Below are 144179 nucleotides of genomic sequence, written 5' to 3'. Positions count from 1 at the left end.
TATGACAAGGACATAATGGTGTATGCTTCTTTATAAGGCATTTCACTGTCTCTGATGTCATTTTTCCCATATTACATTATAAGACCTTTCCCCATGGAGCACATTCCTTGTAAATATGCTCCCACCTGTGCATGGTGAATTTAGATTTTGACTGTTTGAGTCACATAGCCATATTAAAAGTGACCCAAAAAAATTGCAAAGGCTTTAAAAAAAAACTTTCATGTGTCTTAAGGACATTTTAAGTCATTTCCCCATGGGCAGTGTTTTGTAAGTGGCGCAAAAGAGGCATACACCTATCATAAATCTGTCCCTAGCATTTTAAATGATTAATTCATGATGACGATAAGGTGTGGCCTATCCAGAGGTTTGTTTAAGGTGAGGCCTACTCAGGATTGCAGATTAAAGTTACGCTTGATGAAGAATACAGAGGAGATAATACATGTAAAGCTCTACCAATGAAGTAACTGATGTCCACTTCATTGCGCCAGTCATCATAAATGTATCCCTAAGCTTCTTATCTTGTTAGAGATCAACCGCCATATGTATCATCAAACTATTTTGCATTTCCAAAATAGCGAATTTTAAAGAATAAATAGCGATTCTTTACCATTCCTAATTTGCGATGAGCAAATTGCTAATTGCAAATTACCCATTCATTTCCATGGGCCAGGATGCCCATAGGAATGAAGGTGCAATTTGCGATTAGCAATTAGCTCATCGCAAATTAGGAATTTTTCCAAAGGTGCAGGGGTGTCTCAAGAACACCCTGCTGCACCCCTGAAAAAGAAATTTGGGGGCATATGGCGCACATAAAAATTAACAACATTCCTTTACCTCAAAAACGATTTTCAACTCATAATTTGAAAACACTGCCCACAGGGAAATGACTTAAAATGTCCTTAAGACACATGAAAGTGTTTTTTGAAAGCCTTTGCAATTTTTTTGGGTCACTTTTAACATGGTTATGTAACTCAAACAGTCAAAATCTAAATTTACCATGCACAAGTGTAACCATATTTACAAGGAATGTGCCCCACGGAGAAAGGTCTTTTAATGTAATATGGGAAAAATGACATCAAATGTCCTTAAGACACATAAAAGCGTTTTTTGATTGCCTTTGCAGCATGTTTGTATCACTTTTAACATGGCTATGTAACACAAACATTCAAAATCTAAATTTGCCATGCACAGGTGGGAGCATATTTACAAGCAATTTGCGCCACAGAGAAAGGTCTTACATTGAAATGGGAAAAATAACATCAGAGACAGTCAATTGCCTTATAAAGAAGCATACACCATTATGTCCTTGTCATAAATTTAAAAACAATTCCTTTTCCCCAAAAACGATTTTCAAATCATAATTTCAAAACACTGCACATGGGAAAATTACTTAAAATGTCCTTAAGACACATAAAAGCGTTTTTTGATTGCCTTTGCAGCATGTTTGTATCACTTTTAACATGGCTATGTAACACAAACATTCAAAATCTAAATTTGCCATGCACAGGTGGGAGCATATTTACAAGCAATTTGCGCCACAGAGAAAGGTCTTACATTAAAATGGGAAAAATAACATCAGAGACAGTCAATTGCATTATAAAGAAGCATACACCATTATGTCCTTGTCAGAAATATTATAACCATTAATTTTCCTCAAAAACGATTTTCTAGTCATAATTTGAAAAGACTCCACAGCTCCTATGCAGAAAAACACCCTGTCAGTACTAATACTTCACATTTTCTCCAATTACATTTTCTCAAAGAAACAAAATCTATTTGTAAAACACTTGAGACAAAGCAACATTTGAAAAACACAACTTTCTTCATAATTTTCTCCTTAAAGCACACTATTCTCTATCTAAATTAAAGAAATATTTTCTCACCTTAGCAAATACTTTGAGTTTGAAAACAGTCTCAGAAACACACCAATTTGTCTTCAGCAGAGCAAAAGGTATGCACTCCAGAGTCTGCAGCTATCAAAAGCACAGAAATGCTGTAATTCTTCACACATATCTCTCATGTCACCCAATCAAAACTCTTCCCTCACTTTTTTTCAAATGAAAACCCTTCCCCCCTCTGCCCTTTCTGCCTTTTCTGTATTGTATTGTATTGCGACTTATATAGCGAACGTATCACCCGAAGGTATCAAGGCGCTTGCTTAGGGAACCCGTCCTGGTATTCCCCTGTGAGATGCCCCGGCAGGGTATCCACAAGGTGAAAGCCAGGCATCCCGCCGCGAGGGGCCATAGTGGAGATTAAGCAAGCTATTGCCCAGAGTCGCAGAGTGTGACCCCGTGAGTTGAGTAGGCACTAGAGCGCGAATTGTCGAGTCCGTGGAATTTTTGAGCCCGAGACCCGCCGAGGCGGGGAATCGAACCCTGGTCCACGGCCGATCTCAGCATCCGGGTCTGCCACCTCTAACCACTGAGCCACGCTTCTCCAATTTCTGCATGGCAACCACCTCTTGGAAGACTTCTGGTGTTTGCAAGTTCACACAACAATGTTGCAATTGAACTCTGAACTCTCAGTGCACCTCATATCCAGTGCATTCTTTCATTTAATGATTTTTTCCTGACCACTCAAAATACATCTTTCAAACAACTCATCCATGCACCCTAACTTTCTGTTTTCAGCAATCAAATTCCACCAATCACTGTTACTGCTTCATTAACACAGAAACTCCACAGTTTTTTTCATTTTAAACTCTTATTTTTTCAACTGCCATTTCATTGCCACACTTCATCTGACTGCAGGAGAACCTTCTCTCACCATGTTTTCTGTCTGGATTGTTGGACATAGTTACATCTATTGGGCTCAGAGGTATGCTGAGAACAGGAATTTACCTAACCTCAATTTACAAGATGTGGAAATTAAGTGGTTTGGCCACAGAGGATTAAAATGTCACCAATTGATACCATTGGTGAAAACCTTTATGCATTTGCCAAAACCTGACCTGTTAATTGTGCACTGTGGAGGTAATGATTTGGGCACTTTGACTGGGGTAGGTCTGGAAATGCTTTTAAAGGACACCTTTGAGCAATTGATGGCACTTTTTCCTCAGACTGCCTTGGTATATTCAAATATATGCCAAAGACAGAAATGGAGGTGGTCAAACCAATTTTGTCCACAAATTGAGAAGTCGAGGAAGCATGTAAACAAATCTGTTTCAGCTTACATGAGAGACCATGGAATGGGCTCCCTGTACAACAATAACTTGCGTTACTACATGCAAGATATCTACAGAGGAGATGGAGTTCACTTCTCAGATGAGGGCAACAGAGTTTTCATTCTGAATTTAAGACTGTGCATTGGTACCTACTTATAAGTACCTAAATGTACCATAAACCCAAAAGCTCTTCTCAGAGCTACCCTACATCTGATCACTCACAATTATTATTTTACTCTAACTTTTTTCACTAATTTTCAACAAAGTACGGTCCGTGGGGCGCTTCCCGGTACGCGAACCGGGAGCTAACCTCGCTAAATTTTTAAAAAAATGGTTTTTTTTCGCACATATGGGCCTCCTCAGCCACCCTCAGAAAACCTAGGGGGTTAAGATAAGTCTACCGTGCCCCCTTCTACCCATTCTGAACATTATTTGCCCTCCATCTTGTATCTTAATTCGACCGAAACACAAAATGGTGGACTCCCGTAACGCTTAAGGTTCGCGAACCGGGGCGCTCACCAGTTCGCGTACCGGGTCGCTCCCTGGGAAGCGCACCATCAAAAAAGGTGGGAAAGTAGTTTACAGAAAAGCGACTGGAGACAATTTCACCAAATATAGATTACCTCATACTACATACCAATGTCTACCATTTTCACAAATTTGATTAAAATTCCATTTAACCATTTAGCCTGTAGACCTCTCTAAATACCCTGAGGTAAATTACTTCACAAAACACATCTGAAGTGTTGGAATTGACAACCAATTAAAATGTTACTTTCATTTTCTACTTTTTTTACCTGACATTTGATTGGTTATGTACCTGAATATATATAAAGAAAGAGAGAGAAACACAGCCATTTTGACTACTACTTCCTGAATTACATTGCAAGATCATTTTCACTCACAACTTAAACTTGTTTTTAGAAGGTGAGATATTATTTTATAAATTTGAAAACATTTTCAGATAGTTATATACTATCCCTCTGTAAGAGTTAGACATTGAGAAAGGCTTCTTTATTATAATTATGGATTGATTTAGGTTTCTGTGGTATAATTATGAATTTACTTAGGCTTCTTCTACTATCCCTCTGTAAGAGTTAGACATTGAGAAAGGCTTCTTTATTATAATTATGGATTGATTTAGGTTTCCGTGGTATAATTATGAATTTACTTAGGCTTCTTCACAGGCACTTTTTAATAGTACTACTTCACGCCTGAAACCATACAGTGCCCATAGATTACTTCTCTGTTATAAACTCACAAGTACCTGTCTGAACTTAAACCCAACAGTGCCCTATCACTACTGATATATTTATTTTTTATGCAAATTACAGCAATAAAATGGAAGGTGAGCAGAATGTTTCCTTCGAAATTGTTCTGGACAGCAACAATGAACAAGTTATGGAACCCATTGATGACTTAGAATTCATGGATGAGTCACGGGACTATGAATTACTTCAATGTGTAGAATCTGTCGATCATTTACTCCATTATGATGATGGTCAAATGTGGGAACTTATGTTCACTCAACAAGAGGACATATCGGACAGTCAAATGCTAGACGTTCTATTAAATTTTGAAAAACAATCTGAAAAATAAAATTGTATGTAATATTAAAAAATTGTTTGAGTCTTTAATCATTTTTATATGTAATTCATAAACTAGTTAAATGTTAGAAATGTTATTAAATTTTGAAACACAATCACAATAATAAATAATTGCTTAAAAAATAAAAAAATTAAAAAATAATCAACAAAACCAACAATCAATTAACATACAGTATTTGAAATCTCTATCATTCATTTTTCATTATAGTACGCTGCCCAGAACGCTTCCCGGTTCGCGGACCGGGCGCTACCCACGCAAAAAAAAACAAAAAAAAATTATTTTTTTTTTGCCCCGCGGGGCCCTTTTAAAGCCTCCACATTAAACCTAGGGGGTCAGGGAGGATATACTATGCCCCCTTATGGTCATTTCCCCCTTTGTTTTGGCCTCCTCTTGTCTCTCGATCCTACCGAGAGACAAGATGGCGGCCGCTCCGGACTGTTTAGAATGTTGACAGGCACCGGAGAGCCAATCAGCTTCACTACGCGAAGTTCCGGTACGCGTAAAGTCCGCGAACCGGAGCGCTGCCCGGAGCGCGCTTACAGATATATATCTTTTTTTAAACGTTAATTTCTCAAAATCCATTGAAGCACATATATTGAGACCTAGCAAAGGCACATCGGGCTACCAGTCCCTACAATTTTGCCAAGTTTCGTGCAAATCATTCAGCCGTTCGGGCTAAAAGTGAGGCCAACCGCCCTATGGAAAACTCAATGTTAAAAACACGTTTTGGGACCCCCCTTTTTTCTCAGCCCCCCCTTGACGAACCCCCGCCAAATTTCCAGGGGCTGCTCAGAAACAAAATGTTCCATTTTCCAGAAAATTTCAGCCAATTCCGTCCACAAACGCCAAAGTTATTAGACATAGAATTTTCAAAAATCCCATAGGGAAAAAATCCTAACTATATATACCTACTGGCCACCGCCAGTAGGTAATATATATATATATATATATATATATATATATATATATATATATATATGTATATATTACCTACTGGCGGTGGCCAGTAGGTAGTTATAGTTAGGATTGTTTTCTATAGGAAATCCGCAACATTCTATTGAGAATAACTTTGGCGCCGGTTGAGGAATCTGCCTGTAATTTTCCTTACATTTGCCTCGCTGCGCTCCGCTCTTTCCCTGAAAGTTTGGGGGGGATTCGTCAAGCGGGGGCCGAGATAAAAGGGGGTCCCAAAACGTGTTTTCCCCATGTTAATTTCCATAGGGCGGTTGGACTCACTTTTAGCCCGAACGGCTGAATGGATTTCCACAAAACTTGGCAAAATTGTAGTGACTGGTAGCCCGATGTGCCTTTGCTATATCTCAAGATATGTGCTCCAGTGGATTTTGAGTAATTTAGGTTGAAAAAAATATATATATCTGGGCGGAGCCTAACCACACATCTGATCGGATTGGCTGTCAGCACTTCATCCAAGAAGTGTTGGCAGCCATCTTGGGACCAATATACATGATAGCACCTCGTTAAAAAGCATTGTAGTTAATAGAGGGTTTTAGGACTTTAGTTACATTATAAATCATTTGTTGATGGTACCATACTCATTTTAGGAATTGTGGTGTGTTCTAAGGTGATTTTACCATGTGAAAAAGCCTTCTGCTGTGATATCATGAATCATGTTTGAAAGAAAACTAATATCTCATGATTTTCCCACAGTGGTTTGGAAGGGGATCTATAAGCTAAACTGAAAGCATATTTTCTGTAAATTCACATTATCTTTTTCGGTCATGTGAGAATGAAGTCTGACATTCTCAGTAAAACATGTACATCCAACAAGGACAGAGACTGTCAGTTGATTCCTTTGTGTTCTACTGCAGCCTCCTAGAGTGTTCTAAAGAACAACTAGAGCGCTAACAGTCCTACTTCTTACAAAGGTATAGCACACCTGAAGCCATCGTGATGGGAATAAAGTGGTAACTCTTAAAACATTTAATTTAAAAAGGAACAAAATGAGGGGGTATATTATGCCATAGAAAGTATTATTAGTGCTGCAGAAAGAAAAATTAGGGCACATTTTGAGTGACTTCTCAAATCCTCTTCTATTTCATTAAAGAAATTCTGACATGCAGACTGAAACATGCACTTTGAATATCAGACTTCCCTGGTGAGCAGTAGCTTTACTACAGTGATCTAATGAGCAACTAGAGTGCTAACATTCAGAATTTATGGCAAATGTGTGACACATCTGAATGCCTTCTTGATGGAACCAAAGTAAACAAGCATTGAAAATGCAATAGATCTCGCCCTCGTTTAAGTTAAAGCCATTCTGTTTGTAATGAGGTGGCTTTTTAGCTTTGCTTTTATTCGTGTTTTTTAAACTTTCATGTAAATAACATGCATCTGTATGCATATATGTATATGTATGCATGCATTTATATTTGTATTTATATAGATATACAGATTATATATGTTTATATATGTATGTATATATATATATACATATATATAAATGCATATGCATATATATGCATATATATATGTGAACATGTGTGCGTGTAGAGAGAGGTAGAGAGGTAGAGGTGTAGAGGTAGAGAGGTAGAGGTAGAGAGGTAGCGGTAGAGAGGTAGAGACTAGTAGAGAGAGAAGTAGAGAGAGGTAGAGAGGTAGAGAGTAGCGAGTGAGTAATAGAGAGTAGAGAGTGAGTAGTAGAGAGTAGTAGAGAGCAGTAGAGAGAGTAGCAGAGAGTGAGTAGTAGAGAGTAGTAGAGTGAATAGTAGAGTGGGTAGTAGAGAGTAGTAGAGAGTGAGTAGTAGAGAGTAGTAGAAAGTAAGTAGTAGAGTGAGTAGTAGAGAGCAGTAGAGTGAGTAGTAGAGAGTAGTAAAGAGTAAGTAGTAGAGAGTAGTAGAGAGTGAGTAGTAGAGAGTGAGTAGTAGAGAGTAGTAGAGAGTGAGAGAGAGAATATTAGAGAGTAGTAGAGAGTGAGTAGTAGAGTGAGTAGTAGAGACTAGTAGAGAGAGAGTAGTAGAGACTTAGTAGTAGAGAGTAGTAGAGAGTGAGTAGTAGAGTGAGTAGTAGAGAGAGAGAGTAGTAGAGAGAGAGTAGTAGAGAGTGAGTAGTAGAGAGTAGTAGAGAGTGAGAAGTAGAGAGTGAGTAGTAGGGAGTAGTAGAGAGTGAGTAGTAAAGAGTGAGTAGTAGAGAGAGAGTAAGTAGTAGAGAGTAGTAGATAGTGAGTAGTAGGGAGTGAGTAGTAGAGAGAGAGTAGTAGAGAGTAGTAGAGTAGAAGAGAATGAGTAGTAGAGAGTGAGTATTTGAGAGTAGTGGAGTAGGAGAGAGTAAGTAGTAGAGAGTAGTGGAGAATATTCCAAAGTTTGGCACAGCACCACTTGCACAATAAGTCCAATCAAATCATATCACTTAGAGTCCTTATTGAAGCGCTAAATCTTGGTGTATATTCAAATGCTTTTATTTTCCTTAAGTTTATGTACCACAGCCAGCCGAAACGTTTCGTTCTGTACAACAGAACTTCTTCAGGGCATTCCCTATTTCCTTCAAGTTATGTCGGTATCCTGTTGTCATATAACTAGATATTTCTTCCAAATGTTAGACGAGACGTAAGTACATTCTTATTCAAAGTGACTAGGTATCAATTTTACCCACACAATTCGGGCAAACTTGAGTAATTTATAGCATCCTCAAAGTCAGTCTTTCAAAAATTCCAAAGTATAGGACATGATAATCCAAATCCAAATGTTTCTCAAGAAAAGTCATTTTCAATCGTTCGGAATATCGGTGTTTGGGCAGATATGACCCAGGGACCCCCAGTATGCAAGGGGAATTAGTCCCCCCTCTGCAAACGCGCCAGTGGCCTGCGTTGCAGAGAGGTGTAAAAAGGGGCTAGCCTCATTACACCTCTGTGCAATGCAACCCCCTGGCGCATACTGGAGGTTCCAGGTGGGCTAGTTGGCCCCCAGGGACTCCTAGTATGCAAGGGGAATTAGTTCCCCCTCTTCAAACATGCACGGGGGCTGCGTTGCAGAGAGGTGTAAAAAAGGGTGTGGCCTCATTACATCTCTCAGCAATGCAGCCCCCTGGCGCATACTGGAGGCACCTGGTGGGCTAGTTGGCCCCCAGGGACCCCCAGTATGCAAGGGGAATTAGTTCCCCCTCTGCAAACGCGGCAGGGGGCTGCGTTGCAGAGAGGTGTAACAAGGGGCATAGCCTCATTACACCTCTGCTATGCAGCCCCCTGGCGCATACTGGAGGTTCCAGGTGGGCTAGTTGGCCCTCAGGGGCCCCCAGTATGCAAGGGGAATTAGTTCCCCCTCTTCAAACATGCACGGGGGCTGCGTTGCAGAGAGGTGTAAAAAGGGGCGTGGCTTCATTACACCTCTCTGCAATGCAGTCCCCTGGTGCATACTGGAGATTCCTGGTGGGCTTTCAGGTCTTATATAGTTAGGAATTAGCATTAAAAAAAACTTTGAAATTCACTGAAAAAAACATAGGTTTCAGGCCTTATATAGTTAGGAGTTAGCATTTAAAAAACCTATGAAATTCACTGAAAAAAACATAGGTTTCACACCAGTTATAGTTAGGAATTAGCATTTAAAAAAACTATTAAATTCACTGAAAAAACCATAGGTTTGACACCAGTTATAGTTAGCTGGAAATTTTACTGACATAAAACCATTGAAATTCCCACGTTATAGTTAGTTGGACTCACTATAACTTGCGCGCCTGCAATGCACTGCTGATGACGTCACATATTACATCACTCATGACATGGTCAGTGACATCACTCATGACATCACTGATGACACCATCCTTGTGACAGAGTGACAGACCTCCTTTCAGTGTAATGTAACCCTTGAAACACATATTCAAAAATAGAAACTAACATTTTCAAAAAAATAGAGATACCCATACCAGTTACAACAACCAATTCAGTAATACCACCATCTTTATCCTGTTCAGTGCTAATGACAAGGTGAACTCGTCATGAATAATGATATTTAAGAAATGTTAGCATTGAAGGTGATACACATCCACTCATTCACCAACAGTTCTATATAGTCACTCATACATATATTCACTCATCTTATGTAGTGAAAAACCTATACATCCTGTTACACACCGACAGTCATCCAAAAGTTACTCACACACATAATCACACATGCAAATAAACTATTGAACATCCATTTATTTGCATATACAGCTATACACACACTACCACCTTACTTCTAAGGAAACTTACACATACTTACTCTCTTAAACAATCACTTATAGAAACACATACTTATTTAAACAAGAACTCTTTCAATCTCTCACTCTCACATATACTCACTTATATACATCAATACTCACATATGCTAGATTAAAACATATGTAGTTACTGATAAAGACACTAGTGAGACAGTCATTCACTCACTAACCCACACATATACACACTCATCCACCCATACAGTCCTGCACATATGCTGTCTTCAAAACACATACAAACAGTGAGTCAGTCATTGATGCATCTATGTGCTAAGTAACACCCCCACCAAACCATACAGACACTCATACTGATGCTAAAAATAACATCTAATAACCCATATACACACACATGTAGCTACTCACCAACCCATGCAGCCACTTATACACAAAGTGAAACACTGATACAAACATTTAAATATTTAAACAATACTCGCTAATATATGTATTGACTAAGATACACTTAATAAGCCAGTTAACCAATCAAATTTTTTTTTAAAACATCCATTAAGACACTTATTTAAACATTTATTCTTCCATCGACCTTTACATATACATATATAAAACATATTTATTTTTCAGAAAGACACACATTCACTGGATGGTGTCATCAGTGATGTCATGAGTGATGTCACTGACCATGTCATGAGTGATGTAATATGTGACGTCATCAGCAGTGCATTGCAGGCGCGCGAGTTATAGTGAGTCCAACTAACTATAACGTGGGAATTTCAATGGTTTTATGTCAGTAATATTTCCAGCTAACTATAACTGGTGTCAAACCTATGGTTTTTTCAGTGAATATATATATATATATATATATATATATATTCATTGAAAAAACCATAGGTTATAGACCATATATAGTTAGGAATTAGCATTTACAAAACCTTGAAAATTCACTGAAAAAACCATAGGTTATACACCATATATAGTTAGGAATTAGCATTTAAAAAACCTTATTTTACTCACACAAAACCATTGAAATTCCATATATAGTTAGTTGTACTAACTATATATCGCGCACCCGCAATCCACTGCTGATCATGTCACATATTACATCATTCATGACATGGTCAGTGACATCACTGATGACATCACTGATGACATCTCAAATGACATCACTGATGACATCACTGATGACAACATCCAGTGACTGTATTTTTCTGTAAAGTTAAAATATGTCTTACATATTTAAGAATGAGTGGATGTATAAATGTCTGGATGAAGGATTTAGTAGGTGCATGACTGACTGTATGAGTGAGTGATTAAATGTGTCTCACTGAGTGCATGGGTTAGTGACTAAACTGTCTTAATTTGTGCATCATTATGTCTGTTGTTCTGTAAACTGCAGCATGTGTTAATCATTAGCAATATGATTAACTATATGGGTTATTGATTGGTTGCCCAAGTATTTGTATGGGAGACTGAGTGTGTGTGTGGGTGGCTGGGAGGTGTATGACTCTGTGCATAGATGTGTGAGCAGTTGATTCACTAGATGTATGGGTTCAAAAGTGCATGTGGAAACAGCTGTATGGGCGGTTGACTGTGTGCATGAGTGTATTGCTGAGTGAATGGATATCTCAGTGCTACATGTCAAAGTAAGTACATATGTAAAACACAGTACATGTGAGAGTTGACATATATAAATAACTGTGCATAAGAGCCAGTGAATGTGTGAGTGGCTGTATGGATTATTGTGAACTTGTATCAGGGATTGTATAAGAGAGTAAATATGTGTTAGTATATGTTTGAATAAGTAAGGTGTGTATAACTGTATAGTTGAGAAAATGGAGGTGTGATTGATTCTTTGCATGACTGACTAGGTGTGTGTGTAACTCTATGGATGAGTGACAGTCTGTGAGTGTCTGTTTACACTTACTGTATCTAAGGTTATATTAGAGTCTGAAGAGCTTCATCGTATTATCACATGAATGATGTCATCAGTGATGTGATCAGTAATGTCAAATGAGATGTCATCAGTGATGTCATCAGTGATGTCATTTGAGATGTCATCAGTGATGTCATCAGTGATGTCATTTGAGATGTCATCAGTGATGTCATCAGTGATGTCACTGACCATGTCATGAATGATGTAATATGTGACATGATCAGCAGTGGATTGCGGGTGCGCGATATATAGTTAGTACAACTAACTATATATGGAATTTCAATGGTTTTGTGTGAGTAAAATAAGGTTTTTTAAATGCTAATTCCTAACTATATATGGTGTATAACCTATGGTTTTTTCAGTGAATTTTCAAGGTTTTGTAAATGCTAATTCCTAATTATATATGGTCTATAACCTATGGTTTTTTCAATGAATTTCATTGGTTTTTTAAAAGCTAATATCTATAGCTGTAAAATTTATTCTTCTTTAAATCCAAAAATATATTTTATATGTTTATTAATAATTTTTTTTTTTATATTTTTTTTGTTTCGCTCCCGGTCCGCTAACCGGGAAGCTTCCCGTTAGCTCAATTCGATTCCGCGATCCGGTCCGCGAACCGGTAAGAAATCAACATAGTGACGGTATCGCGTTGCCGCGTAATGCGTCTTATGACGTACTGCGTTAGCGCACCCGGAAGTGCCCCGGGGCGCGGACCGAGGCGCGAAACGCAACTCCCCGGAAGCGATCCGCGGCGCGAAAGCGCGACGTATCGCGTTGCCGCGAAATGCGTCTTGTGACGTATCGCGTTAGCGCACCCGGAAGTGTCCCGGGGCGCGGACCGAGGCGCGAAGCGCAGCGAACCGGAAGCTAACCGGGGAGCGTTCCGCAGCGCGTAACATGAGCGTTAGAGGTCATGTGACTTGTTAATAAAACTTTTCATTGGTTCATTTCACTTTTAGTTTCATAATTATGGAAGGCTAGGTCAGGTGACCTAAAAATAACACTTTTCATTGGTTGAGAAGTATTGTTTTTTCCAAATGATGAAAACCACTCCTTCTTTCCTCACTCTGACTTTCATTATTGTGAGAGGAAGACCTATTTTGCTTCTTGGAAGACCTATTTTGCTTGTGTGAAAATGGCTTCATTGATTGCTGCAGCTGGTGCACCCCCACCACCGCCTCCACCTCCTCATGGGAAGAGAGGACCACCTCCCCAGGTGGTTACCAACACTGAGGAGGAAGATGAAGAAATGGATGAGGAGGGAGAACAACCACAATTCCTGGAAGAGTTGCCCGGGTTTCAAGAAAGAAAGCCAGTTTCATCTGGCAGTTTTTTTCCATCCCTCCTGGCCAAAAAAAGGTCAATGCCAGGTACGCAACATGCCTCATATGCAAGGAACAATTGTCCAGAGGGACGGACAAAAAATACAGTTATGGTAATCACACCATGCATAGGCACATGACGAGGAAACATCCCCTAAATTACAGCCGGGCGGAATTAAGGGATATGATGGACAATCCTAGACCAACTCCTGTGGCGAGACCAACAACATCGGTTTCTTTAACACCAGAGGAGGCACGGGAAACTGTGCCAAATATCCAACCAAATCTTGGGCATATGATACATTTATGTATGCACTGTCGTGCATTAATAGCTTGTGGCAACATGAGCATCAATGCACTCAACCTTGCATATGAACACCATGATTGCCCTAACCGCCCCCAGTAATTTTTTTTTGCTCCTGTTGAGCCCTTTTCAACGCCTGTTTTTTGTTGTTTCCCCCCCCCAAAAAACCAAAAAAAATATAAAATCGTTCAAAAAATACAAAAAAAACTAAAAATGTTCAAAAAATAAAAAAAAAATATAAAACAACAAAAATATAAAAAAAAAAGTTCTTTTCAGAACTACCTTCCCTTTCAAAAAAAATTGCTACAATGTTTAGCACTCTGGCAAGCTCTATTTCTTTTGGTTCGCTCCCGGGTTAGCTTCCCGGTACGCGGACCGGGAGCTAACCAAAAAATTAAAAAAAAAAAAAAAAAAGTGTAAGTATAAGGAAAGTAAACAGAGAGTGATGTTAAAAGAAAGACAGCTATAGGGAGTAAAGAAGAGATACTGTTTAATAGATCTATTTACCGAAGAAAAGACAGAAGAGGGTATAATTGTGAAAAACAAAATAGATAACGAAGTGAAAGAAAAACAAGCATTGGCATAGCCAATAGGTCTCGCCTTTGGGACCTTCTAAGTATTTAGTTATGCAGCATAATATCCTTGGTGCAGCAACATCAACTGTTGCATGGCTAAACACGTATAAGGTCCCAAAGGCGAGACCTATTGTCTATGCCAATGCTTGTTTCTTAAGTAGAATTGCAATACGTCTGACTCTTCCATGTGAAAAGATCTTATCTTGTGCTCTAAAGATTGCTAAAGTCTCGACAGAGAACAGGCTAGGCTGTAAGTAGGGTAAATTGCGCTTGGTGATCTGTTTGAGGGAGCGTCTGCTTTGCCTGGTGTCTTTGGAGAGCAATTTTGATTGTTATACTGGACAATATAGCCCTAATGTAAATAACATAGGGGCATATTATCAACATAGGCAATAAAAGTTTTGCAGCTTTTATCGGCAGAAATGTGTCGCTAAAGCTGCTTTTGCGGCAGAAAACTGCCGCTAAAGCCGCTTTTGCACCAGTTTTCTGCCAATAAAAAGAGCAATAATTTTATTGGCTGTATTCATAATATGCCACTTAGTGTGCTTCAACTACACAGAGAAAGCATTATGAACAAATAGTGATACAGTGATCAGTCAAAGACACTAAGAGTAATAGAGACGGAGTGAGTGAACAAGAGTGAGGAACTATGAGAAGAGAGGGACTGAGAAAAAGAGTGGAAGGAGTTGAGTAAGTAGGTAATAGAGAAAGGAATGAGGGAAGTAGCAAAGGCAGGAAACTGAGGATTAAAGAAATGAAGCAGTGGAACTAATAGTAGTTCAATGTGATAGAAATGTAACGAAAAGAGTACAAAATATTTACCTTATAATTGTCGTTAAATTACTCACTTTTTGTTTTTATACTTTCAATCTGTGAAAGAGAGAACAAACATTTGAAAAATATAAAAACATGTATTAAAAAATTACAAAAGACAAGGGCAAAGATTGAAGGACAAACAGTTTTTCAACAACTTTGACACTTACAGAAGCTACACAGTCCTAAAGATATACATTTTAAACTAACACTATCTTGATGCAGATGAAGTGAGGCCTATCTTAAAACATGGTGCATATTTTGCATTGCTGTTGTTTCAGAAAAGTGTTGCAAGACACTAAAATTTTAAATAATTGCTTCAGGATGCCAATAAGATGTCTACTATCCAGAGTTTTGTTTCAGGTGAGGCCTACTCAGGGTTGCAGATGAAATTTCGAGTTGTTGAAGAGAATAGAGGACATAATACATGTGAAGGTCTACCAATGAAGTGAGTCATGTCCACTGCAATCTTCAACAAAGTCCAAACCTCCTATGTTTCCCTGGTCAGACCTAAACTTGATCTGCACAATGTGATTCGTAATGATAGGAAACACAGGTGATGTAATTGAAATACATGCAATTTATTTTGCTCATTTCACAATCACATCACTTGTGTTTCCTTTGCTTAGGTATCTCATTGTGCAGATGTAGTCTAGCATATGAAAGAATACGCAGAAGTGCAGCACTGCATGCAACAACTTTGACACTTACAGAAGCCTCACCTTCTCCATGCCTCCTACACAGTTCTACATATACATCATAAATGCAAACAGTACAGAATTAATTATACATGTTAAATGGTTTATTTTTGCTGTTCTCAGAATGTATCAAAATTCACTAAAAACAGTGACTTGAAGGTATTCATCATGTAACAGCGGGGAAAAAAAACACAATCAAAATGATTGTGTTTAAAAAACCCATACAACATCAGAAATCAAAATTCAGAACTCCTTAAAGTTAACTTACTTTCCATGACGTCCAAGGATGTCCTATGAACAGCTTACACTCTTTTGTGCTGTTATTACTTTCAGCCCGCCACTTTCTGAAAGAAAATCTCCATCGTTTTTAAAAACATGTTACATACAATAAATGACTTCTTGCTCTCTACCACAAGATTCCACAAGGCCAAATCTTGTCAGAGCCATGTATAACTCTTGGATTTCTTGTTAGCCAATCCCGTCTTTTCGCATTTCCGCAACTTTCAGAATTAAAATGTTGAAGATCATTTTCACAATCCTGGAATAGTAATATCTTCCCCTTCTTGCTCAGTCATGTTCTACTTTTCCTATGACACTGCTACAAGCAGACTTACACTACCTCTATGACTACTACACTTATTTAATTCTCTCCATCACTTTTAATCACAAAGCAATGTAAAACAGTAGACAGCATTGCAGACTTACATTCCCTCTACTCCATGTTTTGATTGGCTGCTTCAATTAGCTTATAAAAAGAAACAGTTTTTCTGAACTCATTCAAAGTGCACTTATTTCTCCATGATGTCCAGTCTTATGGTTAGAAGTTATGTCTCTGAACTACACTTATCCTCAAGGCCAAATAGTGTAGGAGCCATTAGAACTTCTTGAAATTCCACAGAGCACATCCCGAGATTATTTCCCTAAAATTTTGGTTTTAAAAACACCAGGTAAGAGTTTTTAAGGTCATACGGCAATTTTTTTTTGAAAATTAAAACAGAATCATTGCAGAATGACCAGCCATTTCTAGACTTTAAATAAGCTGTGTAATGTCCTGATGTTATTGAAGGGCCGTCATAATATATAATTGCTGCAGTTACAAAAGTCCTTCCTGATATTGACAACTGCGAAGCTACAAAATTTTTAATTAAAGTTGTCAATTTTGTTCCATCAGGCCTACATCGTTGGAACATTAAAATGACGTACTGGCCATATGTTCGTATAAATAATGTGGACGTCATTTCAGATTTACATTGGCTACACTCCATGTTGTGATCAGCTGCTTTTACTAGCTTATTAAAGGAGACTGATTTACTGTCTGGCAAAGTTAAATATATAAATCTTTCTGAGTCTACACTAGTAGTACTTGATACCATACAGTTCTCGCAGTCATGCTGCCATTGATAAGAAAGCCCAAACAGCTGATCTACATCTACACCTTCAGCATGTAATACATCAAGCATATACATTAAAAACTCCTGACAATCTTGCTGAATATTTTGAGAGAATTGTGTTTGGCCTGAACATCTGTCTAACAGATTTCGAATTTCAGACACACTTTCTATGTTTCTTCTATCAGTGGTACATTTCTCTAACACAGAATTTAACAAACTGCAAAATCTTTGATCAGAATTGACCACAATCTCTTCTTTTACATTTTTTAGAGAAAACAAAACATTAATCACTACATTAGCATAGCAGTTGACACCAGAACTGTTTTCAAACTGAAAACCAACAACATCTTCAACAGAATCCTTTTTGTTTCTGCTTGTAATTTTAGGTTCATTGACTTTTTGTCTTTTTGCTACAACCTCCCCAGTATTGTTCTCATTTCTTCGTTTCCGGCCTACCACACGTTTCTCAAACAAAGGATACTGAGGCAAATGTGGCGCATACTCTCTTCTTAACCTATTGTATTCCTTAACACAATCTAGATCCGCACAAATGTTTGTGACATCACACTCAATCAAGTACGATCCCGATAAAGTTCTAACTCGTGACAATGCCACATATGCCATACCCTCCTTGAACACAGAACTGCCAATATTCACCAATGCACTGTCTACACTTAAACCTTGCGATTTATGGATTGTCACTGCATATGCCAAGCAAACAGGAAACTGCTTACGGCGAACATATAAGTCTTTTACAAGCAAAAATCTAGCAGAACAACGAGCAATTAGCTGTACTTCCTCAATGCCATCAAATTTAATTTTTAAAAATTCAATTCCATCTCTATTTCTGTATTTTACAAAATCAACAACATTACCCATTGATCCATTTACCAGACCTCTTTCAACATGTAAATTCCTTCTTAAAATTATACGGCAGTTCAAGCACACATTCAGAGTCTTTTCAAAACCTGCAGTTTTAGATATACTCTTCTCTAATGAATCCAATTTTGTTTTCAGATTCTCAGACAAAATAATTGTTGATCCCATATGCTCTACTCTATCAATAGCTTCCAGTTTCACAATCTCTTGCTTTTCTAAATGCAACATTTTGTTGTTAAATTTGGCACATTCTGCAAGAGTTGGCATCAAACATATTCCAGATTTCTTCTCAGTAATTTTCTGAAAAATATTCTCAGGCACAACATCTTGTTCTGGATATAAATTTGACAGTAATCGTGCATGTAAAGCTTCTTTCCCATGCTCGGTCACTTTTCCAATTCTAACATCTTGTAGAATAGTCTTGTAAACTTCATCCTTCGCCTGACGCATATTTTCATGCAGTTCAGCATAATTGAAGTTTAACCATATATTGACGTTGCCAATGCTGCCTAGGCACTTCCTGGTATCTTCATGCGTGAGCATTTTGAACACAGGTTGCCCTTTCACTGGTGTCAGCTGCAGAAGATCTCCGAAAACAATGATGTGTTTGCCACCAAATAACACATCATACTCTGTTTTGAGAACTTCTTGCATTCTCAAATGCACAAAGGCAAGCATGACATTGGAAACCATGCTTACTTCGTCAATGATAAGAAGTTTCATTTTCCTCAAGATTCTTGAAACTTCAAAACAAGCATCTCCAGATAGCTTGTGATATTGTAATTTGTTGTCATGCTCCACTGGCAGCATCAGTAAACGATGTAAAGTAATCCCTTTAATATTATGTGCTGCCAGTCCAGTTGGAGCAGTGACAACACAAGACAGCGATGACTCTGTCCTTTCCTGCAAATAGCATGAAATTGCTTTAATGAGGAAACTTTTTCCAGTTCCCGCTTCTCCACTCACGTACAGTCGGACAGGCTTCAACGACGTACATGAGCACTCTTTCTTATCATGACTTAATCCATGATCAATTTGCATGGTAACTTCGTCATATATTTTCCTCTGCTCAACGTTGAGTTGTCTTTCCAACTCTTCTAAGTTAACCGCATCCTCTTGAGCATGTGCCATGGCTCTTTCCACTTCATTCATAGCAGTGGTAGCTTCATTTTCGATAACAGGTCCTCCTAGTGGATCCTGACTCAATGAAGCAGAACTCTGACTGTCCTGAGAACTGTCTCTGGCAATCTCGGCTGCAATCGTTGCTTCCTGCTCAATTTCCGCATTCAACATTTCTACATATTTGGGAAAAGCAGGACATTCTATGGTCTCCTTGGCGGCATTGAAAGAGTCTTCGTAACAGAGGAAATCTCCAAGCAGTTCCTCTTCTGCACGCCAAGGCTTGAAAAGTTGCAAAAGTGCTAAATAGAAAAACTCCTTTTTTTCAGGAGATTCGCCACTCAATTTTCGATGGTTTACCAAGTGGCATTTTCTTTGCTTGACCAGACATCCCTCACTTCCTATTACAGCATACACTCCTTTCTCAGTATCTTCTTTGATGTTCCTCTTGAATATGTAATTTTGCAGAACCTCATACAGACAAACATTCTCGAGGTGACTGCTTCGATTTGGATAATATGTATCCAACATGTTTGTCTTCAAAATGTCGGTACTGTTTGGCTCCTTTTCCGCCAAATACTCAATTTCCCGCACAGGTTTGAGAACTCGATTACGCGTTGCAGCAAGACCAAGACTCGCCCAAACGATACTCCTGGACTTGGCATAGAGACTTGCTAAAGACAACCGGTCAGAACATTCGTACGCTCCGATTTCTCGATGCGACAACATCTTCAGACTGAAACTGTACAACTTCTTGCTGAGGCTCTTTTCATGGGAAATGTCCTCCCACATATCCTTCAATTCTGTCTTCTCTTTTTTGGTGATGTAAGACGTCACATACCGAGCCACAGCCATACAGTTATCAGCCACAAACTGTATATCCATGTTAGCATTCCACATGGACAAAATCACCGGGTTGTAGTCGTTGATGTACTTGGACTCTTCGTTCCTCTTCAAATTGTAAGTGTTTTTAGGTGATTTCTTCATGACATTGTGTCGCAGCGAAGACATCAAACTGTTTACTCTTCCTTTAGAAATCACCGGTCGTGGAAAGCCGAAACGACATTTAGTGTAGAACTTGTCTTTGTTTCGGAATTTACGACGGCAGTACTTTCCACATCGATAGCTTTGGAAACGCAGAACTTTTTCTCTTAGGCTTTTCTTCTCCTTTGCGTTTGGAACAGCACACGTAGAATACTGTTGGATGAAACTCATCACTGAGTCTTCTGGATCCATTCCAAATTTAGGTGCATCCTTGATCCACAGCAACATATGTATATGAGGAGCACCTCTTGCTTGGTACTCCTTTCTCCAGAAGAAATCCAACACCTCTCCAAGAGGTGGATTCTTCTTATTCATGATGAAAGACATCATAGCTTCAAATCTATGATTGAAGTACCTACATACATTGACTGGATCCAAAGAGCACAGTTCTCCGGGTGTCTTGAATTCGATGTTATCTACGTTAGCATTTGCCTCTCGTAGAAATTCAAGTAAGTCTTCCCAGCCATACTCGGCACAGCTCAGAGTGAGGAACCATGTGGGAGTACCTAAGTTCCTCAGCATACATTTTAAATCACCATGACGACGGTACCAGTACTCATTAGTACCACGCTGACACGCCATGAGATTAATCAGGTGAGAATCCAAAATACTATCTTGGACATTGACTTTATCCATAAAGTCACTTGCCGAGATGTTTTGCATGTGTATACCACTTTTCAAGATGTGGTTCACTGCATATGACAGTCCAGACAGATCGCTTTCAAACAGGAGATGAAACAAATAAGGAATGCATTGTCGAAACCTAGCATCTCCTGCATACAATCGCAAAGTCCGGTATTCAGAAGCAGGAATTTGATGAGGTCGCTCATCATATCTTCCTCCCTGACCTGTTGGAAAAAGCTGTGGGAAACACCGAGCTTCCAAACTTTCCTCCCAAACACTAATGGGACTCCCTTTGGCTTGTTTCATTTGAAACAACTCAATAGCATTCCCCATGACTTCCTTGGAATGCAAAGGATGAACACTATAATGTTCATATATTTCTTCACTAGTAGAGGGTTCTACTTTCTCAATTTGACCAGCACACAAATCGCTATCCTCTTCCTCACTTACTTCCTCTTCTGCAACATATACATTCTTATAGTATTTATTATTTTTTTTCAAATACAATGTTGCCTTTTTGACTTTCCTAACATCTACTAAATCTTGCCATATTTTCTTATTCTTTGTCGGAACCCCATTAACTAAGATAACCAGAGGTTCCTCTTCCACTTTTTCTACTCCAATTGTGTTAATGTTTTTCTTCAAATCTAGAGGCAAATAAACAACTCTTCCCTTTAATCCTCTCTGTAAATCTGATGGAGGCAATTTCCCTGTCTTTGGCTCCATTCTTACAATAGCATGAAAGGGATGGATACTTTGAATCAAAATAGATTCATAAGTATTTAAATCCTTCAATTCAGAAGGAATCTCAACCAATTCCAGATTATTATGAACTGCTCTAGCAGGCATCTGGTTTTGATTTAATTTGCAACAACAATAAGTACACACACGTTGATCCAATCCCAAATCAAAACAATTTTCTACCATCAAGTATGTTGCAAAATCCTTCCATTCACTATTATTTTCCCTTTCACTTTTTGCATATAAATCCACTAACTTAGTCTGATTCTTATAATAAGTGCGTCGACAACACACACAAGTGAAATTAGGCCTCTCACTTGATTTCACCTCAAACGTCGCAATTTCCCTCTGGAAATTATCTGTACTGGAAACCTGTACACTATCTTCCACATGACCCTCTTCTTCTTGCTCAATTTCAACATTCTCCTCTTTACTTCCAAAGTAACAAAACTCAATTTCTTCACATATATTCTTCACATCTATTTCAGAACCATGCAAAAGAGCAGCGCATAATTGTTTCAGCATAATTGCTGGACTCTTAGCATAATACAACATTCTAACTAATTTCCTCACTTTGTTATGATGCACTGCTAGCATCCTGAAATGATGAAAAACACTCTGGCATACTCTCCTGGAAAGACAAGCCAGTGAATGACCATGCAAACCTGTCACTTCTCTTACTCTGCAAGGATCTAATTCTTGCAACAACATCATTTTCTGCTTCAAACTTTTTTTATTAAATGACCGTACAAAATCACAAAGCAAATTGATGGAATCCTGTCGCACACTGCAAATACTACTACACTTCCAGGTGTACACAGGACCCTTACCACGTCTTCCTAAAACCTCATTACCTAACACCTCTTCTGCCTCTGTTGTCACAAGTTTTTCTTTTTCAACTGGACAACCATCTTTCACTTCATAAGCACGACCACTGGTGTCAACTGCATGCACCAAATCATTATCCTGGAAATAACTCTCCTCATTAACAAATGCCTCACAGCTTGAACTATGCATCCATTCTCCAGAAAAAACTTCACAAAAATTACTACGATTAACTATTCTCTTCCATCTACTATTTCTTTTGAAATCAAAAATTGCCTTGTTTAGCTTCCTAATTCTATTGATTATCAAAATAAATAACTTACGTTTAATTTCAAATGCCTGATCAATAACTTTCTCAACTTTTTTTTTTCTCTTATAAAAAACTAGTTTCTGTTGACCTTTCTTAATATTTTTTAACAAATTGCCAATTATCCTGTTCCGGAACATTCGTTTACGAATCTCCCTAAACTGTTGTTTCCTTCTACTATCATGCACAGATTTATCTCTTGCTCTAGCAGTAACATTTTTCATTGTCCTTTCCTTTCCATTTGATTTCCTTCTCGTTTTATGGACTGAAACATTTTCTGTAGTAATATTTTTTTTACTACAAATATTTCTTATGAAATATTTAGAGCTCTTACCCGGTGCTTTCTTCGTGGCTTGAGAAATCTTTTTGTTAGAGGACTGCTGCGTTTTTTTTTTCACCTGCTGTCTTTGACGTTTTGCAGCCTTTATCTGTCTTTCTATTGTAGGCATGGTGAAATCTTGAAATGATCTGCAGTTGAATCTGTGGAAAAATATAATAAAAAATGTTATTAACCATTATTACCAAACAGTAAATCAGTAACAGTGATCAAAAACTTAACACACTACTTGACATTTTAATTAGAAGATTTTTTAGTCGTTGGCAAATTTACAATACAGAAATACCAGAAAAGAAATGACATTTATATTTATGTTACCTATGCTATTTTATATGTGAATCTGATCTAATTTTATGAGCATATTTTAATATTTTATTGAAGACACTACACATAACCTGTTTTTGAAGGTGTCTTTATTTTTAAATTAAACAGTTTACCTTTTTACTTTTTATTAATTATAAATTTTAAAAATAAATGTTTATATTTCCAAAGGCTCAAGCAGGTCAGCTTCCCATCCTATATCATATAGTTCGGACAAATCTGCATCCTCATCACGCTCTTCTTCATCCTCAGGATTTAAATCATCCAAAGGATTAACATCCACTGATGTTTCAATTACAAGTTCAATGATGAGGTCAAAATCAACTGATTGCAGATTGTCGCTCATGTTGAGGTTGTCTTTATCTTTAAAGAAAGATAACAACAATGAGATGTTGCAAGGTAAGAGACAAATCTCAGAGATTATAATAGTAAAATTGTTTAACAAGATTAACATTTTGCAGCTATTATTTAGCCATGTCCAGCGATGCTGAGCAGGTGAAGCCTATGTCTAATTTTTCACTGAACAGGACTCATCTCTTCTTAACCTTGGATAAGCCTCACCGACTCTGTGTCCCCTGCACATACTTAAATGTAAAGGGGCAGATTTATGTTAAATAGCACATCCCCAGGCATGCACCAGTTAACGTGCACCACTGCTCTGCCACCCATGGTGTGCCGCATTTACAATCAGATAGGAGAAAGCTGCGTCAAAACCCTGCGCCTGCTTGAAGCTGGCATAGGTCTTGACGCAGCATTGTGGAGATGGGGCACCCCTGAGCCTTGCTGGAGCTGCATCGCACTTGCGATACAACTCCAGCAATGCGCCACCTTTACGGCACAGATGCGTCACACATCTGTGCCGTTTTTGCCCCATGCTGCGCCGCATTGTAAATGCAGCACACCATGGGTGGCGGAACAGCGGCGCAGGATGACTGGCACATCCCTGGTGATGCGCCAGTCATCATAAATCTATCCCTAAGCTTCTTATCTTGTTAGAGATGAACTGCCATATGTATCATCAAACTATTTTGCATTTCCTAAATAGCGAATTTTAAGGAATAAATAGCGATTCTTTACCATTCCTAATTTGCGATGAGCAAATTGCTAATTGCAAGTTACCCATTCATTTCCATGGGCTAGGAGGCTCATAGGAATGAAGGTTTAATTTGCGATTAGCAATTTGCTCATCACAAATTAGGAATTTTTCCAAGGGTGCAGGGGTGTCTCAAGAACACCCTGCTGCACCCCTGAAAAAGAAATTTGGGGGCATATGGCACACATACATGCCCTAAGGGCATGTGTTGGCGTCATATGGCACCTTTTGTTTTTTTGAAAAAAAGCTTTTTGAAAAGAATTCACAAATTACCACCAATTTACCACAATAGTTTCCAAATCCTTAATGTCATTTTTAGGTCTCGGCAACGAGAACTATTGTCGCCAAGTAAGCTCGCAAGGGAGTACAGAGCGGTGCACGAGCCGACCAGGGTCTGTGGACGCGCACACACAAAGGCAGGCAGGCAGGCACACACCAGACACACACAGACAGACACACGCACGCACACAGACACACGCACACACACACACCCTCCCTCCCTCTCTGCCCACTCCCTCTCTGCCGCCCCCCCCTCTACCCCCACTCACCAGGCTCTTTCCCTCCGCAGCGGGTCAGTCATGGCAGCAGGGAGGCTCTGTGTCTTCTCCGGCGATCTTCAGCTGATGTGCACGCTCACGCTGCGTCTCCTGCGCGCCCACCACGCTGTTTCGTGCCCGTTGATCCTCAGCTTGCGATTACTACTCCTTCTAACCCGGATTATAAATTACTATTTCTTGGTTCTCTAACTCCACTCTGTTGATTCGTAACAAACTGATATTCAGCACATTTCACAGTCTCGCTTTTGCTTCTCATAAATACAATAAGATTATTTTAAGCAATGTCTACCCTTCTTTTGGTTCTGTGCCTATTATGCTTCGGACTATAGAGTTTTAGAAAGTGTGGTGGAAGATTCCATGATCAGTGGTGTGCACAGTGCAGAGTGAGTGTGCAGAGTGCAGAGTAGTGAGTGCAGAGTAGTGAGTGCAGAGTAGTGAGTGCAGAGTAGTGAGTGCAGAGTAGTGAGTGCAGAGTGTGTGGGCAGAGAGAGTGTGTGGGCAGAGAGAGTGTGCAGACAGTGTGCAGAGTGAGTGTGCAGAGTAGTGAGTGCAGAGGAGTGAGTGCAGAGGAGTGAGTGCAGATGAGTGAGTGCAGAGTAGTGAGTGCGCAGAGTAGTGAGTGCGCAGAGTAGTGAGTGCTGAGTAGTGAGTGCAGAGTAGTGAGTGCAGAGTAGTGAGTAGTGAGTGCAGAGTAGTGAGTAGTGAGTGCAGAGTAGTGAGTAGTGAGTGCAGAGTAGTGAGTGCAGAGTAGTGAGTGCAGAGTAGTGAGTGCAGAGTAGTGAGTAGTGAGTGCAGAGTAGTGAGTAGTGAGTGCAGAGTAGTGAGTGCAGAGTAGTGAGTGCAGAATGCAGAGTAGTGAGTGCAGAATGCAGAGTAGTGAGTGCAGAGTAGTGAGTAGTGAGTGCAGAGTAGTGAGTAGTGAGTGCAGAGTAGTGAGTAGTGAGTGCAGAGTAGTGAGTGCAGAGTAGTGAGTGCAGAGTAGTGAGTGCAGAGTAGTGAGTGCAGAGTAGTGAGTAGTGAGTGCAGAGTAGTGTGTGCAGAGTGCAGAGTAGTGAGTGCAGAGTAGTGAGTGCAGAGTGCAGAGTAGTGAGTGCAGAGTAGTGAGTGCAGAGTGCAGAGTAGTGAGTGCAGAGTGCAGAGTAGTGAGTGCAGAGTAGTGAGTGCAGAGTGCAGAGTAGTGAGTAGTGAGTGCAGAGTAGTGAGTAGTGAGTGCAGAGTAGTGAGTAGTGAGTGCAGAGTAGTGAGTGCAGAGTGCAGAGTAGTGAGTGCAGAGTAGTGAGTAGTGAGTGCAGAGTAGTGAGTAGTGAGTGCAGAGTAGTGAGTAGTGAGTGCAGAGTAGTGAGTGCAGAGTAGTGAGTAGTGAGTGCAGAGTGCAGAGTAGTGAGTGCAGAGTGCAGAGTAGTGAGTGCAGAGTGCAGAGTAGTGAGTGCAGAGTAGTGAGTGCAGAGTAGTGAGTGCAGAGTGCAGAGTAGTGAGTGCAGAGTAGTGAGTGCAGAGTAGTGAGTGCAGAGTAGTGAGTGCAGAGTAGTGAGTGCAGAGTGCAGAGTAGTGAGTGCAGAGTAGTGAGTGCAGGTGAGTGCAGTGCAGGTGAGTGCAGTGCAGGTGAGTGCAGTGCAGGTGAGTGCAGTGCAGTGCAGTGAAGGTCAGTGCAGTGCAGTGCAGTGCAGTGCAGGTGAGTGCAGTGCAGTGCAGGTGAGTGCAGTGCAGTGGAGTGCAGTGGAGTGCAGGTGAGTGCAGTGCAGGTGAGTGCAGTGCAGGTGAGTGCAGTGCAGGTGAGTGCAGGTGAGTGCAGTGCAGTGCAGGCGAGTGCAGTGCAGTGCAGGCGAGTGCAGTGCAGTGCAGGTGAGTGCAGTGCAGGTGAGTGCAGTGCAGGTGAGTGCAGTGCAGGTGAGTGCAGTGCAGGTGAGTGCAGTGCAGGTGAGTGCAGTGCAGTGCAGGTGAGTGCAGTGCAGGTGAGTGCAGTGCAGTGCAGGTGAGTGCAGTGCAGGTGAGTGCAGTGCAGTGCAGGTGAGTGCAGTGCAGTGCAGGTGAGTGCAGTGCAGTGCAGGTGAGTGCAGTGCAGTGCAGGTGAGTGCAGTGCAGGTGAGTGCAGTGCAGGTGAGTGCAGTGCAGTGCAGGTGTGTGCAGTGCAGGTGAGTGCAGTGCAATGCAGGTGAGTGCAGTGGAGTGCAGTGCAGGTGAGTGTAGTGCAGTGCAGGTGAGTGCAGTGCAGGTGAGTGCAGTGCAGGTGAGTGCAGTGCAGTGCAGTGCAGATGAGTGCAGTGCAGTGCAGGTGAGTGCAGTGCAGGTGAGTGCAGTGCGTGCAGTGCAGGTGAGTGCAGTGCAGTGCAGGTGAGTGCAGTGCAGGTGAGTGCAGTGCAGGCGAGTGCATTGCAGTGCAGGTGAGTGCAGTGCAGGTGAGTGCAGTGCAGGTGAGTGCAGTGCAGGCGAGTGCAGGTGAGTGCAGTGCAGGTGAGTGCAGTGCAGTGCAGGTCAGTGCAGGTGAGTGCAGTGCAGTGCAGGTGAGTGCAGTGCAGTGCAGGTGAGTGCAGTGCAGGTGAGTGCAGTGCAGGTGAGTGCAGTGCAGTGCAGTGCAGTGCAGGTGAGTGCAGTGCAGGTCAGTGCAGTGCAGGTGAGTGCAGTGCAGGTGAGTGCAGTGCAGTGCAGGTGAGTGCAGTGCAGTGCAGGTGAGTGCAGTGCAGTGCAGTGCAGGTGAGTGCAGTGCAGTGCAGTGCAGGTGAGTGCAGTGCAGTGCAGGTGAGTGCAGTGCAGTGCAAGTGAGTGCAGTGCAGGTGAGTGCAGTGCAGGTGAGTGCAGTGCAGGTGAGTGCAGTGCAGGTGAGTGCAGTGCAGTGCAGGTGAGTGCAGTGCAGGTGAGTGCAGTGCAGGTGAGTGCAGTGCAGGTGAGTGCAGTGCAGGTGAGTGCAGTGCAGGTGAGTGCAGTGCAGTGCAGGTGAGTGCAGTGCAGTGCAGTGGAGTGCAGGTGAGTGCAGTGCAGGTGAGTGCAGTGCAGGTGAGTGCAGTGCAGGTGAGTGCAGTGCAGGTGAGTGCAGTGCAGGTGAGTGCAGTGCAGGCGAGTGCAGTGCAGTGCAGGTGAGTGCAGTGCAGTGCAGGTGAGTGCAGTGCAGTGGAGTGCAGTGGAGTGCAGGTGAGTGCAGTGCAGGTGAGTGCAGTGCAGGTGAGTGCAGTGCAGGTGAGTGCAGTGCAGTGCAGTGCAGGTGAGTGCAGTGCAGTGCAAGTGAGTGCAGTGCAGGTGAGTGCAGTGCAGGTGAGTGCAGTGCAGGTGAGTGGAGTGCAGGTGAGTGCAGTGCAGTGCAGGTGAGTGCAGTGCAGGTGAGTGCAGTGCAGGTGAGTGCAGTGCAGGTGAGTGCAGTGCAGGTGAGTGCAGTGCAGGTGAGTGCAGTGCAGTGCAGGTGAGTGCAGTGCAGTGGAGTGCAGTGGAGTGCAGGTGAGTGCAGTGGAGTGCAGGTGAGTGCAGTGCAGGTGAGTGCAGTGCAGGTGAGTGCAGTGCAGGTGAGTGCAGTGCAGGCGAGTGCAGTGCAGTGCAGGTGAGTGCAGTGCAGTGCAGGTGAGTGCAGTGCAGTGGAGTGCAGTGGAGTGCAGGTGAGTGCAGTGCAGGTGAGTGCAGTGCAGGTGAGTGCAGTGCAGGTGAGTGCAGTGCAGGTTAGTGCAGTGCAGTGCAGGTGAGTGCAGTGCAGGTGAGTGCAGTGCAGTGCAGGTGAGTGCAGTGCAGTGCAGGTGAGTGCAGTGCAGGTGAGTGCAGTGCAGTGCAGGTGAGTGCAGTGCAGGTGAGTGCAGTGCAGGTGAGTGCAGTGCAGGTGTGTGCAGTGCAGGTGAGTGCAGTGCAATGCAGGTGAGTGCAGTGCAGGTGAGTGCAGTGCAGTGCAGGTGAGTGTAGTGCAGTGCAGGTGAGTGCAGTGCAGGTGAGTGCAGTGCAGGTGAGTGCAGTGCAGTGCAGATGAGTGCAGTGCAGTGCAGGTGAGTGCAGTGCAGGTGAGTGCAGTGCGTGCAGTGCAGGTGAGTGCAGTGCGTGCAGTGCAGGTGAGTGCAGTGCAGGTGAGTGCAGTGCAGTGCAGGTGAGTGCAGTGCAGGTGAGTGCAGTGCAGGCGAGTGCATTGCAGTGCAGGTGAGTGCAGTGCAGGTGAGTGCAGTGCAGGCGAGTGCAGGTGAGTGCAGTGCAGGTGAGTGCAGTGCAGTGCAGGTCAGTGCAGGTGAGTGCAGTGCAGTGCAGGTGAGTGCAGTGCAGGTGAGTGCAGTGCAGGTGAGTGCAGTGCAGGTGAGTGCAGTGCAGTGCAGTGCAGTGCAGGTGAGTGCAGTGCAGGTGAGTGCAGTGCAGGTGAGTGCAGTGCAGGTGAGTGCAGTGCAGTGCAGGTGAGTGCAGTGCAGGTGAGTGCAGTGCAGTGCAGTGCAGGTGAGTGCAGTGCAGTGCAGTGCAGGTGAGTGCAGTGCAGTGCAGTGCAGTGCAGGTGAGTGCAGTGCAGTGCAAGTGAGTGCAGTGCAGGTGAGTGCAGTGCAGGTGAGTGCAGTGCAGGTGAGTGCAGTGCAGGTGAGTGCAGTGCAGGTGAGTGCAGGTGAGTGCAGTGCAGTGCAGGTGAGTGCAGTGCAGGTGAGTGCAGTGCAGGTGAGTGCAGTGCAGGTGAGTGCAGTGCAGGTGAGTGCAGTGCAGGTGAGTGCAGTGCAGTGCAGTGCAGGTGAGTGCAGTGCAGGTGAGTGCAGTGCAGTGCAGGTGAGTGCAGTGCAGGTGAGTGCAGGTGAGTGCAGTTGAGTGCAGTGCAGGTGAGTGCAGTGCTGGTGAGTGCAGTTGAGTGCAGTTGAGTGCAGTGCAGGTGAGTGCAGTTGAGTGCAGAGTGGTGTGTATTGACAATGTAAATGACAATGCCATTTATTTATGATTTAAAGGGAAAAAAAATGTCATGAGCAATGCCAATAGCTCTACCTTTAATGATGCCGAGACCATTGCATTGTAAATGCTTGTTTACATAGTTTTTGTTTGATACATTGCATTTAAGTAGTCACAAAATTTGCAAATCCTTCAGTGCAATTGCAAAATAAGGAATAGCAAATTTTGCTACTCCTTATTTTGCATCAAACTTGTTTGATACATACCATTTGTCTAATTAACATTCGCAAAGGCCAAAATTCGTAGAATTTTGATCTTTGCGAATGCTAATTAGCTTGATACATATGGCCCCAAGTGAGGCCTGTCTTGCGACATGGTGCATCTTTTGCATCACTGCTGCATCGGTTTCATGTGGTACGTTTTTTTTACACCATGACATATCTGCCTAAATGCATCAATTTGTAATGTTGTCGCCTCATAGCAAATCTTTTGCACCACCGCTGCATCAGAAAAGTGACGCACAGTGGCACAAAAGAGGCATACACCTATCATAAATCTGTCCCTAGCATTTTAAATGATTAATCCAGGATGACAATAAGGTGTGGCCTATCCAAAGGTTTGTTTAAGGTGAGGCCTACTCAGGATTGCAGATTAAAGTTACGCTTGATGAAGAATACAGAGGAGATAATACATGTAAAGCTCTACCAATGAAGTAAGTGATGTCTACTTCATTGCGCCAGTCAGCATAAATGAATCCATAAGCTTCTTATCTTGTTAGACATCAACCGCCATATGTATCATATAACTATTTTGCATTTCCAAAAAAGCGAATTTTAAGGAATAAATAGCGATTCTTTACCATTCCAAATTTGCGATGAGAAAATTGCTAATTGCAAATTACCCATTCATTTCCATGGGCTAGGAGGCTCATATAAATGAAGGTGCAATTTGCGATTAACAATTTGCTCATCACAAATTAGGAATTTTTTCCAAAGGTGCAGGGGTGTCTCAAGAACACCCTGCTGCACCCCTAAAAAAGAAATTTGGGGGCATATGGCGCACATAATTTTTAACAACATTCCTTTACCTCAAAAACGATTTTCAAATCATAACTTCAAAACACTACACATGGGAAAATTACTTAAAATGTCCTTAAGACACATAAAAGCGTTTTTTGATTGGCTTTCCTGCATGGTAGGGTCACTTTTAACATGGCTATGTAACACAAACATTCAAAAACAAAATTTTCCATGCACATGTGGGAGCATATTTACAAGCAATTTGCGCCACAGAGAAAGGTCTTACACTAAAATGAGAAAAATAACATCAGGGACAGTCAATTGCCTTATAAAGAAGCATACACCATTATGTCCTTGTCATGAATTTAAAAACAATTCCTTTTCCCCAAAAACGATTTTCAAATCATAATTTCAAAACACTGCACATGGGAAAATGACTTAAAATGTCATTAAAACACATGAAAGCGTTTTTTGATTGCCTTTCCAGCATGGTTGGGTCACTTTTAACATGGCTATGTAACACAAACATTCAAAATCAAAATTTTCCATGCACATGTGGGAGCATATTTACAAGCAATTTGCGCCACAGAGAAAGGTCTTACACTAAAATGAGAAAAATAACATCAGGGACAGTCAATTGCCTTATAAAGAAGCATACACCATTATGTCCTTGTCATGAATTTAAAAACAATTCCTTTTCCCCAAAAACGATTTTCAAATCATAATTTCAAAACACTGCACATGGGAAAATGACTTAAAATGTCATTAAAACACATGAAAGCATTTTTTGATTGCCTTTCCAGCATGGTTGGGTCACTTTTAACATGGCTATGTAACACAAACATTCAAAATCAAAATTTTCCATGCACATGTGGGAGCATATTTACAAGCAATTTGCGCCACATAATTCATAATTTTCTCCTTAAAGCACACTATTCTCTATCTAAATTAAAGAAATATTTTCTCACCTTAGCAAATACTTTGAGTTTGAAAACAGTCTCAGAAACACACCAATTTGTCTTCAGCAGAGCAAAAGGTATGCACTCCAGAGTCTGCAGCTATCAAAAGCACAGAAATGCTGTAATTCTTCACACATATTTCTCATGTCACCCAATCAAAACTCTTCCCTCACTTTTTTTCAAATGAAAACCCTTCGCCCCTCTGCCCTTTCTGCCTATTTTGCATAGCAACCACCTCTTGGAAGACTTCTGGTGTTTGCAAGTTCACACAACTTTGTTGCAATTGAACTCTGAACTCTCAGTGCACCTGCATATCCAGTGCATTCTTTCATTTAATGATTTTTTATTGACCATTCAAAATACATCTTTCAAAGAACACATCCGTGCACCCTAACTTTCTGTTTTCATCAATCAAAATCCACCAATCACTGTTACTGCTTCATGAACACAGAAACTCCACAGTTTTTTTTTCATTTTACACTCTCATTTTTTCAACTGCCATTTCATTGCCACACTTCATCTGACTGCAGGAGAACCTTCTCTCACCATGTTTTCTGTCTGGATTGTTGGACATAGTTATATTCACTGGGCTCAAAGGTACGTTGAAAGCAGGAATTTACCTAACCTCAATTTACAAGATGTGGAAATGAAGTGGTTTGGCCACAGAGGATTAAAATGTCACCAATTGATACCATTGGTGAAAACCTTTATGCATTTGCCAAAACCTGACCTGTTAATTGTGCACTGTGGAGGTAATGACTTGGGCACTTTGACTGGTGTAGGTCTGGAAATGCTTTTAAAGGACACCTTTGAGCAATTAATGGCACTTTTTCCTCAGACTGCCTTGGTATATTCAAATATATGCCAAAGACAGAAATGGAGGTGGTCAAACCAATTTTGTCCACAAATTGAGAAGTCGAGGAAGCATGTAAACAAATCTGTTTCAGCTTACATGAGAGACCATGGAATGGGCTCCCTGTACAACAATAACTTGCGTTACTACATGCAAGATATCTACAGAGGAGATGGAGTTCACTTCTCAGATGAGGGCAACAGAATTTTCACTCTGAATTTAAGAATGTGCATTGGTACCTACTTATAAGTACCTAAATGTACCATAAACCCAAAAGCTCTTCTCAGAGCTACCCTACATCTGATCACTCACAATTATTATTTAACTCTAACATTTTTCACTAATTTTCAACAAAGTACGCTACCGGGGCCGCTACCCGGTACGCGAACCGGGAGCTAACCTCGCGAAATCTTTTTTAAAAATGTTTTTTTTTCGCACATATAAGCCTCCTCAGCCACCCTCAGAAAACCTAGGGGGTCAAGATAACTCTACCGTGCCCCCTTCTACCCATTCTGAACATTATTTGCCCTCCATCTTGTATCTTAATTCGACCGAAACACAAAATGGTGGACTCCCGGAACGCTTAAGGTTCGCGAACCGGGGCGCTCAACGGTTCGCATACCGGGTCGCTCCCTGGGAAGCGCACCATCAAAAAAGGTGGGAAAGTAGTTCACAGAAAAGCCACTGGAGACAATTTCACCAAATATAGATTAGCTCATACTACATACCAATCCCTACCATTTTCACAAATTTGATTGGAATTCCATTTAGCCATTTAGCCTGTAGACCTCTCTAAATACCCTGAGGTAAATTACTTCACAAAACACATCTGAAGTGTTGGAATTGACAACCAATGAAAATGTTACTTTCATTTTCTACTTTTTTAACCTGACATTTGATTGGTTATGTACCTGAATATATATAAAGGAAGAGAGAGAAACACAGCCATTTTTGACTACTACTTCCTGAACTACATTGCAAGATCATTTTCACCCACAACTTAAACTTGATTTTAGAAGGTGAGATATTATTTTATAAATTTGAAAACATTTTCAGATAGTTATATACTATCCCTCTGTAAGAGTTAGACATTGAGAAAGGCTTCTTTATTATAATTATGGATTGATTTAGGTTTCTGTGTTATAATTATGAATTTACTTAGGCTTCTTCACAGGCACTTTTTAATAGTACTACTTCACGCCTGAAACCATACAGTGCCCATAGATTACTTCTCTGTTATAAACTCACAAGTACCTGTCTGAACTTAAACCCAACAGTGCCCTATCTCTACTGATATATTTATTTTTTATGCAAATTACAGCAAGAAAATGGAAGGTGAGCAGAATGTTTCCTTTGAAATTGTTCTGGAGAACAACACAGAAAAAGATATTGAGGACAATGATGACTCTGATTTCATGGATGAATCACGGAACCATGAATTAGTTCAATGTGTAGAATCTGTGGATCATTTACTTCATTATGATGACGGTCAAATGTGGGAACTTATGTTCACTCAACAAGAGGACATATCGGACAGTCAAATGCTAGACGTACTAATAAATTTTGAAAAACAATCCGAAAAATAAAATTGTATGTAATATTAAAAAATTGTTTGAGTCTTTAATCATTTTTATATGTAATTAATAAACTAGTTAAATGTTAGAAATGTTATTAAATTTTCAACCACAATCACAATAATAAATAATTGCTTAAAAAAGTTAAAAAAATAAAAAATAATCAACAAAACCAACAATCAATTAACATACTGCATTTGAAAAGTCTCTCATTCATTTTTCATTGCAGTACGCTGCCCAGAACGCTTCCCGGTTCGCGGACCGGGCGCTACCCACGAAAAAAAACAAAAAAAATTTTTTTTTTTTTGCCCCGCGGGGCCCTTTTAAAGCCTCCACTTTAAACCTAGGGGGTCACGGAGGATCTACTATGCCCCCTTATGGTTATTTCCCCCTTTGTTTTGGCCTCCTCTTGTCTCTCAATCCTACCGAGAGACAAGATGGCGGCCGCTCCGGACTGTTTAGAATGTTGACAGACACCGGAAAGCCAATCAGCTTCGCTACGCGAAGTTCTGGTACGCTCCCCGGTCCGCGAACCGGGGAGCTGCCCGGTCCGCTGTTACAGATATATATCTTTTTTTAAACGGTAATTTCTCAAAATCCACTGGAGCACATATATTGAGACCTACAAAAGGCACATCAGGCTACCAGTCCCTACAATTTTGCCAAGTTTCGTGCAAATCCATTCAGCCGTTCGGGCTAAAAATGAGGCTAACCGCCCTATGGAAAAATCAATGTTAAAAACACGTTTTGGGACTCCCCTTTTTTCTCGGCCCCCCCTGGACGAACCCCCCCCAAATTTTCAGGGGCTGCTCAGAAACAAAATGTTCCATTTTCCAGAAAATTTCAGCCAATTCCGTCCACAAACGCCAAAGTTAGTAGACATAGAATTTTCAAAAATCCCATAGGGAAAAAATCCTAACTATATATACCTACTGGCGACCGCCAGTAGGTAATGTATATATATATATATATATATATGTATATATATATATATATATATATATATATATATATATATTACCTACTGGCGATCGCCAGTAGGTAGTTATAGTTAGGATTGGCTACCATAGGAAATCCGCAACATTCTATTGGGAATAACTCTGGCGCCGGTTGAGGAATTTGTGTGTAATTTTCCAAAATTTTGGCCAGCTCCGCTCCACTCCTTCCCTGGAAGTTTCGGGGGGATTCGTGAAGTGGGGGCTGAGAAAAACGGGGGGTCCTAAAACATGTTTTCCCCATGTTAATAGGACGGTCTGACAAGTCTACAGCCCGAACCGCTGAACGGAATTACGCCAAACTAGGCAAAATTATAGGGACGGGTACGCAGATGTGCCTTTGCTATATTTGGTGAAAATTGCTCCAGTGTTTTTTTTGAAAATTAACTTCAAAAACACATATATATCTATAAGCGCTCTCCGAGCGCTCACAGGTGCGCGTACCGGGGAGCGCACCCGGCGCGCTACGGGAGTGCGCAAGCGGAAAGCTGATTGGCTGTCGGGTGTCTGTCAACATTCTAAACAGTCCGGAGAGTCCGCCATCTTGTGTCTCGGTAGAATCGAGACACAAGAGGTGAAAAAGAAAGGGGGATATAATTAAAAGGGGGCAGAGTAGACACATCCTGACCCCCTAGGTTTTCTGAGGGGGGCCTAGAAGGACCCTGAAGGGCAAAAAACCTTTTTTTTTCTTTTTTTTCCGTGGGGTAAGCGTTGGGTGCGTTCCCAGGTGCGCGCTCCGGTACGCGCACCCTGAGCGCACCATAGGGAAAAACAGTGTACAAAATTATAGTAAAAAAATAATTTAGAGTGCTTAGAAGTAGGGTAGCTCTGAAGAAAGCTGTTGTGTTATGTGGGTGTTTTTGTACCTACAAGTAGGTACCAATGCAGAGTCTTATATTCAAGAGGAAAACTCTATTCCCCATATCTGTAAAATGCACACCATCTCTCCTATAGTTGTCTTGCATGTTGTAACATAAGTTGTTGTGGTAAATGGAACCCATACCATAGTCTCTGAGGAAAGCAGAAACAGATTTATTCACCTGTTTCCTTGCTTTCTCAATCTGTGGACAAAATTGGTTGGACCAGTTCAATTTTTGCCTTTGGCATATATTAGAAAATACCAAGGCAGTGTTTGGAAAAAGTGACATCAATTGCCCAAAGATGTCCTTTAAAAGCATTTCCAGACCTACCCCAGTCAAAGTGCCCAGGTCATTGCCACCACAGTTCACAATTATGAGGTCAGGGTGTGGTAGATGCATAAAGGATTTTACCAATTGTATCAATTGGTGACTTCTCAATCCTCTCTGTCCAATCCATACAATGTCCACATTTGGTAAATCAAGGTTGTAAATACCTCTGTTAGCTGCGTATTTTTGACTCCAGTGGACAAAGCTATGACCCACAAACCAGACTTTTGGCATCTTGAAGGTAGATGTGCTTGTATTCAGATGAGTTGTGGAAATGAAATGGCAGTTTGAAAGTAGGAGTTATGTAAAAAAGTGATTGAGATTCAGTGCACTTGAAAAACAAAAAATTATTGGTGCTTTCTTAACATTCTCCACTGAAAACTAGGGTGCATGCTTTTGTTTTTTGAAAGAAGTCATTTCAATGGTTGAGGAAAAGTCATTTCAAGAAACATAGCACATGATTAGCTGGTACATTGAGTGGTCAAACACCCTTGCTGCTTTATTTTTGCAACATAGTATGATGAACTTCTGAACTGTGTGCTGGGTGAGGAGGGACTTACCATGGTAACAGGGGAATGAGCACTGGGGGGATGGGTGAATGTTATGTGACTTTCAAAGTGTTCAAAAGTACAACCAATTAAAATGTGCAGTTTCTTACTCCACTTCATTAACTCCTTCTCTTACTCCTTCTGTCCTCTTACTTCTACACTCCCCTTCCCTCATTCTCTCTCTGTTAGCCTCATTCTCTCCGTCCCCTTAGTCTCTCACTCCTCTTCTATCACGCTCACTCCCTATAACTGAGCCATACTCTCACACTCACCTTCTTTCAGACCTTCTCCTTTACTTTCCTTCCTCTCTCTTCCCATCCTTCGCTCTTTCACTGTTTTCCCTTCCCTTACTCTCCTTACTCCACTTCACTAATTCCTTGTCTTACTCCCTCTGTCCTCTTACTTCTACACTCCCCTTACCTCATTCTCTCTCTGTCAGCCTCATTCTCTCCATCCCTTTAGTCTCTCACTCCTCTTCAGTCACACTCACTCCCTATAACTCAGTTATACTCCCACACTCACCTTCTTTGAAACCTTGTCCTTTACTTCCCTTCCTCTCTCTTCCAATCTTTTGCTCCTTCACTCTTTTCTCTTCCCTTACTCTCCTTACTCCACTTCACTAACTCCTTCTCTTACTCCCTCTGTCCTCTTACTTCTACACTCCCCTTCCCTCTTTCTCTCTCTGTTAGCCTCATTCTCTCTGACCCCTTAGTCTGTCACTCCTCTTCTATCACGCTCACTCCCTATAACACAGCCACACTCCCTCACTTATGTTTCTTTCCCCCCTCACTCAGGGCCTCATTTATGAGAAATGACGCATCGCTGCGTGAAAGCAGCGATGCGTCACTTCTCAGTGCGCTCTCCTTGCGACATTCCTGATGCGTCATATTTAATGTATGACGCATCATGTCGCAAGGAGTTACAGATACGTCAGTATCTGTAAGCGCAAAAGTGACGCCTTGCTGGAGTGTGTCACAAAAGTGACGCAACACCAGCAATGCATCCTTTTACATGGGGCAAGCCCCATGTGGAAGGGCCTGCGTCAGTCTTACGCCTGCTGTGAGGCAGGCGCAAGATTTTGTCGCAACGGCGTCCTAAAAGTGACGCAGTGAAATCTCATAGATTTCACTGTGTCGCTTCTACGACCCTTCCTTGCGTCAATACGCCCCCTTTGCATACATTATACCTGGCGCAGGTATAATGTGGCGCAGGGGTTTACAAAGAGACGCATCTACCTAGATGCGTCACTTTGTAAATATGACTCAACAAGGCGCATTTTTTACACCACTGGTGCGTCACAAAAATTGACGCACCGCCGGCGTAAAAGTCACTCAAACAATCAATCATGGCACTTGTATAGCACACTACTCACCCGGAGGGTCTCAAGGCGCTTGGGGGAGGGGGTCCACTACTGCTCGAACAGCCAGGTCTTGAGTTGTCTCCTGAAGGCGAGGTGGTCCTGTGTCAGCCGAAGGTGGATGGGGAGGGAGTTCCATGTCTTGGCCGCCAGGTAGGAGAAGGATCTGCCTCCGGCGGTGGCTCTTCGGATGCGTGGTACGGCGGCGAGGGCGTGGCTGGTAAAAGTGACACATAGCCTCATAAATGAGGCCCTCAGTCTTCTACTCTCACTTTTTCTTTCACTTTCTCTGTCTCTTCACTCCCTTACTCACCTTGTCTCATACTCACTTGCCTTTATCCAGTCTGTATGTCCACTCTTTCCTAAACATCACTGCTCTTTTCTTACCCTTCCACACCCCCGTTTCTTTACTACATTTTCTTCACTTATCCTCATTCCCCATGTTCACTCTCCTTCTCCTCACTCACCTCCCACACTCACCTTCTTTCAGTCCCCCTACTTCACTTCTCTTCCCCTCTTGTCCCTTTCTTTACTTTCTCACTCATTTTCCTCTCCTCTCTCACTGCACTCCACTTCAGTTACTCTTTTTGATTTTTTTAAGAATACAGCTCTTTTTTGAGAATTGGAGGTAGTTCTAAAAAGAAAATTTTTTTTCCTTCTTTTTTCGTTTTTTTCTCAACAAAAACAAAAACAGGGAATGTCAAAATGCTCAACAGGAGCAAAAAAAAAGAATCAAAATTAGCGATGGGGACGGCAGCGGTGGTTCTCTCTTGTTCGGACAATGTTCATCATACTTTGTTCACCATAACAAAGTAGTTCACCACAATCTTTGCAGTTGTTTGTGATGCCATGAAAAACAGGCTGAATATTTGGAATCAGCTGTCTGGTTGCCCCCTCACCGATACAGTTGCTCCTCCAGTTGAAATAGAGGCACCACCCGTTGGAGCCTCTCGTGCCAGAGCCCTGACACTCTCCCGGGCATAGTTCTGGGGGTGCCACCTCCTCTGAACGTGCCGAATCATGGTCGAATTTCCAAATGAGTATTTCCTGGTAGGGTCACCCCGTGACAGGACAGTATGACAAATTCGGCACTCCACCTTTGGAGCATTTACTTTTTTTTGGTCTGCAGGTATTGAGAAAAATTTCCATATGAAATGCTCCTTTACTCTAGACTAAGGAGCCTCTTCCTCTATGAACCCATCTGAGTCCTCACTGCTACTGGTGGGTCTAGCAGCCATGATAATCCAAAAAAGATTGAGCAGGAAAAAGACAGGTCTTGCAGTCACAAAAGTGAAAGAAGAAGTGAAGGAAATGGGTGGGGATTTTATTCTTTGTAAAAAAAACTGTTAGCAACCAATGAAAAGTGTTATTTTAAGGTCACATGACTTGACGCGCTTACGCTGCGCGCACTGGAGCGCTTCCGGGGGCGCTTACGCAGCACGAACGTGGGCGCATCCGGGGGCGCTTACGCGGCGCTCCTGAGTGACGTTTTGGTACTACTTTTATACGTATGGTACTGAATGTCTTGCATTATTATTTAGTTTTATACATATTTTTTTTACGAACGCAGAAATAGCGCTCTCGCTGCGCTCTCGGGAGAGCTTACCGGTGCGCGCACCCTGAGCGCTCCAAGACAAAATGGTACCGGTAAGCTTACCGGTGCGCGCACCCTGAGCCCACCAGGAAAAAATTATTAAAAAAAGAATACATTGAACAAATAATTAAAAAAAAAAAAATTAATTATAATTAATAGTTATAAAAAACAGCTAATAATAAAAAAAAATCGTAGGTTACAAAGTCGATATACAAAGGAATTAGCTTTTAAAAAAACTATGAAATTCACTGAAAAAACCATAGGTCTCACAAACATCATAGTTAGGAATTAGCATTTAAAAAACCTTTGAAATTCAGTAAAAAAAAACAAAGGTTTCATAATAGTTATAGTTAGGACTTAGCATTTAAAAAACCTTTGAAATTCACTGAAAAAACCATAGGTTTCACACTCGTTATAGTTAGGAATTAGCATTTAAAAAACCTTTCAAATTCACTGAAAAAACCATAGGTTTCACACCAGTTATAGTTAGCTGAACATTTTACTCATACAAAACCATTGAAATTCCCACGTTATAGTTAGTTGGACTCACTATAACTCGCGCGGCCGCAATCCACTGCTGATGATGTCACATATTACATCATTCATGACATGGTCAGTGACATCACTAATGACATCACTGATGACATCTCAAATGACATCACTGATGACATCACTGATGACTTCTCAAATGACATCACTGATGACATCACTGATGACATCATCCATGTGATAATACGATGCACCTCCTCACACTCTAATCTAATCTTTGATTGACCCAGTGTTAAATACAAACTACCATTCCTGAAATTATTGACACACCAATACCAGTAACTACATACGCACTCACTGATTTCTAGGTCTACACACACATCCACTTATTCACCCATACAATCACTCATACATACAGTCACTCATCAATAGAACACTATCATATTCACTCATACACCAATACAGACACTCACACACTGACACTCATCCACGGAGTTACTCACACACCTAGTCAGTTATGCAAAGAATCAATCACACTCCCATTTCCTCATCTACATAGTTATACACACTAAACCTTACTTATTCAAACATATACTAACACACACTTACTCTCTTTTACAATCACTGATACAAATACACATTGATCCATGCAGCCACTTACGCAATCACAGGCTCCCATGTATAGTCATTTACATATGCCAACTCTCCCAAGCACTATGTTTTACATATGTACTTACTTGGACATGTAGCACTGAGATATCCATTCACTCACCAACACACCCATGCACAGTCAACCGCCCATACAGTTGTTTTCACATGCACTCTTGAACCCATGCACCAAGTGAATCAACTGCTCACACATGTATGCACAGAGTCACACACCTCCTAGCCACCCACACACACATGCAGCCTCACATACAAATACTTGGGCAACCAATCAATAACCCATATAGCCACTCATATAGCTGTATGTATGAGTGTCTGGATAAAGGATTTAGTAGGTGCGTGTCTGACTGTATGAGTGGGTGATTAAATGTGTCTTACTGAATGCATGGGTTAGTGACTAAACTGTCTGAATGTGTGCATCAGTATGTCTGTTGTTGTGCAAGCTGCTGCATGTGTTGATCAATAGCTATATGAGTGGCTATATGGGTTATTGATTGGTTGCCAAGGTATTTGTATATGAGTCTGAGTGTGTGTGTGGATGGCTGGGAGGTGTGTGTCTCTCTGCATAGATGTGTGAGCAGTTGATTCACCAGGTATATGGGTTCAAGAGTGCATATGGAAACAGTTGTATGTGCGGTTGACTGTGTGCATGGCTGTGTTGAAGAGTGCATGGATATCTCAGTGCTACATGTCCAAGTAAGTACATATGTAAAACACAGTGCATGTGAGAGTTGGCATATATCAATGACTATATATGGGAGCCTGTGATTGCGTAAGTGGCTGTATGGATCAATGTGTAGTTGTATCAGTGATTGTAAAAGAGAGTAAGTATGTGTTAGTATATGTTTCAATAAATAAGGTTATGTGTGTATAACTGTATAGATGAGGAAATGGGAGTGTGATTGAGTCTTTGCATAACTGACTTGGTTTTTGAGTAACTCCATGCATGAGTGGCACTGTGTGAGTGTCTGTATAGGTGTATGAGTGCATATGATAGTGTTGTATTGATGGGTGTCTGTATGTATGAGTGATTGTATGGGTAAATGAGTGGATGTGTGTGTAGACTTAGGAATCAGTGAGTGTGTATGTAGTAAATGGTATTGGTTTGTCAGTGGTTTCAGGAATGGTAGTCTGTATTCAACACTGGAAGTATCAAAGGTTAGATTAGAGTGTGAGGAGGTGCATTATATTATCACATGGATGATGTCATCAGTGATGTCATCAGTGATGTCATTTGAGATGTCATCAGTGATGTCATCAGTGATGTCACTGACCATGTCATGAATGATGTAATATGTGACATCATCAGCAGTGGATTGCGGGCGCGCGAGTTATAGTGAGTCCAACTAACTATAACGTGGGAATTTCATTGGTTTTGTATGAGTAAAATGTTTAGCTAACTCTAACTGGTGTGAAACCTATGGTTTTTTCAGTGAATATATATATATATATATATATTTATATATATATATATTCACTGAAAAAACCATAGGTTATAGACCATATATAGTTAGGAATTAGCATTTACAAAACCTTAAAAATTCACTGACAAAAACCATAGGTTATACACCATATATAGTTAGGAATTAGCATTTAAAAAACCTTATTTTACTCACACAAAACCAATGAAATTCCATATATAGTTAGTTGTACTAACTATATATCACGCACCCGCAATCCACTGCTGATGATGTCACATATTACATCATTCATGACATGGTCAGTGACATCACTGATGACATCACTGATGACATCTCAAATGACATCACTGATGACATCACTGATGACATCTCAAATGACATCACTGATGACATCACTGATGACAACATCCAGTGACTGTATTTTTCTGTAAAGTTAAAATATGTCTTACATATTTATGAATGAGTCGATGTATAAGTGTCTGGACGAAGGATTTAGTAGGTGCATGACTGAATGTATGAGTGAGTGATTAAATGTGTCTCACTGAGTGCATGGGTTAGTGACTAAACTGTCTTAATTTGTGCATCATTATGTCTGTTGTTCTGTAAACTGCTGCATGTGTTGATCAGTAGCTATATGAGTAACTATATAGGTTATTGATTGGTTGCCCAAGCATTTGTATGGGAGACTGAGTGTGTGTGTGGGTGGCTGGGAAGTGTATGACTCTGTGCATAGATGTATGGATTCAAAAGTGCATGTTGGAAACAGCTGTATGGGCGGTTGACTGTGTGCATGACTGTATTGGTGAGTGAATAGATATCTCAGTGCTACATGTCAAATTAAGTACATATGTAAAATACAGTACATGTGAGAGTTGACATATATAAATAACTGTGCATAAGAGCCAGTGAATGTGTGAGTGGCTGTATGGATCATTGTGAACTTGTATCCAGGATTGTATAAGTGAGTAAATATGTTTTAGTATATGTTTGAATAAGTAAGGTGTGTTTAACTGTATAGTTAAGGAAATGGAGGTGTGATTGATTGTTTGCATGACTGTCTAGGTGTGTGTGTAACTTCATGGATGAGTGACAATCTGTGAGTCTGTGTTTACACTGAGTGTATCTAAGGTTATATTAGAGTCTGAAGAGGTTCATCGTATTATCACATGAATGATTTTATCAGTGATGTCATCAGTAATGTCATTTGAGATGTCATCAGTGATGTCATCAGTGATGTCATTTGAGATGTCATCAGTGATGTCATCAGTGATGTCATTTGAGATGTCATCAGTGATGTCATCAGTGATGTCACTGACCATGTCATGAATGATGTAATATGTGACATCATCAGCAGTGGATTGCGGGTGCGTGATATATAGTTAGTACAACTAACTATATATGGAATTTCATTGGTTTTGTGTGAGTAAAATAAGGTTTTTTAAATGCTAATACCTAACTATATATGGTGTATAACCTATGGTTTTTGTCAGTGAATTTTTAAGGTTTTGTAAATGCTAATTCCTAACTATATATGGTCTATAACCTATGGTTTTTTCAGTGAATTTCATTGGTTTTTTAATAGCTAATATCAAAACCTTTACAATGTATTATTCTTTAAAAAGAAAAATATTTTTTACATGTTTTTTATACAATTTTTTTTTTTTGTTTCGCTCCCAGTACGCGTACCGGTTAGCTTCCCGTTAGCTCAATCCGGAGGCGCGACCCGGTACGCGAACTGGTAAACGTTCCTTTTGCGCACCTCTCGCGTTACAAAACAACATCGCGACGCTTCGCGTCAGCATGACGTTTCGCGTTCTCGCGTAATACGTCATATTACGTGCTACGTTCGCGTACCCGGAAGCGCAGCGGTACGCGAACCGGAAGCGATCCGCGGCGCGGCGCCGACCGAGTAACGTAAACATAGCAGGTCATGTGACTCGGTAATAACACTTTTCATTGGTTCATTTCACTTTTGGTTTCCTAATGATGTAATACAAGGTCATGTGATCTAAAATGGACACTTTTCATTGGTTTAGAACTTTTGTTTTTCCCAAATGATGAAAACCCCTCCTTCTTTCATCACTCTGACTTTCATCTTGGTGAGAGAAAGACCCTTTATTGAGACTTTGAGATGGCTTCATTAGTAGCTTCAGCTGGTGCTAGCCCACCACCTCCACCAAATCCAAGAAAGAGAGGACCACCTGCAGAAGTAATTTTGCAAGAAGAGGAAGAACAGGAAGAGGAGGAAGAGGAGGAAGAGCATGAGTTTTTGCCAGAGGAGCCCAGGAGGTACAATCGAAAGGAGAATTACATCTGGCAATTCTACAGAATTCCTGAGGGGCAAAAGAAAGTGAATGCACATTACGTGTTTTGCCGCATATGCGGTGATAGATTGTCAAGGGGCACTGATAAAAAATACAGTTATGGCAATCATACTATGCATCGGCATATGAGTAGGTGGCACCCAAATAATTATAGTGCTGCCCAGCTACGTGACGAACAACAAAATCCCCTCCCAATGGCAAGAAGATCGGTGGTTCCAGAGGTGTCGGGACCAGAGGCGAGGGAGATGATCGCAAACATCCAAATGTTGTTTGGGCACGTAAAGCAAGTGTGCGTGGAATGTGGCACTTTCATCTGCTACAGAGAAAGTAGCATCACTTTGATTTTGCGAGCAATTCAAAATCATATTAATGTTTGTACGAAACGCACCAAAAAATAAATTCTTTTTTTTTTTTTTGCTCCTGTTGAGCCCTTTATAATGGATCGTTTTTGTTTCCCCCCCCCCAAAAAAACCAAAAAAAATTTAAAAACGTTCAGAAAATACAAAAAAAGTAAAAAAATGTTCAAAAAATACTAAAAAAAATATAAAACAACAAAAACATAAAAAAAAAAGTTCTTTTCAGAACTAACTCCCCATTATAAAAAAATTGGTAGAATATTTGGAACTCTGCCAACCTCTATTTCTCTTAGTTCGCTCCCGGAGCGCTTCCCGGTACGCGTACCGGAAGCTAACCAAAAAAAATATTTTTTAAAAAAAAGAACAGTAAGTATAAGGTAAGCAAACAGACAGTTATGTTAAAAGAAAGACAGCTCTAGGGAGTAAACTAAGGATACTGTTACCTACAATCCACTGCTGATGATGTCACATATTACATCATTCATGACATGGTCAGTAACATCAACAGCAGAGGATTGTAGGTAACAGTATCCTTAGTTTACTCCCTATAGCTGTCTTTCTTTTAACATAACTGTCTATTTCCTTCCCTTATAGTTACTGTTCTTTTTTAAAAAACATTTTTTTGATCAGTCATAAACAGTGACATTAATAGAAACAGAGAGAGTGAACAAGAGTGAAGAACTATGGTCCTCCTCAGCCACCCTCAGAAAACCAAGGGGGTCAAGATACATCTACCGTGCCCCCTTCTACCCATTCTGAACATTATTTGCCCTCCATCTTGTATCTTAATTCGACCGAAACACAAAATGGTGGACTGCCATAACGCTGCTGGTTTGCGAACCGGGCAACTTCCCGGGAAGCAGTCCAAAAAAAAAAAAGTTGGGAAAGTAATTCACAGACACTAAGAGTAATAGAGATGGAGTGAGTGAACAAGACTGAGGAACTATGAGAACAGAGGGACTGAGAAAAAGAGTGGAAGGAGTTGAGTAAATAGGTAATAGAGAAAGGAATGAGGAAAGTAGCAAAGGCAGGAAACTGAGGATTAAAGAAGTGAAGCAGTGGATCTAATAGTAGGTGAATGTGATAGAAATGTAACGAAAAGAGTACAACTATTTACCTTGTAATTGCCGTTAAATTAATCACATTTTATTTCTATACTTTCAATCTGTGAAAGAGAGAACCAACATTTGAAAAAATTTAAAATATGTATTTAAAAATTACAAAAGACAAGGGAAAATATTGAAGGACAAATAGTTTTTCAACAACTTTGACACTGACAGAAGCTTCTGCTTCTACAGGTCCTCTACACAATCCTAAAGATATACATTTTAAACTAACAGTATCTTGATGCAGATGAAGTGAGGCCTATCTTAAAACATGGTGCATCTTTTGCATTGCTCTTGTTTCAGAAAAGTGTCGCTTCAGTATGCCAATAACATGTCTCCTATCCAGAGATTTGTTTGAGGTGAGGCCTACTCAGAGTTCAAGATGAGATTTACACTTGTTGAAGTGTACAGAGGAGATAATATCTGTGAAAGTCTACTAATGAAGTGAGTCATGTCCACTGCACTCTTCAACAAAGTAGAAACCTCCTATGTTTCCCTGGACAGACCTAAACTTGATCTGCACAATGTGATTCATAATGATAGGAAACACAGGTGATGTAATTGAAATATGTGCAATTTATTTTGCTCATTTCACAATCACATCACTTGTGTTTCCTTTGCTTAGGTATCTCATTGTGCAGATGTAGTCCAGCATATGAAAGAATACGTAGAAGTGCAGCACTGAATACAATAAATTTAACACTTACAGAAAACTCACCTTCTCCATGCCTCCTACACAGTTCTACATATACATCATAAATGCAAACAGTACAGAATTAATTATACATGTTAAATGGTTTATTTTTGCTGTTCTCAGAATGTATCAAAATTCACTAAAAACAGTGACTTGAAGGTATTCATCATGTAACAGCGGGGAAAAAAAAACACAATCAAAATGATTGTGTTTAAAAAACCCATACAACATCAGAAATTAAAATTCAGAACTCCTTAAAGTTAACTTACTTTCCATGACGTCCAAGGATGTCCTATGAACAGCTTACACTCTTTTGTGCTGTTATTACTTTCAGCCCGCCACTTTCTGAAAGAAAACCTACATCGTTTTTAAAAACACGTTACATGCAATAAATGACTTCTTGCTCTCTACCACTATTTTCCACAAGGCCAAATCTAGTCAGAGATATTTATAACTCTTGGATTTCTTGTAAGCCAATCCCATCATTTGGCATTTCCGCAACTTTCAGAATTAAAATGTTGAAGATCATTTTCACAATCCTGGAATAGTAATATCTTCCCCTTCTTGCTCAGTCATGTTCTACATTTCCTATGACACTGATACTGCTTAATATGAAGCAGACTTACACTACCTCTATGAGTACTACAATTATTTAATTCTCTACATCACTTTTAATCACAAAGCAATGTAAAACAGTAGACAGCATTGCAGACTTACATTCCCTCTACTCCATGTTTTGATTGGCTGCTTCAATTAGCTTATGAAAAGAAACAGTTTTTCTGAACTCATTCATAGTGCACATACATCTCCATGATGTCCAATCCTATGATTAGAAGTTATGTCTCTGAACTACACTTATCCTCAAGGCCAAATTGTGTAGGAGCCATTAGAACTTCTTGAAATTCCACAGATCATATCCCGAGATTATTTTCCTAAAATTTTGGTTTTAAAAACACCAGGTAAGAGTTTTTAAGGTCATACGGCAATTTTTTTTTGAAAATTAAAACAGAATCATTGCAGAATGACCAGCCATTTCTAGACTTTAAATAAGCTGTGTAATGTCCTGATGATATTGAAGGTCCGTCATGATATATAATTGCTGTAGTTACAAAAGTCCTTCCTGATATTGACAACTGCGAAGCTACAAAATTTTTTATTAAAGTTGTCAATTTTGTTCCATCAGGCCTACATCGTTGGAACATTAAAATGACGTACTGGCCATATGTTCGTATAAATAATGTGGACATCATTTCAGATTTACATTGGCTACACTCCATGTTGTGATTAGCAGCTTTTACTAGCTTATTAAAGGAGACTGATTTACTGTCTGGCAAAGTTAAATATATAAATCTTTCTGAGTCTACACTAGTAGTACTTGATACCATACAGTTCTCGCAGTCATGCTGCCATTGATAAGAAAGCCCAAACAGCTGATCTACATCTACACCTTCAGCATGTAATACATCAAGCATATACATTAAAAACTCCTGACAATCTTGCTGAATATTTTGAGAGAATTGTGTTTGGCCTGAACATCTATCTAACAGATTTCTAATTTCAGACACACTTTCTATGTTTCTTCTATCAGTGGTACATTTCTCTAACACAGAATTTAACAAACTGCAAAATCTTTGATCAGAATTGACCACAATCTCTTCTTTTACATTTTTTAGAGAAAACAAAACATTAATTACTACATTAGCATAGCAGTTGACACCAGAACTGTTTTCAAACTGAAAACCAACAACATCTTCAACAGAATCCTCTTTGTTTCTGCTTGTAATTTTAGGTTCATTCACTTTTTGTCTTTTTGCTACAACCTCCCCAGTATTGTTCTCATTTCTTCGTTTCCGGCCTACCAGACGTTTCTCAAACAAAGGAAACTGAGGCAAATGTGGCGCATACTCTCTTCTTAACCTATTGTATTCCTTAACACAATCTAGATCTGCACAAATGTTTCTGACATCACACTCAATCAAGTACAATCCCGATAAAGTTCTAACTCGTGACAATGCCACATATGCCATACCCTCCTTGAACACAGAACTGCCAATATTCACCAATGCAGTGTCTACACTTAAACCTTGCGATTTATGAATTGTCACCGCATATGCCAAGCAAACAGGGAACTGCTTACGGCGAACATATAAGTCTTTTACAAGCAAAAATCTAGCAGAACAACGAGCAATTAGCTGTACTTCCTCAATGCCATCAAATTTAATTTTTAAAAATTCAATTCCATCTCTATTTCTGTATTTCACAAAATCAACAACATTACCCATTGATCCATTCACCAGACCTCTTTCAACATGTAAATTCCTTCTTAAAATTATACGGCAGTTCAAGCACACATTCAGAGTCTTTTCAAAACCTGCAGTTTTAGATATACTCTTCTCTAATGAATCCAATTTTGTTTTCAGATTCTCAGACAAAATAATTGTTGATCCCATATGCTCTACTCTATCAATAGCTTCCACTTTCACAATCTCTTGCTTTTCTAAATGCAACATTTTGTTGTTAAATTTGGCACATTCTGCAAGAGTTGGCATCAAACATATTCCAGATTTCTTATCAGTAATTTTCTGAAAAATATTCTCAGGCACAACATCTTGTTCTGGATATAAATTTGACAGTAATCGTGCATGTAAAGCTTCTTTCCCATGCTCGGTCACTTTTCCAATTCTAACATCTTGTAGAATAGTCTTGTAAACTTCATCCTTTGCCTGACGCATATTTTCATGCAGTTCAGCATAATTGAAGTTTAACCATATATTGACGTTGCCAATGCTGCCTAGGCACTTCCTGGTATCTTCATGCGTGAGCATTTTGAACACAGGTTGCCCTTTCACTGGTGTCAGCTGCAGAAGATCTCCGAAAACAATGATGTGTTTGCCACCAAATAACACATCATACTCTGTTTTGAGAACTTCTTGCATCCTCAAATGCACAAAGGCAAGCATGACATTGGAAACCATGCTTACTTCGTCAATGATAAGAAGTTTCATTTTCCTCAAGATTCTTGAAACTTCAAAACAAGCATCTCCAGATAGCTTGTGATATTCTAATTTGTTGTCATGCTCCACTGGCAGCATCAGTAAACGATGTAAAGTAATCCCTTTAATATTATGTGCTGCCAGTCCAGTTGGAGCAGTGACAACACAAGACAGCGATGACTCTGTCCTTTCCTGCAAATAGCATGAAATTGCTTTAATGAGGAAACTTTTTCCAGTTCCCGCTTCTCCACTCACGTACAGTCGGACAGGCTTCAACGACGTACATGAGCACTCTTTCTTATCATGACTTAATCCATGATCAATTTGCATGGTAACTTCGTCATATATTTTCCTCTGCTCAACGTTGAGTTGCCTTTCCAACTCTTCTAAGTTAACCGCATCCTCTTGAGCATGTGCCATGGCTCTTTCCACCTCATTCATAGCAGTGGCAGCTTCATTTTCAATAAGAGGTCCTCCTAGTGGATCCTGACTCAATGAAGCAGAACTCTGACTGTCCTGAGAACTGTCTCTGGCAATCTCGGCTGCAATCGTTGCTTCCTGCTCAATTTCCGCATTCAACATTTCTACATATTTGGGAAAAGCAGGACATTCTATGGTCTCCTTGGCGGCATTGAAAGAGTCTTCGTAACAGAGGAAATCTCCAAGCAGTTCCTCTTCTGCACGCCAAGGCTTGAAAAGTTGCAAAAGTGCTAAATAGAAAAACTCCTTTTTTTCAGGAGATTCGCCACTCAATTTTCGATGGTTTATCAAGTGGCATTTTCTTTGCTTGACCAGACATCCCTCACTTCCTATTACAGCATACACTCCTTTCTCAGTATCTTCTTTGATGTTCCTCTTGAACATGTAATTTTGCAGAACCTCATACAGACAAACATTCTCTAGGTGACTGCTTCGATTTGGATAATATGTATCCAACATGTTTGTCTTCAAAATGTCGGTACTGTTTGGCTCCTTTTCCGCCAAATACTCAATTTCCCGCACAGGTTTGAGAACTCGATTACGCGTTGCAGCAAGACCAAGACTCGCCCAAACGATACTCCTGGACTTGGCATAGAGACTTGCTGAAGACAACCGGTCAGAACATTCGTACGCTCCGATTTCTCGATGCGACAACATCTTCAGACTGAAACTGTACAACTTCTTGCTGAGGCTCTTTTCATGGGAAATGTCCTCCCACATATCCTTCAATTCTGTCTTCTCTTTTTTGGTGATGTAAGACGTCACATACCGAGCCACAGCCATACAGTTATCAGCCACAAACTGTATATCCATGTTAGCATTCCACATGGACAAAATCACCGGGTTGTAGTCGTTGATGTACTTGGACTCTTCGTTCCTCTTCAAATTGTAAGTGTTTTTAGGTGATTTCTTCATCACATTATGTCGCAGCGAAGACATCAAACTGTTTACTCTTCCTTTAGAAATCACCGGTCGTGGAAAGCCGAAACGACATTTGGTGTAGAACTTGTCTTTGTTTCGGAATTTACGACGGCAGTATTTTCCACATCGATGGCTTTGGAAACGCAGAACTTTTTCTCTTAGGCTTTTCTTCTCCTTTGCGTTTGGAACAGCACACGTAGAATACTGTTGGATGAAACTCATCACTGCCATATTTTCTTATTCTTTGTCGGAACCCCATTAACTAAGATAACCAGAGGTTCCTCTTCCACTTTTTCTACTCCAATTGTGTTAATGTTTTTCTTGAAATCTAGAGGCAAATAAACAACTCTTCCCTTTAATCCTCTCTGTAAATCTGATGGAGGCAATTTCCCTGTCTTTGGCTCCATTCTTACAATAGCCTGAAAGGGATGGATACTTTGAATCAAAATAGATTCATAAGTATTTAAGTCCTTCAATTCAGAAGGAATCTCAACCAATTCCAGATTATTATGAACTGCTCTAGCAGGCATCTGGTTTTGTTTTAATTTGTTACAACAATAAGTACACACACGTTGATCCAATCCCAAATCAAAACAATTTTCTACCATCAAGTATGTTGCAAAATCCTTCCATTCACTATTATTTTCCCTTTCACTTTTTGCATATAAATCCACTAACTTAGTCTGATTCTTATAATAAGTGCGTCTACAACACACACAAGTGAAATTAGGCCTCTCACTTGATTTCATGTCAAACGTCGCAATTTCCCTCTGGAAATTATCTGTACTGGAAACATGTACACTATCTTCCAAATGACCCTCTACTTCTTGCTCAATTTCAACATTCTCCTCTTTACTTCCAAAGTAACAAAACTCAATTTCTTCACATATATTCTTCACATCTATTTCAGAACCATGCAAAAGAGCAGCGCATAATTGTTTCAGCATAATTGCTGGACTCTTAGCATAATACAACAGTCTAACTAACTTCCTCACTTTGTTATGATGCACTGCTAGCATCCTGAAATGATGAAAAACACTCTGGCATACTCTCCTGGAAAGACAAGCCAGTGAATGACCATGCAAACCTGTCACTTCTCTCACTCTGCAAGGATCTAATTCTTGCAACAACCTTATTTTCTGTTTCAAACTTTTCTTGTTAAATGTCCGTACAAAATCACAAAGCAAATTGATGGAATCCTGTCGCACACTGCAAATACTACTACACTTCCAGGTGTACACAGGACCCTTAGCACGTCTTCCTAAAACCTCATTACCTAACAACTCTTCTGCCTCTGTTGTCACAAGTTTTTCTTTTTCAACTGGACAACCATCTTTCACTTCATAAGCACGACCACTGATGTCAACTGCATGCACCAAATCATTATCCTGGAAATAACTCTCTTCATTAAAAAATGCCTCACAGCTTGAACTATGTATCCATTCTCCAGAAAAAACTTCACAAAAATTACTACGATTAACTATTCTCTTCCATCTACTATTTCTTTTGAAATCAAAAATTGCCTTGTTTAGCTTCCTAATTCTATTGATTATCAAAATAAATAACTTACGTTTAATTTCAAAAGCCTGATCAATAACTTTCTCAACTTTTTTTTTTCTCCTATAAAAAACTAATTTCTGTTGACCTTTCTTAATATTTTTTAACAAATTGCCAATTATCCTGTTACGGAACATTCGTTTACGAATCTCCCTAAACTGTTGTTTCCTTCTACTATCATGCACAGATTTATCTCTTGCTCTAGCAGTAACATTTTCATTTGTCCTTTTCTTTCCATTTGATTTACTTCTCATGTTATGGATTGAAACATTTTCTGTACTAATATTTTTTTTATTAGAAATATTTCTTATGAAATATTTAGAGCTCTTACCCGGTGCTTTCTTCATGGCTTGAGAAATCTTTTTGTTAGAGGACTGCTGCGTTTTTTTTTTCTCCTGCTGTCTTTGACGTTTTGCAGCCTTTATCTCTCTTATTTTTGTAGGCATATTTAAATCTTGAAATGATCTGCAGTTGAATCTGAGGAAAAATATAATAAAAAATGTTATTAAACATTATTATCAAACAGTAAATCAGTAATAGTGATCAAAAACATAACACACTACTTGACATTTTAATTTGAAGATTTTTTACTCATTGCCATTTTTACAATACAGAAATACCAGAAAAGAAATGACATTTATATTTATGTTACCTATGCTATTTTATATGTGAATCTGATCTAATTTTATGAGCATATTTTAATATTTTATTGAAGACACTACACATAACCTGTTTTTGAAGGTGTCTTTATTTTTAAATTAAACGGTTTACCTTTTTACTTTTTATTGATTATAAATTTTAAAAATAAATGTTTATAATTCCAAAGGCTCAAGCAGGTCAGCTTCCCATCCTATATCATATAATTCGGACAAATCTGCATCCTCATCACGCTCTTCTTCATCCTCAGGATTTAAATCATCCAATGGATCAACATCCACTGATGTTTCAATTACAAGTTCAATGATGAGGTCAAAATCAACTGATTGCAGATTGTCGCTCATGTTGAGGTTGTCTTTATCTTTAAAGAAAGATAACAACAATGAGATGTTGCAGAGTAAGAGACAAATCTCACAGATTATAATAGTAAAATTATTTAACAAGAGTAACATTTTGCAGCTATTATTTAGCCATGTCCAGCGATGCTGAGCAGGTGAAGCCTATGTCTAATTTTTCACTGAACAGGACTCATCTGTTCTTAACCTTGGATAAGCCTCAACGACTCTGTGTCCCCTGCACATACTCAAATGTTAAAGTGCAGATTTATATTAAATGGCACATCCCCAGGCATGCACCAGTTAATGTGCACCACTGCTTTACCACCCATGGTGTGCCGCATTTACAATCAGATAGGAGAAAGCTGCTTCAAAACCCTGCGCCTGCTTGAAGCTGGCATAGGTCTTGACGCAGCATTGTAGAGATGGGGCACCCCTGAGCCTTGCTGGAGCTGCATCGCACTTACGATACAACTCCAGCAATGCGCCACCTTTACGGCACAGATGCGTCACGCATCTGTGCCGTTTTTGCCCCATGCTGCGCCGCATTGTAAATGCAGCACAACATGGGTGGCGGAACAGTGGCGCAGGATGACTGTCACATCCCTGGTGATGCGCCACTCATCATAAATCTATCCCTAAGCTTCTTATCTTGTTACAGATGAACTGCCATATGTATCATCAAAATATTTTACATATTATAAATAGCGAATTTTAAGGAATAAATAGCGATTCTTTACTATTCCTAATTTGCAATGAGCAAATTGCTAATTGCAAATTACCCATTCATTTCCATAGGCTAGGAGGCTCATAGGAATTAATGTTGCAATTTGTGATTAGCAATTAGCTCATCACAAAATAGGATTTTTTTCAAGCGTGCAGGGGTATCTCAAGAACACCCTGCTGCACCCCTGAAAAAGAAATTTGGGAGCACATGGCACACCTACATGCCCTAATGGCATGTATGGGCGTCATATGGGACTTTTTTTTTTTTTTTTTTTTAAATGCTTTTTGAAAAGAATTCGCAAATTACCACAAACTAGAAGTTGGTGGTAGTTTCCAAATCCTTAATATCATTTTTTACATATTTTTTTTTGATACATTGCATTTAAGGAATCACAAATTTTGAATTATTGACATTTTAAGTAATTTCCACATGTGCAGTGTTTTCAAAATATAATTTGAAAATCGTTTTTGGGGAAAAGTAATGGTTTGCAAATTTATGACAAGGACATAATGGTGTATGCTTCTCTATAAGGCATTTCAGTATCTCTAATGTCATTTTTCCCATATTACATTATAAGACCTTTCCCCATGAAGCACATTCCTTGTAAATATGCTCCCACCTGTGCATTGCAAATTTAGATTTTGACTGTTTCAGACACATAGCCATGTTGAAAGTGACCCAAAAAAATTGCAAACGTTTTAAAAAAACACATTCATGTGTCTTAATGACATTTTAAGTCATTTCCCCATGGACAATGTTTTCTAAGTGGCACAAAAGAGGTATACACCTATCATAAATCTGTCCCTAGCATTATAAATGATTAAATCAGGATGACAATAAGATGTGGCCTATCCAGAGGTTTGTTTAAGGTGAGGCCTACTCAGGATTGCAGATTAAAGTTACGCTTGATGAAGAATACAGAGGAGATAATTTATTGTAAAGGCCTACCAATGAAGTAAGTGATTTCTACTTCATTGCACCAGTCATCATAAATGTATCCATAAGCTTCTTATCTTGTTAGACATCAACCGCCATATGTATCATATAACTATTTTGCATTTCCAAAAAAGCGAATTTTAAGGAATAAATAGCGATTCTTTACCATTCCAATTTTGTTTGAGAAAATTGCTAATTGCAAATTACCCATTCATTTCCATGGGCTAGGAGGCTCATATAAATGAAGGTGCAATTTGCGATTAACAATTTGCTCATCACAAATTAGGAATTTATTCCAAAGGTGCAGGGGTGTCTCAAGAACACCCTGCTGCAACCCTGAAAAAGAAATTTGGGGGCATATGGCGAACATAAATTTTAACAACATTCCTTTACCTCAAAAACGATTTTCAAATCATAACTTCAAAACACTACACATGGGAAAATTACTTAAATTGTCCTTAAGACACATAAAAGCGTTTTTTGATTGGCTTTCCTGCATGGTAGGGTCACTTTTAACATGGCTATGTAACATAAACATTCAAAATCAAAATTTTCCATGTACAGGTGGGAGCATATTTACAAGCAATTTGCGCCACAAAGAAAGGTCTGACATTAAAATGGGAAAAATAACATCAGGGACAGTCAATTGCCTTATAAAGAACCATACACCATTATGTCCTTCTCATGAATTTAAAAACAATTCCTTTTTCCCAAAAACGATTTTCAAATCATAATTTCAAAACACTGCACATGAGAAAATGACTTAAAATGTCATTGAAACACATGAAAGCGTTTTTTTATTGGCTTTCCTGCATGGTTGGTTCACTTTTATCATGGCTATGTAACACAAACATTGATAATTAAAATTTTCATGCACATGTAAGAGCATATTTACAAGCAATTTGCGCCACAGAGAAAGGTCTTACACTAAAATGAGAAAAATAACATCAGGAACAGTCAATTGCCTTATAAAGAACCATACACCATTATGTCCTTGTCATGATTTTATAAACAATTCCTTTTCCCCAAAAACGATTTTAAAATCATAATTTCTAAACACTGCACATGGGAAAATGACTTAAAATGTCATTAAAACACATGAAAGCGTTTTTTGATTGCCTTCCCAGCATGGTTTGGTCACTTTTAACATGGCTATTTAACACAAACATTCAAAATCTAAATTTTCCATGCACATGTGAGAGCATATTTACAAGCAATTTGCGCCACAGAGAAAGGTCTTACACTAAAATGAGAAAAATAACATCAAGGACAGTCAATTGCCTTATAAAGAACCATACACCATTATATCCTTGTCATGAATTTAAAAACAATTCCTTTTCCACAAAAACGATTTTCAAATCATAATTTCTAAACACTGCACATCAGAAAATGACTTAAAATGTCATTAAAACACATGAAATCATTTTTTGATTGGCTTTCCAGCATGGTTGCGTCACTTTTAACATGGCTATGTAACACAAACATTCAAAATCAAAATTTTCCATGCACATGTGAGAGCATATTTACAAGCAATTTGCGCCACATAAATCATAATTTTCTCCTTAAAGCACACTATTCTCTATCTAAAGTAAAGAAATATTTTCTCACCTTAGCAAATACTTTGAGTTTGAAAACAGTCTAAGAAACACACCAATTTGTCTTCAGCAGAGCAAAAGGTATGCACTCCAGAGTCTGCAGCTATCAAAAGCACAGAAATGGTGTAATTCTTCACACATATTTCTCATGTCACCCAATCAAAACTCTTCCCTCACTTTTTTTCAAATGAAAACCCTTCCCCCTCTGCCCTTTCTGCCTATTTTCCATAGCAACCACCTCTTAGAGAAACTCTGGTGTTTGCAAATTCACACAACAATGTTGCAATTGAACTCTGAACTCTCAGTGCACCTGCATATCCAGTGCTTTCTTTCATTTAATGATTTTTTATTGACCACTCAAAATACATCTTTCAAAGAACACATCTGTGCACCCTAACTTTCTGTTTTCATCAATCAAAATCCACCAATCACTGTTACTACTTCATGAACACAGAAACTCCACAGTTTTTTTCATTTCAAACTCTCATTTTTTCAACTGCCATTTCATTGCCACACTTCATCTGACTGCAGGAGAACCCTCTCTCACCATGTTTTCTGTCTGGATTGTTGGTCATAGTTATATTCACTGGGCTCAAAGGTACGTTGAAAGCAGGAATTTACCTAACCTCAATTTACAAGATGTGGAAATTAAGTGGTTTGGCCACAGAGGATTAAAATGTCACCAATTGATACCATTGGTGAAAACCTTTATGCATTTGCCAAAACCTGACCTGTTAATTGTGCACTGTGGAGGTAATGACTTGGGCACTTTGACTGGTGTAGGTCTCGAAATGCTTTTAAAGGACACCTTTGAGCAATTAATGGCACTTTTTCCTCAGACTGCCTTGGTATATTCAAATATATGCCAAAGACAGAAATGGAGGTGGTCAAACCAATTTTGTCCACAAATTGAGAAGTCGAGGAAGCATGTAAACAAATCTGTTTCAGCTTACATGAGAGACCATGGAATGGGCTCCCTGTACAACAATAACTTGCGTTACTACATGCAAGATATCTACAGAGGAGATGGAGTTCACTTCTCAGATGAGGGCAACAGAGTTTTCACTCTGAATTTAAAAATGTGCATTGGTACCTACTTATAAGTACCAAAATGTACCATAAACCCAAAAGCTCTTCTCAGAGCTACCCTACATCTAATCACTCACAATTATTATTTTACTCTAACTTTTTTCACTAATTTTCAACAAAGTACACTCCCTGGGGCGCTACCCGGTACGCGTACCGGGAGCTAACCTCGCGAAAATTTTTTAAAAAATGGTTTTTTTTCGCACATATAAACCTCCTCAGCCACCCTCAGAAAACCTAGGGGGTCAAGATAAGTCTACCGTGCCCCCTTCTACCCATTCTGAACATTATTTGCCCTCCATCTTGTATCTTAATTCGACCGAAACACAAAATGGTGGACTCCCGGAACGCTTAAGGTACGCGAACCGGGGCGCTCAACGGTTCGCGTACCGGGTCGCTCCCTGGGAAGCGCACCATTAAAAAAGGTGGGAAAGTAGTTCACAGAAAAGCCACTGGAGACAATTTCACCAAATATAGATTAGCTCATACTACATACCAATCCCTACCATTTTCACAAATTTGATTGGAATTCCATTTAGCCATTTAGCCTGTAGACCTCTCTAAATACCGTGAGGTAAATTACTTCACAAAACACATCTGAAATGTTGGAATTGACAACCAATTAAAATGTTACTTTCATTTTCTACTTTTTTTACCTCACATTTGATTGGTTATGTACCCGAATATATATAAAGGAAGAGAAGGAAACACAGCCATTTTGACTACTACTTCCTGGTGTACATTTCAATAGGATTTTCATTAATAACTTCAACTTCTTTTTAAAGGTAAGTTGTTATTTTTAAAACTGAAGTATATTGTGCACTTTAAGTTAATATGGCAAACTTTTTCTGTTAGTTATATACTATCCCTCTGTAGTACTTATAAATTTAGATACACTTTTTTATATTCCTACTTCCACTCTGATACTATACACTGCCCAAAGATAAATTCTCTGTTAAAAACTGCCTATCTAAAATTAATCCCAACAGTGCCCTACCTCTACTAATATATATTTTTTTTATGCAAATTTCAGGAAAAATGGAAAGTGAACAAAACATTTCATTTGAAATTGTCCTTCCAGAGTCCAACACAGAAATCATTGATCCAAATGAGATTGAATTTATGGATGAAACTTGGGACCAAGAACTACTGCAATGTGTACAAGCAGTAGATAACCTCCTTGCAAATGAGGACATTTTACAACCTCAGAGACTACAATCTATATTCCATGATTATTATGAAATTTCTGACAATGAAATGTTAGAAAGTTTAATAAATTATGAAACACAATAAAAAAAGCTTCAAAAAAAAAAAATAAAAAAAATAATCAACAAAACCAACAATCAATTAACATACAGCATTTGAAAAGTCTATCATTCATTTTTCATTGTGGTACGCTCCCCAGAACGCTTCCCGGTTCGCGTACCGGGCGCTAACCACGAAAAAAAACAAAAAAAAATTTTTTTTTTGCTTCGCGGGGCCCCTTTAAAGCCTCCACATCAAACCTAGGGGGTCAGCGAGGATCTACTATTCCCCCTTATGGTCATTTGCCCCTTCGCTTTCGCCTCCTCTTGTCTCTCGATCCTACCGAGAGACAAGATGGCGGCCGCTACGGACTGTTTGGAATGTTGACAGACACCGGAGAGCCAATCAACTTCGCTACGCGAAGTTCCGTTACGCGTCAAGTACGCGTACCGGGGCGCTGCCTGGTCCGCGCTTACAGATATATATCTTTTTTTGAACGTTAATTTCTCAAAATCCACTGCAGCACATATATTGAGACCTACAAAAGGCACATCGGGCTACCAGTCCCTACAATTTTGCCAAGTTTCGTGCAAATCCATTCAGCCGTTCGGGCTAAAAGTGAGGCTAACCGCCCTATGGAAAACTCAATGTTAAAAACACGTTTTGGGACCCCCCTTTTTTCTCGGCCCCCCCTGGACCAACTCCCCCCAAATTTCCAGGGGCTGCTCAGAAACAAAATGTTCCATTTTGCTGAAAATTTCAGCCAATTCCGTCCACAAACGCCAAAGTTATTAGACATAGAATTTTCAAAAAACCCATAGAGAAAAAATCCTAACTATATATACCTACTGGCGACCGCCAGTAGGTAATATATATATATATATATAAATATATATATATATATATATATATATTACCTACTGGCGGTCGCCAGTAGGTATGACTACTTCATTAAAAAACCGGGGGCTTGCGATAACTATCCGACTCATTCTTTGGGGTGACCGGGGTCTTATGGAAAACAACTAGGAACATAGCAAACTGTGGTGAGGGACTATCGTCTTGCTTTGTGTCATGAGGGCGTTATCTAGCAGAGGGCCACAGTTAAGTTGGTAAGCGTTCAGTGACATTTCTCGAATTCTAAACTCTGTAGCTTGCTCATCAACAAATCATTTCTAGGAACAGCGGCTGGCCTGTGTTAGTCGTAAGTCGACCCATCTCTTACAACCGGGGGTGAGGGACATTTTTTAAAACTCTCGTCCGGGGCAGCTGATACAAAACTGGGGGTGTTCTGGGAAGATGGGGATGTTTCGATCACTTTTACTGTTTGGGTATTGAGACAATTCGGGACGGGGAAGGTCGCGTCATCTGAGGCATTTTTTTTTTTTTTATAGAAGCCACTGACATGTAGTTCCCTTATTACGGGTCAGATTAGGGAACCTCAGTCGTCTTACCTGTCCTTTCCCTTTTTGGCCAATTCTAGGTTTCATCAATATTTAGCAGAAAGGAGAGGTAGTGACACGGCATCAGGGTGATTTTATTGGAGACAAATTTGTGCAAATACTTGCGGTAGTTGGAGCCAATTGGGTGGTGCACCAGGGGTGGCGGTTTGCCAATTAGGTGCTAGTCGTTCAGAAGAGTGAGAGTGTGGAGGAGAGAGAGAGAGAGAGAGAGAGAGAGAGAGAGAGAGAGAGAGAGAGAGATAGAGAGAGAGAGAGAGATGTGCAACAATAGGCTAAATAGTACACGTGCGACATGGGGAGTGGCCGTGTATTAAGATAGGCTATTCAGCGCATTACACAACATGAGACATTACGAGTCTGTGTTAGAATTTCGAAAGCATGCAGTTTGGGACGGACGAGCATTAGGCCGGGTACAGGGGACATGCATTGAGTAAAAGGCACCATTGTGTCGCGCTTCTCGCACTCTTGGTCCTTTGACTAGTTAGGTCAATGCTTCAGTCGCATAAAAACATTTTCTCATAGTTTCAGACATACGTGACATGTGCCCATTCACGCAACACGGATTAGGGGTGATCGTGTTTCCTCATGTCATACAACTTATTGGCTCTTTCGTTACAAGAGCAGTTTGTGGATGTGCTTAGGTGCCACCCTGCAGCGTTAGTCCGCTTCATGTAACAGACATGGCGAGGCTTCAGATCTTCACCATACCTCAGTCGTGATTCCAATGTAACCTGTAGAGGGAGGAAAAGAGGGGAAGGGAGGGGGACAACATTCGAGCATATCAAATGCATGGGCACGAAAGTCCTTTACTTACCACATACTCGTCTTATCTCCTCGGGATGGAATCCCTGGGGTCTTGGTTTCTGAAGCCAGGGGGGGGGGGGCAGTGTGTCCTTATAGGCCGTGTGTAGGGAAACGTTAAAAATCAGAGGCACTTAGTGCGAGGTATCTAGTTGGTAGATGTATCTAGCTATCGGGGTCCTTAAATCTTTTCCAACGCTGTGATGTTTTAAGGCATATCAGCTCTTCGGCCAACTCTGTTCCCTAGTACCTTTGAGTGCCGTACCTTTATAACATTCTATCATTTACACCGTTTCACTTTACCCGTCCTCGGAAGTCGAGGTCCTTCTCCATGCGTTAGTTCCTGAGCCAGTCGCATACTTGGAGGCAGAGTATCGTGTCTTAGATTCGATCCTTCATCCGGGGCTGAGCAACCATCTTCTAATAACTTTAAAAAGAGAACAAAGCAGGGTGCACAGAAAAACTCTCCCGCTGATCCCATATTTTAAAAAAGCATGCAATACCTGTTCATAGTTTGAAAAACCTTTATTTGCACAATCGTTCAGCATGTAGATATGAGAGTGCAATCGTATTTGGCCGGACACGGCGATGGCTGAAGCACGTACAGTAAGGGGGGGGGGGCTATTTTGCAGTATTAAGAGCATTTAAAAGGGTTTATTTAGTCATTTTCCAGGAAACTAAAAAGGTCTATCAATAGGTGAGGGATCAAGGGGCATTCATTTCATAATTGGAAGCACAGTCAGACTAGTTGCAATCAAATTCCCTAAATGCATACCGTGGACGTGTGTCACAAGCGAGGTTATGTATCAGTTACAATAATATCATAATAAATCGTACATTGAAACCAACATTTTTAACAGGGTCCTTTTACATGTTCGTCGAGTGAACCATCCCTCTTTTTCGTCAAGTGTACAAAGGATCATATACATATCTCAGAACGTCAAGTCTTATTAGCTAAAAACACCACAAGGTGTTCGTAAGTTCTCATTGACACCGGCGCCATTTTGGGCGGGCCGGGTTAGTCCGGAAGTAGCATCAGGGACAAAATGTTTCCCACAACCGGCGGTTGGACCAGAGTCCTTTTCGGCAGTTCAAAAAAGTGCTAACAGAAGGGGTGGTTATGTCGTGGTTATTTCGTTAGCGATCAAGGCAGTTGTTCCTCATCGGAAGCCTGTAGGGGCCAAGGGCTCCGGGGACTTTTGTAGAATCTTCACGGCTGTGGGGATGCTGTCGGAGGTGGGGGCTCGTGCCCCGGTGGGCAAGCGTCCGAGTTACACTGCTGGTCAGAGTTACTTTAGCGGCCTAGACCCGCCTTCCAGGGGGCCCAGACGCCATTTTGAGGCCCTGCAGCAGCCGCCCTTCGTCGAGTCTGCAAGAGTGGAAGAGGCCCTTTGGGGTGAAAAAAATGGAACACCGTGCCGTAGGAGCAGGACATTCGGCTAGGGTGCAGCTGTGGTGCCCCCACCTGGGGGGGGGCGAGGGAGACTCGTTCGCGCCGTCTCCCTCTCCCAGTGCACCTCACGCCGCCCCTTCTCACGGGCATACATGATGGCCACCCCACATCCTGTGCTCCACAAGTACACTTGAGGGCCATCGTATGTCTTGTGCTGCGCAAGTATGGCCGGCGCCATCCCAGTTCCTGTGCTGCGGAAATATGGCCACCTGCGGTGCATGTCCTGTGCTGCGCAAGTATTGCCGCCGCCGTTGCATGTCCTGTGCTGCGCAAGTATGGGCGCCGCCATTGCATGTCCTGTGCTGCGCAAGTATGGGCGCCGCCCGGCTGGAGGACTTCGGCGCCGGGCCGGGGCTGGGAAACCTCCTATCCGAGGAGGTGGGAGAGGCTCGTTCGCGTCGCCTCTCCCTCCCAGCCCACCCTGTACCAGTTTCAGCGGAGGTATTTGTGATGGCCGGACCAGGAGATACGAGGGAGGGGGTCATCTGCATCCGCCCCCTCCCTACTCGTGGCCCGGGGGACGCCACCCCAGGAAGAAGGGGATGGGAAGGCCATTTCATGCCGGGCCCGTGGTGCCTCCTGGACATCCCACTGGCGATCTTTTCGATCGATGGCTGTCAGCAGGCTCCGCCCCACACGTGCTGTGTGTTTCACCTTCCGGATGGGAGTGACCGGTGACCTGTGGCATTTCGGGAACTTCCGGAGTGGGGGTAGGTATTTTGTTTGGACAGGCATGTCTGGGTAATGGGGGTTGTCTATGCAGGCCTGTAATTGCTCCTTTTTACAGAGTGGGTGGGGCAGCAGAGAGTAATTAGTCCCATTGCACTCGAAGTTTGAGTTCATTAATGGAATGTATACTAATCTGTCCGAGACTACTCTGTGTATTGTTTCTGTAGGTTATCCGAAAAGGGTGGCTTTTTTTTTTTGTTAGGGAACAGTAGCGGTAGTACGGGGTTCGTCACCGGGTAACTTAGAGCTAGACTGGGTTTCCCGTCTTAGCATTGTTCGATCTATGAGGACTCAAACATGTCGCTGAAATCGGTCTGGCGAAATCTGTGCCATCGGGCATAATCAAACGTGGTGGTTCTATCTGGCCTGTCCGTGTCAGTCTGATTCATCTTTGTCTCATGCCTTTTCCCTTTCTGCCGGCCTGTTATTTCTGTCGGCCCTCTGCTCTTACCCTCGTTCAGTAGAGTCGGGCATTGGGCTTTCCAGTGCCCGGAATATTTACAAAAAGCACATTGGTTTTGCCCTAAGTCTGGTCGTCCTGCGCGTAGTGTCGGGGGATTACTTTCGGGTCGTTGTGTCTTAGGGTTGTCCTGTCGATATATCCCTTTACACCGTTCCCTTCCTGCGTTTACTCCTTGGAACCGTGTTGCCGCTATCCCTTCCTTTTGCCTACCAGATGCTTGGAAGGTTGTCTGTCGCGTTTCTTTACCTACTCTGACTTCGTCTCTTTTCTTTCGTTGCATTGCTTCTTTGCGCCACATACCGAGACTGTCGAGCATAATAGGCGTTGTCTTATTACTACAAAGGGCTATTTCTAACGTTTCTATTTTATCAAGATCGAAGGATCCTATCAGTGGCCACTGTTTCTCTTGATTTTCTTTGGTATACCTGTGCCACAGCTTACTATAGGCTATGGCAACTAATCCGTACTTTGTGAACATGTCTTTATTAGGGGTGCCTTCCAGCGGAGCTAGATGGTCCACCTCTAATAAACGGTCCGGGCTGAACCAACTACCAATCAATGGGGAGAAGACAGACATGACGGCTCACAACGAGGACAAAAGTCAGCACTGCCTATCTTATCACTGCGTGCAAAGACTAGACAGAATATTTCTATTCTACGTTGTTTGCAGGCAGTGAATACCTCATGAACCAATATCAAACAGTCAATAAACAATCAGTGGGGAGAATAAGTAGGCCCGCAAAAGGTCTGCGTCCTCTACCCTTTCACTATCTGCAAAGAGGAACCTGTTCTTTCCTGTTTGCAGACAGAGAATCTCCAGAAAACAATCCGCGAACAGTAGTTCGGGGTCAAAAACAATTAATCAGTGTGGGAGAGGGAAATCTCCCGAGAGTTCAAACAATCAATCAGTGGGGGAGAAAGATAGGCACGATGGCTGCGTTACCTATCCTTCACTGTTTGCAAAGAGAGAGAGCCTGTTGTTTCTCCGTTTGCAGACAGTGAATCTCCAAACAAGTCAACAAAGAGTAATACTAGTATTTTCCGAACAATCAAACAATCATTTCGCAATTCGTCGTGTTTACACGACCTTACCCGGACCGTATGGACAGTTTCTTATCTTCCGAATCCAGCGCCCGATCGTCCTCTTTTCCTCGTATTCCTCGCGGCACTCCTGATGGTTCCCAGTCAGGACCGTAGATCACTCGAGAGAGGTCTGTTCGGAACCAGTGAAGTTCGGATGATCGGCTGCCAGACGAGGGTCTATTGGGCAAGAGCTCTCCCGATCGTTGCAGTCGTTCACTCTGTCGTCAGGACCTCTCCCACTGGATCCACGTGTCGCTGATGGGCCCCACGCTTGGGACGCCAATTGTAAAAACAGGTCAAGGACAACCAATATTTGCCCGGCGGTATCGCCTCTTTAACCCACAAAATATTAATCAATGAAGAGGCAGGCGCTGGAGACTGGAAGGCAGGAAACAAGGTTTATTCTCTCCGGAGGAGAACACATCAGTTCGGACAGCCAGTATCGTCACGAGGTGCTCTAACCGCATCTCTGAGGCCTGGCCTTTTATACACAGGTTTATGAATTTTATTGCAGGTAACACATTCTTGCAATGCTTTGAAGTATGAAAGGACATCCTCGGAATCTCCCCTTCAGGCCCGTTCCCACACACATTTACAGTTGAAGTCCCCACCCTGGTCACAATAGGTGATGATTATCGCGCAGCTGGACATTCCGCTGATTCACGGAATGTGTGGGGTTGATCGGATATCATAGGGTGGGGGCTTTGATCAAATCGAGGGTCCTTTGATGGGGGAAGCTTCCTACTGTACGGGGGGGGGCAATAAACAGTATCCGCAGGGCTAGGTGGCGGCCTGGGAACGAGGAAGACAAACGGGCACGCAGGAAAGGGGGTTTGTATCAAAAGGGCCTGGGACCATGAAAGGAGTGAAGGGAGGTGTTGCGCTGGGAACAGGATGGGGTTCCGAGGCAGAGCTGCGCTGAAGAGGGGTTTATGACCCAAGGCATGTGAGAGCGGGGGGGGGGGAGTGGCCAGTGCGTGGGGGCTTGTGAGGGCGAAGGGCTGTGCTGGGGGCCAGTGGCGTGCAGAGGGTGGTTCTGATCGAGGCACCTAAAATGGCGGGGGCGTATGACAAAAAGTGTGGCATCAGGGGAAAAGGCAAGATGGCGCAGATAATGTTTACCAAATCGTACTAATTTTCCACATAAGTAGGTACCAATGCACAGTCTTAAATTCAGAATGAAAATTCTGTTGCCCTCATCTGAGAAGTGAACTCCATCTCCTCTGTAGATATCTTGCATGTAGTAACGCAAGTTATTGTTGTACAAGGAGCCCATTCCATGGTCTCTCATGTAAGCTGAAACAGATTTGTTTACATGCTTCCTCAACTTCTCAATTTGTGGACAAAATTGGTTCGACCACCTCCATTTCTGTCTTTGGCATATATTTGAATATACCAAGGCAGTCTGAGGAAAAAGTGCCATCAATTGCTCAAAGGTGTCCTTTAAAAGCATTTCCAGACCTACCCCAGTCAAAGTGCCCAAGTCATTACCTCCACAGTGCACAATTAACAGGTCAGGTTTTGGCAAATGCATAAAGGTTTTCACCAATGGTATCAATTGGTGACATTTTAATCCTCTGTGGCCAAACCACTTAATTTCCACATCTTGTAAATTGAGGTTAGGTAAATTCCTGTTTTCAGCGTACCTCTGAGCCCAATAGATGTAACTATGTCCAACAATCCAGACAGAAAACATGGCGAGAGAAGGTTCTGCTGCAGTCAGATGAAGTGTGGCAATGAAATGGCAGTTGAAAAAATAAGAGTTTAAAATGAAAAAAACTGTGGAGTTTCTGTGTTAATGAAGCAGTAACAGTGATTGGTGGATTTTGATTGCTGAAAACAGAAAGTTAGGGTGCATGGATGAGTTCGTTGAAAGATGTATTTTGAGTGGCAAAGAAAAAATCATTAAATGGAAGAATGCACTGGATATGCAGGTGCACTGAGAGTTCAGAGTTCAATTGCAACATTGTTGTGTGAACTTGCAAACACCAGAGGTCTTGCAAGAGGTGGTTGCTATGCAAAAAAGCGGAGAGGGCAGAGGGGGGAAGGGTTTTGATTTGAAAAAAAGTGAGGGAAGAGTTTTGATTGGGTGACATGAGAGATATGTGTGAAGAATTACAGCATTTCTGTGCTTTTGATAGCTGCAGACTCTGGAGTGCATACCTTTTGCTCTGCTGAAGACAAATTGGTGTGTTTCTGAAACTGTTTTGAAACTCAAAGTATTTGCTAAGGTGAGAAAAGATTTCTTTAATTTAGATAGAAAATAGTGTGCTTTAAGGAGAAAATTATGAAGAAAGTTGTGTTTTTCAAATGTTGCTTTGTCTCAAGTGTTTTACAAATAGATTTTGTTTCTTTGAGAAATTGTAATTGGAGAAAATGTGAAGTATTAGTACTGACAGGGTTTTTATGTGCATAGGAGCTGTGGAGTGTTTTCAAATTATGATTCGTAAATCGTTTTTGAGGAAAAGGAATGGTTTTAATACTTATGACAAGGACATAATGGTGTATGCTTCTTTATAAGGCAATTGAGTGTCTCTGATGTTATTTTTCCCATTTTAATGTAAGACGTTTCCCTGTGGAGCAAATTGCTTGTAAATATGCTCCCACCTGTGCATGGCAAATTTAGATTTTGAATGGTTGCGTTACATAGGCATGTTAAAGGTGACCGAAACATGCTGCAAAGGCAATCAAAAAAAGCTTTCATGTGTCTTAAGGACATTTTAAGTCATTTCCCCATGTGGAGTGTTTTTAAATTATGACTTGAAAATCGTTTTTGGGGAAAATGAATGCTTTTAAAATTTATGACAAGGACATAATGGTGTATGCTTCTTTATAAGGCATTTCAGTGTCTCTGATGTTATTTTTGCAATATTAAATTAAAAGACCTTTCTCCGTGGAGCAAATTCCTTGTAAATATGCTCCCACCTGTGCATGGTAAATTTAGATTTTGACTGTTTGAGTTACTTAGCCATGTTAAAAGTGACCCAAAAAAGTTGCAAAGGCTTTAAAAAAACATTTTCATGTGTCTTGAGGACATTTTAAGTCATTTCCCCGTGGGCAGTGTTTTCAAATTATGAGTTGAAAATCGTTTTTGAGGTAAAGGAATGTTTTCAAAATTTATGTGCGCCATATGCCCCCAAATTTCTTTTTCAGGGGTGCAGCAGGGTGTTCTTGAGACACCCCTGCACCCTCGAAAAAATTCGTAATTTGCGATGAGCTAATTGCTAATCGCAAATTGCACGTTCATTCCTATGGGCCTCCTGCTCCATGGAAATGAATGGGTAATTTGTAATTAGCAAATAGCTCATCGCAAACTAGGAATGGTAAAGAATCGCTATTTATTCCTTAAAGTTCGCTATTTAGGAAATGTAAAAAACTTTGATGATACATATGGCGGTTCATCTCTAACAAGATAAGAAGCTTAGGGATAGATTTATGATGACTGGCGTATCATCAGGGATGTGCCAGTCATCCAATCGCGGGCCGTGGAGGGAGGTACGGTGGGGCAGGGAGGCGGGGAGGGGGAGGGGCAGGGTGGAGGGACCTAAAAACTGGCATATGGATAATTGCAGGTAAGTACACAATTTAATTATTCAAACGAAATTCGTAGCGCGCACAGCATCCCATTTTGCGATGCAGTGCGCGCTACGAAATTCGTTTGAATAATTAAATTGTGTACTTACCTGCAATTATCCATATGCCAGTTTTTAGGTCCCTCCACCCTGCCCCTCCCCCTTCCTGCCTCCCTGCCCCACCGTAACTTCCTCCACGGCCCGCGGCTGCAGTCATCCTGTGCCGCTGTTCCGCCACCCATGGTGTGCTGCATTTACAATGCGGCGCATCATGGGGTAAAAACAGCATAGATGTGTGACGCATCTGTGCCGTAAAGGTGGCGCATTGCTGGAGTTGTATCGCAAGTGTGATGAAGCTCCAGCAAGGCTCAGGGGTGCCCCTGTCGCAGGGTTTCTGTTCTCACACAGAACTGTGCACAGAGGATTGGAACCTCGGCGAATTAGGGTGCCCGAAAACTCACCTTAGTACCGAAAAACCCCTTAGCAAGCTAGCTACAGTGTCACATTGGATATAACAAACTCTCAATGTTTAGACAATCCAGAATATGAACTTACAGTACCTCAGGATACGTGGAACTCATGAACACTCGGTCATTATATATATTCATTACAAACCAGAACATGGAGTTAAGAAGAACACATGTGTATTTGAAATGTTTATTTACTAATGCCGTCTTCTCAGGCGTAGTATCTTAGATAATACAAGTACACATCTTCGTCGCCATTGTAATAATGTGAGAACGTACGTCTTTAAATGTTTTTTAGTTATCTTTATTCCGGAGCGCCGGGGCTAAGCTGTTGCTCAACGGTCGGCGCCAAGCAAACAATATGGCCGCCTTCCGCTTTCTGTTTCCCCAAATCCTGTTTCTGTGCAGGAACACTAGAACGCTACCACAATTATCAGTAGCAAAATTACCAGCATAGTTACTAGTACATAAAAAGCGAATGGTGACAGTATGTTAACATGCTGTAAATGAATAAGAGTTAGCAACACTTATATCTCACCCTGCCTAATACACATATTATATTATTTGCTAAGAAGGTCTCTTTGGGTTAGTTTAGGGTGTGCCTATACTTTAGTGTCCTAGATTTGAAGGAATCACATCAGCATACACCAGCTCTCTCTTCATGTGAACCGCATCAAGTGTTGTGTATGTGTGTGTTCGGTAGAGCAATATAAAACCCGCCTCATGCCCAGAATTGGCAGAAGCTGCACTTATGTTATGACTATGAAGTCGTGGAGATCAGACCTCATAACAATTCTGTATCGTGTTGTTCTTGAAACTTCAGCACTCGCTGTACAGATATAGTTTAAGAAGCAAAGCAGATAGTAGAGCAATAACATATTATTGTCATGTAAACCATGATGAACTACTAGGTTGAAAGCTAAAGCAACAACTAAGTGTCGTGTGCAGAAGTTGCAAAAAAGGAAAAATGGCGTTTAAACCGGTAATGAGCCCATGTTAACTTAACACGGTGTAAAGATATCCAGGATCTACATGACACCCCTCCATGATCCGGAAACGAACAAAATAAGGTAATAGAAGTGCCATCTCATGAGAGCAGATTGCAACTTTATATGTGCACGGTCCGCAAGGTAAAACATTAAAAACTAGCAAAATGTAATGCTAAGAAAAAATAAAACAGTCAACTAGTTTATCGAGGCTTAAGCCAATAGGCAATCTAAATAATAAAAACTTGACCAATAAGTCAATGAATTGTCAATGAAATGCTAGTACTCAGCATATCAAACATGAAAAAGGTCTATGACATAATTGTGTATGCAAAATAAGCTGCAACAGCCTCCAATAGGAAGTCACCGTCTTCATCCGAAAAGAGTTCAGCCATCCAATTTAAAAGCGGAAAAGAACATACGTGCTCTCCCAGCACCGGATCCTCTATCACCATCAGAGGACAGCTCGGTGGGTTTTCAAGAAAGCTCTGTTCCAAGAAAGACTGTGTTGCCGCCAGTAAATTCCAGGGACCAATTAGTCCATGCATCAATGCCACAGCCATAATCCTTTCGCCAGGACAAACCAACTCGTGAGCAATGATAGGACTCATCAGCTGATTAAAGTCGACGTCAGGAGAAACCGGTCCGCAGAGACACAAATTAATGGCCCAATCGAAATCACAGGTCAGGCAGTGAAATACAGGCTGGACACAGGTGAAGTAGGAGAATCGAAAAGATAATCCATATGCCGTGCTTAATATCGCCAACGGCATTGTGCCATAATATTCAAGCATGCGATTGCGGAACAGCGTTAGCAGCTGCAGGGCGGGACCTTGCACAGGAGGGACATCCATATTTAAAAATGTAAAAAAGCACAAGAGCGTCCGGTGCTAATGCAAGTAAAACTGGGAATCCACCAAACAAAGTGGAAAAAATAGAATGAAAGAAAGCAAGGATGACTCCAAAGATTTTCTCAAATGAAGTCACGAGACCACTGCTAACAACTTTAAAAAAATGCGCCAGGGCCTTTGTGGAGGACGCGTTAAAGATAGTCCGAACCATCTCGCTGAAATGCAAAGGCGAATCAGTATTTAAAAGGGCCTGCACCTCTGTACGGGTGTTCGCTATGTGAAGCACGAAAGTTTCACGGGCCGAACTCAAGGCCACCTCTCTCTAAGACAAAAGAGCCCTTATTCTTGCCATGCCGTTGAAATCTGCTCCCAAGGTTGGTATTTGTGGCCAGATTGAAAACTCCCTATGTTCATGTGTGGGAGGAAATAGAACATTTCTGCAGCAAATAACCCGTTCACTTACTGTTACGATAAAAGGAATACTTTTAATTAACCCAGAACAATCTTCATTATTGAGCATCAAATAACTACCATTTTCCAACAACTTGAACGTGGGGATGATAGCAGGAACTGGCGTGCCTTGCAACACGCAAGCCATATTTGGTCGGTCTTTGTTGCATGAACCGTGTAACTGTATGTGCGTACACATTAGTGAATGATCTGGCGTCTCAGTGCATTCCTCTCCATTCAGATAAACTTCTTGATCATCTTTGAAACATCTGTATGTGTATGGAAGCGACCAGATCTCATGAAGAAAACCACTACCTAAAGGTTCATAACGACCTATTGGTATATATTTCATACAATTTGAAAACTTATATAAAGCAAAAGGCAGCGTTATTAAACCGTGGATAAGGCACGTTGCCAAAGCAGCCAACCTTTTGGATTTATACTGGAAATGTTAAAGGAAGAATTACGGAGTAGGGCCTGTAAATCACTAATGGACAACCGAGTAAAATGACTCCAACCATCATATTCCTCTAACTCCGGGATAGTAGGGGTGTTTAATTTTTTAGAAGTAGCCAATCCAAAGCATTTGGTCTGGGAAATTGTTTCATTCACAAACAACATATGATTTGGGATGAGACATGCACGGTGCAAAGCCTCAGTGCCTTGTACCTGCCAGGTTCGTGAACCCCAAACTGATGTAGATCCTGGATATCTTTACACTGTGTTAAGTTAGCATGGGCTCATTACCGGTTTAAACGCCATTTTTCCTTTTTTGCAACTTCTGCACACGACACTTAGTTGTTGCTTTAGCTTTCAGTCTACCTGCGTCAAGATCTATGCCTGCTTCAAGCAGGCGCAGGGTTTTGACGCAGCTTTGTCCTATCTGATTGTAAATGCGGCACACCATGGGTGGCAGAGCAGCGGTGCACGTTAACTGGTGCATCCCTGGGGATGTGCTAGTTAACATAAATCTGCCCCTTTTATTATTAATTATGTGCAGGGGACACAAAGTCAGTGAGGTTTATCCAAGGTTAAGAAGAGATGAGTCCTGTTCACTGAAAAATTGGACATAGGCTTCACCTCCTCACAGCCGCGGGCCGTGGAGGGAGTTACGGTGGGGCAGGGAGGCGGGGAGGGGAGGGGCAGGGTGGAGGGACCTAAAAACTGGCATATGGATAATTGCAGGTAAGTACACAATTTAATTATTCAAACGAAATTCGTAGCGCGCACAGCATCGCATTTTGCGATGCAGTGTGCGCTACGAAATTCGTTTGAATAATTAAATTGTGTACTTATCTGCAATTATCCATATGCCAGTTTTTAGGTCCCTCCACCCTGCCCCTCCCCCTTCCCGCCTCCCTGCCCCACCTTAACTTCCTCCACAGCCCGCGGCTTCCTCCTCAGCATCGCTGGACATGGTTAAATAATAGCTGCAAAATGTTACTCTTGTTAAACAATTTTACTATTATAATCTCTGAGATTTGTCTCTTACTCTGCAACATCTCATTGTTGTTATCTTTCTTTAAAGATAAAGACAACATCAACATGAGCGACAATCAGCAATTAATTGATTTCGACCTCATCATTGAACTCGTAATTGAAACATCAGTGGATGTTGATCCTTTGGATGATTTAAATCCTGAGGATGAAGAAGAACGTGATGAGGATGCAGATTTGTCAGAATTGTATGACATAGGATGGGAAGCTGACGTGCTTGAGCCTATGGAACTATAAACATTTATTTTATAAATTTATAATAAATAAAAAGTAAAAATGTAAACCGTTTAATTTAAAAATAAAGACACCTTCAAAAACAGGTTATGTGTAGTGTCTTCAATAAAATATTAAAATATGCTAATAAAATTAGATCAGATTCACATATAAAACAGCACAGGTAAAATGAATATAAATTCCATTTCTTTTCTGCTATTTCTGTATTCTAAATTTGCCATGCACAAAAAAATCTTCTATGTAAAAATGTTAAGTAATGTGTTAAGTTTTTGATGACTGTTATTGATTTACTGTTGGGTAATAGTGGTTAATAACATTTTTTATTATATTTAACCACAGATTCAACTGCAGATCATTTCAAGATTTCAGCATGCCAACCAAAGAAAGAGTGAGAAAGGCTGCAAAACGTCAAAGACAGCAGCTGAATGAAAAAAAGCAGCAGTCCTCTAACAAAAAGATTTGTCAAGTCACCAAGAAAGCACCGGGTAAGAGTACAAAAACATTCATAAGAAATATCTGTGGTAAAAAAAATATTACTACAGAAAATGTTTCAGTCCAGAAAAGGAGAAGCAATTCAAACGGAAAGGAAAGGCCAATGAAAAATGTTACTGCTAGAGTAAGAGATAACTCTATGCATGAAAGTAGAAGGAAACAACAGTTTAGGGACATTCGTAAACGAATGTTCCGCAACAGGATAATTGGCAATTTGTTAAAAAATATTAAGAAAGGTCAACAGAAAGTGGTTTTTTATAAGAGAAAAAAAATAGTTGAGAAAGTTATTGATCAGGCATTTGAAATTAAACGTAAGTTATTTATTTTGACAATCAATAGAATTAGGAAGCTAAACAAGGCAATTTATGATTTCAAAAGAAATAGTAGATGGAAGAGAATAGTTAATCGTAGTAATTTTTGTGAAGTTTTTTCTGGAGAATGGATGTATAGTTCAAGCTCTGAGGCATTTTTTAATGAGGAGAGTTATTTCCAGGATAATGATTTGGTGCATGCAGTTGACACCAGTGGTCGAGCTTATGAAGTGAAAGATGGTTGTCCAGTTGAAAAAGAAAAACTTGTGACAACAGAGATAGAAGAGGTGTTAGGTAATGAGGTTTTAGGGAGACGTCCTAAGGGTCCTGTGTACACCTGGAAGTGTAGTAGTATTTGCAGTGTACGACAGGATTCCATCAATTTGCTTTGTGATTTTATACGGTCATTTAATAAGAAAAGTTTGAAGCAGAAAATGAAGTTTTTGCAAGAATTAGATCCTTGCAGAGTGAGAGAAGTGATAGGTTTGCATGGTCATTCACTGGCTTGTCTTTCCAGGAGAGTATGCCAGAGTGTTTTTCATCATTTCAGGATGCTAGCAGTGCATCATAATAAAGTGAGGAAATTAGCTAGAATGTTGTATTATGCTAAGAGTCCAGCAATTATGCTTAAACAATTATGCGCTGCTCTTTTGCATGGTTCTGAAATAGATGTGAAGAATATATGTGAAGAAATTGAGTTTTGTTACTTTGGAAGTAAAGAGGAGAATGTTGAAATTGACCAAGAAGAAGAGAGTAATGTGGAAGATAGTGTACAGGTTTCCAGTACAGATAATTTCCAGAGGGAAATTGCGACGTTTGAGGTGAAATCAAGTGAGAGGCCAAATTTCAGTTGTGTGTGTTGTCGACGCACTTATTATAAGAATCAGACTAAGTTAGTGGATTTATATGCAAAAAGTGAAAGGGAAAATAATAGTGAATGGAAGGATTTTACAACATACTTGATGGTAGAAAATTGTTTTGATTTGGGATTGGATCAACGTGTGTGTACTTATTGTTGTAACAAATTAAATCAAAACCAGATGCCTGCTAGAGCAGTTCATAATAATCTGGAATTGGTTGAGATTCCTTCTGAATTGAAGGATTTAAATACTTATGAATCTATTTTGATTCAAAGTATCCATCCCTTTCAGGCTATTGTAAGAATGGAGCCAAAGACAGGGAAATTGCCTCCATCAGATTTACAGAGAGGATTAAAGGGAAGAGTTGTTTATTTGCCTCTAGATTTCAAGAAAAACATTAACACAATTGGAGTAGAAAAAGTGGAAGAGGAACCTCTGGTTATCTTAGTTAATGGGGTTCCGACAAAGAATAAGAAAATATGGCAAGATTTAGTAGATGTTAGGAAAGTCAAAAGGGCAACATTGTATTTGAAAAAAAATAATAAATACTATAAAAATGTATATGTTGCAGAAGAGGAAGTAAGTGAGGAAGAGGATAGCGATTTGTGTGGTGGTCAAATTGAGAAAGTAGAACCCTGTACTAGTGAAGAAATATATGAACATTATAGTGTTCATCCTTTGCATTCCAAGGAAGTCATGGGGAATGCTATTGAGTTGTTTCAAATGAAACAAGCCAAAGGGAGTCCCATTAGTGTTTGGGAGGAAAGTTTGGAAGCTCGGTGTTTCCCACAGCTTTTTCCAACAGGTCAGGGAGGAAGATATGATGAGCGACCTCATCAAATTCCTGCTTCTGAATACCGGACTTTGCGATTGTATGCAGGAGATGCTAGGTTTCGACAATGCATTCCTTATTTGTTTCATCTCCTGTTTGAAAGCGATCTGTCTGGACTGTCATATGCAGTGAACCACATCTTGAAAAGTGGTATACACATGCAAAACATCTCGGCAAGTGACTTTATGGATAAAGTCAATGTCCAAGATAGTATTTTGGATTCTCACCTGATTAATTTCATGGCGTGTCAGCGTGGTACTAATGAGTACTGGTACCGTCGTCATGGTGATTTAAAATGTATGCTGAGGAACTTAGGAACTCCCACATGGTTCCTCACTCTGAGCTGTGCTGAGTATGGCTGGGAAGACTTACTTGAATTTCTACGAGAGGCAAATGCTAACGTAGAAAACATCGAGTTCAAGACACCCGGAGAACTGTGCTCTTTGGATCCAGTCAATGTATGTAGGTACTTTAATCATAGATTTGAAGGTATGATGTCTTTCATCATGAATAAGAAGAATACACCTCTTGGAGAGGTGTTGGATTTCTTCTGGAGAAAGGAGTACCAAGCAAGAGGTGCTCCTCATATACATATGTTGCTGTGGATCAAGGATGCACCTAAATTTGGAATGGATCCAGAAGACTCAGTGATGAGTTTCATAGAACAGTATTCTACGTGTGCTGTTCCAAACGCAAAGGAGAAAAAAAGCCTAAGAGAAAAAGTTCTACGTTTCCAAAGCCATCGATGTGGAAAGTACTGTCGTCGTAAATTCCGAAACAAAGACAAGTTCTACACCAAATGTCGTTTCGGCTTTCCACGACCGGTGATTTCTAAAGGAAGAGTGAACAGTTTGATGTCTTCGCTGCGACATAATGTGATGAAGAAATCACCTAAAAACACATACAATTTGAAGAGGAACGAAGAGTCTAAGTACATCAACGACTACAACCCGGTGATTTTGTCCATGTGGAATGCTAACATGGATATACAGTTTGTGGCTGATAACTGTATGGCTGTGGCTCGGTATGTGACATCTTACATCACCAAAAAAGAGAAGACAGAATTGAAGGATATGCGGGAGGACATTTCCCATGAAAAGAGCCTCAGCAAGAAGTTGTACAGTTTCAGTCTGAAGATGTTGTCGCATCGAGAAATCGGAGCTTACGAATGTTCTGACCGGTTGTCTTCAGCAAGTCTCTATGCCAAGTCCAGGAGTATCGTTTGGGCGAGTCTTGGTCTTGCTGCAACGCGTAATCGAGTTCTCAAACCTGTGCGGGAAATTGAGTATTTGGCGGAAAAGGAGCCAAACAGTACCGACATTTTGAAGAGCAACATGTTGGATACATATTATCCAAATCGAAGCAGTCACCTCGAGAATGTTTGTCTGTATGAGGTTCTGCAAAATTACATATTCAAGAGGAACATCAAAGAAGATACTGAGAAAGGAGTGTATGCTGTAATAGGAAGTGAGGGATGTCTGGTGAAGCAAAGAAAATGCCACTTGATGAACCATCGAAAATTGAGTGGCGAATCTCCTGAAAAAAAGGAGTTTTTCTATTTAGCACTTTTGCAACTTTTTAAGCCTTGGCGTGCAGAAGAGGAACTGCTTGTAGATTTCCTCTGTTATGAAGACTCTTTCAATGCTGCCAAGGAAACCATAGAATGTCCTGCTTTTCCCAAATATGTAGAAATGTTGAATGTGGAAATTGAGCAGGAAGCAACGATTGCAGCGGAGATTGCCAGAGACAGTTCTCAGGACAGTCAGAGTTCTGCTTCATTGAGTCAGGATCCACTAGGAGGACCTGTTATCGAAAATGAAGCTGCCACTGCTATGAATGAAGTGGAAAGAGCAATGGCACATGCTCAGGAGGATGCGGTTAACTTAGAAGAGTTGGAAAGACAACTCAACGTTGAGCAGAGGAAAATATATGACGAAGTTACCATGCAAATTGATCATGGATTAAGTCATGACAAGAAAGAGTGCTCATGTACGTCGTTGAAGCCTGTTCGACTGTACGTGAGTGGAGAAGCGGGAACTGGAAAAAGTTTCCTTATTAAAGCAATTTCATGTTATTTGCAGGAAAGGACAGAGTCATCGATGTCTTGTGTTGTCACCGCTCCAACTGGACTGGCAGCACATAACATTAAAGGGATTACTTTACATCGTTTACTGATGCTGCCAGTGGAGCATGACAACAAATTACAATATCACAAGCTATCGGGAGATGCTTGTTTTGAAGTTTCAAGAGTCTTGAGGAAAATGAAACTTCTTATCATTGACGAAGTAAGCATGGTTTCCAATGTCATGCTTGCCTTTGTGCATTTGAGAATGCAAGAAGTTCTCAAAACAGAGTATGATGTGTTATTTGGTGGCAAACACATCATTGTTTTCGGAGATCTTCTGCAGCTGACACCAGTGAAAGGGCAACCTGTGTTCAAAATGCTCACGCATGAAGATACCAGAAAGTGCCTAGGGAGCATTGGCAACGTCAATATATGGTTAAACTTCAATTATGCTGAACTGCATGAAAATATGCGTCAGGCGAAGGATGAAGTTTACAAGACTATTCTACAAGATGTTAGAATTGGAAAAGTGACCGAGCATGGGAAAGAAGCTTTACATGCACGATTACTGACAAATTTATATCCAGACCAAGATGTTGTGCCTGAGAATATTTTTCAGAAAATTACTGAGAAGAAATCTGGAATATGTTTGATGCCAACTCTTGCAGAATGTGCCAAATTCAACAACAAAATGTTGCATTTAGAAAAGCAAGAGATTGTGAAACTGGAAGCTATTGACAGAGTAGAGCATATGGGATCAACAATTATTTTGTCTGAGAATCTGAAAACAAAATTGGATTCATTAGAGAAGAGTATATCTAAAACTGCAGGTTTTGAAAAGACTCTGAATGTGTGCTTGAACTGCCGTATAATTTTAAGAAGGAATTTACATGTTGAAAGAGGTCTGGTAAATGGATCAATGGGTAATGTTGTTGATTTTGTGAAATACAGAAATAGAGATGGAATTGAATTTTTAAAAATTAAATTTGATGGCATTGAGGAAGTACAGCTAATTGGTTGTTGTTCTGCTAGATTTTTGCTTGTAAAAGACTTATATGTTCGTCGTAAGCAGTTTCCTGTTTGCTTGGCATATGCGGTGACAATCCATAAATCGCAAGGTTTAAGTGTAGACAGTGCATTGGTGAATATTGGCAGTTCTGTGTTCAAGGAGGGTATGGCATATGTGGCATTGTCACGAGTTAGAACTTTATCGGGATTGTACTTGATTGAGTGTGATGTCACAAACATTTGTGCCGATCTAGATTGTGTTAAGGAATACAATAGGTTAAGAAGAGAGTATGCGCCACATTTGCCTCAGTATCCTTTGTTTGAGAAACGTGTGGTAGGCCGGAAACGAAGAAATGTGACCAATATTGGGGAGGTTGTAGCAAAAAGACGAAAAGTCGATGAACCTGAAATTATAAGCAGAAACAAAAAGGATTCTGTTGAAGATGTTGTTGGTTTTCAATTTGAAAACAGTTCTGGTGTCAACTGCTATGCTAATGTAGTGGTTAATGTTTTGTTTTCTCTAGAAAATGTAAAAGAAGAGATTGTGGTCAATTCTGATCAAAGATTTTGCAGTTTGTTAAATTCTGTGTTAGAGAAATGTAGCACTGATAGAACAAACATAGAAAGTGTGTCTGAAATTCGAAATCTGTTAGACAGATGTTCAGGCCAAACACAATTCTCTCAAAATAGTCAGCAAGATTGTCAGGAGTTTTTAATGTATATGCTTGATATATTGCATGATGAAGGTGTAGATGTAGATCACCTGTTTGGGCTTTCTTATCAATGGCAGCATGACTGCGAGAACTGTAGGGTATCAAGTACTACTAGTGTAGACTCAGAAAGATTTATATATTTAACTTTGCCAGACAGTAAATCAGTCTCTTTTAATAAGCTAGTAAAAGGAGCTGATCACAACATGGAGTGTAGCCAATGTAAATCTGAAATGATGTCCACATTATTTATACGAACATATGGCCAGTATGTCATTTTAATGTTCCAACGATGTAGGCCTGATGGAACAAAATTGACAACTTTAATTAAAAATGTTGTGGCTTCACAGTTGTCAATATCAGGAAGGACTTTTGTAACTGTAGCAATTATATATCATGACGGTCCTTCAATAACATCAGGACATTACACAGCTTATTTAAAGTCTAGAAATGGCTGGTCATTCTGCAATGATTCTGTTTTAATTTTCAAAAAGAAATTGCCGTATGACCTTAAAAACTCTTACCTGGTGTTTTTAAAACCAAAATTTTAGGGAAAGAATCTCGGGATGTGGTCTGAGGAATTTCAAGAAGTTCTAATGGCTCCTACACGATTTGGCCTTGAGGATAAGTGTAGTAAAGAGACATAACTTCTTACCATAACACTGGACGTCATGGAGAAATACGTGCACTTTGAATGAGTTCAGAAAAACTGTTTCTTTTTATAAGCTAATTGAAGCAGCCAATCAAAACATGGAGTAGAGGGAATGTAAGTCTGCAATGCTGTCTACTGTTTTACATTGCTTTGTGATTAAAAGTGATGTAGAGAATTAAATAATTGTAGTAGTTATAAAGGTAGTGTAAGTCTGCTTCATAGTAAGCAGTATCAGTGTCATAGGAAATGTAGAACATGAGTGAGCAAGAAGGGGAAGATATTACTAGTCCAGGATTGTGAAAATGATTTTGAACATTTTAATTGTGAAAGTTGCGGAAATACAACATGACGGGATTGGCTTACAAGAATTCTAAGAGTTATAAATAGCTCAGACACGATTTGGCCTTGTGGAAACGTGTGGTAGAGAGCGAGAAGTCATTTATTGTATGTAACATGTTTTTGAAAACAATGGAGGTTTTCTTTCAGAAAGTGGCGGGTTGAAAGTAATAACAGCACAACAGAGTGTAAGCTGTTCATAGGACATCCTTCGCCGTCATGGAAAGTAAGTTAACTTTAAGGAGTTCTGAATTCTGATTTGTTATGTTGTATGGGTTTTTTAAACACAATCATTTTGATTGTGTTTTTTTTTCCCCACTGTTAAATGATGAATACCTTCAAGTCACTGTTTTTAGTGAAATTTGATACATTCTGAGAACAGCTAAAATAAACCATTTAATATGTATAATTAATTCTGTTCTGTTTGCATTTATGATGTACATGTAGAACTGTGTAGGAGGCATGGAGAAGGTGAGGCTTCTGTAAGTGTCAAAGTTGTTGCATACAGTGCTCATATTCTACGTAGTCTTTCATATGATAGACTACATTTCCACAATGAGATACCTAAGCAAAGGAAACACAGGTGATATGATTGTGGAATGAGGAAAAAAAATTGCACGTTTTTCAATTATATTACCTGTGTTTCTTAACATTACACATCACATTGTGTAGATGAGGTTTAGGCCTGTTCCTGGAGACAGAGGAGGTCTAACATCTGTCCAAGAGTGCAGTCGACATGACACACTTGGTTGGTAGGCCTGCACATGTATTTTCTTCTCTGTATTCTTCAATAAGTGTAAATTTGATCTGCAACCCTGAGTAGGCCTCACCTTAAACAAACCTCTGGATAGGCCACACCTTATTGTCATCCTGAATCAATTATTTAACATGTTAGGGACAGATTTATGATAGGTGTATGCCTCTTTTGCGCCACTGTGCGTCACTTTTGTGACGCAGTCGCGGTTGAAAAGATTTGGTATGAGGCGACAAAATTATAAAATGATGAATCTAGGCAGATGTGTCATGCTGTAAAAAAACAATGCCACATGAAACCGATGCAGCAGTCATGCAAAAGATGCACAATGTTGCAAGATAGGACTCACTTCATCTGCATCAAGATACTATTAGTTTAAAATGTATATTTTTAGGACTGTGTAGGGGCATGGAGAAGCAGAGGCTTCTGTAAGTGTCAAAGTTCTTGAAAAACTATTTGTCCTTCAATCTTTTCCCTTGTTTTTTCTAATTTATTAAAAACATGTTTTAATATTTTTCAAATGTTTGTTCTCTCTTTCACAGATTTTTTAGTATAAAAAGAACAAATGAGTAACTTAACGACAATTATAAGGTAAATGTTTTGTACTCTTTTTGTTATATTTCTATCACATTTAACTTCTATTAGTTCCACTGCTTTATTTCTTTAAGAATCACTTTCCTACCTTTGCTACTTTGCTCATTCCTTTGTCTATTACTTAATTACTCTACTCCTTCACTATTTTTCTTAGTCCCTCTCTTCTCATACTTCTTCACTCTTGGTCACTCACTCTGTCTCTATTACTTTCACTGTTTCTGACTGATCTAAAAATTTTTTTTTAAAAAGAACAGTAAGTATAAGGGAAGGAAACAGACAGTTATGTTAAAAGAAAGACAGCTATAGGGAGTAAACTAGGGATACTGTTACCCGCAATCCTCTGCTGATGATGTCACTGACCATGTCATGAATGATGTAATATGTGACATCATCAGCAGTGGATTACGGGTAATAGTATCTCTAGTTTACTCCCCTATAGCTGTCTTTCTTTTAACATAACTGTCTGTTTCCTTCCCTTATACTTACTGTTCTTTTTTTTAAAAAAAAAATATTTTGGTTCGCTCCCGGTTCGCGTACCGGCGAGCGAACTGGGAAGCGAACTAAGAGAAATAGAGGTTGGCAGAGTTCCAAATATTCTACCAATTTTTTAATAACGGGGAGGTAGTTCTGAAAAGAACTTTTTTTTAATTGTTTTTGTTGTTTTATATTTTTTTTATTTTTTTCTGAACATTTTTTTACTTTTTTTGAATTTTTCTGAACGGTTTTATATTTTTTGGGGTTTTTTTGGGGGGGGGGAACGAAAACGATTAATTGTAAAGGGCTCAACAGGAGCAACAAAAAAAAAAGAATTTATTGTTTGCGGCGTTTCGGACAAATTGGAAGATGATAGTCAATAGCTCTGTTGATCAGAGTGATGCTACTTTCTCTGTAGCAAATGAATCCATTGCAAAGTACGCAGACTTGTTTTACTTCCCCAAATCTCAGTTGTATATTTGGCACCATCTCCCTGCCCTCTGGTCCCGTCACTTCGGGTACAACAGATCTTCTGGCCATAATAGGGGGATTATCTAGTTCGTTACGAAACTGTGCAGCACTGTAGTTGTTAGGATGCCACCTAGTCATACGGCGATGCATTGTGTAGTTTCCGTAACTGTATTTCTTCTCGGTCCCTCTGGACAGTCTATCTTGACATATAAGGCAAGTTACGTATCTTGCATTTACTTTTTTCTCGCCTTTGGGAAATTTAAAAAATTGCCAAATGAAGTTTTCTTTCCGGTGAGACCTCCTGGGCTCCTCAGGCAAAAACTGCCTCTCTTCCTGCTCTTCCTCCTCTTCCTCTTCTTCCTCTTCTTCCTCCTCTTGCTGAATGATAACTTCAGCAGGTGGTCCTCTCTTCCTTGGAGGTGGTGGAGGTGGTGGGGAAGCACCAGCTGAAGCTACTAAAGAAGCCATTGCTTACTGGTAACAAAGGGTCTTTCTCTCACAAAGATGAAAGTCAGAGTGAGGAAAGAAGGAGGGGTTTTCATCATTTGGGAAAAACAATAGTTCTCAACCAATGAAAAGTGTTAATTTTATATTATATGACCTAGTGTTACATCATTAGGAAACCAAAAGTGAAATGAACCAATGAAAAGTGTTATTACCAAGTCACATGACCTGCTGTGTTTATGTTACGCGCTTTGCGCCGCCTCCCGGTTTGCTTCTGGGAACCTGCGCTTCGCGCCTCGCTTCGCGTACCAGTTCGCTAACGTAGCACGTCATATGACGTATCACGCGACAACGTGAAACGTCATGCGGACGCGAGGCGTCACGATGTTTTCTAACGCGGCAGTTGCGTTAAAGGAACGTTTACCGGTTTGCGGACTATTTCGCGGCATCAAGGTCAGCTAACGGGAAGCTTCCCGATTCGCGAAGCGGGAGGGAAGAAAAAAAAATATTTTAAAAAAAAATTATTAATAAACATAAAATATATTTTTGGATTTAAAGAAGAATACATTTTACAGCTACAGATATTAGCTTTTAAAAAACCAATGAAATTCACTGAAAAAACCATAGGTTATAGACCATATATAGTTAGGAATTAGCATTTACAAAACCTTGAAAATTCACTGAAAAAACCATAGGTTATAGACCATATATAGTTAGGAATTAGCATTTAAAAAACCTTATTTTACTCACACAAAACCATTGAAATTCCATATATAGTTAGTTGCACTAACTATATATCGCGCACCCGCAATCCACTGCTGATGATGTCACATATTACATCATTCATGACATGGTCAGTGACATCACTGATGACATCACTGATGACATCTCAAATGACATCACTGATGACATCACTGATGACATCTCATTTGACATCATTCTTGTGCTAATACGATAAACCTCTTCAGACTCTAATAAAACCTTAGATACACTCAGTGTATACAGACACTCACACACTGTTCCTCATCCATGGAGTTACTCACACACCTAGTCAGTCATGCAAAGAATCAATCACACCTCTATTTCCTCAACTATACAGTTATACACACCTTACTTATTCAAACATATACTAACACATATTTACTCTCTTATACAATCCCTGATACAAGTTCACAATGATCCATACAGCCACTCACACATTCAGTGGCTCTCATGCACAGTTATTTATATATGCCAACTCTCACATGTACTGTGTTTTACATATGTACTTACTATGACATGTAGCATTGACATATCCATTCACTCATCAATACACTCATGCACACAGTCAACCGCCCATGTAGCTGTTTCCACATGCACTCTTGAACTCATACACCTAGTGAATCAACTGCTCACACATCTATGCACAGAGTCACACACCTCCCAGCCACCCCCACACAAACTCAATCTCCCATACAAATACTTGGGCAACCAATCAATAACATATGTAGCCTCTCGTATAGCTAATGATCCACACATGCAGCAGTTTACATCACAACAGACATACTGAAGCAAATATTCAGACAGTTTAGTCACTAACCCATGCATTTAGTACGACACATTTATTCACTCACTCATACAGTCAGTCACGCACCTACTAAATCCTTCATCGAGACACTTATACATCCACTCATTCTTCAATATATCTAACATATTTAAACTTTACAGAAACACACAGTCACTGGATGATGTCATCAGTGATGTCATCAGTGATGTCATCAGTGATGTCACTGACCATGTCATGAATGATGTAATATGTGACATCATCAGCAGTGGATTGCGGGTGCGCGATATATAGTTAGTGCAACTAACTATATATGGAATTTCATTGGTTTTGTGTGAGTAAAATAAGGTTTTTTTAAATGCTAATTCCTAACTATGTATGGTCTATAACCTATGGTTTTTTCAGTGAATATATAATATATGTAGGAAACCAGGATCCCAAAGAATGACCGCGGTGGGCCAAACAAGGGCAAAGACTCCAGTTAAAGATGCAATAAAGAAATGTTATTGTCTTAGCATGTCAGGATGACGCATTTCGACCACAAGCCTATGGTCTTGATCACATATATTACCTAATGGCGGTAGTCAGTAGATAGTTATAGTTAGGACCAAGTTTCCATAGGAAGAGCTTTTTTGTTTTGCTTATAACTTTGGTGTCATTTGATGAATCTTCATGAAATTTTTCAAAACAAATTCTTTGTTCATATCAGCTCCTATGTTGAAAGTTTGGGGGTGAATCGTCAGGGGGGGCTGAGAAAAAAGGGGGGTCCTAAAACGTGGTTTCTCCAAGTTAACTACCGTAGGAAACTTTACACAAGGCTACAGGTCGAACAGGTGAACAGAATTACCCCAAATTTGGCAGCGAGAAGGGTCTTGGTCTAGAAAGCAGGCACTTGTTTATTTGGTGTAAATTTGTTCAGTAGCTTTGGGGAAATATTGAAATTTACAGATATTGATTTTTGGGAATTCTGCCATCTGATTGGCTGAGGCGTTACGAGCACGAGCTTGCTGCTTATTGGCTGCGAGCGGTTGCAACTAGGAAGTTTTGGCCGTCATTTTGTGATTATGTTGAAGCGAGTAATGGGATAAAGGGTGAAAAAAGTAGGAAAGAGGAGGGTAGGAGTGCTGTGAGCTCTGTAGGGTGGTTAGGGTGTGCTATAGAGGGAGTGTGAAGTGAAGTATTTACCCTTACAGGTGTGAAAGTGGTGTTTTGCTCAGAGTGAGATGGTGGTGAGGTGAGATGCCGGTAAACTGGGGGATGAAAGCGTGCGCCTAAACCGTGAGATGAGTGCTGTAAACTGATGTGCTGTGGGCACTGTAACATAGTGGCTGAAGCAAAGTATTTTCCCATACCGGTGTGAAAGTGCTGTTTTGCCTAGAGTGAGATTGTGCTGAGGTGAGGTACCGGTAAACTCAGGGATGAAAGCGTGCGCCTAAACTGTGAGCTGAGTGCTGTAAACTGATGTTCTCTGGACACTAGCATACTGGCCGCTGTAGCATTCCTGAGCAGGTGCTGTTAGTGTGCATTTAGACTACAGCAGGAGTGGGAAGCAACCTATTCACTGGTACCGCTCTGAAGACTCGGGGATGAAACTGTGAGTCTAAGTCGTGAGCTGATTGCTGTATAGTGATGTGCTGTGGGCACTGTAGGATACTGGCCGCAGTACCATACCTGGGTAAGTAGTGTTAGTATGTGTTTAAACTATACTGGGAGTGGGAAGCGAACTACTCGCCCCTAACGGTCTGAAGACTCGATTGCAGTGTTTTAGCAAGCAGGAATAAAGAAATAATCGTGAAGAATATAATGCAGACTGTTGCATTGCCACAGAAGAAAAATGTTGAAATCAGGTGTGTGTACGAAAGTGGCTGTGTGTGATAGACAATGGAGTTTGAAAGTTACATAAAAAGTGTCCTTATTTAAGTGCCATAAATGGGTCCACTGGTGCAATAGCTAAGGCATCCAGCAGAGGCAAACTCTAAGCTGTTCTGCTGGATTAAAATGTACGCTCCTGTAACAGTGAATTCCACATTACATGTTACAGTTCCATGTGACATCAACACTACCTATTAGAGTTGAATGACTCTAAATTCTATAAGGAAAATAAGGGTAGGATATGATTACCACATGTATCCTTTAAGATAAAAAAGAAAAAAACAGATTTTGCAAAATGTAATCATCGCACTTTTTAGGTACCCTGGTACTGCTTTTTTGTAACACAAAATCGTCAACAGTAGAACAGTCAGGAATCTGTTGTGCAGTAGATTCTTTCTGGAGCGTGTCAGAATTGGTAATAGTTCTACCCACAATGGAACTTTGAGGAGGCATACAAACATTGCGCTTCTCAGAAGCACATTCAGTATCCTTCTGGGCTAACCATACATTATTGTCTTCAGCTCTTTAAAAAAAAAATCCTTGTGCAGAGAGCTAAGGCATCAAGCTGAGGCAAACTCCAACCACTTCTGCTGTATTCAAACCAAAGCTCCTGCATCAGTGAATTCCACATTACATGTTTCATTTGCTGGTGACATGAACAATAGCTATTAGGCATGAATGACTAAATTGTATAATGAAAATAAAGGTAGGATACGATTACCACACTGTGCCAACCAGTTCCTAAACAATGTTGTGTTTTTTGATCTTGACTGCCAGCTTGTGAGCACAGGCTGAGGAGGAGTATATTTGTGTGAAAGGGCTTTGTGGATAACAGGCAGGCAGAGAGATGTATGCACAAAGAATAGGCATGGTTTCAAAATGGATGTCGGGTTTAAGCTAATTTAGCAAGTAAAGAGCGTATTTGCATGGGTCATGCATCACTGATCCCTGGTTAGAGTTGAGATGTAAGGGGCAATAATGAAAACAGAGTTCAAATGTGTGAACATACTTAGAAAGGTATTATATGAAAATAATTCAATTTAAAATTATTTTAAAAATTTAAAGGAAAAAGTCAAAAAAGTTGGAAAAAATCAATCCAAGAATAACTTGACTTTCTTACAAGTCTTGGAGATTTCAGTCCAGAAATTCTTCAGCGGCTTGAGATGCGTAATGCTCCAAGAGGTCACTGTTGCCATCATGTGAGAAAAGCAAAGTGATCCAATTCATATCCTGGAAGGGACAGTAATGTTCCTCGAATGTTGGAGCGCCAATTTGAATTGGCTGGCAATCTGAGATGTTGTCAAAGGTCGCATGTTGCAGGAAATCTTTCGCGGCTGAGCAGAAATCCCATTCCACTATGATACCTTTTTGCGTTGCATCCGCCATTCCTCCACTGCCTGAACAATCAAGTTCACGGTTTTCAAAATACTCCATTACCTGCTGGATATCGAAAGCGATTGTTGGGATGTTGGCAAGGCATAGATCCATTCACCAGTCGAATGGGCAATTTTTGTAATAAAAATATGGTTGTACGCAGATTACATATGTGTAAATAAATGTCATGTTGTAGCTGGCTTCGATAATAAATAGAGGCAGGCACCCGAAAAGTTGTTCCATTTTTTGACAGTATTGATGTAGCTTCGTGTAGAGGCATATTCTGTCAGACATCGTTGTTAGCACAGAGAGCGCAGCCATTTTTCGCAAGCACAAATAGTAGTAGGATGGCCGCAAAGAGAGCGAGAATTATGGGCACTGTTCCTGGTATTCCATAGATTATCGAATAAATGAAGTCTCGTATTATACCAAAAATAGTTTGAAAGAGTGTGAGAAGGCCGGAGGAGACCGTGTTAAAAAAGTGTGCGAAACCTTGAGTGTAAGATGTGTTGAAAATTGTGTAACAATTCAAAAGTGTAATGGGAGGTTCGTATTTAACCCATTGCGGACCGGCACTCTTGATGAGCTCAGCTCGTCAGGGCCGTTGGAACGTTCGCAGACGGGGCTGATTACCCCGCTGTGCTGAACTTTCGAAAAACGGATGCGGCCGTGACGAGCTCAGCTCGTCATGAGTGCAGCTCCGCTGTGCCTCATGACGAGCTGAGCTCGTCACCAGCACCGCAGCGCCGCGCGGGCCCCCTTCCCCCGCACAGGAGGTGAAAACCCCCCGCAGGGAAGGGGTTAAAAGGGACTGTATTTTACTTGAAGTTTGTGTTTTGTCCTGTCGATAAATTTCTTCTGCAGTGAGAGACACTTCTGTTCTGAACAAAAGCTGTTTCACTTTGGTTAGTTTAACCCCTTGCATTCTTATGATGATCTCAGCGTTGGGGGTTGTTTTGTGTGGGTGAGAATAGACATTGCGACAGGAAGTTACTCAGTTTGAAACAGTAAGGACAGATGGTATGCTAAATCATATTCCGAAAAGGAATGCATGTTATTGAGAAGCAGATAAGTGCTGTATGAAAGCTGTGTGAATGTTGGGCTGATTGTGGGAGTTGGCGTGGTTTTAAGAAAGCACGCAAGATTGGAGGATGTAAGCATAGAAGCGTCGTGCAGTTGGACATTCTTTGATAGTAATGAATCAGTGCCATTGTGGTTGCACTTTTCACCTGTGAGAAAAAGTTCAGTATCCTCTTCAAGACAGCGATATGTAAATGGGAGAAACCACTGATCGTGAATAAACGCGCTACCTTATATAATCACATGCAACATGACAAACAAGATGTACACCTAGCAGACACAACAACACTAGTACTGTGGGAACCGTGGCTAGCCACGTATTCAAATTAACATTGCATGGCACCTCAGCCGCACAATGCAGAATGGGAGAGATGGGAGCAAAGTATGTGCAAAGGTGGGAAGTGGTTCTCGATTATAAAAGTATACAATGCAAAGTGTTGAGGGGATGTCCCGGATAGACTTGAGTATGCAGAGCACATACACGTACATGTGAACATACACTTATGGTCTATTGAGTGAAGTAGACAGTGGACGCAACCATGATAGTATAGTCAGTAGGGAAGATTATGAAAAGATAGCGCGTACGGGCCCCCTCCCCCCCAAATCAAGGCTAGCGTAGGGGTATGAATAAAAGGCACGTTTCTGTGGGTGTGGTTTTGCTCAGGATTGGCGAACGTGTCAAACAGGTTTGCGCAGATTACATTGTGAGTGAAGGTGGCTGTGTGAATGATGCTCTCAGCCTGCTTGTATCCAGAAACCGTCACTGCAGCTGTAAGGCGCATATGCCGCACAGTTCACCTTTCGCTACCGCATTATGTTAAAGAGGGCCCACCACGTGCCAGCGGAAGCTCCTGGGCCAAGGTCTGCGAGGTCGGAAGATTCCTGAGATCAACGCTGGCTACTGCGACACATGCACACAGCGACCAGCCTGAGGCCCAGCACCGTGGAGTGCTCTGTATACTACTAACACAGTAGTTCCACAGGAAGCAACAGTGGAACGGTGTCTTGATCACATAATGGACAATGTTAGAACTGCTTCTGAGAGTGGAGATGAAAGTACTCCCTTCGACCAGGTGCAACCAACTCCAGGTCCCAACAGTGGAACTGTGTCTTGATCCCACAATGGACAATGTTAGAACTGCATCTGAGAGTGGAGATTAAGGTACTCCCTTCGACCAGGTGCAACTAGGGGTGGGCAAAATTTGCATAATTGCGTTACGCAAATCTCCGTGAAACTGTAAGAAATCTTTGTGAATGTGGTATTGCTTGTTTGCGATGCTTTTTTACTGTTCGCAATCACTATTTGCGTGCTCGGGTGAAAATATCTCACGAACACGCATTTCAGGACGCGAACAAGCAAAAATGTTGGCGAAGTTCGAAGATGTCAGAAGTTAAAGTCTGTGATAATTTCTGTCTACCCCCTCTGACCAGGTGCAATCAACTGTCGGGCCAAACAGTGGAACGGTGTCTTGATCCCACAATGGACAATGTTAGAACGGCTTCTGAGAGTGGAGATGAAGGTACTCCCTTCAACCAGGTGCATGCTACTCTAGGTCCCAAAAGTGGAACGGTGTCTTGATCCCACAATGGAAGATGTTTGATATTACTTGTTGCTTGGTTTTCATAGAACTCCCTCCATTGAGGTGATTGCGTAGCTAACTGTTGCACATGATTAATGTGCTTGATTGACACCAGTCGGTGGATTACACCATGGTACAGCAGGTCCAAACAGTGAAACGGGGTCTTGATTCTATGATTGAGGATTTCAGAAGTTCAAGTCTGGGATTATTTCTTTGTACCCCCTCTAATCTGGTGCAACCAACTCCATGCTTTTGAATTCAATGGTCCGTGGCTGTGAGGCATTAATGAATAGTGCCTCTGACCTACACTGCAGTCAGCAGGGCTCACAATTTAGATCGAGTGGTGATTGTTTAATTACAGAATCCAGTAGTCAAGTAACTAGAACGTCTATTGAAATATACACAATATCCTTTTAGTATACTTGCTTGAAGACATTTTTTAGATGAATTATAGGTTTACTATAATGACCAAATTCATCTTGCAAGTGCAAAGGAACACTGACTAGTCTACACTGTGGACAGCAGAAATCGCTATTCGAATTGTTTTGATTTATTGTAGAGTTTTCTGTAATTTATGTAACATAAATTACAGAAAACTCTACAATAAATGATTGAGTTGTATTTTGTGAAGTGAGAAAAAATATTCATGGTTGTCTGGGTGAGGACTGCCTTCAATTAACACTGCAGACAGGAGTGTTCACAATTCAGATCGATTCGCTATTGTAGATGATGCAGTCCTGTAGGAAAAGACATTGCTCAAGTGCGCTCTGTCTGCACCATGCATGCGTATCATTACAGGCTCCGCACACGCTTTTTGTTGCTAGGCTTATGACAAACTCTGGAGCTCAAGTCCACGTTACGTAGCTGTGGGTCCTTGTTGACAGCTCTCTCTGGCCTACACTGCAGACAGAAGTGTTCACAATTCAGATCGAGTGGTGATTGTTTAATTACAGTATCCAGTAGTCAAGTAACTACAACGTCTATTGAAATATACACATTATCCTTTTAGTATACTTGCTTGAAGAAATTTTTTAGATGACTTATAGGTTTTGTACAATGACCAAATTTATCTTGCAAGTGCAAAGGAAAACTGAATAGTCTACACTTTGGACAGCAGAAATCGGAATTCGAATTGTTTTGATTTATTTATTGCAGAGTTCTCTGTAATTTATGTTGTATTTTGTGAAGAGAAAGTGAGAAAAAAGTATTCATGGATGTCTGTGTAAGTACTGCCTTCAATTTACACTGCAGACAGCAGTGTTCAAAATTCAGATCAAGTCGGTATTGTAGATGAGGTAGTCCTGTAGGAAAAGACATTGCTGCTGTGTGGTCTGTCTGCACCACTCATACACATCATGGCTGGCTCTGCACATGCTTTTTTGTTGCTTTGCGTACTGCAAACTGTGGAGCTCAAGTCAATGCCACATGGCTGTGCGCCCTTGCTGAACACTCTCTCTGGCTTACACTGCAGACAGCAGTGTTCACATTTGAGATTGAGTCTGTATTTGTAGATGATGCAGTCCTGTAGGAAAAGACATTGCTGCAATGCGCTTTGTCTGCACCACTCATAAGCATCATCGTTTGCTCCGCAAATGCTTTTTTGTTGTTTCGCATACTGCAAACTGTGGAGCTCAAGTCAATGCCACGTGGCTGTGGGCCTTTGCTGACCACTCTGTCTGGCTTACACTGCAGACAGCAGTGTTCACAATTCAGATTGAGTCGCTATTGCAGATGATGCAGTGCAACAGATATTGCTCCTAGTACAGCCCGCCCACAGCACGCATCATCACTGGCTGTGCACATGCTGAATGCTATTAATGTTGCTATGTGAGTGCACTAGAACTGATGGAGCGTTTCTGATTTAATCTTTTTGTGTATTATTTCAGATATATTGATTGTGTCTCAGTATACCACAAGTTGTGTTTTTTTAGGATGGAATTTTTTGTGTATTATTTCACATCTACTGTCCCTACCTTACTGCAGCACACATTATTGATTCATTTAATATTGAATCTCTGTGTGTGATCCAATGATTACTGTTGTAGTACATGCTAGCAGCAACCATTCTCTCAGGGTTGCTTTAAACGCACCCCACACGCTTCCAGCACAGACGTCACTGGATAAGTGACACTGGTAATAAAAAGGAGTCGAGCGCACGTGCCCGTACCCACTTCCACTATCTATCTGTGTCCATGGGTTCATTATCTATGCATAATACTGCCTCTGGGCCGTACTACATTACATTGTGCTGTGGACAGTGTATGCAACCACGTTACCTCTGGTAGTGCAGAAAACTTTGGTCATGTAACTTTTAGGTGTATGGCTATCACAGGTGGAAGGCTACTTTACAAAGTATGAATATTGATGAAGATGATGTTTGCATGTTGTATGTGGTGTAAGATATATGTACATTGCAAAAAGTTGAGAAAAAAGCTCTCTAAGCAGAAGAGGTGTGTCTCATCAATTGCAGTACAGAGATTGACTTAAATGGGTGGCGTTTTCCAACTGTTACAATAGGAAATGTTATGAACTAATGAAATGCTTTATTTTCTGGTCACATGGCAATCGTGCACCCAGTTTGAAAGGAGACCGCACCCGATGTGATTTTGAGAATGTATTTTTACTATAATATAAGTTTATTACATTTAGAAATATATAAATGTTTAAAATATTTTTTCATTATCGCTTGCTCTCATATACACTTTAAAGTTATTTAGATATACTTTTGAGACGAAAAAAAGGATGGAATGGCGTACGCGGCGCGACACCATACGACTATTTCATAACACAGGGTGTGGCAGCGCAGCAGGTATGATACCATACGTATATGACGTAACGCTCAGCTTGGTAGTGCGTACCCGTCGCATACCAAAGTAGCAGCTGGCGTGACCTCATATGTGTATGTTGTTACGCGAGACGCTGTGTCACAAACCTGTCGGATAAGAATTGTGCATCATTTAAATGTGGTGGATAGGATTTGCGTGCTGATCGAGCTTGATAGACTACCAGTACAGGACTGTAGTTTTCTAAAAAAAAAAAATATATATATATACATATTTTTGGGGGAAGATATAAAACATTACATATTTTTTAAAGTTACAAAACAGTTGCATAATATTTTTAAAAATTAGAAAAAATATAGGTTTTATACATATTTAAATATGAAATGAACATTTAAAAAACCTTTGAAATTCACTGAAAAAAACATAGTTTTTAAAGACGTTATAGTTAGGAAGTAGCATTTAAAAAAACGTAGAAATTCACTGAAAAACTCATAGGTTTCAGGGACGTTATAGTTAGTTGAACATTTGACTCATATAAAACCAGAGAAATTCACCACTTATAGTTAGTTGAGCTAACTATAACTCAAGCACCCGCAATGCACTGCTGATGACGTCACATATTACATCACTCATGACATGGTCAGTGACATCACTGATGTCATCACAGATGACATCTCAAATTACATCACAGATGACGTCACTGATGACATAATTCATGTGATAATCTGATGCACATACTGATGCTCTAATATAAACTTTGATACACCCACTCTAAAATACAGACTACTATTTTTGAAAGCATACACACAACAATGCCAGAAACTACATATCACCGACTATTTCCTAGGTCTATACACACATCCAGTGACTTATACATACAGTTAGTCATCAATACAGTACTATAATATGTACTCATACACCTATACATACAGCCACACTCTACCACTCATCCATAGAGTTACTCACACACCTAGCCAGTCATGCAAATAATTAATTACATACTCATGTACTCATGTATACAGTTCTACACACCAACTGAGTTATTTATACACACACCACATCACTTATTTATGCTGATACTAACACATACTTACTGTCTTATACAATCACTGATGCAAGCAGACAATCATTTATACACCCACTCTTCAAATAACTTATTCTCATGTATAGTCATTTATATACTCCAACACTCACAGATACTGCCTTAAAACATATGTAGTTGCTCACACATATACCACTGAGACATTAATTCACTCACCAACACACCCATAGACACGCACACACCCTTACAGCCCTTCACAGATGCACTCTTGAACCCATAAACCCAGTGAATCACTCACACATCTAGGCACAAAGTCACGCCCCCCACCCACCCACACAGACACTCAGGCACCTATACAGATACTCAGACAACAAATCAATGACCCATATAGAGACTTATGTAGCTACTCACCAACCCATGCAGCTGCTCACACACCAACTCAGAGACTAATACAGACTTTCACACAGTTGAGTCACTAACCAATGTGTGAGAAGTTGGCCTGGCATATGATGTCCACTGTTCTAGTGGGCACCTTGCACCAATCCAAACGACCCTTATTGATGGTCGGTTTAAGGCAACCTTTAGAGAAAGCTATCCTAGTGGTAGCTGTGGAGAGCAGCCTTCAGGCTAAGTCTTGAAGGATTGTAAAGCATCTTGTTTTACCAGTCTTTAATCTCTTGAAAAATCAAATGTAAGTACACCACATAAGGTATCTATCAAATATATATGTATTTATTCTAAACACAACCCCTCTAGTCTCTTTATGAGGCTGGAGGCAAAAGTACAATGCAAGGACTTTAAATATCACACAGTAAATAGCACAGTATACGTTTTACCCTAGGGGCCTCACAAACTATATACTGAAATAGTGGTTTAAGAACCACGTGAGGGATAGAAGTGAGGGCTAGGGCCCTCAAATCCACTGAGGCAACCAGGAACCACCCAATGTAGGGATGCAGGAGACACACGGGGGACGCGTGCAGTCTCTACACACCGCCACGAATCACCATTGACTTCTATAGAGGAAAAGAAAGTTACTATTTTAAAGATCAAGGACATTTGGGAGAGAACTACGATGGAACCCTTTCAGAATTAGACACTTCAAGAGTCAAGACCCACAGGAGCACAGGAGTACTCGTGTTACCTCACCCAGGAACGCAGGGTGCATAGGTGTCTTTTGGTGTCAGGTTTCGTCGTCGATTCCGATGGAGAGCTGCAAAGAAGTGCTGCAGGCGACCAGAGGAAAAGTGGATTCAAGGGTTTATCAGAGTTCTGAAGAACCTGAAAGCAGAGAGGACAGAGTCTGGGTCACTAGCCAGTGACCAGGATGGCGACAGGATGATGCCAGCCGATGTCAGGTGCTTTTAAGTGGAGTAGGTGAAGCTTGACTATTCAGCCACAAGGACCAAGAGGTGTTGACAATGGCCAGGAGCTGTATCTGTGCTGTCCCATGAAGGATGTTGAGTGCTGCAGTGTCAGAATCCGGATTGGACCCAACAAGCCTTGGCAACAGCAACCCACACAAGAAGACAAGATTGGCTTAGGTGCAGACCAGCAAGGTATGAGGGACTCACCCTTTGGAGGGGAGTCAGGGCATGTCTGGAGCAACCAGAAAAGCCCAAGAAACAATGGATTGTCCTTCATGGGGAACCACTAGCCAACAGACTAGGGATCGCGAAGGAGCCTCATGCTGCATTTGAAGAAAGGGGACTCACGGGACACTCGTGGAGTGCAGGCCTCTCAGCTTTAATGCAAAAGGTGCGTGGGGCAAGGGCAACAAATAGCCCAATGCAAAACTTCGGGAAACTTCAGGAAATAGGTGCAGCAGCAAACTTGCAGGATGTCCAGGAGTTCCTGTGAGAAGTTGGCCTGGTATATGATGCTCACTAGTTCTAGTGATCACCTTGTACCATGCCAAGCAACCCTTATGGTGCAGGTTGTAAAGTCAACCTTATAGACAAGCTATCCTAGGGGTAGCATGGACTAAGCAGTCTTAGGCTAAACTCTGTAAAGGCATGTGAAGCAAGCTGTTTTACCATACACAATCCCTTGAATACCAACTGAAAGGACACCACACAGATATATATTGAAAATATATATAGATTTATTTCTACAATTATCCCTGATACTCTTTATGAGCACAGAAGCAAATGCGTTAAAACAAATCACAGTTTAAATACACAAAAGTTGCACAATTATGGATGAGCCCTAGGGGCCACCTAAACCATATACTAAAATAGTGGTATAAGAACCACTATGGGGAAAGTGAAGAGGCCTAGGGTCTGGGGAATCGCTGGAGCTGTTCGGGACTAGCAGTGAAGAAGTCGGGAAAGGCCCGCGGGACTCGAAAAGTTACAAAGTTAGTTAAAAAGGAACCTTCCGAGTGACCTAGAAGGATGAAACTTTAGACACAGACACTAGAGGTGTGTACCAGTGTGGGAACACCGGCGGAGCTGAGTTACCTCACCCACAGGAAGCGGGTGCATAGGGTCGAAGTAGTGTCGGGTTTCGTCACGCAGGTCGATGGTGCTTGGAGCTGAAGATGCTGCAGGCGACTCGATGTGAAGAGTTCCGGTGGATCCAAGGGTGGATCTGAAGAGGTGAAGACCTGAAAGCAGAGGGGACAATGTTCAAAGTCACTAGCCAGTGACTACCGTGGAACCAGAGTGGAACCAGGCGATGTCGGGTGCAAACAGGTGATGTCATGTAGCTTCTCTCTGCAGCCACGTGGACACGAGGGGTCGAAGACGTCCAGGAGTCGGTCACGAGCTGTCCCACGCAGGCTTCTCGCTGTTGGCGGTGTCAGCAACTTGATTGGAGCAAACATGCCTTGGCTAATGCAAGCCACGCAGGAATCGAGAAAGGCTTATTACTCGGACCAGCAAGGTCAGAGCAGGTGCTCCTTTTTACAGGTGCGAGGGCAAGTCTGGAGCAACCAGACCCGCAGTGTAAATTGAAGGTTTCGTCGCCAAGATGGCCGCTAGCCACATGGCAAGTGGCCGGGATGGCGCATCGAGTGGCACAGTGCAAAAGGGCCCCACGCAGATCGTGGAGATGCTGGGGGGCTGATCTTCGATGCAAGGGCTGCTCGAGGTTGGGGCTTCTCAAACCCCAAAGCACAGCGTCTAGGGTGCCTCTGATGCTGCGCAGTCAGCGTTTCGGGGGTCTTCCAAGAGGTCCGGTCCCACGTCTCTCGGTGCCTCCATGGGTCCCTTCTTTGCAGGGACTGTGGATCAGGCGGTGAGAAGTCTGGGAGTCTGGGTCTTGTCAGGCTCTGGGCTCGGGCTCCGGCGGGAGGCGGCAGCAAAGCAGACGTCGAGTTGCTGGTTGGTGCCTGTATTTATTTATTTATTTATTTATAGTCTTGTATCGCGCGTGAATCAGCCCCGAAGGGGTATCTCCGCGCGTGGCTTCTGGGTGAATTAAACAGCAACTATAAATCGGAAAAGGTAGAGGGGAGGCTAAATTAATCCTGTGTGAATAGGTAAGTTTTCAGTTTCTTCCTGAAATTGAGAAGGTTAGAAGTTTGTCTTAGCTGGAGGGGGAGGGAATTCCACAGCATTGGACCTTTAAGGGAGGGGGCACGGCCACCCTGTCTTGCTCTGTTTACTTTAGGTACATATAGCAACATAATGTTGCTGGAGCGTAGAGTGCGTCCAGGAGAGTAGGGAAAGAAAATATCTTTCAGATATTTGGGACCAGACCCGTAGATACATTTATGCATGATGCAGCAGAGTTTAAACTGAACCCGCTGTTGCACTGGGAGCCAGTGAAGGTGGGAAAGGAGGGGGCGGGAAGGGGTACGGGGGGGAGCATTCAGGATAAGTCTTGCCGCGGTGTTCTGTACCACCTGCAGTCTGCGAAGTTGTTCCTGGTTGGCGGAAATGAGTAGACTATTACAATAGTCCGCCCGTCCAAGGACTAGTGCCTGAACCAGCGTCTTCCTATGGATGTTTGGTAGGAAAGGGAAGATACGCCGTAGAAGACCAATTGTACGGAAACACGTTCCCGCAACCTGACTGACGTGATCTTTCATGATCAGAGTTTGGTCTAGGCGTACCCCCAGGTTTTTGATGGTTTGTTTAGGCGCTGGGACAGGTCCAAGCTCAGGTGGCCACCATTCCGGGGACCAGAGCAGGGTGGCCCCTCCAAACAACATGACCTCAGTTTTGGTCACGTTGCATTGGAGGAAGTTCTGGGCCATCCAACCTGCCACCGCTCTCATACCGTCTTGGAAAGATTGCATGACTGCAGGTGTAATTGTTTGAAAGGGGAAAAGCAGCTGAGTGTCGTCAGCGTAAGAGATTGGTGAGAACCCGTGAGATCTAATAATCTCTGCCAGGGGGGCCACATATACGTTAAATAACGTGGGGCTTAAACATGAGCCCTGTGGCACCCCCTTGGTGAGCTTCCTGCAGACAGATTTGTAGGAGCCTAATTTGACACCTTGTTGTCTGTCTTCGAGGAAGCTTTTCAGCCACGCAAGGGCGGTCCCTTCTACTCCAGCTCCCTTCAGACGGCCGAGAAGAACTTCGTGCGACACCGTGTCGAAGGCAGCGGACAAATCCAATAGCACCAAAATCACTGAGCTCCCTCTGTCAAGTGACATTCTGATGTTATCTGTCACTGACAGAAGGGCTGATTCGGTGCTATGGTTGGGCCTAAAACCAGATTGTGAGTGGTCTAGGCCGCCCGCTGCCTCGATGTAGTTGGACAGGTGTGCGTTGACATGTTTCTCGGCCATCTTGCTGTAGTAAGGTAGAAGGGAGATAGGACGGAGGTTGGAAAGCTCCGTCCAAGGGAGGGCCGCATTCTTGCGGATTGGGTTCACCACTGCTCTTTTCCATTCAATTGGTACTTTTCCCTCTTTAAGAGACTGGTTGATAATATCCTGAATGTAGGGGGCAATCAGGGTACGGAGAGGGGTTAAGATTTTAACAGGAATAAGGTCATCCGGAGATCCAGATTTGACTTGGGTCATTATTGTATCAAGCTCTTCAGTATTAATAGGAGGAAATGTAGTTAAGGTAAGGTTTATATTCTCATTGAGGGAGGAGGCATTTTGGGAATCGCTGTTTGGTTGCGATACTAGGATTTTTCCATAGATGGATTCTATTTTGTTTTCAAAGTAAGATGACACTTCTTCACATAGACTTTGTGAGAAGTCGTCTGGGCATATACATGCCATAGGTTTTACAAAAGTTTCAAGAATCCTAAACAGTTCTCTGGGAGAGTTATCGGCTTCCATGAGCTGTTGAGCGATGTTATTTTTGCGGGCAGCCTTGATGTGTTTATAGTAGTTGGCTTGGGCTGCACGATGTGCCTTTTTATTATCCTCAGAGTGTGATTTCCTCCATCTCTTCTCTATCCTTCTACATTCTTGCTTCTCTTTCCTTAGGGCCTCGGTATACCATTTTTCCTGTTTGGCCACAGGAAACTGTCTGAATATTTTCAGAGGGGCAATTTTATCAATGGCTGCCGTCAGAGTTTGCTGAAGCACGATTAACTTTTGTTCTACTTCATCGATATCTCTGATCTCGGGTTTTTCCCACGCCTTTTCTAGCGCATCCAGTGTAAGTTTGTGCCACTGTCTGCGTGTGGTGGATGGAAGGGAGTTCTTTGGGGGACCTTTATTAACTTTAAAAATGGTGAACTGCAATAAAAAATGATCTGACCAGTGGACTTGAGTAGGTTTGTGACACAGTATGTTGTCGAAGTTGGTATATATCAAGTCGATACAATGACCACCTTCGTGGGTGGGATCCTGATTCTTTTGTGTGAGACCGATAGTTGTCATATCAGTCGACAAATTTTTTGTCCCTGTGGATTCACTTTGGTCAGTGTGGATATTAAAATCTCCGAGGAGAAGAAAGTCTTCATTGGCCCGCATATGAGGGCCAAGTATCTCTAAAAGAGATGTGGAGAAACTGGGGCATGGAAGAGGTGGTCGGTAAACAAGTGCACCTTTGATGGTCTTTCTGTTGGGGAGAATGATTCTAAAAACCATTGTTTCCATATCTCTGCAACATTGTCTATCTAAAACGTCCAATTTAATAAACTCTTTATAAATTATAGCGACGCCACCGCCAGTTTTGTCAGGGCGGTCAGAGTGGTGAAATTTGTATCCCATAGGTACTCCCAAAGTAATGGCAGACACCGTATGGGGTTTTAACCAGGTTTCAGTAATGAAACATAGGTCTGGGGACAGGGAGTGTAATAGGTCCCAGATCTCAGTTTGGTGTTTAGGCATTGAACGAACATTCATAAGGATACATTGTAAATCATTAAATGGTTTCCAAGGTTCGTAAGAGTTGTTAGAATACATTGAAGTGTAATGACATTTGTTGCAGGAGAACGGGCCAATAAAACAGGGTCTGTTATCCTCTGCATAACATGGAGCAGAGAGTTGCCTCAGTGAAGTCAGGAATCTGGAATCATACCTGATATGCTTGGGAGTGCCGAGGGGCGGCATGATGTAAAAGAGACGCCCCGTCGCCCCGTCCTGTCGCGGACGGGCGCAGACGGGCAGCTCTTTGGCTGGTCTTCGGCTGTGAAGAGGCTGCGCGCAATCGCTGCGCGCTTCCTGTGAGGCGATGGCTAAATAGCCCCCAGTTGAGCACTAGAGCGCTGACCGCTCCCGGAAGTGCCTGGCCCTCACCTGTCCGCCCTCCGCACAACGGTAATGAATTACCGAGTCGGACCGAGGCGGGCAGGCACAGGAATCGAGACCAGCACTCCGGATAGGTTTTAAAATAGTATTAAACAATTTACGTGTAGCACACTCGCTAAAATCGTGCACAAGGGATTTTGTAAAAAAGAATGTTTAAAAAGCGCTATTAATCAGCAACGCTCTTCCGATTACAGTGTAGTTTTACCAGCTCATCCAGTAGCCAGCAAGCGGAGTAGGACACTGCCACTGTCTTCCCCCGCAGCTGCGCTGACCTAAGGCTCCGCCTAAATAGCCCCCAGTTGAGCACTAGAGCGCTGACCGCTCCCGGAAGTGCCTGGCCCTCACCTGTCCGCCCTCCGCACAACGGTAATGAATTACCGAGTCGGACCGAGGTGGGCAGGCACAGGAATCGAGACCAGCACTCCGGATAGGTTTTAAAATAGTATTAAACAATTTACGTGTAGCACACTCGCTAAAATCGTGCACAAGGGATTTTGTAAAAAAGAATGTTTAAAAAGCGCTATTAATCAGCAACGCTCTTCCGATTACAGTGTAGTTTTACCAGCTCATCCAGTAGCCAGCAAGCGGAGTAGGACACTGCCACTGTCTTCCCCCGCAGCTGCGCTGACCTAAGGCTCCGCCTAAATAGCCCCCAGTTGAGCACTAGAGCGCTGACCGCTCCCGGAAGTGCCTGGCCCTCACCTGTCCGCCCTCCGCACAACGGTAATGAATTACCGAGTCGGACCGAGGCGAGCAGGCACAGGAATCGAGACCAGCACTCCGGATAGGTTTTAAAATAGTATTAAACAATTTACGTGTAGCACACTCGCTAAAATCGTGCACAAGGGATTTTGTAAAAAAGAATGTTTAAAAAGCGCTATTAATCAGCAACGCTCTTCCGATTACAGTGTAGTTTTACCAGCTCATCCAGTAGCCAGCAAGCGGAGTAGGACACTGCCACTGTCTTCCCCCGCAGCTGCGCTGACCTAAGGCTCCGCCTAAATAGCCCCCAGTTGAGCACTAGAGCGCTGACCGCTCCCGGAAGTGCCTGGCCCTCACCTGTCCGCCCTCCGCACAACGGTAATGAATTACCGAGTCGGACCGAGGCGGGCAGGCACAGGAATCGAGACCAGCACTCCGGATAGGTTTTAAAATAGTATTAAACAATTTACGTGTAGCACACTCGCTAAAATCGTGCACAAGGGATTTTGTAAAAAAGAATGTTTAAAAAGCGCTATTAATCAGCAACGCTCTTCCGATTACAGTGTAGTTTTACCAGCTCATCCAGTAGCCAGCAAGCGGAGTAGGACACTGCCACTGTCTTCCCCCGTATTCACAGGGTGGTCACTCCTTGGCCACAAGGGAGATTCTCTTCTGTCTTCTGTGCAGCAGAATGTCGAAGTCCAGTCTTCTTCTGTATTTCAAGTTGATTCAGGATGATCTCAAGTCTCAGGACACAGCTCCCACTCTTATTCGAATCTGGGGGGCCGGATCACCTACTAGGTCCATCCTCTGGGTGGAACCAGGAAGGGGGGTGGTTACACCCCCTTTCCTTTGTCCAGTTTCGCGCCAGGACTGGGGCTGGAAAGCCCCAGCACCGGTTTGAACTGGCCTATGCACAGGGACACCTTGTGTGCCCCAGGCATGTCTGATTCTATTCAGCCCTGTCCTACCCAATACACAAAATCCTGTCTGGAGTGGTGCTAGCACCTCCCCAGGCAGGAAACCCTTTGTCCAAGCTGCCCTCGCTGGAAGGACTCCCAGCAGCAGGAGGTCAGACTTGTGTCTGTGGTGGCAGCATCCATTTTGGGATGCTAAGGCTCTGTTTAACTTTAACCGGGGTTCAGGCTAGGTACATGTCGTGTCCCTCTAGAAGGGTGGAATGCTACCCCCGTCGCCAGAACTGGCGAGGGGGTAGTATTCCAATTCGTATGACACCTTACTCGACATGTTTTGATAAATCCAAACCAAAGATAGCATTTAACCGCGAGGTTCATAATGCACTTAAGAGTATATGGTATGGCAATATCATGAAACAGCTAAAGGACATGGTTCCGAAAGCTGCAGACAGGCTCAGCTCATGCCAGAGCACCATCTCACATATTTCCAAGCACTCTGCCTCCAGGATTGATGAGGCCTTCCATAGGAGTGACTGATAGGAACATATGTGTCCATTTTAGGTTAGGTATAGGCATACTACACCTAAGTAAGGGGTGGTTACACCGACTTACCCCAGCTGAGTGATCAGCCAGTTGTGTCAAATATGGAGGCCAGGCCAGGGGTGGCACAATAAATGCTGCAGCCCCTGGTAGGCCTTGGAAGCACCTATGTCCTGGGTACCTGGGTACACTGTTACAGGGGCCAATAAGGTGAACCAGTTCCAATTGTGTATGTACCTATGGTACATGGAGTCCATTTTAAGGAGAGAGCAATTAGCCTGGGGCCCTGAACAGCAGAATCCCAGGCCAACTATGTCAAAAACCAGCTAAACACCAGGCAAAAAGTTTGGGGGTAACCATAGTCAGATATCCACCTTCCTACATAACCCCCCCCCCCCAAACGAAAGGAGATAAGGCTATCCTTGACCAGGTAAGCCTATATTGCCTAAGTGGCCATATAAGGAAGTACCAGCTCTGGCTTGGTTACCCCCTGTCTCACGGTCCACTAAGCAATCCCTCACCCTAAGGGTATCTGAGGGTCTCCACCATAGGGAATCTCTACCTGTGGTGTGTCTTTGCAAAGTTAAAGGCTGGTGTTGGGATGGAGTACTGAAGTGAGATCCCTCTGCAGGACTCAGCTTCCTCCAATCACTCTCCACCATGTGTGCCTTTCTTTCTTTGACTGAGTTGCACTGTGCTCTCAGGGTCAACCTCTGGCTACCTAAAGCTGGAGGCTGGGCCCCTCTTGTTGGCTTACTGGAGGGACAGGTCAGGTTTGGGGCCTTGGGGTCCCAGGTTTGGCTGTGCCCAACAGAATCCATCTGTGGGAGGTCCCTAACTACTTTTAAGGAGGCTCCCTCAGGAGTTTTTAAAGTTTTCACCTCACTAGGGCTACTAGTTTTGGTGCCCCTAATCTGTTGATGGGGGTGCTTTATTTGACAGGGGGCCCTTTGGGGCTCACTGTCCTTCTTGTCCTCTGCAGCCCTGGGCTGAGCAAGGCAAGGTAGAGAGGGGCAGGATACCTGCTCCAGACTGGTTCCCACCTGAGAAGGGTCCACTGTCATCAGAGGCTCTGTCAGGCCAGGCCTAACAACCTCTGGGACAGTTCCTTCATCAGGGGTAAGATCAGTTCCCTGAGGAGGCTGATCCTTTCCTAAAGTCTGGTGGGAGGGAGATTTCTCTTCCTCCTCAATGCTCTCTGTTTGTGTGGAGTGATCCATCTTTTCAGGCTTCACAACACATGTATCAGTTTGAGTTTGGGCTGTGGCCATCACAGCCCCACCAACCTTTTCAGGAGGAGACTCAGTTTGGGTATGGGCTGTTACCATCACAGCCCTGCTGATCTCTTCAGGAGGGAAGTTAGCTAAAGATGGGGCTGAGGTTTGCTCAGCCCTACCAACCTTTTCAGGAAGGACATCTTGGATTGGGGCTGTAGCCATCACGGCCCCACTAACCTTTCCATGGAGATTTACCATTCTAGAATGGGTTTCCTGTTCAACCTCAGCCCAGGCTGAGAGTTCTAAATCATTCCCCAGTAGACAATCTACAGGCAAGTTTGATGACACTGCCACTGTCTTTGGGCCAGTGACACCTCCCCAGCTAAGATTTACTACTGCCATGGGGTGATTGGTTTCTATTCCATCAATGTTGGCCACCTGATATGTGGCATCAGGTAAAGGTTGCCTTGAGGGGACTAGACATTCAGCCAACATGGTGATGCTAGCCCCTGTGTCTCTAAAGGCCTCAACTTTCAAGCCATTGATGAGGGGCTCCTGTCTATACTTGCTCAAAGTGTTTGGGCAAGCAGTGAAATTGGCAAACCCCATGCCAGTCTCATAGACAAGAGTATCTGAGGTAGGGGACCTGGTTAGGCCAGAATCCACCTGTCCTCCAAAAGTAAACCCACCCAGATTCCTGGGTGTGCTCCCACTTCCTGGGGGATTACTGCTGACAGTAACAGGAGGTGTTGGAGCTGGCTTTGGAGGTATATTCTCTTTATTGCCATTCTTGGGACAACAGCTGTCTGTTTTGTAATGCCCAACCTGTTTACAGACATGACAATAAGTATTTTTCTGGGTTGAAGAAGTGTCTTGGGACCCACCCCCATCTTTGGAGTTTTGGGGCCCTGGGGAAGTCTTTTCCTTACTTTTATCCCCACCCTTCTCTTGAGGCTTGGTAGTCTCTTTCTTTTGGTCACCACCCGGGTTCTTAGGCCTGATCCTGGTTCTGACCCATTTGTCTGCCCTCCTACCCAATTCTTGTGGGGAGGTCAGATCAGAGTCAACCAGGTGCTGATGTAGAAGCTGATTTTGACAATTACTTAAGATTTGCTCTCTCATAATTAAATTATACACTCCTGTATAGTCAGTAACCTTACTCCCCAGCAACCAGCCCTCCAGAGCCTTAGTGGCACATTCAACAAATTCAAACCAGTCCTGAGTCTGTGTCTTCTGGGTGTCTCTGAACATTAACCTGTACTGTTCAGTGGTTAATCCTAACCCATCAATCAGAGCACTCTTCAGGACCAGGTAGTTTCTAGAATCCCCATCACTAACTGTGAGGAGTCTGTCTCTGCCTCTACCTTCAAAGGAGAGCCACAAGATTGCTGCCCACTGCTCCTGAGGGACCTGCTGTACTTTGCAAGCTCTCTCAAGTGCAGTTATCCATTTGTGGATATCATCCCCAACTTTGTAGGGGGGCACAATCTTACTCAGGTTTCTATTGTCATAGGACCTGTCTTTATCCTTAGGGATAGTGCTGCCACCAGTGGGTTCTAACCCACTCTCTCTAGGCTGCCTTGCTCTAGCAAGTTTCTCTTTGGCCAGGGCAACTTCTAATTCTTGCCTCTGGATCCTAAGTTCAGCCTCTCTCATTTTGGCCTCATGTTCCCTTCTCTGAGGGCTAGTGAACTCCCTTCTGGAGTTACCATGAGAACCTTTAGAAACATGGGAAGTATTGGACTCACCTGAGTGATTCCTCCTCCTCCTATGCTCCTGGTTAAGTCCATTTGGGGGTCTGAATGGGTGGGACCCACCTTCAGTCCCAAATAAGCTTAGGTTAGCCTGGTTAAGCCTGCTGACTAACACCTGGCTATCTCTATCATCATCAGAATCACTTTCTTCTACCTCCTCCCCTTCTTCTTCCTCGGGCTGAGAATTCCCAGGGGTCTGGTCTTCCTCATCTATCTGGATGACAGGGGCAGGGGCATCAGGGTTATCATCTTCAGAAGGAGAAACTTCCTCACCAGTCCCTGAGGTGCCTGGCTTGGAGTTCTTTAGAGCTTCAGACTGGTCTAATAGCTCTCTGAGGTGTCCTGCTGTAGGAGTAGGACCTGTTTTGATTCCTCTCATGGAACACAGTTGCCTCAGTTCCTTAAATGGAAAGATAGCAAATTTGGATGGTGCCCTTGGAGGGTCACTCTCAACAGAGTTGGTTCCAGTGGATCCCTCTGCTCCAGACATTGCTCTAGTGTAGTGGATGTGTTGCAATCTACCTACACTTGTGTTTTCTTACAAAACCTATCTAGTAGTTGTAGTCAGGGTGTGCTACTCCCTATCCTCTACAACAACTAAGTTCAGTAGAACTTAAGTATATCTAGTCTTGTTTTAGTGTACCTATCAGGTACCTGTATGATCTTTCAAATGATATTTTCAAAGATTGAAATGGTAAAACAACAGCAAGCTCAAATCCCAATCCGCTGCTCACCAATGTGAGAAGTTGGCCTGGTATATGATGCTCACTAGTTCTAGTGATCACCTTGTACTATGCCAAGCAACCCTTATGGTGCAGGTTGTAAAGTCAACCTTATAGACAAGCTATCCTAGGGGTAGCATGGACTAAGCAGTCTTAGGCTAAACTCTGTAAAGGCATGTGAAGCAAGCTGTTTTACCATACACAATCCCTTGAATACCAACTGAAAGGACACCACACAGATATATATTGAAAATATATATAGATTTATTTCTACAATTATCCCTGATACTCTTTATGAGCACAGAAGCAAATGCGTTAAAACAAAACACAGTTTAAATACACAAAAGTTGCACAATTATGGACGAGCCCTAGGGGCCACCTAAACCATATACTAAAATAGTGGTATAAGAACCACTATGGGGAAAGTGAAGAGGCCTAGGATCTGGGGAATCGCTGGAGCTGTTCGGGACTAGCAGTGAAGAAGTCGTGAAAGGCCCGCGGGACTCGGGTGCAATGCGGAAAGTGCATGCTTTACCAATGCAATGTCAATAGTGCGTAAAAGTTACAAAGTTAGTTAAAAAGGAACCTTCCGAGTGACCTAGAAGGATGAAACTTTAGACACAGACACTAGAGGTGTGTACCAGTGTGGGAACACCGGCGGAGCTGAGTTACCTCACCCACAGGAAGCGGGTGCATAGGGTCGAAGTAGTGTCGGGTTTCGTCACGCAGGTCGATGGTGCTTGGAGCTGAAGATGCTGCAGGCGACTCGATTTGAAGAGTTCCGGTGGATCCAAGGGTGGATCTGAAGAGGTGAAGACCTGAAAGCAGAGGGGACAATGTTCAAAGTCACTAGCCAGTGACTACCGTGGAACCAGAGTGGAACCAGGCGATGTCGGGTGCAAACAGGTGATGTCGTGTAGCTTCTCTCTGCAGCCACGTGGACACGAGGGGTCGAAGACGTCCAGGAGTCGGTCACGAGCTGTCCCACGCAGGCTTCTCGCTGTTGCCGGTATCGGCAACTTGATTGGAGCAAACAGGCCTTGGCTAATGCAAGCCACGCAGGAATCGAGAACGGCTTATTACTCGGACCAGCAAGGTCAGAGCAGGTGCTCCTCTTTACAGGAGCGAGGGCAGGTCTGGAGCAACCAGACCCGCAGTGTAAATTGAAGGTTTCGTTGCCAAGATGGCCGCTAGCCACGTGGCAAGTGGCCGGGATGGCGCATTGAGTGGCACAGTGCAAAGGGGCCCCACGCAGATCGTGGAGATGCTGGGGGGCTGATCTTCAGTGCAAGGGCTGCTCGAGGTTGGGGCTTTTCAAACCCCAAAGCACAACATCGAGGGTGCCTCTGATGCTGCGCAGTAAGCGTTTCAGGGGTCTTCCAAGAGGTCCGGTCCCACGTCTTTTGGTGCCTCCACGGGTCCCTTCTTTGCAGGGACTGTGGATCGGGCGGTGAGAAGTCTGGGAGTCTGGGTCTTGTCAGGCTCTGGGCTCGGGCTCCGGCGGGAGGCGGCGGCAAAGCAGACGTCGAGTTGCTGGTTGGTGCCTGTATTCACAGGGTGGTCACTCCTTGGCCACAAGGGAGATTCTCTTCCGTCTTCTGTGCAGCAGAATGTCGAAGTCCAGTCTTCTTCTGTATTTCAAGTTGATTCAGGATGATCTCAAGTCTCAGGACACAGCTCCCACTCTTATTCGAATCTGGGGGCCGGATCACCTACTAGGTCCCTCCTCTGGGTGGAACCAGGAAGGGGGGTGGTTACACCCCCTTTCCTTTGGAAAGCCCCAGCACCGGTTTGAACTGGCCTATGCACAGGGACACCTTGTGTGCCCCAGGCATGTCTGATTCTATTCAGCCCTGTCCTACCCAATACACAAATTCCTGTCTGGAGTGGTGCTAGCACCTCCCCAGGCAGGAAACCCTTTGTCCAAGCTGCCCTCGCTGGAAGGACTCCCAGCAGCAGGAGGTCAGACTTGTGTCTGTGGTGGCAGCATCCATTTTGGGATGCTAAGGCTCTGTTTAACTTTAACCGGGGTTCAGGCTAGGTACATGTTGTGTCCCTCTAGAAGGGTGTCATGCTACCCCCGTCGCCAGAACTGGCGAGGGGGTAGTATTCCAATTCGTATGACACCTTACTCGACATGTTTTGATAAAGCCAAACCCAAGATAGCATTTAACCGCGAGGTTCATAAAGCACTTAAGAGTATATGGTATGGCAATATCATGAAACAGCTAAAGGACATGGTTCCGAAAGCTGCAGACAGGCTCAGCTCATGCCAGAGCACCATCTCACATATTTCCAAGCACTCTTCCTCCAGGATTGATGAGGCCTTCCATAGGAGTGACTGATAGGAACATATGTGTCCATTTTAGGTTAGGTATAGGCATACTACACCTAAGTAATGGGTGGTTACACCGACTTACCCCAGCTGAGTGATCAGCCAGTTGTGTCAAATATGGAGGCCAGGCCAGGGGTGGCACAATACATGCTGCAGCCCCTGGTAGGCCTTGGAAGCACCTATGCCCTGGGTACCTGGGTACACTGTTACAGGGGCCAATAAGGTGAACCAGTTCCAATTGTGTATGTACCTAAGGTACATGGAGTCCATTTTAAGGAGAGAGCAATTAGCCTGGGGCCCTGAATAGCAGGATCCCAGGCCAACTATGTCAAAAACCAGCTAAACACCAGGCAAACAGTTTGGGGGTAACCATAGTCAGATATCCACCTTCCTACAGTTCCGGTCCCACGTCTCTCGTGCCAGCTACAGGTCTCAGCTCTGCTGGGGACCCGTGTCAGCCTCGGAGATGTCTGGAAGTCCATGTCCTGTGTTGCATATTCTTCGGGATCCAGCGGGAGCCTCGGAAATGCAGACTGGCAAGATGCTCTTAGGTGCCTGTTTGAACAGGGGGGTCACTCCTTGACCCCAAGGGAGATTTCTTCCGTCTTCCAGTCGATATGGAATGTCAAAGGTCCAGGATTGTATCTTCAGAGTTTTGCCACGGTAATCTAAAGTCCTAGGGACTGGATTCCTATACTTATACTAAATTTAGAAGATGGACTAACTCTAAGGTCACACCTATGGGAGGACCTGGGGAGGGGGTGGTTACACCCCTTCCCCTTTGTCCAGTTTCACGCCAGAGCTCTGGGCTGAGTGCCCCAGCAACTGGTTTGAACTGGATAATGCATGGAGCAGCTTGTGTGCTCCAGGAAGTGTCAAAAGCATTCACTGAATGCAACCCACCCTGCCCCAATACACTAAAGCCTGTCTGGGGAGGTGCTGACACCTCCCTGGACAGTAAACCTATTGTCCAGACCTCTCCTGATGGAGTTTCGTCCAGCAGCATGAGGTCAGACTCGTGTCTGTGGCAGCAGCATCCGTTTTGTGATGCTGAGACTCTTTTAAACTTTAACCGGGTATACCAGTGTGTACATGTCTTTTCCCTCTAGAAGGGTGGAATGCTACCCCCGCCGCCAGAACTGGTGGGGGGGGGTAGTATTTCAAAGTGTTTGACACCAAACACAACATGTTTTGATAAAGCCTAACCAATGTTAGCATTAACCGAGAGGATCATAATACACTTAAGAGTATATGGACTGGCTATATCATAAAACAGCTATAAGGAAGGATTTCCGAAAGCTGCAGAGGGGCTCAGCTCATGCTAGGGCACCCTCTCACACAAAACCAAGCACTCTGCCTTCAGGATTGTCAAGGCCTGCCGTAGGAGTGACTTATAGGTTAATATGTGTGTATATGTACTATATGTATAGGTAGTTATACGTATACTATAACTCAGTAAGGGGTGTTTACACCACCTTACCCAGGCTGCAAGTGCAGATCTGTGGTGCCATTTTGGAAGCCTTACCAGGGGTGGCATAATACATGGTAGGCCTCTGGGGTACCTTTGCCCTTGGTAGCTAAGGTACCATATACTAGGGGCTGGCAAGGTAACTCTGTAACCAATCTGGGATGTACCTAAAGTACATGGTATCAATTTAAAGAGAGTACAGTTAGGCTGTGGTCCTGATTAGCAGGGTCACAGCCAGACCAAAGTCAAAAATCCAGTGAAACACAGCAAAAAGTGGGGGTAACCATAGAACGCAGACCCTACTCTCCTACACAACCCCCCAACCGCAGGGACAGTAAACTAACCTTGACCAGTTGAGTCTTCATGTTCTAAGTGGAAATATCTGGATTGGCATGGTTACTACCAGCAGACCCTACTCTCTTACACCATGTATTCAGTAAGACACGTTCAATCACTCACTTATACAGTCAGTCACGCACCTACTAAATAATCGCTTCAGGCACTTGTAAATCCACTCATTCTTCAATACACCTTGGCATAGATATATATGCAAAATATTTAAACTTTACAGAAATACGCATTTACTGGATGATGTCATCAGTGATGTCATTTGAGATGTCATCAGTGATGTCATCAGTGATGTCACTGACCATGTTATGAGTGATGTAATATGTGACGTCATCAGCAGTGCTTTGCGGGCGCGCGAGTTATAGTTAGCTCAACTAACTATAACTGGCGAATTTATCTGGTTTTATATGAGTCAAATGTTCAACTAACTATAATGTCCCTGTTAGATCTGGGGGTCTCTAGTTGGCAATGGTTATCACCTTTGTCCAAATAGGGACCCTTACTTCTAAGTCAGGATAAGGGGATTACACTACTTAATAACCCCTGCTCACCCCCTTGGTAGCTTGGAACGAGCAGACAGGCTTATCTCAGAGGCAGTGTGTTAAGCATTTGTGAATATACACAGTAATACAGTGTTAACACTACAGATGGACACAACACAGGTTTTATAAAAATAAGTATGCTCTATATAGACTTAAACACAAGACCACAAACGACAAAAATTCACAATACTACACTTAAGATTACTTAAAAGATGACTAAAGTCTCGTAGTTCAAGGTGATGGTAGATGCGACAAAGTTCTCAACAAAGTACCTAGATGCGTAACGCAAAGTAAAGAAAATTACTCACAGAAGGGGAAATGCGTCGGTTCCGTGACCCGGAGAACGGTTGTGCCCTTCCTCATTGCTTGCACAGAGTAGGGAACTCGCGTGAGCATTACCGGTGCGGAGGTGATGCGTAGATTCTCGGCCTGTTGCGGTGCGCAAGATGGCGCCTTGATGCAATGCGATGACGATGCGATGATACAGTTGCGATGCGAGAAGATGGCACCCTTGATGTGGCGATGCGATGACGCCCTTGCAGCCTTGCAGCGACTCTGTACTTTGGAGCCGCGACAGGCACTGCGACGTGCTTCTCCGGCGATGCGATGGCGACTCTCTCGATGGCGTCACGCTTCTCCGGTGATGCGACAGCAGGCAGCTTCGATGAACACACGCTTCCAGGGAGATGCGACGAAGGCTCGCTTCTCCGGCGTTGCGATGATTTCAGCTGCGGCGGCAACACGCTTCTTCCCGATGCGTCGCGCTTCCAGCTCCCAGCGGCACGCAAGTGACTGGAGTCAGAATTCCCAGCAAGGAAATTCAGGAGGGAGCTGGGGGTGAAGTCTTTTGGCCCTGAGACTTCAGCAGGAGGCAAGCACAGTTCAAGCCCTTGGAGAATATTCTGTAGTTGAAAGTCCTTACAAAGTTCCTTCTCCTTTCCCTTGGTAATAAAGCAACCACTGCAGGCCAACCCAGCACAACAGCACACTGGCAGAGGGGCAGTACAAACTCCTGCTGCTTCCTTGGTTCTTCTCCTTGGCAGAAAGGTTTCTTGTTCCAGAAGTGATCTACAGTCTGTGGGACTGGGTCCCAATATTTATACTCCAAAATCCTTTGTTCTCTGAAGGCAGAGAGGCCTCTGCCTAGTTCAAACCAGTTCCTGAGCACTTTGTTGACATGACTCTCCTCTTCCTTTCACTGTGCAGGGCAGAGACATCAGCCGCCCCGCAGGAGGTGGAGCCAGCACAGGGGAGGGAAGATACAGCTCTGGAGCACTCTGTTGACAGGATTCCTCTTCCCCTTTCACTGTGCACGGCAGAGACATCAGACAAGCCAGAGGGGGTGGAGCCAGCATTGTAGAGGGAAGGCCCACCCCTATTCAGGTCCCAGGTGCACTCTCCCCGGATGTATGACATTACAACGCATGCTTTTACCACGCATGCCTTTACAACGCAGTTTTTACAACACATGCCTTTACAACGCATAGCGCTTAGGGGTGCTGGATAGTGAATAGTTTAATTTACTATTCCAACTCCAGTCCCCGTGGATAGTAGGGAAGGTGTTGGATAGTAAATTAAATCTATTCCCTATCCTAGAGCGCCCCCCAGTGCTATACGTTGTAATGACATGCATTGTAATAGTTGCGTCGTAAAGGCACTGCGTGGTAAAAGTTGTGTTGTAAAGGATGTTTCCCCTCTCCCCCTCCCATCTGGATGTAAATCTCCCATTTCACCACTGGGCTGTCCCAGACTGTCTCCTGGAATTTCCCCAGCCCTGTCACACACAAACCCAGACAAGGAATACACAACTCAACAGAGGCGGGCTCAAATGGTTGGGCAAGCAAATACCTACTTTCTAAAAGTGGTATTTGCAAACACAGAATATTAAAATAAACGTTACTAAAGATGAATTTTATTATTCTGAGTTCAGGCATACTAAATTCGAATTTCTACCATGTTCCCTGAGTCAGTTAGGATTATAAGAATGTAATAATCTTTACTGCCCATTCTGGCATACGAGAACAGGTAGCCTTCAATAGTGAAAAACGAAAATGGCTGTAATTCACTATTAGAACATGCTACACACATCAGAGAATGTCCTACCTTATACTTACAATGAACCCTGCCCTTGGGCCTACCATATGGGTGTCTAATATGAAGCAAAGGGAAGGTTTAGGGACTGGCAAGTGGGTGCACTTGGCCAAGTCGACATGGCAGTGCTAGACTGCACACAGGCCTTGAAATGGCAGGCCTGAGACACACTTTACAGGCTGCTTCTGTGGGTGGCACAACCAGTGCTGCAAGCCCACCAGCAGTATTTGATCTACAAGCCCTGGGCACACATGGGGCACTGTACTAGGGGCTGACAGTAAATCAAATAACTCAATTGTGGAATAACCAATCAGTACATCAATTTAACATAGGGAGCACTTGCACTGTGGCACTGATTAGCAGTGGCACAGTGCCCAAAGCATAAATCCAGCAAACACATATCAAAACAGAGGAGGCAATCTGTCAAAAATGGAAGGGAGACTCACGCCAATGATGTCAGGTCTAACAGTCCCTAAAACCTATGTTTTTTTCTGTGAATTTCTAAGCTTTTTTAAATGCTAATTCCTAACTATAACGTCTGTAAAACCTAAGGTTTTTTCAGTGAATTACCTACTGGCGGTCGCCAGTAGGTATATATAGTTAGGATTTTTTCTCTATGGGATTTTTGAAAATTCTATGTCTAATAACTTTGCCGTTTGTGGACGGAATTGGCTGAAATTTTCAGGAAAATGGCACATTTTGTTTCTGAGCAGCCTTTGAAAATTTGGGGGGGGTTCGTCAAGGGGGGGCCGAGAAAAAAGGGGGGTCCCAAAACGCGTTTTTCCCATGTTAATTTCCATAGGGCGGTTGGCCTCACTTTTAGCCCGAACGGCTGAATGGATTTGCACGAAACTTGGCAAAATTGTAGGGACTGGTAGCCCGATGTGCCTTTTGTAGGTCTCAATATATGTGCTCCAGTGGATTTTGAGAAATTAACGTTTAAAAAAAGATATATATCTGTAACAGCGGACCGGGCAGCGGCCCAGGACGCGTACTTTTCGCGCAACGGAGCTTTGTGAAGCGAAGCTGATTGGTTCTCCGGCGTCTGTCAACATTCCAAACAGTCCGTAGCGGCCGCCATCTTGTCTCTCGGTAGGATCGAGAGACAAGAGGAGGCGAAAGCGAAGGGGCAAATGACCATAAGGGGGAATAGTAGATCCTCGCTGACCCCCTAGGTTTGATGTGGAGGTTTTAAAAGGGCCCCGCGGGGCAAAAAAAAAAATAATAATAATAATCGAACGGCTGAATGGATTTGCACGAAACTTGGCAAAATTGTAGGGACTGGTAGCCCGATGTGCCTTTGCTAGGTCTCAATATATGTGCTCCAGTGGATTTTGAGAAATTAACGTTCAAAAAAAGATATATATCTGTAACAGCGCTCCGCTTCGCGTACTTTTCGCGTTACGGAGGTTTGCGAAGCTGATTGGTTTTTCGGCGTCTGTAAACATTCCAAACAGTCCGTAGCGGCCGCCATCTTGTCTCTCGGTAGGATCGAGAGACAAGAGGAGGCCAAAGCGAAGGGGCAAATGACCATAAGGGGGCATAGTAGATCGTCCCTGACCCCCTAGGTTTGATGTGGAGGCTTTGAAAGGTTCTCGCAGGGCAAAAAAATATATACCGTTTTTTTAGTTTTTTTGCGTGGAGTGCGCTCGGTTCGCGAACCGGGAAGCGTTCTGGGGAGCGTACTTTCTTGAAAATTAGTGAAAAAAGTTAGAGTACAATAATAATTGTGAGTGATCAGATGTAGGGTAGCTCTGAGAAGAGCTTTTGGGTTTATGGTACATTTAGGTACTTATAAGTAGGTACCAATGCACATTCTTAAATTCAGAGTGAAAACTCTGTTGCCCTCATCTGAGAAGTGAACTCCATCTCCTCTGTAGATATCTTGCATGTAGTAACGCAAGTTATTGTTGTAGAGGGAGCCCATTCCATGGTCTCTCATGTAAGCTGAAACAGATTTGTTTACATGCTTCCTCGACTTCTCAATTTGTGGACAAAATTGGTTTGACCACCTCCATTTCTGTCTTTGGCATATATTTGAATATACCAAGGCAGTCTGAGGAAAAAGTGCCATCAATTGCTCAAAGGTGTCCTTTAAAAGCATTTCCAGACCTACCCCAGTCAAAGTGCCCAAATCATTACCTCCACAGTGCACAATTAACAGGTCAGGTTTGGGCAAATGCATAAAGGTTTTCACCAATGGTATCAATTGGTGACATTTTAATCCTCTGTGGCCAAACCACTTAATTTCCACATCTTGTAAATTGAGGTTAGGTAAATTCCTGTTTTCAGCGTACCTTTGAGCCCAATATATGTAACTATGTCCAACAATCCAGACAGAAAACATGGCGAGAGAAGGTTCTGCTGCAGTCAGATGAAGTGTGGCAATGAAATGGCAGTTGAAAAAATGAGAGTGTAAAATGAAAAAAACTGAGGAGTTTCTGTGTTAATGAAGCAGTAAGAGTGATTGGTGGATTTTGATTGCTGAAAACAGAAAGTTAGTGTGAATGGATGAGTTCGTTGAAAGATGTATTTTGAGTGGCGAAGAAAAAATCATTAAATGAAAGAATGCTCTGGATATGCAGGTGCACTGAGAGTTCAGAGTTCAATTGCAACATTGTTGTGTGAGAGGTCTTGCAAGAGGTGGTTGCTATGCAGAAAAAGCAGAGAGGGGGCAGAGGGGGGAAGGGTTTTGCTTTGAAAAAAAGTGAGGGAAGAGTTTTGATTGGGTGACATGAGAGATATGTGTGAGGAATTACAGCATTTCTGTGCTTTTGATAGCTGCAGACTCTGGAGTGAATACCTTTTGCTCTGCTGAAGACAAATTGGTGTGTTTCTGAGACTGTTTTGAAACTCAAAGTATTTGCTAAGGTGAGAAAAGATTTCTTTAATTTAGATAGAAAATAGTGTGCTTTAAGGAGAAAATTATGAAGAAAGTTGTGTTTTTCAAATGTTGCTTTGTCTCAAGTGTTTCACAAATAGATTTTGTTTCTTTGAGAAATTGTAATTGGAGAAAATGTGAAGTATTAGTACTGACAGGGCTTTTATGTGCATAGGAGCTGTGGAGTGTTTTCAAATTATGACTTGTAAATCGTTTTTGAGAAAAAGCAATGGTTTTAATATTGATGAGAAGGACATAATGGTGTCTGCTTCTTTATAAGGTAATTGAGAGTCTGTGATGTTATTTTTCCCATTTCAATGTAAGAAGTTTGTCTGTGGAGCAAATTGCTTGTAAATATGCTCCCACCTGTGCATGGCAAATTTAGATTTTGAATGTTTCCGTTACATAGGCATGTTAAAGGTGACGGAAAATGCTGCAAAGGCAATCAAAAAATGCTTTTATGTGTCTTAAGGACATTTTAAGTCATTTCCCCATGTGCAGTGTTTTCAAATTATGAGTTGAAAATCGTTTTTGAGGTAAAGGAATGTTTTCAAAATTTATGTGCGCCATATGACCCCAAATTTCTTTTTCAGGGGTGCAGCAGGGTGTTCTTGAGACACCCCTGCACCGTCGGAAAAATTCGTAATTTGCGATGAGGTAATTGCTAATCGCAAATTGTACCTTCATTCCTATGGGCCTCCTGCTGCATGGAAATGAATGGGTAATTTGTAATTAGCAAATAGGTCATCGCAAACTAGGAATGGTAAAGAATCGCTATTTATTTCTTAAAGTTCGCTATTTAGGAAATGCAAAAAACTTTGATGATACATATGGCGGTTTATCTCTAACAAGATAAGAAGCATAGGGATAGATTTATGATGACTGGCGCATCATTAGGGATGTGTTAGTCATTCTGTGCCGCTGTTCCGTCACCTATGGTGTGCTGCATTTACAATGCGGCGCATCATGGGGCAAAAACAGCACAGATGCGTGACGTATTTGTGCCGTAAAGTTGGCGCATTGCTGGAGTTGTATCGCAAGTGTGATGAAGCTCCAGTAAGGTTGAGGGGTGCCCCTGTCGCAGGGTTTCTGTTCTGACACAGAACTGTGGACAGAGGATTGGAACCTCGGCGAATTAGGGTGTCCCAAAACTCACCTTAGTAATCAAAACCCCTTAGCAAGCTAGGTACAGTGACACATTGGATATAACAAACTCTCAATGTTTAGACAATCCAGAATATGAACTTATAGTACCTCAGGATACGTGGAACTCATGAACAGTCGGTCGTTATATATTTCTTAGAAACCAGAACATGGAGTTAAGAAGAACACATATGTATTTGAAATGTTTATTTACTAATGCCGTCTTCTCAGGCGTAGTATCTTAGATTATACAAGTACACATATTATCAGTAGCAAAATTACCAGCATAGTTAATAGTACATAAAAAGCGAATGGTGACAGTATGTTAACATGCTGTAAATGAATAAGAGTTAGCAACACTTATAAGCAGCCGCGGGCCGTGGAGGGAGTTACGGTGGGGCAGGGAGGCGGGGAGGGGGAGGGGCAAGGTAGAGAGGGCTCCACCCTGCTTCTCCCCCTCCCCGCCTCCCTGCCCCACCGTAACTCCCTCCACGGCCCGCGGCTGCTTATATCTCACCCTCCCTAATACACATAATATATTATTTGCTAAGAAGGTCTCTTTGTGTTGGTTTAGGGCGTGCCGATACTTTAGTGTCTTAGATTTGAAGGAATCACATCAGCATAGAAAAGATAATCCATATGCCGTGCTTAATATCGCCAACGGCATTGTGCCATAATATTCTAGCATGCGATTGCGGAACAGTGTCAGCAGCTGCAGGGCGGGAGCTTGCACAGGAGGGACATCCATATTTAAAAATGTAAAAAAGCACAAGAGCGTCCGCTGGTAATGCAAGTAAAAATGGGAATCCACGAAGCAGAGTGGAAAAAATAGAATGTAAGAAAGCAGGGATGACTCCAAAGATTTTCTCAAATGAAGTCACGAGACCACTGGTAACAACTTTAAAAAAGTGCGCCAGGCTCTTTGTGGAGGATGCGTTAGAGATAGTCCGAACCATCTTGCTGAAATGGAAAGGCGAATCTGTATTTAAAAGGGTCTGCAGCTCTGTACGGGTGTTCGCTGTGTGAAGGACGAAAGTTTCACGGGCCGAACTCAAGGCCACCTCTCTCTGAGACAAAATAGCTCTTATTCTTGCCATGCCGTTGAAATGTGCTGCCAAGGTTGGTATTTGTGGCCAGATTGAAAACTCCCTATGTTCATGTGTGGGAGGAAATAGAACATTTCTGCAGCAAATAACCCGTTCATTTACTGTTACGATAAAATGAATACTTTTAATTAACCCAGAACAATCTTCATTATTGAGCATCAAATAACTACCATTTTCCAAGAACTTGAACGTGGGGATGATAGCAGGAACTGGTGTGCCTTGCAACACGCAAGCCATATTTGGTCGGTGTTTGTTGCATGAACCGTGTAACTGTATGTGCCTACACATTAGTGAATGATCTGGCGTCTCAGTGCATTCCTCTCCATTCAGATAAAGTTCTTGATCATCTTTGAAAATCTGTATGTGTATGGAAGCGACCAGACTTGATGAAGAAAACCACTACCTAAAGGTTAATAACGACCTATTGGTATATATTTCATACAATTTGAAAACTTATATAAAGCAAAAGGCAGCGTTATTAAACCGTGGATAAGGCACGTTGCCAAAGCAGTCAACCTTTTGGATTTATACTGGAAATATTAAAGGAAGAATTACGGAGTAGGGCCTGTAAATCTTTAATAGACAACGAGTAAAATTACTCCAACCATCATATTCCTCTAACTCCGGGATAGTAGGGGTGTTTAATTTTTTAGAAGTAGCCAATCCAAAGCATTTGGTCTGGGAAATTGTTTCATTCACAAACAACATATGTTTTGGGATGAGACATGCACGGTGGAAAGCCTCAGTGCCTTGTACCTGCCAGGTTCGTGAACCCCAAACTGATGTAGATCCTGGATATTTTTACTCTGTATTACGTTAGCATGGTCTCATTACTGGTTTAAACGCCATTTTTCCTTTTTTGTAACTTCTGCACATGACACTTAGTTGTTGCTTTAGCTTTCAGCCTACCTGCGTCAAGATCTATGCCTGCTTCAAGCAGGCGCAGGGTTTTGATGTAGCTTTGTCCTATCTGATTGTAAATGCGGCACACCGTGGGTGGCAGAGCAGCGGTGCACGTTAACTGGTGCATCCCTGGGGATGTGCTAGTTAATATAAATCTGCCCCTTTACATTTAATTATGTGCAGGGGACACAGAGTAGGTGAGGTTTATCCAAGGTTAAGAAGAGATGAGTCCTGTTCAGTGAAAAATTGGAGATAGGCTTCAGTATATTATATACTTAAGTAGTGTGTTAAGTTTTTGATGACTGTTATTAATTTACTGTTGGGTAATAGTGGTTAATAACATTTTTTATTATATTTTACCACAGATTCAACTGCAGATTATTTCAAGATTTTAGGATGCCTAGCAAAGAAAGAGTAAGAAAGGCTGGAAAACGTCAAAGACAGCAGGAGCATGGAATATTGCAGCAGTCCTCTAACAAAAAGATTTGTCAAGTCACCAAGAAAGCACCGGGTAAGAGTCGAAAAACAGTCATAAGAAATATGTGTAGTAAAAAAAATATTACTACAGAAAATGTTTCACTCCAGAAAAGGAGAATGAATTCAAATGGTAAGGAAAGGCCAATGAGAAATGTTACTGCTAGAGTAAGAGATAACTCTATGCATGAAAGTAGAAGGAAACAACAGTTTAGGGATATTCGTAAACGAATGTTCCGCAACAGGATAATTGGGAATTTGTTAAAAAATATTAAGAAAGGTCAGCAGAAAGTGGTTTTTTATAAGAGAAAAAAAATAGTTGAGAAAGTTATTGATCAGGCATTTGAAATTAAACGTAAGTTATTTATTTTGACAATCAATAGAATTAGGAAGCTAAACAAGGTAATTTATGATTTCAAAAGAAATAGTAGATGGAAGAGAATAGTTAATCGTAGTAATTTTTGTGAAGTTTTTTCTGGAGAATGGATGCATAGTTCAAGCTCTGAGGCATTTTTTAATGAGGAGAGTTATTTCCAGGATAATGATTTGGTGCATGCAGTTGACACCAGTGGTCGAGCTTATGAAGTGAAAGATGGTTGTCCAGTTGAAAAAGAAAAACTTGTGAGAACAGAGATAGAAGAGGTGTTAGGTAATGAGGTTTTAGGGAGACGTCCTAAGGGTCCTGTGTACACCTGGAAGTGTAGTAGTATTTGCAGTGTACGACAGGATTCCATCAATTTGCTTTGTGATTTTATACGGTCATTTAGTAAGAAAAGTTTGAAGCAGAAAATGAAGTTGTTGCAAGAATTAGATCCTTGCAGAGTGAGAGAAGTGATAGGTTTGCATGGTCATTCACTGGCTTGTCTTTCCAGGAGAGTATACCAGAGTGTTTTTCATCATTTCAGGATGCTAGCAGTGCATCATAATAAAGTGAGGAAATTAGTTAGAATGTTGTATTATGCTAAGAGTCCAGCAATTAAGCTTAAACAATTATGCGCTGCTCTTTTGCATGGTTCTGAAATAGATGTGAAGAATATATGTGAAGAAATTGAGTTTTGTTACTTTGGAAGTAAAGAGGAGAATGTTGAAATTGACCAAGAAGAAGAGAGTAATGTGGAAGATAGTGTACAGGTTTCCAGTACAGATAATTTCCAGAGGGAAATTGCGACGTTTGAGGTGAAATCAAGTGAGAGGCCAAATTTCACTTGTGTGTGTTGTCGACGCACTTATTATAAGAATCAGACTAAGTTAGTGGATTTATATGGAAAAAGTGAAAGGGAAAATAATAGTGAATGGAAGGATTTTACAACATACTTGATGGTAGAAAATTGTTTTGATTTGGGATTGGATCAACGTGTGTGTACTTATTGTTGTAACAAATTAAATCAAAACCAGATGCCTGCTAGAGCAGTTCATAATAATCTGGAATTGGTTGAAATTCCTTCTGAATTGAAGGATTTAAATACTTATGAATCTATTTTGATTCAAAGTATCCATCCCTTTCAGGCTATTGTAAGAATGGAGCCAAAGACAGGGAAATTGCCTCCATCAGATTTACAGAGAGGATTAAAGGGAAGAGTTGTTTATTTGCCTCTAGATTTGAAGAAAAACATTAACACAATTGGAGTAGAAAAAGTGGAAGAGGAACCTCTGGTTATCTTAGTTAATGGGGTTCCGACAAAGAATAAGAAAATATGGCAAGATTTAGTAGATGTTAGGAAAGTCAAAAGGGCAACATTGTATTTGAAAAAATATAATAAATACTATAAAAATGTATATGTTGCAGAAGAGGAAGTAAGTGAGGAAGAGGATAGCGATTTGTGTGCTGGTCAAATTGAGAAAGTAGAACCCTCTACTAGTGAAGAAATATATGAACATTATAGTGTTCATCCTTTGCATTCCAAGGAAGTCATGGGGAATGCTATTGAGTTGTTTCAAATGAAACAAGCGAAAGGGAGTCCCATTAGTGTTTGGGAGGAAAGTTTGGAAGCTCGGTGTTTCCCACAGCTTTTTCCAACAGGTCAGGGAGGAAGATATGATGAGCGACCTCATCAAATTCCTGCTTCTGAATACCGGACTTTGCGATTGTATGCAGGAGATCCTAGGTTTCGACAATGCATTCCTTATTTGTTTCATCTCCTGTTTGAAAGCGATCTGTCTGGACTGTCATATGCAGTGAACCACATCTTGAAAAGTGGTATACACATGCAAAACATCTCGGCAAGTGACTTTATGGATAAAGTCAATGTCCAAGACAGTATTTTGGATTCTCACCTGATTAATCTCATGGCGTGTCAGCGTGGTACTAATGAGTACTGGTACCGTCGTCATGGTGATTTAAAATGTATGCTGAGGAACTTAGGAACTCCCACATGGTTCCTCACTTTGAGCTGTGCTGAGTATGGCTGGGAAGACTTACTTGAATTTCTACGAGAGGCAAATGCTAACGTAGAAAACATCGAATTCAAGACACCCGGAGAACTGTGCTCTTTGGATCCAGTCAATGTATGTAGGTACTTCAATCATAGATTTGAAGGTATGATGTCTTTCATCATGAATAAGAAGAATCCACCTCTTGGAGAGGTGTTGGATTTCTTCTGGAGGAAGGAGTACCAAGCAAGAGGTGCTCCTCATATACATATGTTGCTGTGGATCAAGGATGCACCTAAATTTGGAACGGATGCAGACGACTCAGTGATGAGTTTCATAGAACAGTATTCTACGTGTGCTGTTCCAAACGCAAAGGAGAAAAAAAGCCTAAGAGAAAAAGTTCTACGTTTCCAAAGCCATCGATGTGGAAAGTACTGTCGTCGTAAATTCCGGAACAAAGACAAGTTCTACACCAAATGTCGTTTCGGCTTTCCACGATCGGTGATTTCTAAAGGAAGAGTGAACAGTTTGATGTCTTCGCTGCGACATAATGTGATGAAGAAATCACCTAAAAACACATACAATTTGAAGAGGAACGAAGAGTCTAAGTACATCAACGACTACAACCCGGTGATTTTGTCCATGTGGAATGCTAACATGGATATACAGTTTGTGGCTGATAACTGTATGGCTGTGGCTAGGTATGTGACATCTTACATCACCAAAAAAGAGAAGACAGAATTGAAGGATATGTGGGAGGACATTTCCCATGAAAAGAGCCTCAGCAAGAAGTTGTACAGTTTCAGTCTGAAGATGTTGTCGCATCGAGAAATCGGAGCTTACGAATGTTCTGACCGGTTGTCTTCAGCAAGTCTCTATGCCAAGTCCAGGAGTATCGTTTGGGCGAGTGTTGGTCTTGCTGCAACGCGTAATCGAGTTCTGAAACCTGTGCGGGAAATTGAGTATTTGGCGGAAAAGGAGCCAAACAGTACCGACATTTTGAAGAGCAACATGTTGGATACATATTATCCAAATCGAAGCAGTCACCTCGAGAATGTTTGTCTGTATGAGGTTCTGCAAAATTACATATTCAAGAGGAACATCAAAGAAGATACTGAGAAAGGAGTGTATGCTGTAATAGGAAGTGAGGGATGTCTGGTCAAGCAAAGAAAATGCCACTTGATAAACCATCGAAAATTGAGTGGCGAATCTCCTGAAAAAAAGGAGTTTTTCTATTTAGCACTTTTGCAACTTTTTAAGCCTTGGCGTGCAGAAGAGGAACTGCTTGGAGATTTCCTCTGTTACGAAGACTCTTTCAATGCTGCCAAGGAGACCATAGAATGTCCTGCTTTTCCCAAATATGTAGAAATGTTGAATGTGGAAATTGAGCAGGAAGCAACGATTGCAGCCGAGATTGCCAGAGACAGTTCTCAGGACAGTCAGAGTTCTGCTTCATTGAGTCAGGATCCACTAGGAGGACCTCTTATCGAAAATGAAGCTGCCACTGCTATGAATGAAGTGGAAAGAGCCATGGCACATGCTCAGGAGGATGCGGTTAACTTAGAAGAGTTGGAAAGACAACTCAACGTTGAGCAGAGGAAAATATATGACGAACTTACCATGCAAATTGATCATGGATTAAGTCATGACAAGAAAGAGTGCTCATGTACGTCGTTGAAGCCTGTCCGACTGTACGTGAGTGGAGAAGCGGGAACTGGAAAAAGTTTCCTTATTAAAGCAATTTCATGTTATTTGCAGGAAAGGACAGAGTCATCGCTGTCTTGTGTTGTCACCGCTCCAACTGGACTGGCAGCACATAACATTAAAGGGATTACTTTACATCGTTTACTGATGCTGCCAGTGGAGCATGACAACAAATTAGAATATCACAAGCTATCTGGAGATGCTTGTTTTGAAGTTTCAAGAGTCTTGAGGAAAATGAAACTTCTTATCATTGACGAAGTAAGCATGGTTTCCAATGTCATGCTTGCCTTTGTGCATTTGAGAATGCAAGAAGTTCTCAAAACAGAGTATGATGTGTTATTTGGTGGCAAACACATCATTGTTTTTGGAGATCTTCTGCAGCTGACACCAGTGAAAGGGCAACCTGTGTTCAAAATGCTCACGCATGAAGATACCAGGAAGTGCTTAGGGAGTATTGGCAACGTCAATATATGGTTAAACTTCAATTATGCTGAACTGCATGAAAATATGCGTCAGGCAAAGGATGAAGTTTACAAGACTATTCTACAAGATGTTAGAATTGGAAAAGTGACCGAGCATGGGAAAGAAGCTTTACATGCACGATTACTGACAAATTTATATCCAGACGAAGATGTTGTGCCTGAGAATATTTTTCAGAAAGTTACTGAGAAAAAATCTGGAATATGTTTGATGCCAACTCTTGCAGAATGTGCCAAATTCAACAACAAAATGTTGCATTTAGAAAAGCAAGAGATTGTGAAATTGGAAGCTATTGACAGAGTAGAGCATATGGGATCAACAATTATTTTGTCTGAGAATCTGAAAACAAAATTGGATTCATTAGAGAAGAGTATATCTAAAACTGCGGGTTTTGAAAAGACTCTGAATGTGTGCTTGAACTGCCGTATAATTTTAAGAAGGAATTTACATGTTGAAAGAGGTCTGGTAAATGGATCAATGGGTAATGTTGTTGATTTTGTGAAATACAGAAATAGAGATGGAATTGAATTTTTAAAAATTAAATTTGATGGCATTGAGGAAGTACAGCTAATTGCTCGTTGTTCTGCTAGATTTTTGCTTGTAAAAGACTTATATGTTCGTCGTAAGCAGTTTCCTGTTTGCTTGGCATATGCGGTGACAATCCATAAATCGCAAGGTTTAAGTGTAGACTGTGCATTGGTGAATATTGGCAGTTCTGTGTTCAAGGAGGGTATGGCATATGTGGCATTGTCACGAGTTAGGACTTTATCGGGATTGTACTTGATTGAGTGTGATGTCACAAACATTTGTGCGGATCTAGATTGTGTTAAGGAATACAATAGGTTGAGAAGAGAGTATGCGCCACATTTGCCTCAGTATCCTTTGTTTGAGAAACGTGTGGTAGGCCGGAAACGAAGAAATGTGACCAATACTGGGGAGGTTGTAGCAAAAAGACGAAAAGTTGATGAACCTGAAATTATAAGCAGAAACAAAAAGGATTCTGTTGAAGATGTTGTTGGTTTTCAATTTGAAAACAGTTCTGGTGTCAACTGCTATGCTAATGTAGTGGTTAATGTTGTCTTTTCTCTAGAAACTTTAAAAGAACAGATTGTGGTCAATTCGGATCAAAGATTTTGCAGTTTGTTAAATTCTGTGTTAGAGAAATGTAGCACTGATAGAACAAACATAGAAAGTGTGTCTGAAATTCGAAATCTGTTAGACAGATGTTCAGGCCAAACACAATTCTCTCAAAATAGTCAGCAAGATTGTCAGGAGTTTTTAATGTATATGCTTGATGTATTGCATGATGAAGGTGTAGATGTAGATCACCTGTTTGGGCTTTCTTATCAATGGCAGCATGACTGCGAGAACTGTAGGGTATCAGCTACTACTAGTGTAGACTCAGAAAGATTTATATATTTAACTTTGCCAGACAGTAAATCAGTCTCTTTTAATAAGCTAGTAAAAGCAGCTGATCACAACATGGAGTGTAGCCAATGTAAATCTGAAATGATGTCCACATTATTTATACGAACATATGGCCAGTATGTCATTTTAATGTTCCAACGATGTAGGCCTGATGGAACAAAATTGACAACTTTAATTAAAAAGTTTGTGGCTTCACAGTTGTCAATATCAGGAAGGACTTTTGTAACTGTAGCAATTATATATCATGATGGTCCTTCAATAACATCAGGACATTATACAGCTTATTTAAAGTGTAGAAATGGCTGGTCATTCTGCAATGATTCTGTTTTAATTTTCAAAAAAAAATTGCCATATGACCTTAAAAACTCTTACCTGGTGTTTTTAAAACCAAAATTTTAGGGAAAGAATCTCGGGATGTGCTCTGAGGAATTTCAAGAAGTTCTCATGGCTCCTACACTATTTGGCCTTGACGATAAGTGTAGTACAGAGACATAACTTTTTACCATAACACTGGACGTTATTGAGAAATACGTGCACTTTGAATGAGTTCAGAAAAACTATTTCTTTTTATAAGCTAATTGAAGCAGCGAATCAAAACATGGAGTAGAGGGAATGTAAGTCTGCAATGCTGTCTACTGTTTTACATTGCTTTGTGATTAAAAGTGATGTAGAGAATTAAATAATTGTACTAGTCATAAAGGTAGTGTAAGTCTGCTTCATAGTAAGCAGTATCAGTGTGATAGGAAATGTAGAACATGATTGAGCAAGAAGGGGAAGATATTACTAGTCCAGGATTGTGTAAATGATCTTCAACATTTTAATTCTGAAAGTTGCGGAAATGCGAAAAGACGGGATTGGCTTACAAGAAATCCAAGAGTTATACATGGCTCTGACACGATTTGGCCTTGTGGAATCGTGTGGTAGAGAGCGAGAAGTCATTTATTGTATGTAACATGTTTTTGAAAACGATGGAGGTTTTCTTTCAGAAAGTGGCGGGTTGAAAGTAATAACAGCACAACAGAGTGTAAGCTGTTCATAGGACATCCTTGGCCGTCATGGAAAGTAAGTTAACTTTAAGGAGTTCTGAATTCTGATTTGTAATGTATGGGTTTTTTAAACACAATCATTTTGATTGTGTTTTTTTTCCCCGCTGTTATATGATGAATACCTTCAAGTCACTGTTTTAGTGAAATTTGATACATTCTGAGAACAGCAAAAATAAACCATTTAACATGTATAATTAATTCTGTTCTGTTTGCATTTATGATGTACATGTAGAACTGTGTAGGAGGCATGGAGAAGGTGAGGCTTCTGTCAGTGTCAAAGTTGTTGCATACAGTGCTCATATTCTACGTAGTCTTTTATATTTCATTACTTTCACTGTTTCTGACAGATCTAAAAAAAATTTTTTTAAAAGAACAGTAAGTATAAGGGAAGGAAACAGACAGTTATGTTAAAAGAAACACAGCTATAGGGAATAAACTAGGGATACTGTTACCCGCAATCCTCTGCTGATGATGTCACTGAGCATGTCATGAATGATGTAATATGTGACATCATCAGCAGTGGATTACGGGTAATAGTATCTCTAGTTTACTCCCCTATAGCTGTCTTTCTTTTAACATAACTGTCTGTTTCCTTCCCTTATACTTACTGTTCTTTTTTAAAAAAAAAAATTTTTGGTTCGCTTCCGGTTCGCGTACCGGGGAGCGAACTGGGAAGCGAACTAAGAGAAATAGAGGTTGGCACAGTTGCAAATATTGTACCAATTTTTTTATAACGGGGAGGTAGTTCTGAAAAGAACTTTTTTTTAAATTGTTTTTGTTGTTTTATATTTTTTTTATTATTTTTCTGAACATTTTTTTACTTTTTTTGAATTTTTCTGAACAGTTTTATATTTTTTTTGTTTTTTTTTCGGAGGGGGCAACGAAAACGATTCATTGTAAAGGGCTCAACAGGAGGAAGAAAACAAAAAAAAGAATTTATTGTTTGGGGAGTTTCGGACAAACATGAGCATGATTGTTAATAGCTCTGTTGATCAGAGTGATGCTACTTTCTGCGTAGCAAATGATTCCACTGCAATGTACGCAGACTTGTTTTACTTCACGAAATCTCGTTTGTATATTTGGCACCATCTCCCTGCCCTCTGGTCCCGTTACTTCCGGTACAACAGATCTTCTGGCCATAATAGGGAGATTATCTAGGTCGTCCTGTTCCTCTTCTTCCTCTTCTTGCTGAATTATAACTTTAGCAGGTGGTCCACTCTTCCTTGGATGTGGTGGAGGTGGTGGGGAAGCACCAGCTGAAGCTAGTAAAGAAGCCATTGCTCACTGGTAACAAAGGGTCTTTCTCTCACAATGATGAAAGTCAGAGTGAGGAAAGAAGGAGGGATTTTCACCATTTGGGAAAAAAAATAGTTCTCAACCAATGAAAAGTGTTCATTTTAGATCATATGACCTAGTCTTACATCATTAGGAAACCGAAAGTGAAATGAACCAATGAAAAGTGTTATTACCAAGTCACATGACCTGCTGTGTTTACGTTACGCGCTTTGCAGGGCCTCCCGGTTTGCTTCCAGAAACCTGTGCTTTGCGACTCGGTAAGCGTACGAGTTCGCTAACGTAGCACGTCATATGACGTATCACGCGACAACGCGAAACGTCATGCGGACGGGAGGCGTCACGATGTTGTTTTCTAACGCGGCAGTTGCGGTAAAGAAACGTTTACCGGCTCGCGGTCTATTTCGCGGCATCAAGGTCAGCTAACGGGAAGCTTCCCGATTCGCGAAGCGGGAACGAAGAAAAAAAAATATTTAAAAAAAAAATTATTCATAAACATATAAAATATATTTTTGGATTTAAAGAAGAATACATTTTACAGCTACAGATATTAGCTGTTAAAAAACCAATGAAATTCACTGAAAAAACCATAGGTTATAGACCATATATAGTTAGGAATTAGCATTTACAAAACCTTGAAAATTCACTGAAAAAACCATAGGTTATAGACCATATATAGTTAGGAATTAGCATTTAAAAAACCTTATTTTACTCACACAAAACCATTGAAATTCCATATATAGTTAGTTGCACTAACTATATATCGCGCACCCGCAATCCACTGCTGATCATGTCACATATTACATCATTCATGACATGGTCAGTGACATCACTGATGACATCACTGATGACATCTCAAATGACATCACTGATGACATCACTGATGACAACATCCAGTGACTGTATGTTTCTGTAAAGTTAAAATATGTCTTACATATTGAAGAATGAGTGGATGTATAAGTGTCTGGATGAAGGATTTAGTAGGTGCGTGACTGACTGTATGAGTGAGTGATTAAATGTGTCTCACTGAATGCATGGGTTAGTGACTAAACTGTCTTAATTTGTGCATCATTATGTCTGTTGTTCTGTAAACTGCTGCATGTGTTGATCATTAGCTATACGAGAGGCTATATGTGTTATTAATTGGTTGCCCAAGTATTTCTATGGGAGATTGAGTTTGTGTGGGGGTGGCTGGAAGGTGTGTGACTCTATGCATAGATGTGTGAGCAGTTTATTCACTAGGTGTATGAGTTCAAGAGTGCATGTGGAAACAGCTACATGGGCAGTTGACTGTGTGCATGAGTGTATTGATGAGTGAATGGATATCTCAATGCTACATGTCATAGTAAGTACATATGTAAAACACAGTACATGTGAGAGTTGGCATATATAAATAACTGTGCATGAGAGCTACTGAATGAGTGAGTGGTTGTATCGATCATTGTGAACTTGTATCAGGGATTGTATAAGAGAGTAAATATGTGTTAGTATATGTTTCAATAAGTAAGGTGTGTTTAACTGTATAGTTGAAGAAATGGAGGTGAGATTGTTTCTTTGCATGACTGACTGGGTGTGTGAGTAACTCCATGGATGAGTGGCAGTGTGTGAGTGTCTGTATACACTGAGTGTATCTAAGGTTATATTAGAGTCTGAAGAGGTTTATCGTATTAGCACAAGAATGATGTCAAATGAGATGTCATCAGTGATGTCATCAGTGATGTCATTTGAGATGTCATCAGTGATGTCATCAGTGATGTCACTGACCATGTCATGAATGATGTAATATGTGACATGATCAGCAGTGGATTGCGGGTGCGCGATATATAGTTAGTGCAACTAACTATATATGGAATTTCAATGGTTTTGTGTGAGTAAAATAAGGTTTTTTAAATGCTAATTCCTAACTATATATGGTCTATAACCTATGGTTTTTTCAGTGAATATATATATATGTATTAAAACACAAAGTCCTATAACTTGTGCTCTCAGAATACGGTTGAAGGGTAATTTATTGCTCAAGGTTACACATTTCGGAAGAAACTTCCTTGATCACACAATGAGCCGGGTGAAAAACAGTGTATTACATAGTCTCGGTACTGAGGTTTAAAACATAGACAGAGAACATTATGCAAAGGTTCAGTTTGATAGTACAGAAACAGTGGCGGCAATCTTAGAGTATCTGTTACACTATAGAGCAGGTGTTTCAACATATAGTTCATATTTAGGCTTTCCTGTTTTCAGTTTCTATTTTTGGTCAATTCTGGTGTTTTTTTTCAGTGTTTTCAAGTGATTTCAATATCATAAATAAACTTGGATATCATTGTTTACACATTTTTGCGCCATTAAAAACAGCAGAAACAGTGTTTTTCCAGTGTTTATGGAACATTTTGCTTTTATTATTGCTTGCTCTCTGTACTAATAGTCCATGGTGTATAGACCGTGCACGTACAGTGTACATGAGGTCCAAATACATTTTTGCAAATCAAACTTATTGCAGTTGACCATACAGTACTTTTTCAGTGAGTCTTTGGTCTTGTGCACTCGCTCCTACCTTCCCATGTAAACTTTTTTGGGTGAAAAGGCCCTCTCAATATTGGCACTTGAGACAGGCAACGCCAAAACATCCAGGACACAATTTGCTAACTCTGGCCACTGACATAGCTTTCTCTACCAATACTGTTGCGGTTATGCCCTCAGAGTTATTGAAGCAGTCAAAAATTAACCAGCAATTTTGAAAGTACGGCATAAATTCCTCTTTACGGAAGGAATCTAGAACTTGTACAGAGTACCACAGTGAGGTTTCATTGACTTTAAATGCCATAGGAGGTGAAGGGACATTTCTATGCATTATTGCAATCTATTTCTCATACATTGTAAAATAAAAGTTCCTGAACTGCTTTTCAACATTGCCTTGTTTACCAAGTGGCAAGCACTCTAACATGGAATATGTTGCATTGCCAAAGTCACTAAAGGTGTCGTCCAGCGTACTCTCAAGGAGATGTTTCACATCTACACCAATTATGCTGAACACTTGGCAGACAAGGGTGTTTTCATACCCTAGTTTTTTAATTATTTCCATTACATATAGTTATGTTTTACTGTAAAAATCTAAGCATGCAGCAGAGTGTACTTTTTTTCACATCACTATTAATATGAGACCAAAGATCCTCCCATTTCTTGCCTTTGGCATCATCACTCAGCAAAATGTCTGTAAACGGTTGCCACATGGATAATTTAGCATTCACAGCCACTTCGACTGAGAACCAACCGCTAAGTGACACAGTTGGGATAACTCTTTCTTTGATGCCACACAAAGCACAACATGAGAAATATTTGCGTTTTAGATCCTGCGCATAACAAAACAGTGCACCAGAATGGACTAAAAAATCAATAGCATTCTTCATTAACTCTGAAGATTGTAAAGACTTTCAGCATACCATCTCAAAAGTAGCAGGGATCTCCTACAGGGAAGTACCTCAGCTCAGGTATCGATTTTGACAGGTCATTACACGTTTTCATATACGTAGCTGAATTATTGCAAATACAAGCAATATCTCTCCAATCTTTGTTGAACTTGGAAATAATCTTTTTGCAGCAGCATACCAAGTGACACTGCATTCCATGTTTTCCAAAAGTCTAGTGTCATGTTTTCACCACTATTCCATATGCTTGATAGCAGTCTTTTCACATATACTTGTCACTATACCTTGCATTTAATGTTTAAAGCCTGAGTTGTTGGCAATTCACCTACTATCAATACTGACTTACTAGAAACTGGGGGCTGATGTATAAAGGATTTTTACACATTCTCTGTAGGTAAATATGATGGCAACTATTGGGAAAGATTCTTATGAATCCAGCCATTTTACCTATCAGTGGAAGAATCAAACGAGGCTAAAATATCAAATATCGTTTTAATATTTCCTGATTGTCTGCAGTTTGTAAAATAATTAAACGAGACCTAAAACATGCTTCTAAACCCTGCATCTTTAGACCAAAGACCACAAAACTGAAAAAAGCAAAAGGTGGAAGAAACAATATTTTAGTGGCATCACTAAAAAACAAAACTCAAGCAGAATAATGTTAGCCCAGTCCTTCTTGCTGCTAGCTTGTATAACAAAGTTACATTGTATTGCCCACTTCAGGAAGAAAAAAAATGACTCTTTCACTCGTCTTTTCCTTTCTTTGAATGGCATTTATTTCTGGTTGTAACTGTGTTTTTTCGGTGTTTATAGGTTTACACTGGTGAAGGCCATTTCCCTTTCGGTGGGGTTTTACCAGTTATTATAAGTTTAAACCTAAAACCGTACAACCTATTCATATTGTATTTATGCATTTCAATACATGTAAGTTCTATATTATTAGAATTCATAATATAGGAATAAAGATAATTGTTTTTAAAAATAAAAGGAAATGTGAACAGAAAAGAGTAAAGCATGTAAATGTGCGCACATCAATAGATGTTACTTCCCTCTATACAGCAGAGTGAGGTGATACCCCTGCAGTGTGAGTGGCCAGTCTATACCTTGTGGCTTGTCCCCTTATTAACAGACATGGCTACATTAAGCGGCAGGTGCATGTTCAGTAAATAGCCATGATGGTTAAGTGAAAATGGCTGTCCCTAGAAACTTCAATCAATCAATCATGGCATTTATAGAGCGCACTACTCACCCAGAGGGTCTCAAGGCGCATGGGGGGGGGGGGTGGGGGGCCGCTACTGCTCGAACAGCCAGGTCTTGAGCTTCTTCCTGAAGGAGAGGTGATCTTGGGTCAGGCGGAGGTCGGTAGGGAGGGTGTTCCAGGTCTTGGCGGCCAGGTAGGAGAAGGACCTTCCTCCTGTTGTCGCTCTTCGGATGCGGGGGACGGCGGCGAGGGCGTGGTTGGTCGATCGGAGGTGGCGTTTGGGAACGTAGAAGTTGAGGCGGTTGTTGAGGTAGCTCGGGCCTTGGTCGTGTAGGGCTTTGTGTGAGTGGGTGAGGAGACGGAAGGTGATTCTTTTGTTGACGGGAAGCCAGTGCAGGTCTCTCAGGTATCCGGAGATGTGGCTGCGTCGGGGGATGTCGAGGATGAGTCAGGCTGAGGCGTTCTGGATCCGCTGGAGTCTTTTCTGGAGCTTGGCGGTGGTTCCGGCGTAGAGGGCGTTGCCGTAGTCCAGTCGGCTGGTGACGAGGGCCTGGGTGACCGTCTTCCTGGTCTCAGTGGGGATCCACCGGAAAATCTTTCGTAGCATGCGCAGGATGTTGAAACAGGACGCGGAGACGGCGTTGACTTGTCTGGTCATGGAGAGGGAGGAGTCCAGGATGAAGCCCAGGTTGCGTGCGTGGTCCGTCGGTTTGGGTGCGGTGCCCAAGGCGGGGGGCCACCAGGAGTCGTCCCAGGCGGAGGGCGAGGAGCCCAGGATGAGGACTTCCGTCTTGTCTGAGTTCAGTTTCAGGCGGCTGGTCGACATCCACTCGGCTACATCTTTCATCCCTTCGTGGAGGTTGGTTCTGGCGGCGGCGGGGTCGTTGGTCAGGGAGAGGATCAGCTGGGTGTCGTCGGAGTAGGAGATGATGTTGAGGTTGTGCTGGCGTGCGATGGCCGCCAGGGGGCTCATGTAGATGTTGAAGAGGGTGGGGCTGAGCGAGGAGCCCTGAGGAACGCCGCAGATGACTTCCGTGGCTGCCGATCTGAACGGTGGTAGGCGGACTCTCTGTGTCCTTCCAGCGAGGAAGGAGATGATCCACTCCAGTGCCTTCTCCTGGATTCCGATGTCGCTGAGGCGCTGCACTAGGGTGCGGTGGCAAACAGTGTCGAACGCCGCGGAGAGGTCTAGGAGGATGAGGGCCGCTGTTTCACCGTTGTCCAGCAGGGCTCGGATGTCATCGGTGGCAGCGATGAGGGCAGTCTCGGTGCTGTGGTTGGCTCGGAAGCCTGACTGTGAGGGGTCGAGGGATCCATTCGTCTCGAGAAAGGCGGCCAGCTGCTTGTTGACGGTGTTCTCGATGACTTTGGCTGGGAACGGGAGAAGCGAGATGGGGCGGTAATTCTTGAGTTCGGTGGGGTCCGCTGTTGGTTTCTTTAGTAGAGCGCTGAGTTCGGCGTGCTTACAGCTCTCAGGGAAGGTGGCTGTGTCGAAGGAGGTGTTGATGATGTCCCGCAGGTGGGGTGCGATGATGGCGTCGGCCTTGTTGAAGATGTGGTGGGGGCAGGGGTCGGTCGGAGATCCGGAGTGGATAGAGTTCATCGTGCAGATGGTGTCTTCTGTGTTGATCTGGGTCCAGGCGCTGAGGGTGGTGGTGGGGGGCGTTGGTGCGGTCGTGGGGAGCGTTGTTCGTGGGCTGAAGCTGTTGTGTATGTCAGCGATCTTGTTGTGGAAGTAGGAGGCGAGGGAGTTGCAGAGGTCTTGCGAAGGGGTGATGTCGTTGTTTCCGGCGTTGGGGTTGGAGAGCTCTTTCACAATGTTGAAGAGTTCCTTGCAGTTGTGTGCGTTGTTGTCCAATCGGTCCTTGAATGCTGTTTTCTTGGTGGCGTGGATCAGTTGATGGTTCTTCCGGGTAGCGAGCTTGAGGGTGGTCATGTTGTCCGGTGTTGGCTCCCTTCTCCAGGCTTTCTCGAGGGCTCGGCAGTTCTTTTTGGAGCTCTTGAGTTCGTCAGTGAACCATGGGGCCTTCTTGCTGCCGGGTCTGCTAGGTGGGGTCCTCAGTGGGGCGAGGTCGTCTGCGCAGTTGCTGATCCACTTCGTGAGGTTATCGGCGGCCTGGCTGGGGTTCGCTGAGCTGGCGGGAGGGTGCTGGCTCAGGGAAGCGGCGAGCTGGTCTGCCGTGATCTTGTTCCAGTTTCTTCGAGCAACCTGTTGCTGGTGGTGGTGGATCGTGGTCCTTCTGAAGCTGAAGTGGACGCAGCTGTGGTCCGTCCAGTGGAGTCCGGTGGCGTGGCTGAAGATGATGTCCTTGCTGGATGAGAAGACGGCGTCGAGTGTGTGTCCGGCGAGGTGGGTGGGGGTGGTCACCAGCTGCTTAAGTCTGAGGTTGGCGAGGTTGTCAAGCAGGGTGGTGGTGTTGCGGTCGTTGTTGTTCTCCAGGTGGAAGTTGATGTCCCCCAGGAGGATGTAGTCAGCGGAGGGGAGGGCATGCGGGCAGATGAAGTCGGCGATGCCCTAATCTAAACGGAGGAAAAAAAATGACTCTTTCACTCGGCATAGTAACTAATTGTGCTTTTTGGAGTGAGGTATCCCAATCAATCATAAAGTATTCAGGTAAACATAGCAGGGAGAATGTGCAAAATAGCTACCATAGGGGCTACACAAAAGGAAAGGGTTAGCAGAATAAAGATGTGCAACAATTCCTAAACATTAGATAAATTGGAGGGAGGATAAAGCAGTTCTCTATCAGATCATAGATTTACAAATGGCCTTCATTCTTAATACCCAAGCAATATACAACTACTTAGAGACCGCGAAAGCTAAAGGTTCTCTAGTGTCACTTTTGAACAGTTCTCCGCTTCCCAATAATGCCTCACACTCATGTGGTTACATACTGCCACTAGCAATTTTTTTCAGAACTTCCTATATGTGGGACAGAATAGCATGAAGTGGGACTATGTTTCCATTATACTTGGGCAGTTTGGACACCAATCAGTCTGGCAAGTAGCATTGGCCCATTTGACGGTGTGTGATCTCAGGGGCTGAACGCCGCACCTATACCGTACGTACAACATTTTAGCTGATGTGGGTGCATGCTGTTCAAATAAGGTTCAAGCCTGGGCGTACTTTTGTGATTCAGGAATTTACCTATGATGGAATTGGTCAGGTGGGCGTCCCACGTTTGGAGATGGACTGCTTCCCAGTAAGGCTGTTTTATTTTTAGAATATCTATTTTTACTATTGTCTCCGGGGCAGTCCATAACTCAATCATTCCTATTCTGTGCACTAGTTCTTTAATGTGTTTCAGCCATGGAGTTCTCAGATTTCTATTGAGAGCCAGAAGAACTTTCACACACTTTCTATAGGCTGCCAATTCATTAGTGGTTCATAATCTGATCCAGTATAGGAGGGGTTTTAAAACCACTGTTAGATGTATAGGATTAAGAACCAGGTCTAAGCAGAGCGTTGTGGTAGGAGAGCTTAAGGGAAGCTTAAAGAGTGTTTTAATTAACCTGTTTTCTATTTTTGTTAGGCTCTCAGCATCGGCGTTGCTATAGATCTCTGCACCATATATTGCTGATGCTGCAGCTGAGGAGTTATATACGGTGATGACCGGAGAGACAGCTTCGCTAGATGATGCTTTATACCGCTTTGCTATGGCAGAGGCTTTCTGATGGAGAGTGGTTTTGCTTTATGCCATCTGAGGGCCACAAGTTTGGGTGTTGCTTAGCCTCAGCCCAAGATAGTCTAAGTGGTGAACTACCTCTAGAGGGAGCCGCACAACAGTCACACTACCTCTGTACCCTTTGTGTGGATTAATCACCATAATGTTTGATTTTGAAGAGTTTAGCTCTAGGCCCCTTTCGGAGAAAGTAACATAAGTATTTTATTCAGACTGGAGGCCCATCGGGGTTCGGGAGATCAGCAGGGTGTCATCAGCAAACATTAATATTGGGATTGATGTTCCCGCCACTCTTGGGGCATCATGTTGAATTCCATCAATCTTTTCACTGCGCCATTGATGAATAGGCTAAACAATGTTGGCCCAAGGACGTGCCCCTGTCTTACCCCCTTCAAGATCCCTAGCTTATCAGTCATGTCCCCTAAGGAGTTCCATCTGACCCTTGCATATGTGTTGTTGTGTAGGAGCCTGAGTATTCTTAGTAGATCTAGGGGGATGCCATACCGAGCTAATGCCTCCCAGATTGTGTTTCTCAGGACCAGGTCAAACGCTATTCTTAAATCAATAAAAGTGATGTTTAGATGGTCACGCAACAAGGTGATATATTTCCAGGTTATCGTCTTGAAGCGGAGGACCTGGTCCAATCTGCTGACCTTTATTCTGAAGCCTGCTTGGGACTCTTCCAGGACATTGTTCTATGCTATATGCTCATTTAATTTGCATAGGACTTGTCTACAGAATATTGTTTGTGAATTATCAAGTAAACTTATGGGCCTTTTTTAAAAACAGGTATAATTATGGCACCTTGCCATGAGGGTGGAATCCTATTCTCTTTTAGTATGCTGTTTGATAAGACATTTAGGTAGGGGGCCCAGATGTCTGGTGCAGAGAGGAAAAAGTCTCCCAAAATGCCATCCATCCCTTTAGCCTCACCCTTTGCTGTTTGTTCTATTGCTTTGAGTGTTTCAGATAAAGTAAAAGTAAAAGTAGAGATTGTGCCTGGGGAGGGACAAATTTAGAGTTAGGGAGCCGTTAGCCTCTTCAAGGCGAGAGGTCGCAACAGTGCTGTTTTGCTGCAGGCAGTCATATAGAAATGAGTGACGCCAATATCAGGGTTAATCGTTGGTTTAACTAAGAGAGTTTTATAATCACGCCTGGTCTTTATGATTTCAGGCCTTGAACCCCTTTTTATTGCACTCAGCTGGAGAGTCTTACCTGTTCAACAGGCCTTATCGTACCAAGACCATACTTTCTTTCTGAGTGCTCCTCCCCTCTCTTCTTTCATAAAACATGGTCTCAGCGTATCCATGAGACTGCAGTGTGCGGGAATAAAATATATGTTATGGATGTTGTTAGACCTGGCACCTTGGCGTGAGTTTCCCTTCCACTTTTTGCTGATGTGCCTCAGATGTTTTTGCTGGTGTCTGCTGCTCAGGGCACTGCACCACGGCCAATCTGTGCCGCAGTGCAAGTGCTCCCAATGTAAAGTGTAAATGTGATTGATGTCCATGCTTGGTTCATTGGATTTACTGTCAGTCCCCAGTACAGTGCACCAGGAGTGCCAGGGCTTGTGAATGCCAATGCTCCTAGTGGGCCTGCAGCGCTGGTTGTGCCACCCACAGAAGCAGCCTTTTAAAATGTGTCTAGGGTCTGCCATTGCAGAACCTGCGTGCAGTCTGGTACTGTCATGCTGGCTGGGCAAGTGCACACACTTGCCAGCCTCTAAACCTTCCCTTTACTTCATATTAGTCACCCCTATGGTAGGTCCAAGGGCAGGGTGCATTGTAAGTGTAAGGTAGGACATGCCCTGATGTGTGTGGCATGTCCTAATAGTGAATTATAGCCAAATTCGTTTTTCACTAATGTAAGGCTACCTGTTCTCTTAGGCCAAGATGGGCTGCTGGAATTATTACACTCTATGGCCTAGATGTAGGTAATTTCATTTTACCACTTCTTAAATACCAAATTTTACCGATTCGGTATTTAAGAAGTGGTAAAATAGAGGGGGGGGATGTAGGTATTACAGAATCGGTAAATACCGAATCGTTAAGATTCGGTATTTACCGATTCTGTAAATTCCGATTCGGTAATGCCCATTGATTCCTATGGGCATTGAAGCCCATAGGAATCAATGGGCATTACCGAATCGGTATTCCAGCAAGGGTGCAGGGGGTGTCACTTTGACACCCTCTAGCACCCCAAATACAGGCATGTGTGCCATGTGGCACACAGACATGCCCTAAGGGCATGTCTGTCTGTCTGTCACATGGCATAGGTGTGCATGCACACCTGGATTCGGTATTTTACCACCCAATTGGATTGGGTGGTAAAATACCGAATCTGAAAGGCATTTGGGACTCAGAAGAGTCACACCTACATCTAGAAGTTACCGAATCAGTAAAAATACTGATTCGGTCTTTTACCGATTCGGTAAATTTACCGATTCGGTAAAATTGGCCCCCTACATCCCAATAACCCATTTACCGGTCGGTAACAGCCGAAATCAGCCGTTACCGGCCAGTAAACGGCCACCTACATCTGCCACCACAATGCCACCACAATGCTGGCTCCACCTCCTGGAGAGCGACTGATGACTCAGCCCGACACCTGGCCCAGGAAGGGAGAAGCACTGTCAACAATGTCATCCTGGCTGCCCCTGTCCACTCAATGCTGGCTCCACCTCCTGTGGAGCGTCTGATGTGCCATCCCTGTTCCCTGAAAGGAGAGACCAGAGTACACCCAACAAAGTGCTCAGAGACTGAAAGAAGTTATGCAAAGACCCCCCTGGCCTGTAAGAACAAAGAAAATGCTGTATAAAAGTAGGAGCCCTGCTCCTTGCAAACTAGATCTTGTTTCCAACAATGAACCTCTGCCCAACTAGAAGGAGAAGAAGACGCTGGAAGGACTGCATGCTGATTGCCTTGCTGAGGAAGGAGAGGAGAGGACTTGCTGAAAAGACTTTGTAGACTTGTGCTGAAACTTTCTCCAAGGGCTTGGAAGAAGAGCTTGCCCCCTGACCTGAGCCACAGGACCATCTGGCTCAACCTGTGCTTTGCCCATCTGTGATCGCCGTGAGGATTTCTTCCCCGCCGGAGCCGTGACCCTGGTGCCCCCACAGCCCCTCCTTGGCCGTGTCTACTGCCGCCTGACCGTTCCCGCCGGGCGAGAGCCCCGCTCTGTTGAGCCGCTCTTCCCCCCGCTGTGCCAGGCCGCCCCTGCCACCTCGCCGCTGGAGGCTCGCTGAAGGGCCCCCCACGCTCCCTCTGATGCCCCCACCGTGACCACGGATCCAAAGCCCAGACTCCGTGAAGCTTCAGGAGCCCCGGCCGCCACCTAGCCCTTTACCGAGAGCCGCTGTGCGCCCCGCACCCGCCTTCACAAAAACTGCTGTCCCAAGGTACGTCTCTTGCACACCGGGCTCGGGGCCCGCAACGTCTTATTTCCCCGTCAGCCTGTAACTTTGCACTGAGTACGCCTGCAGTGCTGAGCGCGCCCTCTGATCAGCGCACCGACCCCCCTGCACAACGAGTCTTTAGGCAGCACCGGGCTCGGGGCCCGCAACACCTGATTTCCCCATGTGTACAGCTCAGCGCAGAGGGGGAGAGTGCGGCTCGCATTCCTCTTCTAGAGGCTGGTACGCCTCGCTCTGTGCTGAGGACCTGTGCGCGCCGTACTTCAGGCTTCCCTGAGGCTGGTACGCCTCGCTATGTGCCTGGAACTGGTTTGCTCGTTCTGCCGATCATCAGAGGCTGGTACGCCTCGTACTCCTGGGCCCCCATTGTACGCCGCGTATGCCGGCTCACTCGAGATGCGTGAGAGTTGGTAGGGCCTGCCGATTTCTCCCGGTTAAAGCGTCCGGAAGCGCTGCGAGGCGTCCAGCTGGCTCTAGACCAGCCTAAAGAAGCGGAAACCAACGAATAAGAGAACTATTGAAGTAAAAGAGACTAACATGAAGCAGCATCCCATTTAGAAGAGAACTTGCCATTTATTTACAAACTTGTGGCTTAGCAAAACGTTATCAAAGGTCTTGTAGTAATTTTCCTACATAGAGATATATATTTTTATATAAAGAAAACTTATTTTTACATATCTACAGCCTGGGGCCTTTTTGTGGGGGGATTGGTAAATTTACTGTGTGTGTTATTACAAATGCTTAACTCAGAAACGCCTGAAGAATAGCCTTGGCTGCTCACGCCACGCACCTAGAGGGTGAGCAATGGTAATTCTAAGGGGTCATCCTTCGCCCTGACTTAGAGGAGAGGGTCCCTGCTTGTCACAAGTGAATACTTGCGCCAACCAGAGACCCCCAATTCTAACAGATGTTATTTGTGTCAATCAGAGAGAGTTTAGACACAGACAACATTTTTATATTCATCTACCACCAGTTCTGCCCACTTGACATTTCTCAAATTGTTCGAAGTTGTAATTAGCGTAGTTGATATGACCACCTCTAGCTTTATGTCTCTAAATCTGGACATTAAAAAGCATGCACTTAGTGCCTGGTGGTCACTGTCTAGTCAAGGGATAACTTGCATATCCTGGAGATCTGACCAGAAGTCAATATCCGCTAATATATAGTCTATTCTGGTTTCACTAAGGCCTCTGTTGAACGTAAAATGAGGGGGACAATCAGATTTAGTGTTGCATATTGCTATTCTAAGACCATAATCAGTGATAAGGTCAATGATTTGAGTACACACCTTAGACGCTTTTATTGTTTTCTTAAGTTTGCGAATGGGCAATAAATAATCATTTAAATAGCCTGTAGAAATTGGGAAGCAGGTATTAAAGTCACCGCTACAATTTTTTAGGATTTATGGGCAAACTGACCTACTAGATAGTCTAGCATACTTATCATCGGGGATTAAACATTTAGAGATAATGATCTGATATATATGAATTTACTAGGATTATGTGTGTAGAGCCTAGCCCAGGGTTAATGTTAATTTGCAGGGGGAGTAGATCCTTAGAGATAGTTGGTAGGATTTAGGCCATTGGGAACAGATACTTTCTTAACCATATTGAGAGGCCACCTAATGGACGTCCTGCCGAAGATGGAACTGCACTTTCGCTAAAAGCAACATAACCTGAGCGGTGCACTGGCTTAGTAGCCCAAGTTTCTAGTAGCAGGATAATTTGGTGGGAATCAATAAAGGCTCCCCATTCAGGGTCAGAGAGTTTGGACTTAATGCCTGCAACATTCCATGATAATAATTTTAGGTGTTCATCGTCCATCGGCTGTGGGGACTGCGTAATCGTGTTGGTAGATTTTTCCTCTCTATATAGGTGCCGCACTCACAGGTGGAAATTAAATCTTTATTTTCTTCAAAAAGCTGGACGCGTTTCGGCGTTTGCCTTTCGACCGCTACAAACACAAAGTAAGGCAATGCCATTTTATTTTATGTTTACGCTGCACGTCATGATGTAGTCATTAAAATAAACAAAGGACAATAGTCTATTCTTCAATCTTTTGTCAGCGCCGTTACTTAATGTGCAGTGCTCATAATTCACTATTTACAATATTTACAAATACATGATGCTTTGTAAGAAATCAATTAATATGCCCCGGATGAGCAAATTAATTATCTAGCAATGTTTTCTCCTGCTCCCATGTCCTCAAAATAATTTACATTATATACATGACTACCCAATATATTTGCAAGCCAATATTTACAACGTGAAATGACAGGAAAATTATTATATATATATATATATGTAGAATTTAGTAGCAATTGGAACATACACTTACAAATAGAAACGTATTAATATTACACACACAATGGGTTGCAAAAGTTTGTATCCAAAGAAGCATGTTGCAAACCTTTCTGTAATACTCTAAAGGCAATTTTGTAAAACCCACTGGTCCATTGCTTGTGATGACCAATGGATGTAATATAAAGGAAAGCATTGTGGAGCACAACTGATATAAGGTTCACTTTATCCACACGAATGGCAATTGAATCCAACATAGAAGATGGTGTTTCTTTTGTTTTCTTTCCAGGTATGGGCTCATTGGTTGACAAACAATTGTGTACTCTCGAAGAGGCACGCTCCTTAGACTACAAACTAACCCTGAATGCTAACGGCACAGGAACATGAGAAGATAACAGTTGTCAGACATGATTTCATATATTATTGGGGTTGAGAGGGGTGTTGCAATCTTTAGGGGAGCTTTTCAACTAATATACTCGTCGGTCTGTGGACAATCTCTTTGAAAAACCTTCTAAAGCAGAGTTTCTCCGCATCTTGCTAAGCTCTCTTGCTGCTTTCTAATTTACAAACTCGCACTGCAAGAATAAGGAGGGCAGAGTATTCCCTACTGATGAATAAGTGGTGGTCAGGGAGTTCAAATTCATTACTTATGCCGTATCTCACGGGCCGCTTGGCTATCTCCATTATCCGAATCTATGAGTATCATGTTCTACTGTAAGAGAAGGGTCAGTGAGTACATGGCTCACAGTTAAAGCATCTCTAGTTTGAAAGCTCAAGTATACCGAGTTTTCTCTACAAATGTACAGACACACACTGCTCCCTGGTAAATGGTGCCAAGGTATATCACTGCCAGAGTACTAAAACCAAGAACCCCTAAAAGATGGTGGCTCCAAAATACACTTCTTTTAGTTCCTTCTTTGTTTCTCTGTTTACTCCGATATTTGTGCAAGAGCTTATAGTACTTTCTTTTTTTCTTTGGCACGTAACTGCCCATCTTAGATCTAAATATTTCAGTGAAAAAACCCTTTGCTGAATTCTCCTTTAATTTTCTGTTTTCCCTCAGCAACCACAATAGGCACTTCATTATAGTCTTTAAATCCTTTAACAGCAAGACTGCTCGATTTCACAGACAGATCACAGTTATTTATTTCCTTGCCACTTAGACCAACTGCAGAGGTAGTTGTTTTTCAAGTCAATGCTTGTCTGCGCATGAAGGATGGAAATATTATAATCTTTTCAGCGTGCTCCCCTACTCTATCACAGAGGATGCAATTTAAATGGATGGAACCTGTGTTTTTTTAATAGCGAGAAAAGGGGAGCTGCCAATCAAAATCTGACCTTTTTTTAGATAGAATGTTTCTAGAATTTACAATGATAGCTTTAAACTGTGGC

Source organism: Lissotriton helveticus, chromosome 2_2 (genome assembly GCF_964261635.1).
Source record: "Lissotriton helveticus chromosome 2_2, aLisHel1.1, whole genome shotgun sequence".
In the NCBI taxonomy this organism is placed as follows: domain Eukaryota; kingdom Metazoa; phylum Chordata; class Amphibia; order Caudata; family Salamandridae; genus Lissotriton; species Lissotriton helveticus.
This window is presented reverse-complemented; position numbering follows the sequence as displayed.